The sequence below is a fragment of the Ammodytes marinus genome (genome assembly GCF_949987685.1).
Source record: "Ammodytes marinus genome assembly, chromosome: 5".
NCBI lineage: Eukaryota > Metazoa > Chordata > Actinopteri > Uranoscopiformes > Ammodytidae > Ammodytes > Ammodytes marinus.
Genome location: NC_137234.1, coordinates 24,264,696 through 24,408,874, shown reverse-complemented (window position 1 = coordinate 24,408,874; position 144,179 = coordinate 24,264,696). Strand labels below are relative to the sequence as shown.

The 144,179-nt window shown below is 42.0% G+C and overlaps 3 protein-coding genes across 3 annotated transcripts; 2 read left to right on the top strand and 1 right to left on the bottom strand.

Moving 5' to 3' along the window:
- Positions 1–40,224: 40,224 nt before the first annotated feature.
- On the top strand, positions 40,225–113,229 carry tspan9a (tetraspanin 9a; the record flags this gene model as incomplete). The annotated part of the gene is made up of 7 exons (XM_080028228.1): positions 40,225–40,608; positions 90,112–90,303; positions 93,652–93,726; positions 102,366–102,467; positions 102,897–103,028; positions 104,081–104,164; positions 107,873–113,229. 7 exons carry the CDS (start codon positions 40,225–40,227, stop codon positions 107,942–107,944), a joined length of 1,041 nt encoding a protein of 346 aa, XP_079884354.1. The 3' UTR covers positions 107,945–113,229.
- A 3,985-nt stretch (positions 113,230–117,214) lies between these two features.
- Positions 117,215–131,192, top strand: tspan33b (tetraspanin 33b; the record flags this gene model as incomplete). The annotated part of the gene is made up of 8 exons (XM_080028385.1): positions 117,215–117,310; positions 121,344–121,401; positions 121,918–122,045; positions 122,233–122,307; positions 125,508–125,603; positions 126,010–126,138; positions 127,938–128,099; positions 131,117–131,192. 8 exons carry the CDS (start codon positions 117,215–117,217, stop codon positions 131,183–131,185), a joined length of 813 nt encoding a protein of 270 aa, XP_079884511.1. The 3' UTR covers positions 131,186–131,192.
- ttc38 (tetratricopeptide repeat domain 38) lies at positions 130,966–143,885 on the bottom strand. The gene is made up of 14 exons (XM_080028384.1): positions 143,806–143,885; positions 143,222–143,299; positions 142,997–143,078; positions 141,855–142,026; positions 140,711–140,884; positions 138,255–138,330; positions 137,591–137,710; positions 137,375–137,434; positions 137,093–137,131; positions 136,406–136,487; positions 135,530–135,695; positions 134,334–134,493; positions 133,742–133,815; positions 130,966–132,320 (listed from the first exon to the last, which is right to left on the bottom strand). Exons 1-14 carry the CDS (start codon positions 143,830–143,832, stop codon positions 132,233–132,235), a joined length of 1,398 nt encoding a protein of 465 aa, XP_079884510.1. The 5' UTR covers positions 143,833–143,885; the 3' UTR covers positions 130,966–132,232.
- Positions 143,886–144,179: the final 294 nt, after the last annotated feature.

Here is a 144,179-nt window from a genome sequence, read left to right as displayed (position 1 = left end):
TTACGACTGTCTGTATGCATATTAGCCTGTGTGGCTGTAATCATATGCAGGTCGTATTTTCTATTTTTCTATTTCCACCTACCACAATATACAGTTCATCTTTGCACAAGCGGTGGCAGCCTATAAGTCATGCTCCCCTACTGTTTTTAGATGATCATCTAATTAGATGGAAACTAAGAATATGTATCTGCTAATAATATAGTCTGTTGTTTTATGAAGCACTGCTAACAAAGGATTGCTCCCTTTTCAGACAGAGATCACATCATTTTACAATGTTTACATAAGAAAAAACATCTCTCTCTGGGAGCTATTGACCGAACATAAGGCTGAAATGGGCAAGAGCCTTCTGTAAGAGCTTTGATAAACACTGAGGGATCAACAACGATGATACAGAAAATATTATTGGTTAGAGCAGTGCATACATATTGATTGAAGGGCACAAAAGAACCTATAACATTACCTCACCCAGTGGAACCGAAGGCTGTGATTATAGCACGATGTGGAATAAAATACCTGTATAAACCTTAAATCCCTCAGTCTACTCCACTTTTCTATTGGGTTTCATCAGGTGTTTGGTTGTCAAGGGAATATGCTAGTGAGTTGAAATAAGAACACAATTCCAAATGCAGCTTTGCATTTAAAGCAATGCGTAACATTGGTAAGTTAACATATCTGAACATGCGACAGTTACAACCATCTTTCATCCATTCAGCTTAAAGAATGCAATTGCTGCAGTCTGATTCAACTCTTTTTACTGTGAGTTGTGTGGCTGCTGGATTTACTTCACTGTTCCTTTTTACCGTCCCTATGATGTTACATTCACTCACCTACACGCTTATCCTCTGACAATGGAGACAGCACTTATATGTATATTATATATTTATATAGACGGGCTTACCTGAATCAACACCATTGTGTATTTAAATGTGACATTATGTGGAATAATGACCGATACAATCTTTTGTTTGATTATTTTTATTAAATGCAACCCTGGAGAGCATGTTGACACTGTTGAGATGCTGACATTCTCTTAAACACAGGATTATGGGATATAGGTCTGTCGCTGCTTTAATACATAATTCCACTTGGTTGGAATTATGTGTGTGTGTGTGTGTGTGTGTGTGTGTGTGTGTGTGTGTGTGTGTGTGTGCTAGAACGTCGGGGGCCAGTAGATTTGAAGCGATCATCAAACTCTGAATCCAAGAGGTCTGCACACAGACAGTGTGTAGACAGACAGATGGGAGGGTTTTAGTGATGCTGTCATATGAATATTGCCACTAATGCCAAGGATCAAAGGAGATCAGAGGCAACCTTTCAACCCCCCCCCCCTCGCCCCCCCCAGAAGCAAAGCCTATGACAAAAGGAAGCTGACCTGGTTGCTGTTCGTGTTAAGGTTGCTATAGCTTTTTGAATGACAATTTAAAAAAAAATAAAAACGCAGTGAACGTTATGGGCTGAGGGGCTCGTCCCACAATCCCATGATCAAGCTCCGACAGCATGTCAAGCATCGATATTAGATGACTCTGCAAAACCCTGAACAACATTTCAATTACATGTTTTTTTTCTCTTTTCTGAGTATTTCTTTTGTTTTTTATTTATACTTTCTAAATGATATGGGCATCTGGACACTATAGCATTGTCAAGGTTCCAGAAAGATTGTGGTCGCAGCAGAAAAATAATGGTTTAGGTGTATTCACAGAATGACTTTAAGAGTCAGCTCGACTGCATGTGAAGTCAATAGACAGACACATTAAATGCATATCTTTTTCCTCGCATCTGTTCAGTCGGTGCATTGGTGCTGTTGGGGAGGGGGGGGGGGGGGGGGGGGGGTGGGATCCTATATGGACTGCACAAATTGTCCAGCTGTGAAATTTTGCAGTAGTGAGCATTTTTTTTTTCTGACTGAAAAAAGTGCAAGGGTCAGGCAACGAAACACTCTGGTTATAAATAATGAATACTAATTGAAAGAAAAAGGCTGATATTAATTTCAGGTTGATGATTGGACTCTGGCTCCGGTCTCCTGCATGAAAGTCAAACACGTCACGCGTCACATGCTCATTCATAGTAATCTAAACTGACCTCCTCGGGGCTGTCATGAGCTCTGCATTTGAAAAGGTGACAGGAAAGTGACAAGGTTGTGTATGAGAACTGAGAGCTTCCTGACTGTCCGTCTAAGAACCAGATGTGTTGGCTGGTGATGTGCGCATGCTTACTGTACAGCACGTATGTATTAATGTTTAGTGAGTCAATAGTGTTGCTGACCCCAACATCAGAAGGAAAGAGTGGTAGTGATTGGGGACAGGGTACAATAAGCTTTGCTTGTCCCTTGCATTGCAGGACTCCCTTTGTCTAGAGATCATCTACATTCACAGCCTTAAGAGGATTACCACATGTTAGGACACTAAACTGAGAGCACAGTTATCATTTCCTTTCTAACGACAAGCCCCTCCGAAGCATCAGGCTACAAGCAGCTTTGTTTTACCGAGCACATATATCAGAGGAAGCTGGCTATAACGTTCACTGCATTCTTACTTTACCTGTGATGTTTGATTTATAGTATGTAGGCAATTAGTGTCAGCCATGTGCTTAGCATTCCTCATGCATGCATTGCTTCTAAAATAGGACTTGGATGTTATTTAGATTTATGATGTGCATCCGCAGCTTCACACCCTCTGGGGGCACAGCAGTGCATCAAGGTTCTTCCTTTCGACTCCTGTGCCCGGTCAAAGCAAAAATGGCATCCCGAACACATTTGTTTGTGTTCATATCCCCCTCTTAGAGAAGGAGAGAAAGCGGGGATTAGATGTGGGATGAGAAGTGAAAGTGAAAATCAATTGGAAAGTTGCAGACTTTTTTATTGAATGAAGGCTGCAGGTTGCAATGAGCCCCCCTCACACATTGGAATTGAAACCCCAGCTGGCCATGAGAAATCCATTGGGTTTTTTCTTTTCTTTTTTTTTTTTGGTGTCCAAATCTTTTCAAATCATGTATTCCGTTTCTTCCAGGTGGAGTTATTATTTTCTCTCATCATATTACACCACTATAAAAAGTCCTACACCCCTTTTCACCCTATATAATAAATATGTGAATGTTTGGCTTGTGGCTTGCTAAATGAAATAGAAAGAAAGAAAGAAAAAAAAAAGTCCTGCTGGTATTTCTATAAATTATGGTTTTGGCTTTTCCTTGGCAACCTTTGAGGCGGAGGGCTTAGTATACAGCACCCCACATAGTGTCTTCAGAATTTATCTGGTCCCACACCCAACAGTATTCATCACAATGTAAAAATGCCGCACCTCTGCAATACATCACAATCTGGCCACAGGGCCACTGTAAATCAAAACTACAATGTCCTTGACGTCTACATTAGGCCCATAAACTACCTTTTTTTTCTCATATTAATGTCCAGTGGACACTGCTAGATCTTTCTTGACCACAGCTTCTAATATGTGTGCATCCGCACTGCATGGCATGTGTGTATGTATGTAAAGCTGGAGGCAGTTTTTGAGAAGAGTTTTGGGAAGTGCGACAGCAGCCGGAGACTGTGTGTGTCTACGTATGTCCCTGGCATGACTGAAGTTTGATTTATGGCTTCGACCTGCTCACTGGCTTTGGTCCAGGCTTGGTGTGGTCTCAGCACTGCACAGCCAGACATTTTGTTTTGAGTCATGTCTCCTCTATAACAGTGAGAGCCACACCTGTGGCTATGTGCACGGACGTGTGCAAAGCACATTGTATATGTATGCAGCATGGTGGAATAGTTTCAACAGAGGACCTTTGCTTTATTACTATTTAAGAGCGAGGAGTGAATGTGTTTGACTTTTAGATTGGGTTAGCAGCTAGAGATCACTGCTGTCCAGCTGCTTTCCAAATATGCACCGGCTCTGTGTCTGCAACACGTTCTGAGAGCACTTTGTTCTCAGCTTCTCTAGTCCCCTGCACCGTGGAGATTTCTTGACTGAAACTATCGTTTTAGAAATAGATGTTTTTCACCTCTCAAGAAGAATCAATGAGGTAAAAAAGCAATAAGCATGAGTCCTTTACAAACGAGAGTATCATTTGTATGCATGATGGGAGTTTGTTCGCTGCAGAATAACCTCCACAGTACTCCTGTTAGCCCGCTCATCAGCCCAAAGAGGTGCAAGCATCTGAAAAGCTGCAACAGGCACAAGGTGCAGCAGCTTTGGCAGTGGATTAAATACAAAGCCTTGGGCGTTTGGAATAAAATGTTCTAAATTGATTTGGCTTGTCCTGTTTAAATGGAGAATGCTGCTAATAACTTTTCATTAACACAGGCCCATTGCCTGCATACTTGCTGGGAGTTCACTAGACCCCCATTAGACAGAAGGCACATTCATTAATGCTGAAAGGTTGTTATATTGATGCACGTTAATGGGGGTTGTGTAGATATTTTATCAGTGATTCTGAGTTTGAAATAATTGTGCTGTTTGCGCTAATGTTGGGATGGTCACTCATTATTGTGCTTGTGTGATCAGAATCATAACAGTTTTAGAGATAAACTGTATTGTATTGTGATCCCAGAGGGGAACAGTAAACAAAGAGGGGAGAGAAGGTAAGAAAAACAAATCATGTATTTGGAACATTGGACCTCATGATGTACATTTTCATATTCTGAGTGTTTTTGAGATTTGTATTCCAAAATATAGCCTAATGCTGCCTTTTCCACTCCATTTGAAGTGTCATCCACAAAAAAGTTACTTCAAGTAAGAAGAAAAATTCCAAGCTATATGTCTTAAAGAGAGTCCACGATCTTTAGAGCAGCACTATGCTGCACCAGACATAAATAGTTATAAAACAACTTACTCAAGTAAAGAGGCCCATAACTTAGATGGGTTAGTGGTCAAGAGGATGTGACAGTCAAATCTATAAATGGGATAATATTATCCAGCAGCTAATGTAGGCAGCTGTTGGACTCTGCATATGTTTGTAGCAGATACTGAATCATAAATCTTGGCATCTCAAAACATGCTAATAAAAGAATCATTTTATTTGGGAGGCCATGATGACATGATAAATTAATTAATTTTCTTTTAGTTATTTAATTTAATTTCACGTGGTTTTGGTTGTCACTCCAAATTGATTTAGATTAATTGGGTTCTCCAGTAATGTAGTAGGTCATTTGTCATCCTTAAAGTCAAGACATGCTAGCACCCCTGAGAGGCTACACTGAGCTTACTGCTAACACGAAAACCTAACCCAATGATAATGCAAACATGCTTTATACACCGTGTTAGCGTGCTACCATTTACTATGTTGTCAATAGATGAGACTAAAAGGGAACCACAACGTTATTGCAGTTTATTTTAATGTTGATATGAATGTCTGTTTTATGGCAATCCATAGTTTCTCTCAAATCCTCATGTTTGCAGCAAAAGAGAGTCACGGGGTTGCCAAAGTGTGCTAAGGATTCATCTTCTGCGAACCATTAATGTCTGTACATATCCATCCCACGGGTTGATTAGTCTGGACCAAAGTGACAGATAGACAGACAGACCAACATTACAACCCCTTGAGCCATGCCGCTGTTGTGACTATAGAAGATGGCCAAAATGGTCGACGCTGCAGTGGCTTAGTTATCCTTACTTTTAGTCCCAATCAGTCGAGCTTCAAAAATGTCCTCTTCCAAAACACATTGGTTTTGAAGTCTCAAGCCAGTTTTTTCTGAACTACATATCTGAAAGCACCCCAAAACTCCTAACTCTCAGTTCTTTAAATACAGGGCTTAAGACTTGTTTCTGTTTGACACTGCTTTTTACATGATAAAACATAATATGTTGCACTGTAACTACACCGTTTTATATATTTATTTTTTTAAGCTTATCTTCTTTTTTATTTTACTTTTTTAAACTAAATTTAAATGTGTCTTTTCATTTTTCCTCGTTTTTCTTTTTCCTCAATACCTTTTCTGTCTGCTGTTACACACTTTGAATTGCCCTGTTGTTGAAAGGGGCTATACAAAATAAAGTTGCCCTGCCGTTGCCATGCCATGTCATCAATGCTATGTTTTCAGACATTAGAAACTCTGTCTAGAGCCTCAGAAGAAACTATACAACTGTTTTCACAGACTTAGAAGTATACTCTTAGTGATGAAATAAGGCTGCAACAAGTTCTCCTAAATTGCTGGTCTGTCTTTGTGCCACTTAAAGGAGAAGTAATTGATATTTCTTTGTTAATATACTTGTTAAATCATTCAATGTTCATACAGCAATCACTCAAACAGTATGCACAGTTCATAACACAGGTATCCCAGTCATTTAGCTTTGCAGTAATGGCCAGATAAAATGTGGAGTATTCCGCTCCTGTTTATGCAATTAGGAGACAGAGTGCTATAAAAATATAGGTCTATGTGTCCATTTGGTGGTGACATAGAGACGAGGGAGGGACAATATCACTTACTTCTCCTTTAAAGCTCCCATAGTATACACTTTTCGGTACTATTATACACCATATTATATGGTCTTAGTGGTCCCTAATACGTTGTTCTTTAATTGTTTGCTGAAAAAAACTTTCAGATAATTTATTGTACTATGCTGATGTTCAGCTAATCTCACAATGGCCTATTTTTTAAAAAGAGCTGCAGCTCCCCTCGTAAATATACAATCTTTGAGCTGCCCCCGCCCCCTGTCCGGAAGCGAAGCCAGATACGCCTCGCCCTCTGTCTGTCAGGGCCGTGGACCAATAAGAAATAGGGGTGTGGGCTGCACAGTGGAAGCTTCTGGCTTTCCAGTTTGTGAGGTCAGAAAAGGGGAAAATTCTGACTGGAGTATATTGGGGGGGAGGGGTGGGGGTTTCAGAAAGGGGGAGAGTGAGAACAGTAGAGATTGTTATTTTTTTTTTATATTTTGGCAGTCTCTAGGCACACCGTGGACCCATGGATATGTTAGAACACATTTAAAAAGTGCATTTAGCATAATATGTGACCTTTAAGAGCATATCTGTTCATTCAAGCGACTCTTAAATGAAGCCATAAAGTGTGTATTCACTGCCATACAAGTATCTGCTGAAGTACTTGCTTGTGTGTATGTGCTCTGTGCGTGAGGTCTTTTGATTCCACACCGTGTTTTTTTACATCTCGACCACCTACTAGCACCACACAGGCACACACACGCTCCGAACCTGCACACCCGCCACCAAGCACATCTGCTCTCCTCCCAGTGCTCTCAGCAGGCCTGACACCAGGCCACCAGTCTTGTCAGCAGCCAGCCAATCAGTCACTGTTCTGTAGTTTAGATCAGACAAGGCCCTCCCTCCATTGGCTTATGCAGAAGCAGACAGCCAGGCTTGTGGTAACCGTTCTTTGGTGAGCTGCTATCGATTTTTTTGTTGCAATATCAGACATCACGTACCCGGGGCATGGCTGTTTCATTAGGTAAAAGCTTCACCAGGTTAGAGGCTTTATTACCTAAATGGGCTCTTTCTTCTCTAATCAGATCAACAAAAATCAGATCAGTCAATTTCATCAACTACCCTTTTCCCCTGAAAGGATCTCCTGCAGTCCCATATATTGAAAGTAAAAATGGTTGTCTATGCCTCAGTCCCTTCTAATTCAAATACAGCTACTGCCTTACAGGCCCGGTTCTAGAAAGTTAGATTAGGGTGGGCCTGTAGAAATTTTAGGTGGGCACACTGGGCAGAGAGACCGAAGATGCGAGCGCACACATTTACTGTGAATTACACAATATGCAAATAAACTTTGAGTGTTGCTGTGTGGGAGATTTGATTCTTGCATGTTTTTTTCCAAAATGTTTATGAATAACATATAATATACATTATATACAACATAATGTATCTTTTTTTTTAATCGCAGTATTAACTGTAGGCAGCCTGAGCTGATAGAAGAGAAAGCTTTGGGACTGGCCAACCTGGATGGTGGTAGTCCAGAGCTATATACTATACACACTATATAGATATATAGTCTTTCCACTATTGGCTCCGATGTCCAGCTGGGTGAAAATAGTAGCCAGCCGAGGTCATGAACCTGCTAAGGGGGTCCGGGGGTATGCCCCCCCGGGAGATTTTTTTTTACCTTTTTAAAGTGAAATGCATGAATCTGATGCACTTTGAGAAGAAAATTAAGAGGCTAGATCTGAGGAATTTTGTGTGAACAAATAATTTGGAGACACTGGGTCGGATGAATTAGAAGCTATTGAAGAAAGACACATGGATTTTCCATAGCAATATACATTTGAAATAAAATATTATGCAGGGTCCTCTGGGATGGGTTTGGTGCTCTTTTTCTTTTACGGGACATATTTTTCTGTAATATAATGAATTCATTTAAATGCAGTGAGAGGAACGAAGCAGAAGAACTCTGTTGTCCAGTTATCTTTTTTTCCACAGACGAGGCTGAAATAGGCTATAGACTATACACAGTGCATGGGCAACTGAGGGCAGCCCCATTTTCAAATATTTTTAAATAAACTCAATACAAACTGTGCATGCCATGGACTTGAACGTGACGTGATCAGTTAACCTCGGATTACCCCCCAGATGAACTGATACAATTATTAAAGAGATCCTATTATACTACTTTTCTGGTCTTAATTTCTTGTTAAAAACTGCTATAGAGCAACCTGACACGAATCACATCACAAAAAACTATGTAGATTTTTGGGAAGCTCTTTCTCTTATTTTGGCGATCCAGCAGGCCCTGTAAACACTTTGCTTCTGCCATCTCCGCCCCCTCCCCCCCCTTCCTGCAAACCCAACTCCGTTGTGATTGGTTACCTTGCGAAGGGAAGTCGTGATTCTAAATGTCTGCAAAGAACGGCCCGGGCGGGACGCGAACGCGGGTCTACTGCTTCGTAAACGATCTCTCTACCGGCTGAGCTAAGCGAGCACTGGTCTAGTATTGTCACCCCCTGCTATATATAGCAACCTGGGAGCTTGCCTGAGTGCAGCCAGGCTGCAGCATTACCATATATGGAAACATGACAGAGACGATCCCTGCGTGACACACACATACCGGAAATTTGAACAAGTTCGGCTCGACTGGCTGCCATAGTTTTTAGTGCTCTGCACAGCCACCACCAGACGGTCAGCAGGGAATACGTCGAAATGCATGTACGTAATTACTTGATACTCTAGTATGGTTAAAATGACTATAAATCATTATAAGAACGTTTATAGGTCATAAAAGTCGAAAAGTATCATAGGTCCTCTTTAAGCTATTACCTATCTACCAAAACATTGTATTCCTTTTTATTGTATGATAATTTACATTTACATAATATGATGTTGATATCAAACACACAAACAAAAAAAAACAAAATAAAAAAAAATTGGGGGGGCCCCCTCGGGCCAGCTCTGCTGACCAGTGACCACTATAAGCGGGTGGGTAACTTGGAGGCAGGCTGTCCTGCCCACCCAATAATACAATTAGAAGCAATGCATGGTAATGGTATATTCTTTAGAATTGATTAATTGTCTGAATTTTATTTGACATGTTCTTGGACAGCGAATGAACAGGTCCGTCCGATAGTGGGTCTGGACTTCCACCTATAAAATAAAAAATAAAAAATAATTATTTATTTTTTATTGGGTGGGCACGGCCCACCCTGGCCCCTGGCTACCGCCGGCCCTGCTGCCTTATTGTTGAGAGATATTGTGTATGCCAAACTAAAAACTGTTTTTTGTGTTAGCTTCCACTTCTGCCTGTCTGATTGTGTGTTTTCTTTTCTCTCTTTTTCTCAATCATTCGTAACCAGTGGTGCAGCCAAGGCGATGAATGAATCCACAATTTGCCCACAGTATTTCTCAAAGGACTAACTCCAAAAAAATATATATTTTTACTAAATGCTTCGTTTCTATGAAGGTGGTTCAGGGCTGACATGAATGTGGCTTTGCAAAAGTCAGGCCTTGAAATCAGAAAATAATTTACTTTTACTCTCAGTACAGTAGACAGCCATTGTGTGCCTCACTCTAGTTTGGACAGTGCTGAAAGGTGCAGAGGACACTCCTGAAAGGGGAACATTGTATCGCAAAAAAATTGAGAAATTGCTCTATGATGTCACCAGAAAATCTAAAATCTAAAAGTTTGAAAAGTGCAAGCAGCTGAAACTAATCTTAGCCTATCTGTATTTCTCTAACGTGGAGCCCATGGGTTGTTTTGGAGCTTGCGGCCGCCTTACATCCAGGCCATGCTTTTGTTTTCACATGCTGTCTTCTTTCCTCTGGGAGCCTCTTTTTTCTTTGATATCAGGCTCATAGACAAGTGATGTATTCTCTGTTTTTGTATGTGTGTGTATACGTGTATGTTTGGGACCATGGGGATATTTAAAAACTTTTCAAAGTTATCTTTTCGGGCTTTTTTTTGTATTTTTCTTTGCTCGGACTTCCTCTACAACAGTAACTGTGTAAGGCTTGATACCGATACTTAATCTTTCCTTTGATTACTCCAGACGTCAACATTGTATTCTGTATTTCCTGCTGTTACAGGAATGCTGGGCTGTTTTTATTCAGGCTGGTGATCAGTTGATACAGATGAGAGAGTGGACCCCTGGCTTCCAAGGTGAATATGCTAGAGTACAGTTATATAAACAACTGAGATAACTACATAAAAGGGGAGGAAACATTGCATTCTATTTGCATAGTAATTCGTTTTGGCCCTCGAATGAGTTTGTCTGCAAAAGTAGAGTAGATAAATAAGTCATATGAACAAAGCCTGCTTTCCTTGGCTCTTTCAAGAGCTTGCGTGTTTCGTGAAGTGAACATGTAATGATCATTTTAATGATTTAACTTATATTTCTGTTTATTTTGCTCAATTGAAAGTGCTTCAGAATACAAATGAATTCTATCCTTGACACATGCAGAGCATATGCATACGGCACAGTCAGGAAGCAGTTAGACCCCTTGGGTTTTTCATTGCTTTGGCTCTACTCCATCACATTGAATATACAATTAAAATATGACTATAGATTTCAGTGCTGACTTATAGCTTTACCAGTGTTAAAGGTTATTGTCATCAACAGTACAATGGGTGAACAAAATAAAATGAATAGCCCTTTTTTATACTGTATATAGTCAAATAACCTAAAAAAGATCATTCAACATGACACCACATACACAATGCAGTGTAAGCAATGAGCATTGTAATGGCCAAAATCTGACATTTACTTTACTTGGCACAACAGTCATCCGATATCAATTAAGTTGATATTGTGTTTGACTTGCTAAAGAATAGACTGCAGGCCAAAAACCCCTGAAACAAGCATGAAGCAAAGTTGAATTCAGTACATGGCATTCAGAGCATCATGAGTGGGTCGCATGTGAATTTTAGTTTATGTTTAATTGTCCCATTTCATTTTATTCAACCCCTCCTAATTAATGATGCTCCTTCAGCCAAGTTTTCTTCTTGTCTAAAAATATCTGCTAATTAGGTTATGGTTAGCAGTTGGTTGAAAACACAACCAATCGATAAAAGAGTCATAAAAATAAAACTTGATTTATATAAACATGACGATGTGCTAAAATACGGCAAATTGTCATCTTTTTCACTGCTGATGATCCCTGTAGAAGACATGCAAATAAAATGTTTACACTTTTGCTCTTGTGTTTTTGGTTTTAGAGAAAAAACCTCGTGTTTGGGCACATATAGTGTAGACTAGAGCATGTGCGTCACAGTCCTCCACTTCTGAGAATTGTGCTGGCCAAACTGGCTGACTTCCTGTTGGAATGTGAATCAGATACAATAATTTAATCACATGACGCTTCTAGACTTTCTAAATGTCAGTGGACTGAGTGGATCAGATCTGATAAAAACCCTCATTTTGGGGTGTTTGTTTGATAGAAATGCTTTTTGGGCCAGCGGGTATATGTTATGAAGCTGCAACATTCCATGTGACATCTACGATGACGATTATACTGTGTGAACAAATAATAAATAAGAGTTTACCCAGAACCCATAGAGCTACATTAATATTGAGTTTTTGGCATTCTTTAGCCAAATGCTAATCAATCAAAGTAGTACAATAGGGCACGTACGGTTAGTTTTATCAGTCAATTATTTTTTATATTTATAAAATAGACTTTACTTTCTCAAACTGTTTTCCAGGTTTTCTGAAAATGACAGGACACATTTGTGCGGGAATCATTCTTGGCAAAGACTTGCACTTTCTCCCTGAAGGTGTTTGGTGACTGACAGCAAGTTGAATGTAATGCAATGCACGCACTGATGTGGGACAGTTCAATTCTGGCAACGGGGATGAAACCAAAATCAAAACTGACGGACGCATGTTTACGGCAAACAGATTGTCAGACTTGCAATTTGCATGTCTGTGTTTGATGTTTTTTTAGGTTGTACACAAATTATTGGAGGCAAATAGCCTCTACTGAGGAGGAGAGCCCTGTCATTTCCACACAGGCTATGTGCAAGCACAGTGCAGACAGAGATCTAGGTTTCTGTGATTTAGCAGTACCAACTGAATTCAACACATCTGCCTCAATAATTAACAAACCTCATCAGATATATATTTTTTTTAAATAATGACCACCATATATTACCATAGGATCTTAAGTCCCTATGCATGAACTGCTTGTATAGAGGTATTTTTGCTAAGATATACATGTTATGCTTGTGTAATAAGAACATATGCAACTTTATAGAAAAAACTATGTAAACTCCAAGTTAACTGTAACTCCAAAGAAAGCCTTTTCCCCGCCGTGAGTCAGGTTCCCAAAACACATTGCTGATGGTGGCAAATTACGTGCCTCCTTGCAGAATGACTTTGTTGACATTTCAAGAACCACTAGTTCACGGTTATTTTCGAGATTGAAATTGCAGTGGTTGCATGACAGGCATTAATTCTTCCAAAGCTTAGCTGGAAAGGTATACATCTGAGACGGTGGCTATGGTTAAGCAGGTATAGAGTCCAATCATTGCAGGGTTGGTAGTTTCGATCTCCCGCCACCTGCCACATGTCGAAATGTCCCTGGGAAGACATTGAAACCCAAATTACTCCCGATGGAGCTTGCACCATGCGTGGTAGCTGCTGACATTGGTGTATGAGTGTGTGTGTGTGTGTGTGTGTGTGTGTGTGTGTGTGTGTGTGAATGAGGCATAACAATATAAACCCTGAGAAAATAAGTGAAAAGTGCCGTATAAGTGGAGCCTATTTACCATTTAAACCTGTGGCTCACTTTTAATGGAACTCTTGAGGAAATGAATTAGATGTTGCTTTCTTGAGTGGTAGTTATCTATGGACCACAGACTGCCTGCCAATTTTACTGAGTCACTGCAGGACAAATGAGGGGACCTTTTAGGCATAATGTCAGGGGTGTAGGGGTGCCAGAATGCTCAAAGAGATGGTCCAAAACCCTTTTTTTTACGAACTGCTGGAGATACTATTCAACCTGGATGAAGTCCCACAGGTCTCACACAGCGCATCAGCCATCAGCCAAACAGGGTGGACCACTTTGTTCCACTACGAAACACTAGGAGGTCTAGTAACTGAGGGATCAGTGTTGTCAAGTATGGAGCACCTGAAATGATCTATTTTGTAGTATTTATCCTGGAAAGAAAAAAGCATTGCAAAGTGATTGAAATATTTACCTATTGAAGAGGATAACAAGTGCATGATAAAATGTGATTTGATTGAGTAAAAAAGCACTCTTGGTACAAATGGAGTCATCAACATCATGAACTGAAATGGTGGTTAAAACAGGGGGAAATACTTGATGAACACCGATAGAGTTCCACGTAGCTTACTCACTGTGTGCGGAGGCAGATGGGGTCGCATCATAAACTGCTGATTAATTCTAGTGGTGAATTACTGCTAAGTGTGGGTTTAAATAAACAATGAATCTTCATTTATGTATGAATAAGAGTGCTGTCAGCAAGCACGCATGAGAGGACGGGGATTTTCTAGCTTGTCAGTTAGCAAAGTGAGGGGCAGGTCCATTTCCCATCCACCATGACAAATACAAACAAGCTGGTGGTGTGTTGGCTGCCAGTGATTTCCAGCCATTCTGATGTGTAAACTTGTTAAGGCAGTGGACGTTTGGGCTCCTTTTTGGCTATACAATTGTTAATCATGGGCTGTTTTTTGTGGGCTTTGGATTTGGAGAAGCAAGCCAGCAGAACCTCCAATCTGTTTCCTCGAAGACCTGTTGTTCTGCAAACAAATGCTCGATTCCAGATTGTTCACAAGTGTTTGAATTAGATCAATGCTTCTGCTGAGTCTCTGTACAAAAGTTTTACTTATATTATCAAGTTGTCTGTCTCATTCTGTATCATTCTGAGCTGTTCGGCTTCAGCAACACTTTTTGGTCCCTCCCCCCGACTGCACTCGGCTGCTTTCGTTGACTTTCAAAGTGAGAAAGAAGAGTGTCTTTTTAATCAACGTGCAGCGTATCAGCTGGTTTAATGAGGACCGGTGATTGATTAAACAACAGCTCGAGGGGAATCTATCTCTCTGTTTTATTTGAAAAGATCGAAAAGACGTCTACCAATTACTCTGCCTGAATGACACCCCCAACGTTTTTTTTCTTCTATTCCTATCTGTGCTTTTTGTTTTCCCTCTCTGCTGTCTAGCTTCTTTAAGAATCCATGCCTCTAAGTTCCGTCGAGGTCAAGTCGTATTGCCTCCTGAAAGCACTGGCACAGGGCTTAAGTGGGGAAGATGTGTTTGCCCTTTGAACAATGATTCACTTTTCAGCAGAACGGTCAGTGTATATTTGTCTTTGGTTCCAGGTAGAACTTCTTGGCCATCACTTTTTCTTAGAAGTGGAATTTCCAATTTTCTTTTTCTTTTTTTCTTTAACATTAAGCCCAGTTCAGACCAAAGATTCGCCTTGCAACTGCTTGCGACGAGACGGTTTTAGAACGTCGCGGGGCAGAAATCGCAGCACTGTGAACTGCTCGTTGCAGCGCGTTGCAAGCCGTTGCAAGGCGTCGCAGAAGATTCAACATGTCAAATCGCAAGGTCCAGTTTTAGAACGTTTCGGCGGTCAAGGAGTTGCAGTTGCAAGCAGTTGCAAGGCGAATCTTTGGTCTGAACTGGGCTTTAGTGTAGATCATTTAATAAAAAGCTTATCCGAACCTCTTAATATGGTAGCAATTACAATAGATGTGGAGCCTGTTTAGCCCCGGTTAACCTCGCTGATTGCGGAGCCTTTTCTACATTGCAGCGCTCATCATTCAGAGTAATGGGCCTATGGATGAGGTTTGGCACTTGGACAGAACGGTAGTGAATGCATCCATCCACCCAGCACTGCCCCCGCAAGCATAAAACACTGCAGTGTGATAGGGGGGAGCAGAGGGGAAGGAGGTGTGTGTGTGTGTGTGTGTGTGTGTGTGTGTGTGTAATAGTTGTGAAAGCATTTCTTCTTTTCTTTTCTTCTTCTTTAAGCTCCATCCCAAGTTGCGTTGCTCCATGTCTTATACCCTGTGATTGTGCCAGCCTGATGAAGTGGATAAGCCCACGAGATGACCGCAGAGGATATTTTAGCACCAGTTCCACCAGGCCTTTACTTGGATACTTAGTTTCTCCTTTACACGGGCACTTATGTCACAAGCTATTAGCCATCACATTATGTAAAAACATTTTGCCATCAGGGAGAATAGATGTTTTTCTTTCTGCTCTTGTACCTTGAAAAGCAAAGATGGAGACTAAAAGAGATGTCCACACACACACACACACACACACACACACACACACACACACACACACACACACACGCACACACACACACACACACACGCACACACACACACACACACACACACAACATGCAAATCTGAATGCGTGCGTGGAGCGTGAAGGGATGCGCATGTCTCTCTTCCATAAAGGAACTTGGACTAAGGTAACCTTTCAAAGCTGCTGGAAAGCTTTGAGGAGGATGTGCCACAGTGTGTCCTGTCTCTTCAGCTCTGGTCTCACACACCAGTCCCAAAGACTTTACTATGCTGTCGCTCCTCATTTGTCACAATGCTAAAAAAGTAGAACATGATTATCCACCACATTGACTTTTACTACTCTATTGACAATCCACCCTTGGGCTGGTTCTATAAAAACAGGTGCCAGCATGTGTCATATCTTTTGGCTTTCATTGAGGAATAATATAGTGGGGACCTGACTCAATCTCAGCGCAGTGGGGAACAGGCATTTGTTCAATTAAATATGTGATTACATTTTTTATGTTATAGTCTAAAAACCAACATTTCTTATCCAAATCATCTTAAAAAATGATACAGTGGGGCAGAGAGCTAAGGAGAGGGAGAGTGGGCGAACAATTGTGCAGAATGTTGAGCGAACTGAGACTGGAGTGATTCTGTGGTTTAGCAACGGTGATGTGTTGGCCGCTAGACTCTGTCTGCAGTCTCATGTGAAAGAGTTCAGCCTTCATTGGATCCATATCACATGCAAACGTACAACTCATACTGGCATGCCTGCATTACTTTGCTGTTTGGAATTGCATTGTATTACTTTATTTGTAATGAATACATTGGAGAAGGTGAAGAAGACTACAGTGAAATTATCATTGTGTGCAATAGAGTGGGTGGAAAAGGGAGATTTTGACATAAGCCTTTCATTTTGTATCAAATTTACCAAGCCCTGTTTATCCCTTTGTCGAGAGAGCTTATAGTTTTTAACCCAAATATTCTAATAGGTTTATATTTCCGAGCACGTGTATGATATGGTCATTGTTGGATTGAGGATGTGCTTATGCAAATGTGAGAAGATGGCTTTTTGGCGAGAGAGAGAGAGAGAGAGAGAGAGACTGTGTTCATCTGTGTGTATGTCTGTGCGTCTATAGAGGCTCGTGTCACGTGACAGGACACAGGCGGAAAGCATGACTAATCATTTCTCAGTAATGCAGAGTGCCGCTGTGCAGATTGTGCAGGCCAGGAAACAGGTGTTGTCATAAATGTCAGCAGGTGATCGGGGTCCTGTTGGGTGTGTGCGTCAGGGTGTGTGCACACATCTCCGCTGTTCTTGGTTTTTTTTCTCACACAATTCTTCACTCCAGCGTCTCTTGGGGAATGTGTTGAATTCCTGACTGTTAAAATGTGTTGAGCAATGCACAGGAGCGCCGGATGAGTATGCATACTGCTAAACACTTTAGATACCAGGTTGTCAAGATAATGTTTTTAAATGAAGCATTATTGATCATTTACTCATTTAAAACTTAATGGAGAATTACAGTGTTAATCTCCCCTGCAAGACATTTGCACTTGACATGCTGCCATCTCTCGAACCGTCAAGAATAACATTTGACTAATTAAATTACATAGCCAAGATTGTCTGCAGTCTTGATGTTGCAGCCCTGCGAAACACTAATATTTGCCTCTGATGCAAAGCAAGCAGCAGTGCCAGCAATACCTTAAAGCCTGTATGGAAATGGAAATCATGGGATAGATTAGGGGAGGGCTTGATGCTTCCACCTCATCTTTCTATACTTCCTAACCCCTTAGGGCATCACTGTTCCCATGGAATCATGTGGAGGTGTTGAAGTATCATGATGGGCTGAATGTTTTTCATTTTCTCTCTCTCTCTCTCTCTCTCTTCCTCCTTTGGCTGCAGATTGCAATGTTGTGATTGTTATTCTCTCTCTGCAGAGAAGGCAGAAAGCATGCCTGACTTGCTGTGGTGCTGGGGAAAGCAATAGTTTTTGTGTGTGTACAGGAGGCATGCAGGCAAAGTGAGCTTTCCAAATGTGACAGTATTGGACCTTCCAGGCACAGGCAGACGGAAAAGCAAAATCCACATGGATGCACATGCTAATCCATGAGAGCACAGTCACAGCGGTTAAAATAAAATGAGTGAAAATAGACTTACTACACAAGGAGTAACAAGCAGTCATTCATTTATGTTCCTCCATTACATACACTCAAACACACACACACACACACACACACACACACACACACACACACACACACACACACACACACACACACATACACAGTCACCCAGAGTGACATACTGTTTGTTTAGCAAGCAATCACATACAAATAATTAAAATGAATGCAGTTATGGCAATGCAGAATAATGAATAATTGAACGCAAGCCGGAGCCACTTACATTTGCAGTGTTGTGCACTCACTTTCCACAATGGCAGCCTTTTACAAGCCCGTCAGACGGTGGGACCACCATCTTTTATCTCCAAACAGACAGACAGGACACCCAACAGAGCTGGGCTGGAGGGGGGGAGGGAGGGGGAGAGAGAGAGAGAGAGAGAGAGAGAGAGAGAGAGAGAGAGAGAGAGAGAGAGAGAGAGAGAGAGAGAGAGAGAGAGAGAGAGAGAGAGAGAGAGAGAGAGAGAGAGAGAGAGAGAGAGAGAGAGAGAGAGAGAGAGAGAGAGAGAGAGAGAGAGAGAGAGAGAGAGAGAGAGAGAGAGAGAGAGAGTGTGTGAAGGACACTGCCGGGAGAGAAATTGGGATGCTGAAAGCATTTGGAGAAGATGAGAAAAAGCCTGGACTTGGATGATATATTTTGTGGGGAAATTGGGATGTATAAAAAAGGTAGAGGCAGAAGAATGGAAGGATAGATGGGAAAGCACAAAGGACCTGGGGGGAGAAGGGGTTAGGAGAGAGAAAGACACGGATGGAGGGGTGAGAGTACTACTGGTGATTTAGGAAGCAATGATTTGTTTAGCCTGCCCGCCGCAAGTGAATGCCAGCCATGTCGGCCGCTGTATTGGCCTCAGTGAGCATGTCTGACAGCCATCAACTCAACTCAGTGACCTGCATCACAGCGCAGGATCGCAGCCACACAGTCCTTAGATCGGCCCCAAAATAAAGTTACTCATCCACAGGAGCACTGTACCTCATCCAAAACAGGTACAGCGCTTTTGGCCAAAGTCTGCAGAGTGGCTGACTTTAATCACAAGGCCATGCCCTTGTTTGAGTGGTGAGCATCAGCACAATGTTAAATGGAAGGGTACAAGACAACAAACAAACAGAATGATTAGGAAGAGTGCAGTTGTAGCTGTAGACACTTTCTAGATATTTTACACATTCTAAAGGTCCATTACTGTGAAATAAATTGTCCCGCCTGTCTCTAACTCATTATTGATTGTACATTTAGTGGCTTATTGCCTTTCCCTTGTGCTGCTATTGCTGTGCGTTGTACATTACATACAGTGACACAGTAGATGCCATCAACAGACAATCTCGTCAACTTCTCTGCAGAGGGATGATCAGGGCATTACAAATGATTTGTCTGTATTTAAAATGTCCATTATAAATGTATGGAGCTCATCATTTATTCTTCAGGTAAAATAGCTTCCTCAAATACACTGAAATTCCTTACTCTGGACCAGATGACCAGGGATATGGCATGGCAAGTGAGAATGGCAGCACTTCAGAAACCCATGGGTAACACAAAGTTAAGTTACAAAAACTGTTGTGTGCCCACATAAGACCCATATTGAAGCGGGCTTGTCTATTTTAACTGGGGTTATATGATGCTTTATTGAGAGGGGTAGCTGAGGGTTTAGGAAGGGAGGGAAGAAAATGGAGAGGCTAAGTGACAGAGCGGAGCAGCTGGATGTGAACTATTGAGTCACTCTAAAAATTTGCTAGGAGAAGGCCACTTAACAGATGCCCTTCGCTTGTCAGTAGTTGATTTTTAGAAGTGGAGCAGTGTTCACCTCAGATTACTTTTCCACAACGTACAGCCACGCAACTTCAATGACGTGCTCATAAAGTGCTCTGCATTTATGAAGGTCCTTGTGCTGGATATCATGTCAGTTTAAAGTTTTAAAGGGGGAGTCAACGCTTCTATGGAATGCTTGTTGTCAAAATACCTTTTTATCAACATCATTGCATATCCCCCCTCAATCCGCCACCTGAAGAAAAACATATAGCCTAGGCTCTGTAAAAGGGCATGTTGATAGCTACGGCTGGTCACTTTGTTTACAATTATTTTGTTTATATACCCTAAGCTGTGTATAAACAACTGCTTTTTTCAGTGCACACAAAGTACGGAGAGGCTAACCCTGGCCTCTAGCTGTCCTGCTTAAAATCTATAACAATCTGAACTACAATAGTACTGATAGACAGGCACCCTGTTGATGATGGCACAAACATCACTTACATGGTACTGAACGATGATAGCTGAACGTGTATATATGTGTGCTCTAAACTTGTTTATTGACTATGAACAGCCCCACAATTTACTGTTTGCTTAACCACTCCCTTGAGCATGCGATGGTCCAATCATAGCTTAGCAAATGAAACTAAATAGGACATGCCCGTCAAGCTTTGGATATCTGCACAGGTTGAAAGCCATTCCTTGTATCCAAAGAGTCAGTAGGGTCGTATATTTATATTTGTGTTCCTATTCATTCATACACCAAAACTACAACTGCAAAACTGTAAGAATTTCACGAAACTGTGTTTAATGGGACTGCTCTGTCATAATATGAAAGCCCCACATGTGTATGTCGTATGTCTGGTTAACAAGCTTACCAACTACATACACAAAACATGTTGGTGTGTACAATAAACCCACAATTGGAGCTGGCCCTGGATGATGTTATAACATAGTGTGTAGGCTCACATTACGGCCATTGTCCTGCTTTTTATTTGATTTGGGGAATTTTACAGTCCAGTAACCTCAGACCCAACTTGTTACACCAATAACACTAGAGATTGGTTAGACCTCAACAAGTCTTTTCTGTTTTAAAATAGTAACATACCTTTTCAAAACACAATAAAGCATAAACCAAACCTCTGTTTTGCTCGTTCAGTATGTTTTTTTTATTACATTATACATTAAGCTATAGCACATAAAGCTATTTTTATACTCTGGTAGAATCAGTCTCTAGAAATAAATTAGAAACCTGCATTTGTCTACCTATACCAAAGACCCATTATTTACGACAATTTATAAGTGGTAAATCTGCCACAGACACTGTCCACTGCATATATTACTAGTCAATCATGCACAAAGAGACAACACATTTTACTTACGCATTACAACTATTCTTCAAGTCACTAACTTGTGGGCTAGAGCTGGATTGAGACAATTATACGGTTAACTGAGCAAACAAAAGGTATTGTAGTGACCCATGAGCTAAAAGGGACAGGTAGACAGCACGCAGTAAAACAGCTAAGGGCCTTTGCTGAACCCCATGCCAAATTGAGAAAAGGAACCATTAGCAGAACAGGGTGCCAGCTGATAGCTGTCTTTAACCCATTACTAATCTGTGACCCCCTCTGGTAGGTATAGGCAAATAAATCTCCTTTGGAATTAAGCAACAGCTGCTGGGTATAAGGTCATATGGGAGTGGATACAACCATTGAAGTATTTAAGAGGTAAATTGTCAAAGAAATTAGGCCACTTCAGGGCAACGTATTTATACTCTCTTCAAGTGCTGTACAGTGCATTCTGCTTTGTAGGTTGTGAGTGAAGGAGATTATTTAAATCCTATACCAAACTTTTTTTATAACATGACTTTGAATGTTAAATTACATTTTTCACTCAGTCTGCACAAGATATTTTTCAATATTCATGCCATGACAGAAACTACACATCTCGATTATTTAATACTACATTTCACAAGTGGTTGGTTTGTACTGTGGTGTCACTCAGATTAGGGTGGGGGGAATATCAGAGAACTAAATATAAAACTGCATTGCGCTATTATCGGCCAATAATAGTGTTGGGGTATCTTGCATTTGCCCTTCTAAATTTGTCGATACCCGGGTTTTGGTGTGACCTGAGATATGCGTGCCAGCCCTTGTAATGAGTATCCCCTGGGCCTGCACCTCAGTCCGTGCTCATGGCTGCATTAAGCGTGGATGCATGGATGACAAGCCCCGGCTTAAATGAAGGTCCTGGCAGAGAGATCCTGCCCGCACTGTAATCACAACTTTATCTGGCTCTGCATGCGCTGTTTGCTGAGCTCAGATTCCTCTTATCAGGGGAAGGCATAGTCCATAGGGCAGTCGGCTCTAACCCATGCATTAACCCCCCCCCCTCCTTCCCCCCATGTGTGAACTAAATAGGGCTCAATCACCAGAGTTGACACTTTTAGTTTTGCTGTGATCATTTGGGCTTATCCTGTTCCAAACTTTTCTCTTTAGCCGCCGTGTCATCATAGACAAAACGCATGTGTCAAAGTGCTGCTTAATATAAAATAACGAGGGCTTCTCACATTAATTTGAAGTGCATGTGTGCACAAAGCATTTTTCAAAGCGGGCAGGCTTTTGTGTTACAACAGCTTACAGTAATGGGTTCCACTTAAAGTCAAGTGACGCATGTGGAGCTCTGACAATCATTCATTAAATCAACCTCACAATGGAATACAAAATAAAAAAGACTGTAACCCCATACTTAAGTGCAAGTAAATGATGTTTTATTTTTCTGCTCATAGTTTAAATATATCAGATGAAGTATGCTCAGCATCAGGCATCTTAAGCCAGCAGTTAATGCTAAAAGTACCATCAAAGATGAAAAGGCTTTCTCCTTTCATTTAGTGCGGGGCTACTTAAGAGCTGTTGTCTTTTTCTAAAAGCTTTTTAAGTCTGAACTAATTGATCATTCCTTACCTCACTTATTACCCCGCGTCCGTGCTGCGGTCAACCAGCTTCAGAGCACAAGATATCAGCACAGATTCACCAGACTAATTCACCACCATGTCCTCACACACAGTACAATATGAGCCTGTGTGTGTGTGTGTGTGTGTGTGTGTGTGTGTGTGTGTGTGTGTGTGTGTGTGTGTGTGTGTGTGTGTGTGTGTGTGTGTGTGTGTGTGTGTGTGTGTGTGTGTGTGTGTGTGTGTGTGTGTGTGTGTGTGTGTGTGTGTGTGTGTGTGTGTGTGTGTGTGTGTGTGTGTGTGTGTTTTATGGGTTTATTGGCTGTTCATATTGTCAACGGAGTAAAGAAAGTCAGAAGTTATTATCTTTTTTTGTTTTGTCTTTTAATTAAAAAGTCTATTTTACGATGTGTCTCAAATCAGATAATCATTCTTAATGGGATGCTTGTCTGAGTAACACATCGGTGTCACATTGAGCATCTTCCACATTTGTTTATCTTAAACAAAATAACTATGCCCTGCAGCTCTGTCTCTCCCTCTGGAAGCACTGCATGGATGGAAATATGAGCAAGATATCCTTTTGAAGAATACTAACTAATCGCCCATCCTGCATCGTATTATTTACGGTAGATGAGTCTGGACTCCCAAAGTGCACTTAGTTATTTCAATAGCCATTTCTGAAAAATGTAAAAATAAATAAGAAATAAATCAATAACACAAGGGCAATCATTATCAGAGATACTGTCATCATGAAGATGTTATTATTGCAGATGATAAAAGCATAGCAGTGCATACAGCATTTCCTTTTAGTCATACATGCACTAGCGCCATCTTATCTCTTGTCATTGGTCTATGAAATCCACTCCAGTTTAAGAACCCTTCTCTCTGTTTGCATTTCTTTGTCAGCAGAGTTGGAAGCAAAACAATGTATTTGCTCCTCATACTCTATACTCCATACGCAATCCTATCAAATTCAGTCAACTTTTCTAATAGTGCCAAAATAGGCAGAAATATGTTGGTTGGTATTTGGGGTCAATGGGGTGGGCTTAGGCAAGAGGCCTGTCAGAATACACATCGGAGGTGTGTGGGATGTACAATACTTCAGGCTGTTGTGGATGTGACTGTGGGGACCTCTGCTCCCGATTGCCAGACTGTCACAGATGTTGACACCCTGAGGATTCAGCTTGTCATTGTAATGGTGACATTCATATCCCCAATGTCACTCTGTCCCGCCTGGGGCTTAGAACACACCTAAATCCAGACACAGAGCATTGGATGCATTAAATACTGTATCTTCCAGTGGAGCAAACATGGTCACGTGACCCTCCATACTGATCCCAGATCATTTTCTTCTATTCCGAGCAGCTTAATGAATACGAGCCACGGAGGGTTGTTTAATGGCACGTATCACGTATCCATTAAAGCTCCGGAATGAGTCAGCTCTACTGTGATTTGCGGAGACACAGTCACGGATGGAAAATATCTGAATCCATTACATGAGCAACAACAACAAAAAAACAAACAAGCCACAACATTGGCGAATGAAGACAAAATTAGCATCTGTTAATGGAGCACCTAATGATAGACAAATCATAATAGAATGCATGGCAGTATTACTGCCGCAGTAACACTCTTTCGTGTGCTAGCTGCAGTGGAGCCGTTCCCTGGATTATTTATTTGTTTATTTTTACAATTGCTTGGTTTTGTGGTTAGGGCCACGTGATGTACGAAGACTTGTGTTACCCAGCACAAGCTTTAAAAGCAGATTACATTTCATGTAGCCCTACATTGTAGCAGAAGGTCGATCCCGGAATATTTGCTCGAAAATTATCCTAAAATATGTGTTAGCACGTTTGCCTTCTCGCTGCAGTCACCTTGTATAACAAAGTGCTGGGCTGTAATGAACTTCAGAATGAAATTTGAGTTCATATTAATGAATATTAATGTGGATGCAGCAGCACAGGGCCAAAGAGCATGGGCTAGCGGAATTGTTGAACCTGATAGTCTCGAATCTCCTGTCGCTAGCAGCAACAAAAAACTAGTTTAGTTAAAGGGCAGTGAGACCTTTAACTCCAGTCCTATTTGTTATGCTGCCTCTTTAAAGTGTGGCGTGAGTCATAATGCATGGACTGCTTCCTCATGTGTGAGAACAGCCCGAGTGACCTACCTACCAGGAACATCAAATTATTTTGTGTGTGGTGGTGTGTTATCAGAGAAATCTGGACAATTCAAAAATGTCTTCCACTCCCTATACGTCCAGTCTGAATGCTATATTTTTTAAATATTGCTGATTGCTGGATTCTAAAGTCGGGGGAAAATTTGCCCTCATTGTCATTGTGTGAGTTGCCATTGAGGATGGCCTGCCGTGTGTCATGTTGAAAGAGTTGACAATGAAAGACAGTCTCCCTACCCCCTAATGCTCTCCTCTGGCTTTAACATTCTGTGCGGTGTGCAGTTGCTCTTTGCCTTCACCTGTGATGTGGCAGGAATACCACAGTGGAGGGAGACAGACCGGAGCCGAGGCACACACACTCCACACATAAAACTCCTGACGAATAGGATCGGCTGAAACCTATAGCTCGTTCGGATTCCACTTCCATTTCCGCCGGCACATAGACAGACAGACAGACAGATGGATAAACTCACATTCTAAAAAAAAAAAAAAACAGGGGCCACACACAGACATCGATAGTGACTTTAAGTGCACTCTGAAAGGTTATTGTGAAGGTCTCTGTGTATGACAATGGTGTGCTCATTTATTTCAAGTGAAACCATAACATTTGACCTGCAACTCAGCGGGCAGAGCGTGAGTGTCACTTGGTTAAATCCTGCTTAATTGTGATACTTGACACATGGCTGTCTTAGGGCACAGGGGAACTTGAACACTATTTCCACCTTTATCCTGACCATTTTATAATCTGACATTGAGCTGCAGATGCAGTATTTATGGCTTTGCAGCTATGAATGATAATTAGCTCACTATATCTGTGGAGCAAGCATGGCATTTCCTCCTTGCAAAGACCCCGAAAAATTCTTTGGATGTACAGATATGTTTATATGTATGTTGTATGAGTGTGGTTCAGTAGAATAAATAAGTTGTTTTCCAACTCAGCTGAAGGTCGCGGACTGCGGTGTGAATAGGGAATGGCAGGGGAGAAAGAGCATGTGTGTTTGTGTGTGCGCTTGTGAGAGATGACTGCATAAATAATACACTTCTGGGCCCTGAAAAGAGAGCGAGAGAGAGGAGAGAGTAAATGCATTAAAGGTGTAGTCAGTGATTCTGGAGAATGCTTGTTGTAAAAAAAATATTTTTGTACACAGCCTAGGCTCTGTATACGTGCATGTTGCTAGCTCTGGTAGGCCCCCTTTGTTTACAAACCCTTTGTTAACATACCAGTGTACAGAGCCTAGGCTGTGTATTAGGACCAGATGTTCATTCAGTGTACAGGAAGCGGAGTGTGAGAAGATATTTGCTGATTAAAAAAAAAAAAAAGTGATTTTCGCAACAAGTGTTCTCCAGAATCGCTGACTCTACCTTTAAATGCAGTGTAACTCTGCAGGAAGACATGCTTTGCCTTTGCCCAATTTTCAAGTCTTCTGATCTGGGGATATACAGTGAGAGTTAAGGATCCCCACAGTTCATGGCGTGCTGTGTGTGTGTGTGTGTGTAACAGTAGAGCTGGGCTTCGGGAGTGATGATGGCTTCTTTATGTGATCTTCACTGTCAACCCTCTGCAACAGCTGCCGAATATTGGATTTTACCTGGCCGAGTCTGCAATGGTGCGGCCAAGGCAGAGCCGGCCCGAGGCATAAGCGAACTAAGCGGTCGCTTAGGGCCCCCGACCGCCAGGGGGGCCCCCTCAAAAATAATTAAACAAAAACAATTTTTATTTTATTTATTTTTTAGTTTGTGTGTTTGGTATTAACATCATATTATGCAAATGTGAGTTATCGTACAAAAAAAATGAATAAAATGTTTTGGTCTAGATAATTAATAGCCTAAAAATGTAATCAGTTCATCTGGGAGGTAATCTGAAATTATCTGATCATGTCACGTTCACATCCATGCACAGTGTGTATTGAGTTTATTTAAAAACAATTGGAAATGGGGCTGCCCTCAGTTGCCCATGCACTGTGTATAGTCTATAGCCTATTTCAGCCTTGTCTGTGGAAAAAAAGATACAGTAGCTAGACAACAGAGTTCTTCTGCTTCGTTCCTCTCACTGCATTTAACTGCATTCATTATATTACAGAGAAATATGTCCCGTAAAGAAAAAAGAGCTCCAAGCCCAACCCAGAGGACCCTCCATAATATTTTATTTTATATTAATATTTGTATGGAAAATCCATGTGTCCTTCTTCAATACAGTAGCTTCTAATTCATCTGACCCAGTGTCTCCAAATAATTTGTTCACACAACATTCCACTTAGGGCCCCCTGAAGGCTTAGGCCGGCTCTGGGCCCAGGCTTGCTTAACAAGCAGCTATTTGAAGTGTCTTGAGAAAGTGATAACGCTTTCAGTGCGTTTTAGAAGTGTGTCTACTTAAAAACGTATTTGGGAGTACAGAAAATATTGGTATCTGTCTCAAACAGTCGCCCCCAGCCACCTGCTTTCCGTGAAAAAAATGTCCCATTACGTGAAGTAACGTCACCGTTTGATGTGTGTAGATTATGATTGCAACACTCGGGAGGGGAAGTGGATATTATAATCAATTGCCACGGGTGATAGGTCAGAGGAAAGCTATTTTCTGGCCTCAATAATTCATGTTTGAGGGAAACCCAGGGCTCTTGAGAGTGATGTTAAATTGATAACTGAATGGCAGAGTGGTTCACATTTCCTCTTTTCGGTGGCCCCTTCTGCCCCTGAAGTTTTTGGGGCATGTCGTCTCGTCAGAATTCATATGCAATCATTTTATCAGAGAAAATGCATTCACTTACGTTGCCTATTTACAAAGTGTATTTTTATACGGGTAAGCGCACAATGAATAATGTTGAACTCATTAATGCCTGGCATAAATTGCTTTCGCCTTCTTCATTATGTTTTGGGATTTGTGTGGTGAAACAAAAAAATTATTTTAATTTAAATCATCTACAGGCAATTTTGTTGCCGTATCATGCTGCCAAAAGCATGACATGGGGTGCGAGAATATTGAGTTAATTTATAATCATCAGTCCTCAAAGGGGAATGTGCGGAACTGGGAGCCATTAGCGCAAAATCTGTTAGTAGGTGAAAGCAGAACTAGCCAAAGCCAATTTCAGCTCGGACTCCGGGGAGACTTTCTGTCTGCAGACTTTAATTAAGAATATTTGGCCGCTAAGCAAAATGCTCCTTCTCGATGTGCGTGTAACAGATGTGTTGGGCAGGTTGCAGATACTTCAAAGTTTTCGATAACTCGATCATTCGGTAAACATTCAAATGAAATAGTTTTATTAATGCTGCCTGCATATTTTTGCTAGGGGGCTGCAAATTCCATTTTCTGCTTGGGGAACATCTAAACCTCATATGTCAGAGTGACTGTGCTCTACTGCTGTGAGTAGGTGTATATTATGGGCTTGGCCTGTGTGTGTGTGTGTGTGTGTGTGTGTGTGTGTGTGTGTGTGTGTGTGTCCATTTTCATAATCATATGTTTTCATGTGTGAGTATGTTTCAATGCGACTCTGTGGCTGATGATATGTGGTGTTGACCGTTCTCATACAGCAACATACAGATGATTGAGTAGATGGTTTTGCCGAGTTGAATAATATTTTGAAGAGGATCGGACAATGTGTGTCAATATTTAGCAGGTTGTGAAAGAGACTCCCCTTAGGTTGTTCGGTCCACACCATTTTATGCTCTCTGCAGGCATCTGCTGTTTTCACTCCCCGAGCACCGGAGGTGAAGAGGGTACATGCAGCTTCTACATGCATCTATCAGCTCTAGTTTGTTCCATACTCACTGCTGGATCACATTCTACTTCGTTTCAACGGAAGCTCTTGCCAAGAAGCTCTTAGACTTCACTAGGGATTTATTTGTTGTATACACATATAGAAAAGTGTTGCCAACATGGGTGTGGATGTGTATTATTAGTATATGTTGCTTTATCAGCAGTTGTTGACTCCTATCTGGAAATTGCCTGAATAAACCCCACAATGGCACGGCAGCTGCTTCTTTAGAGGAGGGCATTAATCCGCGGCAGGGCAGTTCCTGTAAAAAGAGAAGGGATCCAGGGCACTTTGCCACAGTCTGACTGATACCTTTATCCTCTTCTCCTCTCTTCTCCTCCGTGGCGTGACTCTTTGCTGCTCTGTTGCCCCAGTTCTCTTGAGATGGCAGAGACAGAGCGGCTGCTCATGAATGACCAGAGCCATATTGACAGTGCCAGCGCCAAAGGCCAGACCCCATGTCCCTGGTTCAAACACACACATACACACACACACACACACACACACACACACACACACAAACACACAAACTAATGCCGGCTCGCCATATTGTAGGGAGGTGCTACCCAGCTGGTCGGATTGGAGCTGTCCTCTCTGCAGGTTTCCACTATACTTGACTTGGTTGGATTTTTCGGGTTGTTTTTAGATTGTATTCATTTACCCCCCGCCCAACATGGTTCATCTCTCTCTTTCTTTCTTTCTTGCCCTATGTTGGCTTAACATTATTGCGTTTCGAGTAGATTATATCAGTGGGAAGATGGTAAATGTCATAGGAGGCTTAAGATCATGCATTGATCAATGCCCCTGAGATACAAACCCTCTGTGTAGAACTCTACTCGGGCGTCCTGTTGAGCCTTCAAAGGTCACCTATTATGCAAAATGCCCTTTTTATCCCATATGATGTCACAAGGGGAGGAGCCACACCCCCACTTATTACCAACCTAAATAAGCATCACCTCCACCTGTGATAAGCACATCCATAGATACCCCTGAATTTAACCGGCATTTAGATCCAGGGCCAATCAGAGCAGACTGGGCTTTTTGGAAGGCCGGGCTTAAAGAGACAGGCTCTTAAACAGACTGCTATAGCCTGGAAATCCAGACCCACATCCAGAACAATATAGGGTCGGGCAACGATCAATAGACCTTCCCAACTCAAGGGACGGCACCTACGCTTGCATTTCAAATACCACTGCACGCAATTGTATAGCACTACAACCAATCAGAGCAATGAACAACCAGTGCAAAGTGGAGAAGGAAGAGGAGAGAGGAGGCTAGGCTACTTTCCTCTTGCATGTTGCTATGTCGCACACCCTCTTGTCCAGCTTCCAGCTTTCTCCATCAGCGTCTAAGTACAGAGTTGCCACCCGCTCCTCCGTTGTTTGCACTTGAGCAACAACCAGCTAAAATATTGATGAACCCCATCTCGACCCGTCATCGCTGTATCTGCAGCTTCTATAATGTTCCTTGAGAGAGGCAGCAGGGGTTATCTGCTAGTGTTTATGGACTAGCGTGTACGTACAGTATGTTGGACAGAATTGCCATAATGCAGACATGTGTGTTGCGAAAGGCGCCAGCTGTTTTTTTCCCGCCTGCTATGGGTTATCAACCAGAGATGGAAGCGTGACGTTGACCTAACTCCCTGCAGAGACTGACCCTCATAATCCCACTACATGGATAGAGGTCATACACTGATTCAAGCTGCTGACTGATTTGCCACAGACAACATACACTCATACCCCTAGCACGCTGGAAAACACATGGAGCGATAGCTAGGGCATCTTTTTACCGCCACATAAAGAAGAGGCACAGGGAAATACAGCATATGCCGCACGCCGGCTTCTCTAATGGTCCCTGTGTGCATCTCCCCTCCTGTTCCTTCCTTTCTGTACGTCTCATTTCACCCTGTCCAACCCGCTTCCGTACCCACAGGACAGTTTTGTCTTTAAGCTCTCCGGTGTGCCCTATAACCTGTTCCTCGGAGGCACTGAAGGAGATTTAAGTATGGCTTGGATTGCTTACGAGGCGCCACACGAACACGGCTCGTCCGCTGGGCTTTGAGGGCGGTTCGAGTGCAAAGAAAGATCCGACCACCGTAAATTCTCGTTCCTCCTCCGCAGCCTTAAATAGTTTTCCTGTTGCGCCAGGAGGCAGGTCATAGAAACTTGAGCTCCGAGGTGGCATCGCTTCCGTTGTGGTTGCCATTTTTTTCCTTATGACTTGGGACTCGAACGTGATAAATGCATCCTCCTTTATCCCATCCGTCTATCACTTCCTACATACAGTAAACGACACGGCACCTGCTTTTACTCTCTTGACCCATGGGACCAATGACCTAACAGCCCATACAACATGCACGGGAACTGCTGATATGTGTGCATGCAACATTATGTAATACAATTATTTTCCGATGTTTCAGTTCGCACACAGATTATGGATTTGCTAATCATTTGGGTGATATCACCTTACCTCAGAGCACAGGCTCTATTGGACATTGAATGTGTTGCTTCAGACAACTGAAGGGAAGTGAGGAAGTTACCACCTTCGATTGCTTGATTCCTATTTATTTGCTCTCACTGTTTTTGTAAGCAATTCTTTGTGCATTACAAGCTAACATTGTAAGGATATATTCTAATTCTGGTATGTCGTTGAGCAGATGTATTTAGTATTACACATATACAATCATAGAACTGCCAGCATTGGTTATGCATATCATAAAAAACAAAGAACACACTAAGTAAAGTGAAAGATTTTAATGAAAACTTGCTCTACACACATACATTTGGACACAGTTGGCCGTTATATGTCAATATGATTAGTTAAAAGGGTAAATGAATGATCAGACTGAAATACTGGTCGGAAACAGTTTAAATTACAAATACAGGTACATTTATCCCTTATATCTGCTTTGAAATGAATTGATTTTAGATGTATATCTGTGTCGATAAGATACAGAATAAGCCTTTTTGCATCTGTATACTATTCTATGGTTTTAGAACACCTGCTACCAGTCCAGTCTTTCAACTTTAATTATCTCAGCCAGTGCGTTCACAACCAAGCACTGCATTCAGTGGCTCGCTCCAAAACATTCCCAGTCAACTGAGTAAGATTGGTATTGCTGAATGCTGATGCCCTATCTTCTTCCTTCATCACAAGGATTTGGCTCTCTTTAATATTACATACATCTTAGAACACTGTGGTGGGCTTAGCTATTCCACTCCTTTGATCACCACTATAAGAACAATGTGTCTCTGTGGATTTATCTGCAAGGCTATTCTGGGATGCACGTTTTGTACGGCTACAGACACACATAGACATTCGACCTCTCTGTGACTGCTTTTATTGAACTGGACTTTACTGCATCGTAATACTACGTTGCATTTCAATGACGGTGGACGCTTTCTGATCTAAATGCTAATGGAGTATCCCATAGTAAGAGTACTTACTTTACTTGTAAAACCCTGCCTGTCTCGGGTGTCCTACCTTATCTCCCACAGCTCTGATGGACGCGCCTGCCGGAATTATGTTTAGATTGGGGCTTGGCTACAGGACTAGCTGCTTGGGCTTTGGGGGCTTTCTATGCATTTCATTGTATATGGGAGTGTGTGTGTGGGGGGCAGCCTGTGTGCACCTCTGTCTCCATGTGTCTGTCTGTAAGTGTATGCAAAATGTCACAACCTCTGATTTTTCAATTAATCACTAGACGAGCTGAAAACATCGGGTCTCAATTTGTCAGCAGTTGTTTCCCTTCTCAACAAATACAAAACTGTTTTCAGTTAGCACATGAACTTTCTCTGATGGAATGGTGTCTGGCTTTGTAAACGGTCCGTCAACACCAACTCGATACCCTCGAACGTGGTCAGTGTGTAGAGCATTTGGCTTTTGAAAAACAGTCATTGAGCTTTTCTATCTTTAATGCCATTATCTGAGGCCCTCACCACGGTATCACCAGTGGATCTCCAGGGGAGCGTGAAGTCTTACATTGCTAATTAACACCCTTTCCAGACACCTTTTTATTGACTTCTTGGCTGCAAATCAGCCGAGACAGACTGAAGAATGGCAGCGATGTCTGGACCGGCTTCATCCCACAGGGTAATATTCAGAGCAATCGTAAAAGGTCACGATAGAACCATAAATATCAAACCAGATTGACATCTGATTCTAATTTGCTTTGAGAGACGAGGCAGGAATCAGAATTTATAGCTTGTTAGCACATCTCTACATCGCTGCATATTCTTTGACCAGGCGTCAAGTGCAAGCACGCTCTCATCCCGGCGTTGTGTTCAGTTTGTTCTTTATCGTTTAACGGTTCCACTAAGTATGAGGTCCACATGGGAACAAGGCATGTCAGCGGTGTCTGTGTTTGCGTCCACGGCAACAAAGAAAGCAAACGTTCCGAGGATCTAAGGGGCCACTGCCAGTGACATACTGTGTGGGGGGGAGATAACTTTGTAGTTTTAATCCCCCACCCTTATGCTCCGGCCTTGATCATACATTCACACCAGGATCATGAGCTGTTGCATGTTAAACACTGTGTGTCTGCGGGTCGTACATGGTTACAGATTGTCTGCTCGACGGCATGCAGCACTAATTCCCGGTGCAACATGAGCAAAGGCAAATTAGCCGGTAATTATCCAGTAGACATTCTCTCTCTGTTAACATGTGTAAGTTTGGATGCTTGTATCACTGTACCGCAGAGGACAACTCGTTTCACACGTTGATTGTAATGTATGAAGATACAAAGACTTTTCCTAAGAGTTGTTTTCCGGTTGACATGTTGATGAAGCAAGTGTTTTTATTTTTGGAGATACCATGTCATGTGTGAGATGACCTTGTGACTGTGATCGTCGTCATTCAAAGTCAGTAAATCATTCAGCGGCAGGATATCAAAGACGCTTATTAAAAGTCCTGACTGTTTCCACCATGATAGACATGATGCTGGCTATTATTTCATCTAAAAATATCAATTCTGAATCTCAAATATTCTTGGATTGTTTTGGAGCCGGGAGCGTGATTGAATGAAAACAACTTTTGATATATCAAATTAAAAAGAAAAAACCTGATTGAATCTTTTGTTGTCACTTGAAACAAACTTCTGGAGTCAGGGACACTTAATCAGCCACCAAAACAACAGAGATGTGAGCAACAAAAAATTTAATCAGTATGGGAGGTCATGTTTTGAAATATTTCTGTATAAAAATTTGCCAAATTTAAAAACGAATTAAGTGCAATTTATATAAGATCATCTCCACCCTCAAACGTTACATGCACCTCCTCATTTCAACATGCCCATGTGTAAATGGTAAATGGATTTTACTTATATAGTGCTTTTTAGCTGATATTCTCAGCCCCAAAGCACTTTCACTATTCAAACACACCGATGGCAGTAGCCATGTGAGGCACTCTCTGAACCATCGGGAGCAATGTGGGGCTCAATATATTGCCCAGAGGCAATTCGACATGTGGCGGGTAGGCGGGGGATTCGAACCTCCAACACTGCAATCCAGTGGACGACCGCCCTACCCCCTTCGCCACTTCCACTGTGAAATACCTCAGCAGTATTGAAGACAGCCATGGCCTTTCATCCAGTGACATTTTGGGGGAAATTAGTTCCATAGGTGAGAAGGGCTTCATTGAATGATTTTACAATAAATAAATTGATCAATAACGCTTTGTTTGATTAATACACTAATTAGTGATGCAGTCTTTAAAATGTCAAACATGATGACAGTCTATTACCCGGGTATTGCCAAGTCTTGAAATAGAATCAAACTGAAGAGATTATTAATTCAAGAGTACATCAAATCAGAGAAAAGAAGGCTAGCAAAAACTCCTTGAGCGATGACAAGAAACACACACACATATCTAAATAAATAAATATATATAAATAATATCTATATTATGGTATAGTATCAAAAAAAATGTATCTCACGCAAACTCATCGTTCATACAGACATACAACTATGTCATTATTTTTCTTTCTGAGAATTCACGGATAAAGTGCACCGTGAACTCGCTTTATCAAAAACATATTTCGGCTTGTAATAAAAAGCACTACAAAAGTGGGTTTTATTTGATAGCTTTCCCCATTTATATTGTTTCCGTCTGTCTTGTTCTTTTGTACACTCTAGCTGATGTTGTGAATATTGGGTTGGAGTTTTGAGGTTTACTTTGTAGCTATACACTGTTTATTTATAAGGAGCGAGTGGTTGTTAACATGGTGGATATCAAACTGCATTCTGAAAACTGGACCTTTTGATAGAGACGAAGAGCTCCAACTGTGGCCTTTAGTTTAACAGTGGTAGACTGCAATAAAATCCCACTGTGTTCAGGCTGGAACAATATGTTCTGTAGGTTTTAACACGAAGATTGCCGTAGTTATATTTGAGGGCTTCGACTCAGCCTCTGAAGAAGCACTCGAATGGCGTCTTCAGTGCCTCTGCAGTGGATTGTCTTAAGTCTGACAAAATAACGCAATGATGCAATAGTGATGTCATCAAGGGTTGTCTCAGATTGGGCTTGGAGACTGTGAATTTATAGCAGAAAAACGCTGCATTACAAAGGGTGGGATGTGGAATTAAAGAATATGGGTGTTTACTTGTCAGGGATCGTCTATTGAAAACCTGCGTATTTGTGTCATTGAACTGTGGGTAAATGTAGGATCCTGTGTATTTGGAGCTTAACCCATACTAGGGACTTAGAGTGAGGATAATAAGGCCTCTGCTGCTTTGATTCTTACCATCCCTATTTTTAATCTCTTGGAAGTGTGATAGTAGATGACTGCAAAACACTCGCTATTCCTCGAACAGTATTCAACTTCAAGTAGTACTTTGCCAGCAGTAACAGCCAACTGGAGACTAAATGTTGTCTCTTGTTGTTGAAGAACCTCTGAAAAGGACCACATGATGCGCTAGCAAACAACTGCAATACGAGCCCAATCCGTATGCAACTCTACAATTACAACAGTCCCTTTTATATTACATTTACTTGCAACATAATTTATGATAAATGAATAGTAAATGATAATAATAGAATTAATAATTGATTGTACTGATTGTCACTAATCCCTTGCCAGATGCTTCCAAAAGTAAAGTGGTGCTGTAGTAGGGCTTGAAATGGTGATGTTTGTGAACACAGTGCTCCTGAGAATACATATTTTATTCATACTTCATCTTTATATTTGTTTACTGCATTTTCCACCGACATGATGCTTGTCTTACACAAACATAACCAGCAGGTTATGAAGTGTATTTATCAGAGCGCCGCCTCTTTATGTAGTTTTATATAAAATCACATTCATTAGATCCTGTATGTACTGTATAAATAACAGAGACACGGCTGTTAAGGCTAAGGGTCACAGATAGTCAGCAAAAATATATATTTTTCGTCTAGTCCTGACAAATTATAGAATGCCACAGTAGCAAATAATTACAATCATTTAAAAATCATTTCACAAGAGTTATTAGTCATTCAGCTGTCATTTAAATCCATTATTCTAATGACATATTTCATTGTTTTCTGTTTTTTTTAATGTAATTGTTAAACAGATATTAGTAAAATTTGACTTTACCTCATGTGCTCTTCGAAGGCTTGAATATAATCATTATCTAGACCGCATATATATTTATTTGACCCATTGTCTTTCTTTGATAATGGGTCAAACCCACATGCTCTCCCATAAGCCAGTGTAACCTCATGTTTTTTTTTACCCCAAACCCTGACTAATTCTGTGATGAAACATTGGTTGACTCATGCCGTACATACCTGACACCACTCATTGTTTGTGTGCCCTCGTATGTTTTACACCATGGCTCTGACATTGGGTCAGGGTCAAGTGTTCTCATGCCATTATGTGAAGCATTGCCTGAGGAGGAGCTGTGGGTAGCGACCCTTTTGGTTCCCTCTGGAGTGCTTTATGTCTTTGCAACATATGTTAGGAGTTATGGGTTGCCAGATCTACTCAACATCATAGAGAATGTCTGAATAGCATCTCCTCCCACACACCCACTCTCATCTCAGCCCCGTGGAGGCTCCCCGCTATGGCCTGCTCTTCTAGGCTCCACATATTCTTCAATCTTCTCTCCAGGCCTTCAGATGTTTCATGTCATCTTCGAGACATCCATTTATTGCTTTCTGTCTTTTTCTCTCCTTGCCTTTACCACATCAGCCTATCGCAGGCATGCTGAGTAGGTTGGATGGTTCTGGGCTATAGGCTCAGAAGGGAACCGGCCTCGGACGTGTCCTTCAGGATGCTTTAAGAATCAGTTCCATGCACAATAAGAGCTCCGCACTGCACTCTGACAGGGTGTGTACCTCTCTCAGAGAAAGCATCACTGATGTAGAATGTATTGAATTCTTGAGTTAAGGGCCCCTGAAGGCTCAATGGACGGAAAGTGCCTGGATTCTACGTAGCCTGGGAAACGTTGTCCCTCTACAACCTGTGAGTAACTATCATCTTGTGTGGCCTGTCTACATTTGGAAGCCGTTTAAAAAATGATGAGTCCGTGGTAATCATTCGGAGTTGTCACCTTTTTTAGCAGATAATAGATATGTTACGGGAACTGCAAAACCGTGAAAACTTGAGGCTTTGTGAGGACCAAAGTAAATGTATCTCCTAAAATACTGGGGTCGGATCAATGTCTGCTACGAACTTCAATGCATGCACTTCTGAGCGTTCTTTAATCTTTCCGTTAATAAAAGCTTTTCAAAGCCATGCTTAAACCTCCAAAAAAAAAATGAATGAAAAATAGGCACACTTTTTTTTAGATTCTGAAAAGCTGAAAATGTAGAAATATGTGATTTCCATATGAAAGCAGCAATATTGTACCAACTGTGAGAGTTTTGGAGTGAACTATTATTGCATTTGCATTTCATTTTCACAATTTCCCCCTCTTTTATAACACAAATATGATAGAACCTTGAAGATTGTTAAAAAAAAATTCACTCAATCTAATAGTTATCATTTTTGGATACACGCTTACGGCTTATTGGAGAGTCAAGTGAGACAGAGCCGGGCTGTTTCCAGGCTTGATGCTAAGTTAAACTGCAGTAGTCTTATATTGAGTGTTACCAACAATTATTCCTTTAAATCATTACTGCAGGACTCATATTGATATGCTAAGATGTTGACATTTTGTAGTTCTTATTTTGAAGTCTGCTGTTAAGTTACGACGTTAACCATTTGCTAAGACCTTGTTGTTCTTAACATTTCTGTGCAGTGCAGTGCAACCATTTTCCATGAGCTTTCTCAAGGCTGCTTTCTACTCTACAATGGTGAAACACAAGAGGGTTGGATTAGTCAACTGGATAATACTGGATTTACCTTTAAGACCATTCAGTTGAAACTCTCCCTCCATCTGTCTGCAGGCTGAACCATCAGCAGCACTCCACTGACAGAAGACATTTACCACATCAGAACAAGTCTACCGAGCAACCTATTTAAGCTCAGACAGCGCTAGAGAAGATTTGTTCTGGGAATTCAATCAGAGCAATTATATTGTAACTGTCTGTTCTATAATAACCATTATATTGCTATTGTAATAGCGTTCCAACAAGCTCGCAAATTTAGACATACCTTTTTTTTGTCAATAATTATTCCGTTCTGTTGTTTTTATTCAAGTTTGTTGGTTGCCACCTTCACAGTCTCTAACTTTTAAAGGTGGAGTCAGCAAATTTGAAGAATACCATCCGCTACCTGGCCGTACTGTGTGTATGTGGGAAAAAAAGGTACAGTGTTGGTACACAGCCTTGGCTCTGTAAACGGGCATGTTGCTAGCTACAGTGGCACTCCTTTGTTTACCTATCCTTTGTTTGCATGCCAATTTACAGAGCCTAGGCTGAGTATTACCACCAGATTTATGTTCAGTGCACACACAGTAAAGACAGTTAGCAGAGTTTAGGATATATTCACACATCTTGACCACAAAGTGATTTTGACAACAAGCCTTCTCCGACATCGCTGACTCCACCTTTCAAGGATGTTTTACCATCTAGCCTTTTTTCTCTGATGATATGCAAATGGAACATTTTCAGGCTAGCTATGCAAGTTTAAAATCAAAGCTCTAAAATATCTTGTCAGCTTGGTATGTGACTAAGCAGGGGGGCGGGGGGGAGGCTATCCGGTGGTCGGCCCTGGCTTTGAGACACGGAGAGTTCAGCATTTTAAAGCCACACTATCCTCTTTCTGTGCTTCTGAGCCGTGCTATATTTCCAAAGAACTGGACACTGACAGTTAATTTGTTCCCTTACATGGACGTGGGCAGTGCAATGATGCAGAGCAGAGCTGTGACAGTGTGACCAAACTGCAGCCCAGCACAGTTACCACCGCCCACATCACATGCAGTAATCACTCCAGTGATAGTAGTCTGACGTTTCAGGCTGCGCTTTCAGAAATATATAACAAACCACCTTGACTATACGGGTTATTTATGGCAACATCGATCAATGGAATTAGTCTACAAATTAAAGCAGTGTGAGACGCTGCTGATCTGGAGTCTGTTAAATTAAATCAGCAGGTGGGGGTGTCTTCAGCAGAGGACCAGTGAAAGCTCTTTGCATGCATACAGTAAGAGCCTGCAAGGACCCTCCCCAAAAATACATAAATAAATACTACTCGACAAACAAGCCTTCACCCATTTATAATTACATTTACACTCCCACTTCTTTTTTGTCTTTGTTTTGTTTAATATTCATGAAGTCATGATCTCATGGCTTCTTAATTCCCCTGACCGCAAAGATGAAATTGCTGAACATGTATAGTCAGAGCAAACACAGTCAGTGATGGGCTTATTAAAAGACATGGGGAGTGTATAGAGGAGGAGCTTGGGGTCGGGGCTGCAGCTGCTTGCATTGGTTGCTCGGCAGCGAGGGGAGGGGCTGAGGGAGAGAGAGAGAGAGAGATGGAGAGAGTGAGAGAGAGAGGGAGTTGTAGGAGGAGGGCAGTGCTTCTTGTTGGGGGGATAGGGAATGCCTGTTAGTTGCGTCTGCCGATAATAGCACATCAGCCCGAGCGCTGCTATTGGGAGAGCAGAGTGCAGGCAGTGCAGTGCAGTGCAGGCAGTGTGTGTGTGCGGAGGACTGAAGGAGCCAGTGAGCATTGAATGATTCACTAGAGCGGACAGGCACACTCAGACAAGAGTTAGGGAGGAGAGAGAGAGCGAGCGCATCAGAGAATCACATTGAGAAGAGAAGCGCAGAGAGAGGCAGTGCAAAGAAGAGAGGAGCGTGTGCAGGAGTGCAGCGGAGAGAGAGAGAAAAGTTACCAGGTCAGCAAGAGTGGGAAAACGTTGGGAAGTGGAGCAGCTGAGACTCACTGGGGGTCTCTCTCTCCCTCTCTGGAACAGCCCGACACAGCAACAAGGCAGCGCAGGAGGAGCGAGGGATACCACAAGAGAGAGGGGGATAGAGGGAGCACTGTAACTTCTTCTTCTGTCGTGAGGCAAGAGGGGTTAACGCTCCTCACAGGACCCTTCTGCAGAACTACTTCAGGACTATAACAAGCAAGACAGCAGAAGACACTTAAGCCTTAAGCAGAGAGGTGCCACTTCTACTCACTACTTATACTAAAACAGGATCCCTTGCCCCCCCAACCGTGTGGCTTCTGAGTTGGATGTACTGTAGTTGTTTTGCAGTGAGGTGTTCTTATCTTTTTTTTCTGCTCCAGTGTGTGTTAAAAAAAGTGGAGATTTGGAGTGTTGGGTGGAGAGTGTGTTCTGCCTGTCTCCCCTGTCATCTTTCCTGAGACTATGGTAAACTGTGCATCGGGGAGCAGCCCTTCATCAGCAGCCGTAGCCCTAGAGCATGGAGAAGTCTAGCAGTGAGGAGTCAGCCATTCACCGTAGCCCCTCCATAGACAGCCACGAGTCCGACTTTGCCCAGGCGTCCTCGTCTGGCCGTCCGTTTGGCGGCCGCGGCTTCACTGCCGGCGCTTTCTACGGCTCCACGGGGCCGCGCAAAGGCTCACAGCAGGCAGGAACTGGAGCGGCAGCTGATGCAGGCGCAGCAGCAGCAGCAGCAGCAGACAAGAGCAACAACAAGTACAGCTCGCCCAAAGGCAGCAAATACGTGGTCTTTTACCTGGATCTATCCTTTGTGTTCCTCCTAGAGTTCAAGAAGTGCAACATGGCACGGGGCTGCCTCTGCTGCTTGAAGTATATGATGTTCGTCTTCAACCTCATCTTCTGGGTAAGTGGACTCTTAATGTTTTCTTGATGTTTTCTCATCATCCATCACACAGTTGATGTTAATGATGCAAATGTGAAGATGTGGCTTTGAGTATGATGCTGATCTGGCTTTACTAACTCACCATTAATCTTCATCCATATACATGGTAACAAATGTGAACTGAGTGTGTGTATGATCCGTTTTTTTTTAAATAAATGTTAATGGGGATCTATTGTGGCAATGTGATGTTTTGTAAGTGCAATCATGCGTTTCTAATTATTACATCAGGCTGTTTGTGCCTGTGCCTCCGTCTCTGCATGTTGCTATTCCTGGATGTCATGACAGTCTGTGGCATTGCACCAGGTCTCCTTTTGTGTGTGTGTGTGTGTGTGTGTGTGTGTGTGTGTGTGTGTGTGTGTGTGTGTGTGTGTGTGTGTGTGTGTGTGTGTGTGTGTGTGTGTGTGTGTGTGTGTGTGTGTGTGTGTGTGTGTGTGTGTGTGTGTGTGTGTGTGTGTGTGTGTGTGTGTGTGTGTGTGTGTGTGTGTGTGTGTGTGTGTGTGTGTGTGTGTGTGTGTGTGTGTGTGTGTGTGTGTGTGTGTGGGATATGTTGTAAGGAGACATGGGTCCCATTCAGGGTAACCCATGGTTACATGATTTACAGTGAACATGGAGTTGGAGAGCTGCTTTCGGCATGCAAGTGAAAGAGAATATGCCCCTACGGTATAGTCACCTTGATGAGCCACACAGTATGCACCAAGGGGGATGTGAGTTGGCATGGTCAACTGGACTTCCAGGTTATTCAAGAGGAAATTATCCAATTGGTCTGTTTCATGTTATTAAGCCTGTTTCCACAAGATCACTTTGCTGTAAGCTACTATCACCAGTGGAGGTAAATTATAGGCTCAAGTTCTGAATTGCTGCCCCAGGAAATGTAGTTCAATTTGTGTAACTACAAATGATTGCAGTTATCCACATTTGTAGTAATTACGGGAAAAAAATGGATCACAATGTAATGGTGATCACCGTGCAAAATGTGCTTACAAATAAATATCACCTGCTGTGTACCCATGCATGGGCATTTGTTGTAAAAGTGGGCACCCCTTGAATGTTTACAGAATGGATTAAAAGGGCTTATGGGTTATGGGGCCAAGTCTTTTGTGTGGATACAGCGAAGCGTGAAGCGAAAAAACATCCCAACACTTGGGACCCTACCAGCCCCAGCCCACCGTGTTCCTGGGTTGTGAGCCATGCTAAGTGGGGCACATTCTAGGCACCAGAATGGGCATTAGGTTGAGCCCCAGCTGTGAACAGGCCAACATTGAGATACACACACACACACACACACACACACACACACACACACACACACACACACACACACACACGTTCTGTACATGTGCATCACGCAAACCTTGATTTATCCCATGTCTGCCCCATATACTTTAATGAACAGCCCTGCTAGTGGCCAGGCTCAGGCCTGAAGCACTAGACCTCTATGCTGCCTCAGGCCGGGATCTCCATATCATTCTTATTTAATTCCCCATGTCCACAGATGCAGGGATGTGTATATGCAAAGACATACAAATGGCTAGGGGGCTCTTTAGTGTGCCTCGCCTTGATGGAGATGTGTGTTTAATGGAATGTAAAAGGGTCAGAAAAGCTGAGCTGATGTTGGATTTATTAATGCAGACATTGACTTACCTTGAAAAGAGCACCTCTTTTGAACTCAGGCATGTTTGAATTAAGGATGGGAATTTTAAGCACTTTCCTAAATCGATTGCAGAGCGCAAAACTGATCGATTCACTGAACGCATAATTTAAAGGAATGAATGACGGGGGGGGTTGGGGGGGGGGTTACAGCACACAACATAAGAATGATTCAATTATGTTAATCATAAACTGAATGTGATGTTTTTTTTTGTTTGTTAAATGAGCAGAATTGTTCCTCTTGCTCCTTTTTACATCCGTAACACATCATCATTGCAAGCAGCATCTGTTCCCACACTGTCCTGTCAAATAGAACATTCAGTGATTACTTGATTCATTCAATTAGATTGTTCAAATTAATTAATAATTGATGAATTGAGACTGCTGATCATTATTCTTTCTGTGAGCTGTGGGTGACACATGATAGATCAAGGCCCGATTAGACTGTACATTAGCAGTGAAAACCATCAGTTACCTGTGTGTCAGTTCCAGACTAGCTTGTATTTTTCGCTAGATCAGAAGCCGCCTCGGTGCACTGGCATAGGTCAACCTTTTGAAAGGAGGTCATAAGGTCGTGATGATCCGCTATACTCTTAAGGATCAGTAACAGGGGATTTGTGTGAAGGCGTTTACTTCCCAGGTCCTTGCTAGGCTTTGTTCTTAACCCTTATCAGTGGCAAAACCTCAGCCATCTCTAATAACTGGCTGTTGCACGTCACTAATAGAGAGGTGGACTCTCCCTCTCTATCTCTCGACATGTGCGTGGAGATACACAAGTGTGTTTGTGCATGCTGTGTGCATGATGCAGGCATTGGGAACCTAAGTGACTATGGACTATACCCAGTGCGGTACATCCCTGCTGTGCAATAATTGAATTTTTCACTGTGGTAATGTGTATTTAATGAACACCCACCGTGCAAACTTCCTTCTACTTCTCCTTCTACTTCCCACAGATTGATGCCCTTGTTTTTTTCTCTTTCCCCGTTAGTGGATCATTTCAATGACTTTTTAATCAGCATCCCATGGGAAAAGGGAGAAGGGTGATGTGGGGGGGGGGGATAGGGATGCAGCATGTGGCTGGTTGGTCTGTCATGAGCTATGTGACAGCTTGGGAGTCATTGACAGCTGGCGGTGACTGGCACTCCGGATTGAGGGGCAGCATTGAGCCCATTTAAAGGTTAGCGGAGTGGGAAAGGGTTTCACTCATCAGCGAGGGGTTGGGATTAGGGCTGCGACATTCTTGCTAAAATGTGACTCGCGATTTTTTTCTTCCTTGAAATTCGAGATCACAATTCTCTATGTGATTCTCCTTCACACTCACATGACATTTGAGTGCTTACAAGTCTCCTCTGCAACATGCTGCCGTAGTAATGGAGCGCTGTAGTGAGGAGGAGAATTGACAGAACAGCGATTGAGTTGTATGCTCGAATGATGAACACATCGCATGTTTTTTCTTTACATCCTGCCTGCTAATTTTTATTGATAAAGCAACTGGGATTGTTCTGAAGCTAAGAAGTCAGCATGTGCATGTGTGACGCTATTGCATAGTGGAATATGAGCCCGAGAATCCTCATCAATCAGAGATTAGATCACATAGATGTATGAGTCGGGATTGCGATCTTTTAAAGGATTGATTGTGCAGGCCTATTTGGGTTGGGATATAGGGAGAGAGGAATTGAGGAGGGCTGAGAGGTATGTTGTATCTTGACACCCCTGGGACTGCGCTGTTCTACCTCTGACACTCCAGGAATCACAAGGCTATACTGCAGCTGGTAGGGACGGTTTCCCTGTGAAGCCCTGACATGTCATCTCTGGTCCGAAGTGGGGAATGGTGAAGCTGCTGTAATCCGACACCAGGTGTGCAGCATGGGGTCTCTCCTCCTTCCTTTGCGACCGTGGGCACATGCAAGAGCTCATTCGCTGCACATACAGAAACTCCACTGCAATTCTTGAAAGCACACTCTCACACTCCCACACACAATCCACTCCACTGGGGGCTTCTGGTTGGTAACTCGAAGCACAAGGTAAACAGCGGCAGGCACTTCAGGCATCTTTATACATGCGCTCATCCTCAGGCTCCCCCCTTCAGCAGTTGTTAGTGGCCATCTGGCTCATCTTTCTTATAAGGGATTAGAAAAAGTCTGAGCTGCAGGGGGGGGGGGAGTTTCGGGCAGATTATAGCAGTATTGGGTGGTGCGGGGTGTGGATTGAGAGCACGGCTGTGCCGGACAGCTCAATGCTAAAGCCAACAATCAGTCAAGCAAATGGCCTTTGTGCTGTGGCAATCTGTTGTTGTTTGGTAAGATGGGGGGATCTGTTGGACTGTTGGACCAGCCTGATAGGGTGATTGATGTTAAGTCCAATTGGTGTCAGCCTTTGTGAGCATATCAGTGTTGTTGGTCTTGATGGAGAGCATGGATGTTTAGCCTCGTTCTCTGCTGCACGTCCTAATCTCTGTCATTCAAGATACAATGTAATGCCCCCATTGCTGCACTGATTTATCTTGTCCAGTTCAACTGAACACCTTTGGATGAAACAAGGGGAAGATAATGCCTTAAAACACAACCCAAGGATGCCAAATCCCTATAAGCATCACACACAAGCCCATTTCCTTTTAAGATGTACATTAGCTAAATGAGACCAACTAAGTTATTCCATTACCATGTCATATCAAAAGCTAAAGCCTCTTTTGATATTCATGTTTAAAAGAAAAGTGTCAGCTCAGCAGTGTTGTCTTACAAGTACAAGGTGGGGTAGTATCAAAGCTGCTCCTTTGTTAGAGGAGAGATGTTTAGCATTCATGAATTCCTCTGCTTACTTAGGGGGATTGCTGCTGGATGTATAGGCTGTTTGGTCCAATGAGACAGGGGATTAGTTTTCCTATCGATTTAATCACCAAATTTGACATTTAAAGGTTTCAAATGTACCAGCATTCAGATGCTAAAAGAGTAGAACTATATCGACGTATCAAGGTGGTTTGTAAGAAGTGTACATGAACGTCCTCGTGCCTCCATTTAGCATTGCAACCCAAAGCTGCCCCTTTCCCCTGGCGTTTCCATCCAAGAACGCTGAATCATTTTACCCGTTTTTCATTCTCCGTATCGGCACATGAAAAGTTCAGTCATCTTTTATATGGCCCAAGAGGGAAGCGTGTATTGTAACAAACTTTAAAAAAAAAATCTCCTTTCTTTTTACAAGAGGCACAGCTGAACTCCCATCAGTCACTGCCAGGTGAAACAAGGATTGGGGCACAGGAAAACAGATGAGGGTTGAGTGTGCTCCGCGGGATGATAAAACAAGCCGTATGTGCTGTGCTGTGCTGTCACATGCGTTTAATGCTATCAATCTACCATGAAAGGCTGGTTCCTGATTGAATTGGCTCTCAGTTTGAAATCGGAGAATGGCGCATCAACCTCAGCTGGTCTGTCCACCTACATTTTGATGCCTCCGGCTATGATGCGAAAGGCAGTCAGCAGATATAACAACATTCAATATAACCAGTCGCATAGTGTTTGGCATCAGAATCATCCATATCAAAAATGTATATGCTCAAATCCCATAACACATAGAGAAGCTGGACACTATAAATATGCATTTTAATCATTTGATTTGAAGTCTTGTAATTAGCGTCCCCTACAGACCGCCGGGCATTGATTGGGATTGGCTAACCTGCTTGCTAAATATCAACGTATGCATTGGCTTTGTCCGTCCGGTCGTCTAGGGAGATCACTCTCATTTGCGCGTCTCTCTCTCTCTCCGGCTTGCATTCGATTTCCCCAAGCATTGTTGTGTAGCGGCACTGAGCTCATTATCTCATGTTGCAGATCAACAGGGATACGTGGATACAGTGTAACACTCTCTAGGGGTCCAGCTAATAGAGCAGGAGAATTGGAAGGTGCATTTTTCGCTTGGAGGCGGCAGGAGAAGTAAGTTGGTGCCTTTGGGAGAGGGGGGGCGGGGGACTCACTGAAGTGTCCTTACCCCTTCACTTGTCTCTCTTTGAAGGGGGATGCGGGGGGGGGCTTCATATTTGATGTGTACCCACATGCGCAGATTAAAGGTCACCTATTATGCAAAAATAATTTTTTTTATGTTTTTTCAACATTAAAATGGGTCCCTGGTGTGTCTACAGACTCCCAAAGCATGATTAAAAAAACACCCCTCTCTCTTTTTCGCAACCTCCACCTCCACCAACCAGAAAACCTGTGTTCAAATACCCCGTTCAGAAGCCAACCCCCCTCATTACCAACCTAAGGGGCCACTCACACTAGGGCCGCGGCCCCGTGCCAAAGCTCATTAGCATACTAAAGTCTAGAACGTTTGGCTAGTGTGACCACGCCATCCGTATTCCAGCACGGAACAGCCCCTTGGCCACGGCACACCTGGGAGAGGTGTGCCGTGGCCAAAGTACAGATGCTAATGAGATGACACGCGCACAAGCAAGCGCACAGGCGGCGTTCCTGACGTGAATTTATTAAGGATGCATTGTCCGTTAACGTCCGCTGCCTTACTAGTCGGCACCAGAATTGCCCACCACTTGGACTTGTAGCTATAATGTGTGAGAATTAACGTGTGTGTAAGCCTAGGTGTGGGCTAATAAAAGAGGGAGAGAGCTAATTAGGTCGGCTCAGAAAGCACAGCAAAAAGGTTTTCGTGTTTACTCACGTTCGTCAGATGATTTTTTTTCTTTTTCCTCCCGTCAGCTGTCATAACTGCATTTACGCATGGCGGTGGAGACGCACCCAAAACAACACACCGCGGCCCGGTGATAAGGAATCAGTAGCCTACACTAAGGTTTAACAAGAAACTTTATAAAGACACTTAAAAAAACGATCTCTGCCCATACAAAAAGTTCTGACTTGGATTTGATGGAGCGATCGATGTGTACAAAACCATCCGGATACATATGGTCTGATGACGGGCCGTTATATTAATAATAAACAGCGTGCTGCACAAATATGAGACTGTTCACCGCGACCTATTACGTCAAGACTACATTTAAAAAAAAACAATAGCTTAAGGATTCTCGTTGCTCTAATGTGGAAGTGGAATATTTGATGCAAATTTGGCCGGATGAAAATATTCACAAACAGTCGTATAGCCTACAAGTAGACTCCAAATCCTAAACGTGCACGGTGACGTAGGCAAGGTGCAAGTGTGCCCAGGCCACGAGCAGTGTGAGCACGGGCCTGCGGGGGGAGTGGGGAGGGGGGGGAATCGTGCTGAATCGTGCTGAGCACGGAACAGGCAAACGGCACTAGTGTGAGTGCGCCCTAACTTAGCACTACCTCCACCTGTGATAAGCACACCCCTAAATACCCCCTGAATTTATCTGGCTGTTAGATTTAATCCGGCAGTTAGATTCAGGGAGAATCAGAGCAGACTGGGCTTTTGGAAGGCAGGGCTTTAAGAGACGGAATGTTTCAGAGAGAGGGGTGGGGGGGGGGGGGGAATGGAGATGGCTCTGTTAGAACTATAATGGTTTTTTGGACACTACACCATGAAAATAGTTTCTATTAACCCAAATTACAATTTTTAACCTGGAAAAATCTGCATGAAATGTGACCCTTTAAAGTTGCAACATTTCATTTCAGCGAGTTAATAACTTATAGAGGTGAAGACCAAATTAACTTTCCTTGCAAAACAAGCAGACAGTGCGAGTGCAAAGTTATCACTACCGGTATACTCAAATCCCTTTGGAGAATTCTTACATAAAGTCTGATGTTTGCGCCTAACTTTCTAATAAGGGCTGCAGGTGCCGTTTTAGCCCAGTTGCTTCTCTGTCAGCCGTGCCGTACTGACTTGCAGTGACAGGTGAACATCCCCGGAACAGATGAAATAACAGTAGCTGCTAGGTACAGGAATTGCAGTGCATAGAAAACCACAGTCTATGGTACATGCCACTCATTATGTGTTCCCTTCCTTATTCACAGCAAACTCAAGTGTGCTTCTCTTTCATTTCAGAAGGTGCACAGCATACGGATGTCTGTATGTACTGTCTATCCGTCATATCTGAAAGACTTATTACTAGATAAGAGAACATGCGGTCACAGTGCTTAAATATGTTGTGATCATGGTGTTAAATGGTAATGTATGTTTTATTTATTTATCCTTTATTAGTCTCAGGTTAGTCTCATTGAGATTAAAATCTCTTTTTCAAGAGAGACCTGACTTGTATTACTTTACCATACGGCAACCCTGAGAGTCCTCATTTTTTCTTTGCTCTTAGCCTGTGAAACACAAAGATCTTAGTTTTTTCTAAATATAGGCCAGTTCAGAGTAGAATGGGAATGGAAAAAGAATGGGAAAATATATAATTAGTTCTGCATACGTAAGCAGGCTCTTTTCTAATGACTATGTGCCAAACATTGCATCTCAGGCAATGGGAAAGAACGCAGTCCTGTTATGGAGTCAATAATAATACTAGGGTTTATATACAGTAGCTGAACTGAAAGGCATAAAAACCGTCATGCATTTGGGGTTTTGATCGAAAGAGATCCTATCCATTATTTTCATTATTTTCTTTTGAGCAACCCAAGCAAGCTTCTCTTCAAATACTAATGGAAGAAATTTCCATTAAAAAAAACAGCTTTTCTGTGTAGCCTCGCAGCTGATGATGATTTCACAGTTTGTAATTGAATTTGATTTGGTGCACATTTTATTGGTATTATCAAGCAAACTGTCGTACAAAAATACAGTAGTCCGACTAAATCCATGTTAGGAAATGAGTGCAATTATTGTAGCTTTTCATCTGCCTTTGAACATTTCACATACATCATGTTGGGACACTTTGTATCGCCTGTGGACTTGCAGCGATTATATATAGCCGTGAGTCAATAAAAAAGACACTGAGCTCCGTGAGTTGGTCTGCTCAAGCTTTTGAAGTGCCCTTGCAGCGGTGTCTGTGAAGAATATCTTAGATTGTGCGAAATGTTCAGTGATGCAGAAAAAGTGCCCACTTTATTTCAATGTGTGGTCCCCAAACCTTTTTTTTCTTTCTACCAGTATTTGCCCTTAAACATTTACAGAGCTTTCACATGAACAAGGTTTCCAGATGAACAATGTGTTACCTGTGTCTGCTGCCGGAGCGACTACAGACTACTCATCAATCGTCGCCTTCTCTTTGCGCGCCAGGAAAACCAATCAATGCTAATCTGCACCTAAGCAGTGAATTAATGTAGAATGTTAGAACAGCTCGCTGGTTCAGCCACTCAGCATTTTTTGTCCTGACACCTAAAGGCGAATTACAGTGAAATCAATGTTTCCCAGTCAGTCTCCCACTCCAGCTCCACTAAGGAGGCTTGGAGAATATCATTGTCTTGGTCTTCCGAGACCACACAAAACCCCTTTTTAAATAACCTTGCTCATGTTTAATTAACAGTATATGATATTCATGTATGAGCTATCTGCAGATCCATAAGTTGCGCACATACTGTGTTTCAAATAGTCGTTTCAAGCAATGCACATGTTTCGATATCCTGTATTGAAGTCTTCAAAATCTTTGGGGGAAGTGTGTCAGGGGACAAGCTTCACCGTCCTGGGGCCAGCTCCCTAAGTTCTGAGGCTTTCAACTGGAGGCTGAGGATGCATCAATGACTGACTCTAAGACCAATTTCCCAAGGGCCACTCACCTCGGTCGATTCAATTGGACCTGATTCTTTTCCCAGCGTGCGCCAACTCAAACAACCCACATAGCATCCTTGAGAGCTTGTTTCATTTCCCCTTTCTAACACAAAAAAATACAACCTTCTAAAGACCTAGGACAACACTAGGCAACTGCACCACAATTCACTGAAAATAATATATTTGCAGCAGATTGACTTTGAATCTGTGTATTTTACATGTGTCATGTTGAATTTGGGTCAGCGACTCAGGCATTCACTGCTTGAATGGTAATGAGCCCAGGTCACATCTCCAGCAGGGCTCCAACAGGCAATGAGGCACACACACTCATCCACGTTGTTAGAGACAAATGAGAGGCAGATTTATGCCTTTAAACTTCAGAGCATATATTGATTTATATAGCTGTACCGCCTGCATATTACTGCAGCGTTGTTACTCAGCCATAAAACGCAACATATTGAAGCATTCTATAGTCAAACGCATCAGTGCGTACGTTGACGAGATGATCGCCTGTGAATGCCCGACATGTTTTTTTTTATTGCTATTTTTAAATGGGGCAATTTCACATGCTCTATCCAATATACTGTAAAAGTCAGCCCCATCAGCCAATGTATATAGGACTGTTTGTTGTGATTTTAAATGGATGCCTGTCTTGTTGTTTTCTAGAGCGAAAACCCAGATCTTCATCAGAGAGGGCTTGTTGCAGTGCTCTCGTTATGTCTGATCCAATTTTGTGCTCGACGCTTTATTTGATGTGCATGAGGTGTGCTCACAAAACCGGCTCTGATATTCTCCCTGAAGAGGAGAGATGCAGTAACTAGTCAAGATCCTTTACTGCAACACTAGCAATACAACTGACACACTGGCTGGCTGACACACTGTGTAAACCTAATGGGGATTCTTGCTGTTGGTCCTGCATGCAGATTCATCCTCTTTCTTATCACCAGCCCCAGTTTCTGAATTGTCCCCTTGACTTTGCCCTGACTCTTATCACACAACTGAAGAAAATGGTTCTGCTTGTTTATTTTACACCAATTTGCAACAACCAGTCTTTATAGCCAGACATGACGGAGCGTTTCTGCTTGTGCCTCTGTTCCCTTCTCAGAAGATATCAGGGTTGTGTGTGTCTTGAAAATCAGGAAATCTTAAGGCAGTCTGGTTGTCCCCGCAGCATGCTAACTCTTGTTTAAAATGGAAGCCTGTAAAACTATAGCCTCTTTCCATCACGTTGGTATTCTATCTGGGGCACAGAGGGATATCTCAGATCTTGCTCTCTAGAAAGGACTTGAACAGTTGTATTGCATGGGCTGTACGCTAACTGTCTGTGAAATGATAAATGAACAGGTTAAGGCTGTTTTACGTCTGTTGTTCTAATTTCCCTCATTCTCCAGTCATTCAAATACTTAGTCAAACGATTTGCATGACCGCCCCACATTCATTTGGTGTAATTCAATTAATAAAATATGCATCCAAGAAACATAAGCTTGATCTGAATGCATGTATCATATTTTATTTAACATTGCAACATGCTATGAACTAAGAAGATGAACTGCATACAACTGTGCGCATTTGCTATTGTAGAGGATTCTTAATTAGAGCTCTAAATCAGAAGTACAACAACATTAACTGGCTGAAAAGAACTGTTGAGCAGAGGTTGCAAGACCAATTCATTCAGAAATGGCAGAGCGAGCTTACAAGCATGACTTCCTGTGACACATACATTGAATTTAAACAAGAGTTTAAATTAGAAAAATATTTGCTATATGAAAACCAAAAGTCCAGGCAGGCTATATGCAATTTGAGAACAAATAACACCAGAATACCTAAAGTCACTGGAAGGTACAAAGGGCTGGAACGAAGTGAAAGATCTTGCAACCTCTGCGATTCCAACTGTGTTGGTGATGAGTATCATGTATTTTTTGAGTGTAAAAATGTAAATGTAGTGTACTTTAGAGATAAATACCTGCCAAAATATTATGTTTATTTTCCATCTCACATAAAATTGATTTTGCTTTTGAGTTCAAAAAAACCAGGGGTTATTGTTAAAACAGGCGCCTTTCTGAGACATGTATTGCCATTGTTTAAGTAATGTTTTTGTTTGTTTTTGTTTTCTTGCCGTACACCATTGTTTTGTTTTGTAATGATTTAATTTGAACTGTGTGCTCCATGCCATGTGCTATGGCCGTGAGCCTTAATAATAAATGAAATGAAGAAATTGGCGCAGAGACCCCCCTCACTGCACCATGGGTCGTTAGCAGTCCCTGTCAGTATAGTCACTTTTTTTTCCACAGATGTCTCTCTATTTCTCTTATTAAGCCACCCAGGCCTCAGTAATGGGCGACTTAGGATGGCGGTGGAATACAAAAGAGTGAATCAGAGTGGAGCTCTGTATGTGGTGGAGGAGGAAAAGGGGTTTGATTTAAGAAGTCGATTACAGGGTCATCGCCACATGCAGTGAATGATCTCATTCATCTATACTGAGCCAGAGTGATTATGAACAAAATACACTTTCTCCTGCCTGTGTATGCACTCATCAGTGCGCCTAGACAAATCCCCCCCCCCCCCCCCACACCATTGTATCATGTCCAGTGAACATTACAGCAATTGAAACGGCTGAAATGACCGTGTTTGGGGGTCAGCCCATTAATGCCCTGTCCCATTTCCTGCACATTTTCACTATTTCAGAGTTTTTTTCCTTTCCATCATGACATTTATTTATTCATCCATTCTGCTCCCACCACATGGAACTGGCTACAAAAAGATTTTAAATTAACCGAAATTATTTCTTTGAATGCTTTTAAATCTAAGCTGAGAGCATTTCAGACCACCTCTTTTACTTGTAGTTGTTTTTTATGATTTTTAATTTACATGGAACTGTTTTTATTATTTTAATTGAAAACTGTTTTTTCTGATTTTATTTGATAACAGCTTTTTATCATTTTAATTTGTGTCTATATGTTGTGAGTGTATTATTGTGAGTGAACATGTAACTTGTTGCTGCCTCTTGGCCAGGACTCCCTTGAAAAAGAGGTTTTTAATCTCAATGGGACTTTCCTGGTTAAATAAAGGTTAAATAAAAATAAAACATCCTTTTGAGTTGGCACACACTGGTTGCACGGCCCTTTTTATATTTTTCGAGCACAGTTCACAAGTGGATTGCAACAGATGGGGCTGGGCCGGACAGATTTATCTCCCCTAGTCCCCTTCTGAGAGGACAGACTGGCCAGACCCAAAATGCTCTCCTTTTTCCTGGGTGGCAAGAAGTGAAGCATGAAGGCAAGAGTGGGTGGGGACGGACCACTTCCCAAGAGAAAGAGAGGGAGGTGTGAGCATTGAGGTTTTGATGATAGCTCCTACCGAGGTGAGTCACAGCCAGACCCTCTCTCTCTCTCTCTCTGTCTCTGTCTGTGTGTGTGTGTGTGTGTGTGTCTCTCTCTCTCTCTCTCTCTCTCTCTCTCTCTCTCTCTCTCTCTCTCCCTAGCTACCCATCATGTTATTTTTGTTTTTGTTTTTACTACAGCGGACACATTTGAAAATTGTTTTCGGGCGAAACTAATACGATAACGAATCTAATTCGGTTGAACTCGTGGAAACAGGGATTGAAAAATGTTCAGGGCAAACAACAACTCTGGGAATAGATTGTCCGTAATTGTGTTCAGCTGTGTCTTCCTCACCTCTTTTTGATGAATTGGCACTTTTTTTTAATCCCATAATTTGCTGCACACCATTAATTACGTGCATTCGTCAGGTCGATGTCCTCACTTGATTAAAGAGTGACTCCACGGTCAATCTTTTGTGAAGAACAAGCGTTTTGTTGAACTGACCTCTGTGGGTCATGCATGCGACATCAAAAGTGGGCAGATGTGTGTTGTATTTGCGGTCGCAGCAAAATCTGTCCTTCATACGAGAGCTCTGCACAGGCCTATGACCCAGACCCGAACTCGCCTTGTACCCCCTACCTTTCAGACTCCATGCCAATAATTCTGCCTTGCACTGCTGAATTTGAGACGTTAACCCGATAGGCTTTAGTTTTGTTATTTCTTCTTCAATATGCTTGCTTCGGATAGGCTTTCTCAATGAAAAATAACCTGACAATTGCAATAGTTCAATACAGAATACAGCCAAATATAGAACTACTTCTAGGTCATAAACCATAGGTTTTAGGGGAAATACACTCATTTGCAGTATCTCAAAACAATACATTATCTGACTTACCACTTAGCGGCTGAAGTCAGCTGCTTATCCCTTATCAGCAACTCTTAAAGAGAAGGAGTTGTAGTAGAAGGTTGAGAAAGATTGTTATCTTGAATTTAATGTTTCCACAATGGAATGGCCTTGCTTGAATCACTGGGAATTTTAAAGAAGCTCCCCTTTTACAAGTTGTTATTTAATTCATGCATTTGCTAACTCCACAGGCAAACATTTTGCTCTGTCTTTTCTCCAGCTTCCCAGTGGGCATTGTGTATATCCTTGCAACACATGAGATGCATTAACACATGCTATTGGAATTTACAAATAATTAAAAGTACAAGTAAATTACATTCCCAACCTCAGACTGACCCCCAGCCCGAAGCCTTACAACAAAGAAAAATGTCTTGTTCCCGACAAACGGGACTATGTCAGATCCCATTCAGGTCTGTGTCAGGTTATTCAGAGTGCGTGTAGTTGGTGAAATACCCAGCGGCCCTATGCAGCAGCAGTAGTATTTGTTATTTAGGTTTTTTTAAGAGAAATGAACAAACATTAAATGAGCAGATGAAAAGTGAAGGCAGGGTATAAATGTTGCATAGGTATAAAGAGAGTGAGGCAGTAAGGCAATAGTGGAATTACATTCAGTAAAATAGTTTTTTTTTCCCTTTCGACAGCTGTGTGGACTCCCCAACCTGATTTGCTGGGCTAAACACATGCAGCAGAGTTTAGGTTCATTTGCTGCATTACTCATCTATAACACATGGGCTTTAAAATTCTCTAATGCTGCGCCGGGCTTTTGTGAGAGTAATTAGGCGTGGAGTGAACAGACAGGCATGAACAAACCACCGTCATTTATTCACTCAGTCAATTAATATTTATCAAACTCTTGTGTGTGTGTGTGTATATGTGTACATAAAATATTCATGTATAGCCAGCCAGAGCATGTACAAGTGTATGCAGTGTTCATATTTATACTGTATAGACTGCGCTAGGATGTAGCAATCCTGCATTTTATGTAAGCATCAGAATCGATCCACAGTGATTAGGGGACAGGTGTGTAACTGAGCTGCAAATGCAGATTATGATGATCTTGAAATGTCCATGTAATAAAGATAACCTAAGTCAGTAACAGGTTTCCTCTCCCATGTAAGTGCTGTAAAATGTCTGTTGGCTTGCCTCTGTCGATATTATTGAGAGCCCGGTAATTGGCACATTAAAAAGCACATATCTGTTTGCTTTAGGTGGGAAGCATTAATTCCATCTCCAAAAGCCTCCTCCCCTCCCTCTGTCCCTCCCCCCCCCCCCCAATGTATTTCTCATTGAAGAGCTTACCTTGCAAAAGAGATGTGAGCTGAAAAAAACCTCCTCCTGCAGCACTCTTTAATTCTTCTATTGTATTAGTTGGTTGGAGGAATGAAGGTATTTTGCTGTATTCTTGTCTTTTTTTTCTAGAATCCAAAATGGCTTCCTGAAAAATGTAGTCCTTTCCCCGGTGGGTCATCATAGACACACATGAAAACAAAAAGTAAATAATTAGAACAGAAAAATACGTTATATTGAAATCACCCCATTCACTCTCATTTTAATCAAGATCCAAACGAGTTAGATTTTATGGAGTCACAAGAGGGGCTGAAAGTATGGTGAGTGTCTTCCACAAAAGCAATCACATTTCACGCCGGCCTACATCGAACGGCTCTTTATTAGCCTGGTTTAGCGGCTGATCCGCTATCTCCCAAGCAACGCACTCTATAGCTGCAAAATCTGTCTGTTTTTCATATTGTTCGTGGTGGGCGGTCAGCTTTATCGCCCATGGTATTCCTTTGTGATCAGCAGGTTTCTATTTCCGTTGGGGGTGGGGGTGGGTGGGGGGGGGCCGAGACACATTTATTTGCAGAGGATGTTCTCTCTGCAAAGCAAGACATCAATATGCTTTGAAACGGCTTCACTCTATACTTCAGTTCTTGTTACTGGGAAGATGGAGGGTGTGCAGCTGCAGGGATCCAGATCTTCATTATATCCGACTTTCAGATTGTGTGTCTGTGGAGACTGGTAGTGCATGAGCTAAGGGGAGACGGTGGAGCATGGTGTATGGAGGCAATGCAAAAAGAGAGCTAAAGCCCTGAGCTGCGTGCAATTTATCGTCAACATTATTTTGCTTTCCTGCATTATGCATCACTTGACTTCCAGTGTTCCAAGGAGGCGGCCAAGGTCAGAAAGGTTTAAGCCCCTTGTATATTCATACCCATGGGCTTTGAATCCATGTACATTTAAATGCTGCATTTGCCGTTTGTTCTATCCCGACATGAAAGAGGTTTCTGCAAATGGCTTTCGTTTTAGCGCCGTGAGTCATTGGCAGATCTCACCTACCAGCCTGGTTTGGTATGGTCATTCTGAGTGATTGTAAAGAGCAGTGTGGCGCACAAAAAGCTTATTTGAATTGAAGGTTAGTCCAAGGCTGGTTTTTCTTAGATAATATAGACCAGTTAGGCGATGTGACCCGTTCTTCTCTGGCACAGGGTGACATAAAGCGCAAAATAAAGAGACAACAATGAATGGACCTTCGTTTCTTTTCAAACAGTAATGAGCAGTGTGGATAAACTGGATGAGCTTAGTTCTTAACAAAAAGTTAACTCAGCCACTACTTGCTTTTTTCCCTCCTTTTTTTTTTGCTACATACGGCCATCTTTTGAGGAATTGCATTCTCCCTAGAGTTGCTTTTTTCTTACTTAGTAGTTGTAACTTATTAATTTCCTGTCATCTTCCAGTTAGTGTAGGTGGGCAGATGGCTTTCCTTCTGGGGAATGACTCCAACTGTTATGCAATTAAAGCTGACAAGGACCATGGGGGCTTTACAAGTGAAAGTTCAATTTAAAAAAAAAAAGAAGCAACTCACCATCATGCTAGTGTGAGGTGAGGACAAGAAAGTCACGCTAAGTTGAGATGTTTGTGAAAGATTTGGGAAATAATTGGGACACTTGAAAGCCAGAGGTACGGGACCATGGCAAAGGCATTTAATTGGCCTACTAGAGATCAATATTCAACTTTGTCCCTTTATCGATCATCTTATTCCGGCCTCCCTGGTTCCAACAGACATGTTGCTGCACAAAAGAGAGCCCGGGTTGTTGCACCTACAATCGTCCTCCTCCTGAGCCTGCTTTGTCCATGTCATGTTGTATTATTCTGCAAATACCCACATCAAATACAGTTCCTGCCATGCACACAGGGAGGTAACACAAGCAGCTGAGGAGGAACAAATGGCCCCCACCGGCAGCAGCTGCACCAATAATACTTCTCAATCTCCACTCATGTTCTCTGATATAAACTGATAGCAATGGAAAGAAATTAGACTCTGAACCGATGCAGGCTTACAGGAATTGTTGTACAGGATAGATAGATAGATAGATAGATAGATAGATAGATAGATAGATAGATAGATAGATAGATAGATAGATAGATAGATAGATAGATAGATAGATAGATAGATAGATAGATAGATAGATAGATAGATAGATAGATTGATTGATTGATTGATTGATTGATTGATTGATTGATTGATTGATTGATTGATTGATGGAGGATGGATAGATGGATGAATAGATAGATACTGTAGATGGATGGATGTCTACTGTAGATGTATAGATACTGTAGATTGATACTGTAAATAGATAGATAGATAGATAGATAGATAGATAGATAGATAGATAGATAGATAGATAGATAGATAGATAGATAGATAGACACATATATCGCCAGAGTAGCAGCTATAGTACAATCGGCAGACATCGGTTTGAAAAAAAGGCCTCTGGACACTGCGATAAAGTCAGATGTGATGGCGGGGGATCAGTGTTCTCGCTCTATCTCTCTGCCTCATTTGTTTCCTGTCCAAACCTGCTATCTGCTGGCAGCCTTCCTGTGGTGGTGACACGGTGACAATACCATGGGTTCCTTTTTTAGAAGCATCACCTGTGTGTGTGTGTGTGTGTGTGTGTGTGTGTGTGTGTGTGTGTGTGTGTGTGTGTGTGTGTGTGTGTCTGTGTGTGCGCGTGCGTGCGCTAAGGCGTGCATTACAGCAGACTTGTCAATCCACCATTATTCAGCACCAGGATGGAGGGACAATTAGAGGACAAAGAAGACAAGGAGTCAGGGGACGCCAGAAGCATTGTGGAGACAGCATGGGGAGCCTGCAGGGAGAATTAACCACGTCAGCCCCTCTCATTTATGTTACCGAAGCTCGACAGGTGGACTGGCAGATAGTATTCCACTTGAAAATGTCCCTGACACTTCGGTAATCGCTAGGGGATGTGCACGAGATTGAACAGCATGTTTCACCGCCGCTGTCTTTCAGTGACGAGTGCTCTCTAAAATGCTCATTGTATCTGTATCCGTGTATACACATGCCCCTGTGAGGCACTTGTTCAACCGTGTGTAATCTAGAGACTTTCCTTGGTAAACAAATCCATTTCTGAGAAGGTTATTTGCATGCTACAGCAGCAGAAAGGGAGAGGTACAAGGGGGAGGGGAAGGAGCGAGACACCTGTTGGCAATGGCGGTTAGTGGATGTCTGTGATGTGCTTTGATTTATGAAGGGAATGCAGTGTGGCTCAATCTATCTGCGCTCCTCTTGAGATTTGAGTGTTTTTTTTTTCCATCGACTTTCAAAGGACTTTCTGTACTGTTTCCTTTCTTTTGCATTGGGGCGAGGGGGTGTAATGAATGCAACAGCGACACAGATAAAGCTGAGTCTGGTCTACTAATGAGTCCAGGTATAATGAAGACAAAGTGCGCGCCTTTGCTGTGTCTGTGCTTTCCAGTGATTTGGCAGCCTTTTTATTATATTTTCACTGTGCCAGTCCCATCCTCATTTTCCCAACCATTAAACAGTTTTTTTTTTTTTTACCATAAAAAAAAGCCTTTCACACAGAACAAAAAGGGGAAGCCTGCAGGTGAAAAATCAGCTCCTTAAAATGTCATCTCAACAAGAGAACAAGAACAGCTGTACTAAACGCTAAAGTCTCTTGTAAAGGTTAACGTTTGTTGTAAATTTTCGAAACTTGTAAAAGCCACTTTGTAGGTCCCTGGCTGAAAGTGAACCGTTCCCCTAATCTGTCACAATCTACTAGAGTTGTGGTGCAGCGGTTGAGTATCTGTAAGACGAAAGAGCAAAGTGATATTTTGTACTGTGCCGCACTGCCGCCCCTCCGCTCCATTCAATGCAGGCAGTAGACTAGGACAAGACTCAGCAATATAGCGGCAAATCTTTTGATATTATCCACACATCTCTTCACCCCCCCCCCCCCCCCATACCGCAAGCTCCTCCATTACACTGGAAATGAAGAGTGAGAGAGGTCAGGGCAGTCAAATAAACAATTTTAGTTGAGGAAGTTAATTATGTGCGTAGACCAAAGAGAAAGGTTCGCTATGAGATTTCTTTCAATAATTAACGGTTGCCTGTGGCTGTCCATGTGTTCTCTTTTTTGTTTACCGAGCGCAGTGATTAGCAAGAAGGAGAACATTATTCTTCATCAGATAACTGCTTTGTTCTTGGACAGTCAACTTTACTTTCTCTTAAGTAAGCCTGCTACTACACCACCAAGGATTAAGCTAAACAAAAGACTTATTAGTTTATCCGTACTGTGGCTTAGGCTGCGTTGGTGCTCCTTCCCTCTCTCCTCGTAAGCTCTGCAGTCTCTGGATCAACACGTAGTTGACACCACAGTTCATCTTCAGTGTGTGTTTGTTTTCAGTGTGTTTGCTTTGTTGTAAGTCTTTTAACAATGTTCTCTGGGTGTCACAGTGTCAGACAGCTATACCGTGGTATAAGCTACAAATTCTCTTAACAAGGAGACAAATGTGGGGCCCAAACAAAGCCCTTCATGCACTGTATACACACACACACACACACACACACACACACACACACACACACACACACACAAACATACACTGAAGTGTTATAATAGTGGTGTCTACACAGGCAGAGTCAAGAATAAAATACCCTCTTATTTCCTATATCCAAGCTCATCTTATAGTGCAGAAATGCAGCTTTCAAATAGCCAGGGCATCTCAAAGAGATGCTGTATGTGGGAACCAAGAACATCCATCTAAATGCTAATTTTATCCACACGTTTCTTTTGAACTGTATATTTTGTTAACTTCCTCACCTGTCATCTAAAAAACGTTGAATTAGAAGTTGCATAATTAATCAAGCGAAACAAATCTGATGGTGTATCATTGCATTGGACCATGAGAGGCCAGACATTCTAATCAGCAGACACATTTTTGACATCCCGTTTCCGTTTGTGTCAGATCTCTCCACCATATTAGTGCAGTGTGAAATATGTCAATGGATTACCAGGTTACATATTCACATTCCCCTTGGCAACAATATACATTTTTTTTTTTGTAATTGCCTAATCTTTCAATGAAGCGCCACCATCAGGTAATGGCATTTCCATCAGCCTCAGCTGTACTTTGTCCTCGACTGCTAATAATCAAATGTAAGCATGCTAACACACTAAACTAATATGATGTGTGTACCTGCAAATATGAACCTTTTTGCATTACCATTCTGAGCATGGTAGCGTGCAAAAGTTAGTAGTTAGCTCAATGCATCCCTTTCTTTAAACATAGGTTCCCAGAGCTGCTAGGGTGGCTGTGGGCTCTTATTATATAGGCGCTGTAGTCTTATTATAAAACACGCGCTGTATGTAGAACTGCTATAATTACTCACACATTAGTAGATTGAAAGCATTTTTCAACGTTGTCTGATGTTTGATACACCAAACAAATAACCAATTAATCAGGGAAATTATCATCATATTAATTAATGCATATCATATCGAACAAATAATTGTTAGTTTGATGCCTGGCCGGATATTCAACCAGAATAAAAATTCAAATTAATCATTTGATCAAAACTTTGCATTGTAGCAAGTTATCTTTAGTTAATAAACCATGATGCACCAGTCACCCCATCAATTCAGTACTATCTATCTTAACTGTTCTATCAATAGATGCCAAAAAAATATCTTTAAAAAAACGTTGTCTTCCTTGTGCTCTTGATTGGAGATCATCTAGCCAAAACGTTGTACCCAGGCCACCTACAGTAATTATAGAATGTAGTCTGCTTCTGAATGGATGGTCACATGTAGCTAGAACTGATAGGTGTACTGTAGCATTGAAACCTGGATGATGAGCTGTCCCTCTATAGAGATATTGGACTAAAGACGGATGTTTACAATATAAATGTGTGAGGGGAAGCAGGAGACCTGACGTAAGTCGCTATTGGGAAATAGTGTTTACAGACAACCCCATCCCGGTAAAATGTATTGCCAGCCCATCCCTCTCTCTGCTTTGTATATCTCTGTATTCCTCTACAACACATTGTTGGTGAACCCCCCGCTTTTCCCCTCGCCGTGATCGAGTACAGAGAAACCTGGAGTGGATTAGCGTCTGCTTTGAAAATGAGACAACATCAGCATCATATGTGTCACAATTTATTATTATCATTACCTTTGTGTGACTTTTTCCACCCCCCATTTGTTAGTCAGATTCGAACTGAGTGATTGTACCTATGGAAAAAAACAAAGTATTTATCAATGGTACCGCCATCGATGCTTTCAGCAAAGGCCAAATGTGGAGTTTGTTTTGTTTAAAAACATGTGTTCCCTCCTTGATGTTGATCTATACGTTGTATACTCCGCAGACACACTCTCGTCTGTTATTCCCATGAGGACATTACTCAACTAGATGAGGCAAATATATAAGAAGGATTCGTCCTCAATCATTTCGACTCTTTAAACCTCTATTTGCTGGGTTTTTTATTAGAAGACGTGTCAGTTGACCCTGTATGCACCGAAAGCAACTTTAAAGCAAGAGTTTGACATTTGAAATCATGCACTTTCTTGCTTGAGTACTTGAGATAACTAAATTATAACTCACTTTTTGTGGTTTCGGTATCCCAGGGAATGTTTGGCATCGACCATTAAAACTTCAGTGGGTTGCTTCCCCATGCGAGCTGTTGTATAAGGAAAATCTTAAAATATTGAAAAAAGAGATTTTGAATAGTTAATCCTCCTGCAGTGAGTTAATGGCTGGCCTGTCATGCACACTCTATTCCAACTAGCAAAACTGAAGTCCATGCCATTTACTCCCTACATGTATACAAGGGGCATCCTGGGAAATTACTGGGAACGCATTACACTAATAGCACAAAAGCAAGAGAGATTGGGGAGAAAAAAATACATTTTTTTTATTAAATAAGAACGTTCAACATCACGTGACTCACATAATGATGTGGCCTTCACAGAATGATAACTTATATTTTGTGCTAACCCAGCATTTCGCTATGTGTCCTGCTACTTAAACCAGACCTATTTCTAGACACATTTACGTTTTTAGAAATGGATATGGACTTATTTCTCATTTGCTAGTCAACCCCCTAAAGTTTGCCTATGTCTAGAATTTCATGTGGCCCTTCCTGACAGAGACACAGAGTCTGGGTGGTGTCACACACTCATACATCTCTCTCTCTCTCCGACTTAGTCACCCTGTGGTTTTAGCATATTAGCATAGCTTACCCCCTCCCTCCCCCCACCGTTTCACAACATGTGCTGTTATCACACAGTGCAGCCCTCCATTTCATCCTCTGACTCAGACACACACAAATAAGAGACCTGAGTGGATGCTTATATTGAAGGGATGATGTCTGAGACCAAATATCTTATTAACCCTGGTGAGATTAGCATTTGTTGACATTTCACAGCTCTTGAGGTGATTTTTGACACCTGCTCTGTACTGTATCCCAAATAGTTTAATCCTTGTATTCATTCTAATGAAACTCCCAGGGTGATTAGCATTGTTGGAGTTTAACAACCCCTGAAATGAAGGTTTTGTTCAATTCAAACTGTTTCACAAATAGTTTAAAGCTAAAGTGTGTCACTTCTGTCGCCCCCCATAAGGGATTCTGAGACATTACAACAGCGCTGTTGCCACATCTTTGTGAGGTTAGCCTTCGGTTTCTACGCATGAATGTAATACCTATACCTGTATACATATACAGAGATAGTTGTGTGGAGTTGATTGGCTTAATCAACTATTTTCAACTCATGTGTGGATAGCTTGAATGAAGCAGACGGTCCTTTATATGAAAAATTAACACACCATTGCTTTAATCCTTATTCAAATTCAGAAGAGAATGGGTGTCGGAAATAGCCAAAAGAAATCCAAAGCATTTTGGAATTTATATTTTCCTATAGCGTTTGCGCCGGGTCCCTAGAATAGAAAGTGTGCTCTGACAGAGGGATAATTGAATTGACCACCTTCACCACCCACTGCTCTCCTGCCTTTCGTCTCCACACCTCCTCTGTGCCGGCGCAGGGGATAGCGATTCCTTTGAGCTTCAGAGAGAAAATAGTAGCGTATTGATCATTCTTTGTAAGAGTGGAGCTTCACAGATCACTGAGTTTCCTAGGCAGCCAGCATTTTTATTTTTATGTTGCACTAGAAGGGGACGCCCCATGCAATCCAGCTTCTGGTTATCTCTCTCGCAGAGCGCAGGGGCCCGCTAACAGGCTTTAGCCTATCATAGCCTGGAATATAAATCAGCTTTTAAACACCCCGTCCTCTTGTGTATAAAGAAAATAACAGGAGGATACCAGCTACTAGGCGTCTGCTATGTTTGTTCTTGCAGCCTCATCACTCCAGTGGAAAAAAAAGTATAATGAAATATAACGATGGACAAAAAAAGTTTAAACAGAAATATGGAGCACTTTAGGAAAAGGCATTGATGCCCTGTAGTCGGTATAGTGTTATGTATCCTGCAGTGGTTTATATCTAGGAAGGGGCAGAGACACGGCCATTATTTATTGATAGCCACGCAGGCAGATAGCAAAGAATTTAGAACACTGTAGGTGTTGGTGTAGGTGAGATCTGCAAGGGAAAGTTCTGGTAAATGGATATTTGTCCCTCTCTATAGTTCAGTTAACATTTGTTTTGATGGCCTGTTGTTCTTGTTTGTTTTCTTTCGTTTTGTTTTCATCTTTTTTTTTTCTTTTTCTTTTTTTTACAGAAGCAGTCAGCAGTCCCAACCTATTAGTAATGACCTGTTAAATTCAAGATGAGACAGTTCTGGCAGAGCAGCGAGGAAATGTTTATATGTCTGACATTTTTAGATTACTTAGCAATCAGGCAGCTGTCACTGTATCGCGTCATTTAAATGAGAGCGACTGAGATCTGCAGCCAACGCTCTGGCCCCCGCACTTTGTTTACAAGCCCTGGCCGTCCGCTGACACTAACAGAATGACTTCATACATCTGTGAATATGTTAATGTGTGTGCAGCCATGTTGACTGAGGCAAACTCATCTTTCTTCCCCCGCCTGATGATTAAGCAGGATAATCAAGAGTTTGGATGTGATAAGACAATTTTGCTCATTGTATTTATCTCAGTTAAATCATTTCTTTGCAAAGATAAAAGGGGGAGAGAGGAGACCGAACGCGTGCAAAAAAAAAACATAATTGTATACCTTCCCATTCTGTCCCTTTTCAGCACTTTCTCAAATTAGCAATGTACAATGGGTTCTAGCCTGAATATTTCAGAAGTGAGCAGCTTGGCAAGGCGCCATCTCCCTTGGGGCAGAATGTGGAAACCAAAGGCAGTGATGTGTCAAAGCGAGTTCCACTGACAGCCCACTAACAGAAAAAAACAGTTGGAGTGTGTATGTGTACTTGTGTGTATGTGTGCTTTCGTCTGTATATGTTTTTGCCGTGTTTCGTATGATTATCCTCGATAAGCAATCATGCAGAACAGCTACAGGGTTTTCCAGCGGCAGTACACCCAACTCCAGCGCTGCATGGCCTCCTATGGTGTGTTCTCATATAATTACAACCCAATTATCTCCACTGTGCAGCTGTGATCAGGATGCCGCGGAAAAGGAATATACAGTCTTGTCATGTTGACACAGATTCTTTTTTTATATGCACCGCATATTCTTGTGTGTGTGTGTATGTGTGTGTGTGTGTGTGTGTGTGTGTGTGTGTGTGTGTGTCTCAGTCAGTGTGAGAATTGCTGGGTCAGGTGTACACATTAGTAGCACAAGAGGTGAAGGGTTTTTGTATGTTCTAATTTTGATCAGGTCTAACAAATGCACCATGGGTGGTGGTGCTAACTTGCCTGTCGATTCATCATTTCTATTACATTCCCCTTGACTAGCCAGACCATTCAATTCCCATCTCTGTTTCCCAGAGGAACACATTTGGACCCAATCATTAAAATAAAAGATAAACCACCACCACGGCAATGCTTTCACCCCCACCCTGCACCTCCACACATCTAACCAATTATTTGTATGTTGAGAAGACAGTTCCCTTCCCTTCTCTCATCCTGTCTTGCTTCATATCTTCATTTCCTCGTCTGCTACAGCAGCCTAGCGTCATCGCCCATAAACCCCCAGTTTTTTCTGCAGACTCACAGATCTGCTCTGTCTGTTACTGTACATGAAGAATCCTCCAGGGATCCAAATCAGAGCTCATCTCAGCATGCCTCCGCGTGATCAAGAGATACTAGAAAGTGTGGGGAACATTGCAAGGTCTGTGTGCGAAGCCCTGCCAAAAGACGCCAATTTAGATGTAATCGTGTCTTGTTTTTGAAGTCCAGCTTGTCTAATAGCTGCAGAAGAGAGGCGGTGAAGCAGAAAGCGGTTATTGTCCCCAGCGCCTTATCACCAGTACCTATAGGAGTGTGAATGTGGCGGTTCCGGTGATTTGGAGAGACTGTTTCAGTCACAGCAGGTGATTCTTCAGCAGGCCACACTGTCTGCACAGTGTTTTGGCACGCAGGCAGGCTAGACCGGCTGACTGTTTCTGAATCCCCAATCCCATCTCTGTAAGGAATCCTAATGTGCATACAGAGGCAGGAAGGAAACAAGAGCCGCCTCCGTGCAGCACCACTTGGCCTCAGTCTCTCCTGGTATAATCATGATAAGGTGCACTGCCATGTTTTATTCATAACAGTATCGTTTCTCTTCCCACAAAGAGAGAGAGAGAAAAAAAATATTACCAACCAACAATTTCCAACATATTGTTAATTAACTGCAAAGCTGAAGTGTGTGTGCGTGAGCCAGACCCCCAGATGCTTGGCTGCTTGGCTGCGATCTTATTTTGTTTTGTGCATTTTCTTTCCTCTGCAATCCGCTCGGCCCCTGGTGTGCCGTTCTGAGGTTGGAAAGCACTAATAGGCAGGCTCAATCAAGAAGAAAATTAAGTGTGCACAACAATGCCAAATGGAGTGTTTCGCCTCCTGTAATGACTATATAAGTCACGATGAAATGGCGGGGCATGCGACTAATGGACGGTGTGAGGGTCGCAAAATGCATTGCAATGTTCTAATCGCCCGGAACTGGATTTTTCCTTTATTACATTGCTTGTTCATGAGCATGTACACACGTCTGTTGGGATGAATCCATTATTTGATCTCTTCTTGCAGAATGATGTGCTCGTCGTAGCGTTTTAACTAAAACACTGCAGTTGGAACACAAGCCAAATGAGTTCATTTAAAAGGCCTTGTGAAGTAGAAATGAATTACAGAAAAAATGCATTATTAATATGTAGACTACGTGTCTTGACAACATGTTGTAGCCAAATTCCAAAGCACAGCAAGGGTTTACACATTGAGAGGCCCACACTCCCAAGAAGTATTGACATTTGTTCATACTTTGTCACCCGGATTGACAATGCAGCTGTCGTTTTGCAAGGTGAGTGATAAGAGAAAAACCCACACTGAAAAACAGGCTGAAAAACTGCCAGGGCCATCTGAGGAGTTTCGCCAACAAAAGTCACAAGGTTTCATTTATCCCACGCCGTGTCTCTTAACCAAATATCTTTATTTCTTATCCAGCCCCTGATCTTCCTTCCCCGAATCATAAATGCTCCTCATTTTATCAAAGCATGCAGTGGGTACGCTACAACCCAAACAGCCAGCCCGAGGCCAGAGATGCCATCTCAAATTGGATTTGGAAAAAACCCCAAAATAATATTTTGTTCAGGTGGTGACGAATGCAGAAGGAGCTTTTTCTCATACACCGTGGGGGCTTTTCGGAAGAGTTTGTCTGAGGATAGTGTCACGTTAAAAGCTGTCTTATTTTCTTTTTCTCTCACTCTTTCTCTCTCTCTCTGTATACACATCCTTAATTCAATTCAAGGGGGCTTTATTGGCATGGAAAACAAGAGATAACATTGCCAAAGCAATTGAGCAATACGAAAAACTGAAAAGGATACTTACATCTGCAACCCTCGTGTGTGTGTGTGTGTGTGTGTGTGTGTGTGTGTGTGTGTGTGTGTGTGTGTGTGTGTGTGTGTGTGTGTGTGTGTGTGTAAATGTACCTTCTCCCCTTATCTCTCTCTCCTTCCGTCTCTCTCTCTCTCTCTCTCTCTCTCTCTCTCTCTCTCTCTCTCTCTCTCTCTCTCTATCTATCTCCTGCATTGGGAGACTGACTGTGCAGCTTTTCAATTAGCCAGGGCAAAGTTGTCCTCATTAATTACCCTACATTAAGATGATGCAGGAGGATTTTAACACAGGCAAATTATGCAGAAAGAATTACGCAAGCGTCCCCGGAGTGGACCCTGTTTCTGTTGCTTGGCTGAATGTCCCTCAAATTGCACTTAGTAGCAGCTTTTACTAAATAGGGCAAGTATGCACATTCATGAGGTGGGTTTTACGGCTGTCAATCCAGTTTGTCATGTCAATCTACATATAACATCACTTAAGACCTAGTAGCCCCTCGCTTGGTCCAGTTAATAACATACAGTATAGCTTCCACTGCGGCCATGTTTGAAAGCATGGAAGTATGATTCACTGTGATTTATGTGAGCCTAGAATCTATAGCTACTGTACATATTACCAAAGGATCGTTTAGTGTAGTGATGTGGGAATATCTAGTAAAGTAAGATTTTAATATTAAACCTGGTGATTTTTTTGGGGTAAATTGCAGGTTCAAGGTGAGATGCGCACACTGCATTATGTTTTTCCACCCCTGACCTGAATGTAGAACGGCATTGTTTTTGTCTTTCATTTCATTTTCTGTTGTTCACGACCCCCCACGGTGAAGAAGTGCATTCGCCTCCCTGAAATCCTAAGTCTAAAAAAAAAAAAAAAAAACGATAGGGACGGTGGATTGTTCTTTGCCTCGCTCACTAATGACTTTTAATTACAAATTACAGCATGGATCAACAGCCATGTGCACTCTAATAAAGACGGAGTTGTGATGGAAAGTAAACAGGCCATACTTCTCTCATCAGACAAATAACGACCCTTATAAAGCAATTTCCATGACACCCATTAATATGGGCACCTGTCACTTCTGCATCGTTGATCTGTTTGTGTGTCTGTCTGTCTGTCTGTCTGTCTCTCTCTCTGTTTCTTGTCTTTCTTTTGTTATCCACAAAATCCCCAGTTGCTGCCTTATTTCTGTGTGGCAGGGGTAATTCCATTTGCAAAAAATTACAGTTATCTCATAAGAGCACCAAACAGAATAGAAAGCTTGAAAAGTGAGGGAAATACCCCAAATAAAAGTGAATACATATTCAACTGTTTGTATCTTCTGCATAATGTCAGCCATGTTTCTCTGAATAATCTAATACAAGGAAATCAAATGATGACGATTATGACAGCAACTTTAGCTCCTTCCGCCTATGGACTCAATCTGGCCAAATCCACAAAAGGATTGCGCTTCTCTTGCAGCCGCTCAACCTGTGAGAGAAAAAGCCGACCTGTGTGGATGTGAAGAATACATTTATCACCATCAAATCCCAAACAGATGGAACCTTCTCACTCAAACGCAAAAGGAGGGCAAGTTGCTCTCTGCTGGCAAACTCTCTTGGCGTTTTTTTCTTTTTTTTTGCACTGGCATATAATAAGTGCAAACTATTTGTGAGGATAAGGTGCTAAAACTGGGCAGATTGCGAGTGCTGATTCTACGCAAATCATTGAGCCATTAGCTGGAGCCATCCATTCGTTGTGGATCTGGCCCAATGTGTTCATGTGTGCATCAATCACTTTGCAAATGTGCTGCATATGCACCATGTGCTCACCACCTGGTGGCCCTGAGAGTATGGAGAAAGGTAGCTGTTGTGCATTACATTGCTCTTACTTCATATAATTTGGGAAGTCACCGGATGCATGCTGAAATGTATAACAGCTGTAATGAGGTATAGCACGGCACGGGATAGGATAGGGTAGCCACAGATTTTGCAGCGTCATGGAAGAAGAGAGAGGGAGATGGAGAGAAAGAGAGAGGCTTAGACAGTCAGGGGACGAGCAAGGCATTAATGTCAGCCAGCAAATATAGCTCAGGGGTTGTAGCAGTCCAGACCACATGGGAGAGGAGGGGGGGAGGGATATGGCAGTGTCAGGCCTCCGTGTGCCAGGCCTGATGGATGAAGTGGAGCGACTCGTCAATCACGAGGGCTCCCGTTTCCCCTAATAGATCCCGAGCTCACATTGGGAGAACCTGCGTGGTGCCCTCCATTGCCGCTGCCTGTAACCCACCACATACAGCGGGCACACAGCCAGGCAACCTGCAGCACAAAGGGGGCTGCCGCTCTGACTTCAAAACAAGCTAACCCCGCCTCCAAAAAATCAAACCAGGCTCCGACACAGGATCAGTATTTTATTTTGACCGTGGACCACATTACCCCTAAGGCCACGTGCATACTTTAACTCACTTATCACTTTACAAAGGCCTATTTCAGGTTGACCTCATGGTTGCAGTTATTGGCCACAGATATTACATATCCACACGCAGCAGCGTTTGACACTATACAGTATATAGCAAAAGGCCAGTGCAATGAAACCATCGCCAAAGGATAATGAGTCTATGTCTTAATTCAGATCAGCTGTCATATTGTCAGCATATGCCGCAAGACTCCACATCAGACAACGTCGTTAAGTCTTCTTTTTTCCAAAGCAAATATCCCCCCACTCCAACTCTACAGAATTAATCCTCTGTATATCTGTATCACATAATTAATGTCACTCCCTCATCACCACGGCTCATTTTTTATGCTAGGGGGCGTTCGGTGCATCTATTTTAAAATGTCGTTCCTGAGCTCTTTCTTTTTGTTTTGTGCCACACAGTAAGCTGCCAATCCTTCAGCCAAAAAGAAATGTCAACTTCTAAGCCGCTTCAGTGGTTCAAAGTCTTTCCTAAGCTTGATGTTGTTGACAGTTTCAAGTGGTACTTTTATAAGAAAAAATGACCTATTATTGACTGGCAGTGCCAAACAAGGCCCTCGAGGCAGAGTCCTCCCCCTTGAGTGCAGCGCTCCCCATACCTGTGCTGAATTATCTTCTCTGAGCGGTACTTTGTGTTGACTACATAAGAACCAGTGCCTGGCCCAAGTCACTGCATTAAGCTCCATCCTTATCACACACACACACACACAGACAGACAGACAGACAGACAGACACACACAGACAGACACACACACGTGCACACACACACAGACGGACTGAATTTCCACAAGAGCGCCCAGCTTCCCAGAAGTAATCGCACATGTTAAGTACTTATTTTTGTGTAATCTGTATCCTCTGCCCTCAGCACTTGCACCGAACACATCAAATGTTGTAGCCTCTTTTCTGTGATGGTGATTCAAGTCTTCAAAGATTTTTTTCACATGAGGAACTACTTTTTTTGGGTCGTGGGTGTGCACATTTTGCAAAATGGTTTTCCTTACTTGAATCTATAGTGCCCATTAATCATTATAGTTAAAAAGGACTGCATAACAGCATTTAAAACATACATTTTCATTCATTTCACTTCATTTTCTCCATTTATTTACGGCTCTTGACCAAAGTATCATGGTTGGGAGCACAACACATTCAAATAAAAACAGAACAAAACAATGGTGTACGGCCCTGGACAAAACAAAAACACTACTTAAACAATGGTTGGACATTTTTCAGAAAGGCACCTGTTTTACCAATAACTTTTGGCCTATCTGACCTCAAAAGCAAAATGGATTTAAAAATAGATGGAAAGTTAACATAACTCTATCTGTACAACAGTTTTTGTACTAAACCAGGCTAACTCTGTGGTAGTGCCTCAGGAAATCTTTGTTTTAATGGAGCCGAAGAGCGCATGTGTCAGGGGGCTAAATTCTGCACGCACAGACAAAACATCAGAGCATTGATTCATTCAGCAGCACTGCGGGAGTAAGACCGAAGGCGTATGTGCCCCGCACACAGATCTGAATTTTATTTCCATCAAACATTTGTTGCTCATTGATGCATTCGATTCCCGTGCTCCTCCCGTGTTCAATCTATTATGATTCCAATAAAAAAAATGTAAACTCAAAAAATAAGAATGCCACAGTTAATATTGAATCATTGTTTGAATCATTGTTCTCCTCCAAGGAATCAGGTGTAACTGCTTAAAAATTTGCGCCAGAATGGATATCGTGTGTGATTTGTGTCACTCAACATTTTTGTAAATCATCTGAAGCATGTCAGATGTCAATAATTTTATGTTTTATTTTTCAAATCTGGTTATAATTGTATAAGCAAAGGCTAAAGTGTTTGTTCATGTTTGAACAGGATTGGAGAAATGATTCTTTATCAGACCTGTGCTATTATGAATAAAACAACAACACATAACTCAGCTTGGCCAATTGGATTTTTCTGGAAGCAAACAAAACCTTTGACGGCAGTATTTGCTTTGCATTTCTTTTTATGTGTGTGTGTGTGTGTGTGTGTGTGTGTGTGTGTGTGTGTGTGTGTGTGTGTGTGTGTGTGTGTGTGTGTGTGTGTGTGTGTGTGTGTGTGTGTGTGTGTGTGTGTGTGTGTGTTGTTGTGTTCTTGGTGAATAAACAAACACCCAGCCCCGTATTGATCTGAATTAATGAGAATCCTTGCTGGCATCATTCTAAACCTTAGGGACGCAAAAGAATAGGAATTGCTTGACTAATCTCTGCCTGATATTCTTGCAGTCTTTATTTCAACACACTCGATATAGTCTCTTTTCTCTCTGACTCTTTTTATAGTCTCCATCTCTTTCTGTGGGTCAGCAGGGCACTGATCAAACTGCTCTTTTAAAAGGCTTTCTGCCAGCATTGAGTTCACGCTAAATTACGTTGGATTGGCGACATGAGGGGCACAGAGAGGCCATCATAATTTAAAAGGCCTGCTCCATCATAATAGCATCTCTCTCGTGAGGTGACACAAGGGATGCATGCTTAACCTTTCAAGGAGCATCGTTATAGAGAGCACTGCAAACAATGAAGTGATTATTGCCTTAGGAGGAGTGATTCTGTGACTTGGGAGAGGCAGCAGGGCGAGAACTGCCGGGAAAAAAAAATAATACGGAACGGCTCAACTTAATTAGGCATTATTTCATCATGTTCCAGGAGAGAGGTCGAATCTCGTCTTTTCACGCGTTTCCTTTCTTCGGCTCCGGTTTTTAATGTGTCTAACAGATGACGGGCGTATGGTGCAGCAGAATAATATCATTTAAAGTGAGTTAAATTAGCATTTTCATCGTGGCCTTTTAGAAATTCTGCAACAACAAAAAAAAGCGTGTTAGTTCTATGGGCTCTGGCTTGTTGTGGTATGTCTTATTTTTTTCTCTTTAGCCTCAAATGATGAAACATGTCTGAATTTGTTCTATGAGAAACGCAGAGGATAACCTAGAAGACTTTTTTAATCATATACCCAGGCAGCCTATACCATTTCCTTTTCTGTGACATTTTATATTTTTTTGGAAAACTGCCAAAGTTCGGATAGAAAAGTCAGATTCAAAGAAAGAAATTAGATTTATACCGTATTTTGATCATGGGAAATCAGGAAATGCACATTTTATGATGAGAAACCAATGGAGAATGTCCCAGATGGCCTTCAAACTAATAAGAGATGGGCTTTGCACTGAGCTTTTCTCTTTCTCACACAGAATTGCACTTGCGTTCTTCATAAACTAATTTATTCTGAATAGGTATAGCATCTGACGCTTGTAAAACATCCACAATATGAAAGGATTCCTTTTGCCCTATCTGACGACTGATAAAGTAGATAGATATATTCGAGTATAGTTTTAAAACCACTTGGTCATGTACAGTTATTGGCCTTATATGCCCTCCAGTCCATCAGTCACAATGATGGATTTTTCCAAGCTGTGTGTGGACATTTACCCTGAATACCCACTCAGCCCAAAAGTAATAAAATGGTTGATATTAGCTCTACCATATCTTTTCTATATGTTGCCTATCCAGTTATACTCATTCAAGTAATCATTTGAAGTCAACTTTTTGATTTGATTTAGTGGCAGTCGGTGTCATTCAACTGTAAGAGGTTTTCTCTTAATGCCTAAATCTCCCAAGTCAGATTTAATCTGTTGGCTGGCTGCCTTGAAAGGTCTTCATTTCCTCAATCCCTCCTATTTGTGCTCGGCTAACAGGGATTACCACTGAAAGTCTGTTTACTGAGCTAACGATGAGCAGCACGGATGACAGATGTAGCTTAAGTTAATTAATCACCCCTGACATTCAGAGAGATACACCTCTGCTCCACCCTATCTGTTGCTCTGCCAAGCTATGTAGAATACAGAATACACAACACATACACATACCCTCATACACACACACACACACAAACATAAATTATTCATCAAGTATTGATTTACTAGATAGTTAGTGGATTTGTTTTGCTTCATTTAGATAGCGGGGAAAATGTACAGCAGGTCTGAAAGCTTCATTGCTTGTGCACTGCTGTATTCCCCCAATTTCCACTGTTATTTCAATTTTGGAGTCGCGCATGAACGGAATCTCTTTTCGGCACTCACTCACTCGCCAGTGATGAGTATGTGTCCTCTGAAGATCAAGCTCAATACATGCCTTTCCATTTGTATTACAAGGAGGTTCATCAATCATAATGGAAAGTGCAGTAAAAAAAAAAACTCTATACCCTTAAAAAGGCATGGACTATCAAAATGTAAAAAAGAAACTCCAGTTTTCCCACTCATCTTCTCTCTTTTCATGTGACTAAAAAGTAAATTATTTCTAACAGAAAGCAACTATTTACGTAATACCCTGAAGATTTGACCACTTTGTGGCATGTGTTTATTGGCCTTAAAAAAACAATGTACTCACTGCAGATAAGCTAGCAATGAACGCACCAGCACCGTACGTGGGGCTGTGTTTAGCTCAGAGCCCGAGTTTTCCCTCCAGTCTCACTGCTCTGTCTTCTCATCACTGTTCATGTAGGGTTTTGTTGCTACAGCCTTCCTTGGTCTGGTATGACCCTTAGCTTACGGAGGCTAATGTTAGCTGACATTTAGCAATCCACTGCTCTGTAACTGACCTTATTGAGTTAGCTTGATGACGTGATACATTTTTGCTACTTTAGCTTTTGTTACACTGCCTTTTAGCATCATCTTGTGATTGTCACTGTGTGGCCCCTGTTCAGCAAATACATGTTGGCTTCCTTAACTATGATAGGAAATATTGATTTGTCTTGGGTGAGACCAAGAATTTATACGAACCCAGACTGTGACTTTGCAGCCTTGGTGTCAGTGATATCCATGTTGCCTGTGACATTGAAAAGATGGTCACACAGCCCCTCTCGACGGAATACCCTCGGCTCACATACACTGCATAGCCTCACTCACATTAACATCTTCCAAAATACTATTCAGATCATGTACCCAGGATCCCACAGGCGTGTTCCCCTTGAATCGCAGAGGTAAATGGACGACACCCCCCCCCCCCCCCCCCCAGCACGGCCCCCAACTGCCCTGCTTTAGAGATCTAGCCGTTAAACTCTCTGCCGCCGCAGCCGTCCTCTAGTCTAGTCACAATTAATTTCTCATCATCCTCCATTTATTTCAAATTGATTTACTTCATCTCCTTATCCCATGGGGGGAATATTGTTTTGAGTCATGGAAAAGGGTATGTCTCCATTACGCCATTGGCTGGTTTTAGATTAAAGATCTTGCTCTAAATCACCACGGACCTTGTGACAGAGCCCCATCCCGGTCCCCTGTAAGAGCTAGCTTGCCAGTGCTATCTATATATAACCACCGCACTGGCTGGTTGGACTTCAGCTGACCTTACTGCATTATATGGGCCAGAGGGACTCGTGCTTTTACGGACCTGGCATGTAGACCCAATAATCTTTGTAATGAGTGGAAATGGCCAAATTACACTGTAACAGAAAAACAAGGGCTCGATTACATTTTCAAATGTTAATCCTTGTCCTTGCTTTCAGAATGTACGATAGTATGTCTTTGATAATCTGTACAGTATGTATCCTTGGTTAGAACCTTTTGATTCTTTGAACTTGAAAATGTGTGTATTGCCTCTCAAAGCATGATTGAAGTATCTAGAATCTGATCAAATGTATAATGAAAAATTAAAAAACCTAACAAGCCGACGTAACAAAGAAAGACAGTCCAAGGCTTCCAAAAAGGCTTAACATCTTGAAAAATGTCCATATCTGATTTGCTGCTCTATGGAGTTTCGGAAAATGTCAAACAACCCCACTAAAAGGCATATAAAACGCTCTTTCTTTTGTAGGATTTTGTCCTTTGGTATGAAATCCTTTTGAAATTCAAGATGGACAGCCCAGTGGTACGGTCAACCTTTACCAAATCAACCACATTTGAACACTGCTGTCCTTTAGCAACCTATCCTCTTTGCCTGACTGGATACATATATATAACTTAGCTCAGCGTTTCTAAGAACTTGTATCTTTTTCCCGACTCCTCCAAACCTCACAGGCTGTACTGCGGCAGGTATTTATTTATCACAGCTATTGTGAGGGGGGCTCTCTACAAATGATGAACCCGTCAGCTGTCAACTCCCGCATTAAAGCTACAGCCTGCAGCTTCTCCTCCTCCTCCCCGCTCACTTTGCATTTAAATGACTAGGTGTCACTGTGACAGAAGAAGCGGGCTCCATATAGGAAGTCTTACGGAAGGTTTTTTTTTTTTTTTTTGCTTACTTGTGGGATTTTTTCCTTATGGGGGTGCATGACCTAGCTTAGCCTTCTGATACTGACCTGGAGGACCACAGGCGTGCTTGACAGGTCTCTAAATCAGCCAGGGGGCCACGGTGTTCCCACGAGGACACAGTTAACAAAAGCATGCAGAGGGGCATTAAACACGCTTCGATAGCCACATACACCTCTCTATTTCCAGTAGGCAGGAAGGGCCGAGAGGGTTTTTTACACATTCAGACACACACACATGCACCCAAGAGTAAGGGGGGAATAAACAGTAAATAGATCTGAAGATTAGCTGCCTCGCTGCAACATGTGAGGTACCAGTCGAATGTGACCTCTCCTGCTCTTCTCCTACGTCACCCCTCACCCCTCACACATTACGCCACTGGCTTGACATCTGAGTCGCTCTCTGGAGGTGAGGTTGAAAGAGAAGGAGAAATGCAGTAGATATAGATACCATATGTGAGGCTTCCCTGTTTAGCAGCCCTGTGACCTAACAAGGTTCAGTGTGTGCAAAGATTACGTTGATAATCCTATGAAAAGACTCCCCAATGGATCTTTCAAATGTATATAATACTCTCTATGCTGTCTCTCATAGACAGGCAGGGAATGAGAAACTGATTGCTGGAAATACAGAACATGGGCATAGGTTTCATTTCATGATTGGGAGGGAAACAAAGTGGGGATTCGGGGGGTGCTCCGCCAGACAATGTGTAGCATCAATGTACCAATTTGTGCCGTGTCAGAATTAAGATGGCATGGTACACTTGAAGGATGTATGAAATTGATAGGGAATTTTCCTCATTTGGGGAAGGGATATTATTTCATATAGGGGGGAGGGGGGCATATCTCCTGCCAACCTTCAGCTATTAAATGAAAGTGAATTTTCCCCTGCTTTACAGTTTGTGCTGTATAGAAAATAGTGAATTTGGCTGAGCAATTTAGACTTTATTGACACTTTTTTAGCCTTTCACTTTGAACCTTTAGGCTGCCTTCATTTAAATACTTTAGTTCAAAAGGGTGTGAGGATGATGGCAACATTGGTGCACAGTTCCACTGAGTGAAAACAGGAGAGGCCCCAGTCTTTTAGGAATGACTTATGTCACACTTGAGTATCCTTGACAAAATGTGTGACTCGTGTTCTGGTTCAAGACCAAGCTAACAGCCAGAGCGGCGGTGCGACGGTCACGTACAGAAATTGCACACAATATTCTGTTGAAAGAAGTTCCCCGTTAGCTTTGTCTTTGAACTCGTGTCTGATGACAGAGCGGCCTTCAATGCAGGCGCTAGAATTCTTATGACTGGAGGTCACTGGTGGCAAGTGGAAAGTGAAATACACATGCATGCAATCAGCACATAGGCGCACATGTGGGCTTGTGCACAATAAGCTGTGCCATTGATGTAGCAATTCAAACCAGAGTATGTATTGTGGACCCTGATTTAACAACTTGTTCTGCATGCACTCTGCACTGGTCAACCCATAATTTTATCCATGGGGTGAAAGGGTGCTCAGAGGAAATGTCTACACAAGATTCCCCATTTATTCTGTGTTATCACATCACACAGTATTGATTGAAAGCCTTTATACTCTCCGTATTGTAATTACATTTTTCCTCGTTTTCCTTACTGCAGCTACACTTGACAAATCTTTTGCATATTTTAGTATCTCATCCAGACACATTTTACTCAAAGCGTGGCCATGCGTTAAAAAAGTGAGCTGATCCTTTGTTAAAGTACACACCTCTAATCTGTTATACTCTAGTGGTTGTAGCACATTGATAAAGCCAGAGCACATATCCTTGTTTTAGTTTTTTTATCCACCAAAGGTAGATGAAGAATCTCAGAGAGTAAGCGAAAAAACTGTGAAAGATTAAATGAAATTCCTGAACGGTATATAGAACAATTGCTAAAATAAGAAACCCAGCCTAGGACTTGTACAAGAATATGATATAAGTTTTCATTAAAATGCATGACATTTCATGCACATTAACTGTCCCTACAGGGCTCTTCCATCCATATACAGTAGATAGGTGTGATAAAATATGCACACTTGTGGGATGGCTGAGTGTACGGGTCTTAGCTGTGGTCGCCCATTCCGAAGGGCTGATGTACATTAAAGCACCAACTGAAACAGCTGAAACGTCACCCTATATACTCCTCGCCAGCTGACCAAAGAGTTCTCAGATTGCCCCAGCAATGAAACAAGCTCCGTATATCTTTCACGCCATCCTTCACACGCTCGTTGAGGCATAACATATATACGATGTTGACAGGGTTACTATGACGAGCTCGAAAAGCACATCCATTCATTTTTTCGTTTATTTTTTTATGACAGACTCTCATGCAGATTTAATGAGATATTGATTTATTCCTAAACTGATCTCTGAGCAGGCAGTGATCCGTGTGATGCCTTTTGTCCTGTCTGTCATTCACACTGGTTACCCCTGTCACCTGAAAACAAAAATACTTTGTTTTTTCGAAGGAGGCCAGGCAACGCTTGTTAACCTTATTTTATTGATGCTTACAACCACATATCTTTTTATATGTTTCCGACTCAGCGTTTACTCGTGCAAGCAAGGACGTGTATAGTGTAGCGGGGAGGGAGGTGCTGTGTGTGTGTGTGTTGATGGATGTCCAGTGGAGGTCGCGGATGGAGTCGTATTACAGCATCCTCAGTGCAACATTTCAGCCTGAATGAAACCTCATTCAATCTCCCTCTCCCTGATTTCTTTCTCCCCCCCCCACCCCCCTTCTCTTTTAGCCCGGAGGGAGGTCACAGTGAATAATACAACTTCGACTTTATCACAACATTAATACAGGGACTAATGCCCTGCTATTATTTAGTGATATGTCTCTTTGTTTCGGTCCAGTGCGTCAAGTTGAGCTGGGCTGATGGGATTGAGGGGTTGGCTGACCAGAAAAGAGTACTACTTACACAGTCCATTTCCCCTTGTGCGCTAATTAGCATGTCAGCTGTAAAGGCGCCTCCAATGAGCCGATGTAGGGGATGGATAGGAGAGGAGAGCAGAGGAGCAGGGGGTAGAAGCAGTCGAGGAAGCTTTTCTGTGTCATCAAATTGCCACTAAAATCTGACATTTAAGACGGTCGAAAAAGGGAAGGCATTTATTAACCGCGCGTGTTTTGCATTGAGAGGGTTGTCATCTTTTGCCCAGACCTCAGTCGACATTGTTTTGTGTGTGTGTCTACGTGTGTGTGTGTGTGTGTGTGTGTGTGTGTGTGTGTGTGTGTGGGTGTGCGTGCGTGCGTGTGTGTGATGAAGGGGGAAACTGTGGGTAAGATTTCACTTCTGTCAAGTGCGGACTGAAGGTCGTTTCTTACCGGAGCCGTCCATAAAAAAAGTTTAATATCCTCCTCACAAAACCCGTCATGCACACCATACCTCCTAATTCTCTCCCCGTCATCCCACTTGAGCTGTTTTTCAATAAATAAAAAGTAGCAATAGGATTCGGAGAGCGAGAGACGGGGAGGGGAGAGGTTATAAAAGGAGATTGCTCCTGCGACAGGGAACACTGCACAATGTGGCGATAGAATATAATCTGAGGCACGCATTCAAAAGTTTGAGTTTTTATTGTAGTTCAAGCTGATGAATTTTCAAGATAAGTCACTTTTGTTAACGCTACGGCTGTCGAGGTTTCTTATCTTGTGTCAAAGTCTTTTTTTTTTTTTCTTTTCACCTCTTAGCCTCAACTGAAGCACAAGCAGACTTTCATAATGATGGATGAGCAGAGCTTTTAGGCTTTTAGACAAGACTCAGGTGCTGCGCTTGTCATGCCAAAGGTGAAATAGAATCACCCCCCCCTCCCCCCTCCAGATGAAGAATAGATGCAGACAGAGTGGCATCAACATTCAAATGGTGCCCTGCAGACACACCACCTTCCATGAATACAGAGTGGCCCCTCTGTAGTGGTTAATGTAGGGTCTTGTTTTCACTCACACTCTGAAAAGTTTACTATCTCCAGTCAGCTCTTCTGGCACACATTCACACAGAATAAGGTCAAGGCTAGGATTTGTGCTGCTGTACTGTAAACATGTGACAACAATTGAAAGGGAGGTGGGGGGGGGGGGGGGGGGGAAGGGAGGAGGATGCTGTGTTGTGCAGAATTCCCTCATTCCAGCCGGCCTGCAAATATTCCCAAGGCATTTGTTGTAGTACTGCATAAATTGTGGCATGAATTATGGGATCCACCTCAACATAATGGGGGTAAAAATGAGCTTTTCAAACAGCTTGAAAAGAAGCAACAGGAGGACAGGGCCAATAATAAAAGCCTCGGTTGTACGCCGTCAGGCTACTTTATCGCTCTATAAGAAATGGTGTAATAACATTAAGAAAACCTCTTCCTCTATAGTGTCTTCCCTAAGCTCTGTCTTTTTTTAAAGTGTGGTGAATAATTTACTGTATGAAAAAGGAAAGGGGTAGTAAAAAACCATTTATACAGTAAGTGCGAGGAAATAGTCATTCACCCCGTGGCGTGGCACGCATAGTGACTATTGATTAAATGTCTTTCAATCTGAATATCCTTCCTCTTTTTTTTTTTTTTTTTTGCTGCTGGGCGTCCGCCTTGTGCTTGCTCTGGTATTTTCACTTAAGCTGTTGTGCATATTTTGCATCTTCATTTTCCCTCCAGTGATGCATTATGCCTCGCATTGCATAACAGAGGAGTGTTTCCATTCACAGTAGCACTGCAGCTCCAGGAGAAAAACATACTGTACTGTATGCTTAGATGTTCGCAATTTTTACTCATATGCATTTATTAAAAATGTGTTCCACCCCTTCAATAGTGAATAGACGCAGCGTTTTTTGTGGCACCGACATAGTTAGGCTTCACCCCCCCCCCCCCCCCCCCCCCCATATATGGTGTGGGTTCCAGTGTGCAAACTGAAATATGTCCTGTTCATTAGGACTGTGGGTAAGCCTTTATCCCATTGTGGAGAAACATTGGACTGTGTGCTTGTGCCAGTGTCGCTAATGGATGGTGTGTACCAGCAGCAGCAGCAGGTCAGATGTTGGCCGAATGTGCTCAGACCCTCCCTGCAGCAAGGCCATACACCCACGTGTTTTTTCCAAGTGAAATGAGATAATAAGCCATCCGATACACTCACATCTGGATGCACACACACACACACGCGCACACACACACACACACACACACACATGCACAATCGGTGTCACATTTTGAACATAACTGCTCAGGGTAAACCCAGCAGCCTGTTTGTTCTGTTTTTTTGGTCAAGGAGACTGATCTTGTAGAAAATAGTCCCTGTAGCAATGTGCTTCTGATGCCTTGCTCATTACCAGACAGAAATCTCAATTGTCTCTTCACCTCACTCAAGGCCGCTAATAAGCAGACACTTGAAATATGTTTTGTTCTTCTGGCAGTCTCAAACAAAGCCAGACACGGTCACCTCAGTTCAAACCACAAAACCTACCCCACCCCCCCCCAACCCCCCATATACCTATTACGAAATAATGCATTTGCTGCTTATTAGTGGAGGTAATTGTTTTGTTTGAGAAATATGAACTGGGAGCTTCTTTGTCTGTAGCTGTAGTTTCCCTTCATACAAGTCCATTTAGCCGTTGCCCTTCCACAGTGACATTGAGTCTCGGGCTCATTGTGATCCTGCTCGGGGTGAAAGGGACCGAAGAAGTGCTGAGTGTTACACTTTTGGCTCGCTCTTGTTTTACTTACGGCACACTATAGCGGGGCCATTTATTGCATTAGGGAATTCCCCCTTTCCTGGAGCCCTTTGGTCCTCTGCTCCAGGTCACTATATGCCGAAGGAACAGGTCGACTGTCCAACACTGCCTGAAACAGTGTCTCTCTGGCCACGCTCTACATCTGCTGAGCCAGCACACCCCATTAAGCCCCTTACAACCAGTGAAAGTCAACGGGAGGCTGTCCAACCGTCTGCCCGCCTCCGAAGGATTTTCGGCATGACTGCGTTGGCTGGCACACACCACCACCACAGTGAGATATTTATTGTGAGGCCAATGTTTGTGTGCCTCTACAGACGAGGCACTTTATGTGGAGGAAAATACAGGCGCTCGTAAAAAAAAAAAAACGCCACCGCCGCCCACATTAAACAGATATTTATTTTTCCCTTAACGTGTTCACCTTTTATGGTGCAAACATGCCTCGTAAGATATCTCCACCAGCACCTTTTGATGTCAACGGCAAGCTGCGTTTATTCACATTTAATTAAGGGGAACGTCTTCCAGTCTCTTATCAGCTCCGTTTATGTATTTATAACACATTGTCCTTATTAGAACATCACTGGGATATTTTTTTTATGGTCCGCCATCTCTATTTAAAAGGCACCGAGAACACTGGGGCTTCCGAGCATTGGCTCTGAGAGATAGCAGTAAGTCATCCGCAGCATGAAGAAGTAAAGAAGCTTTGCTCTCCTGTGGCAGTGTTATGTCTGTATTTGGACCAGGGCTTTGGTCTTTGGCTCTGTGCTCTGTGTGCTCTGTGCTTTGTGCTTGTGCGATTGGCTTGCGAGTCCCCTTTTTTCCCTTTGCATCTTTGAAAGCATCCATCCACACGTTTTCACTCCCTCTTGAGTGACTTTGGCGAGCAGTGCTTCCTCTCTGTCTCTCTCTCTCTCTCTCTCTCTCTCTCTCTCTCTCTCTCTCTCTCTCTCTCTCTCTCTCTATCTCTCTCTCTCTCTTTGGCTCCAACTATAGGATGACATCCCCTTTCCAGGTGCTCTCCTTCTCGTTCTAAATGCATAATTGAGGTGCCGGTGGGTTCTCAGGGCTGATTGATGGCTCTTGCCTGGAATGCTCGAGATCTGACACTAGAATTAGTCAGGGATGTCTAATAGCGATTTCTCGCCACCATTGTCCTGACCTTCATTCTTTTTTTTGTGTGTCTTGTCTTGTCTTGTGAGGCTAGAGGTTGTTTGGCAGGTGTGAAAGAGTGTGAGCTGGGTTAGCCAAGACAGCAAGAGGCTAGCTCTGGACAGGCAGTGAAAGGCCTGTCTGTCTGTAATCCTTCCTGGAGCGATTGATTTAGAGTCACTTTGCAGTGAATAGGTCTTTCAGCTCTTCTTTGGAGAGAGAGATAGAGGGATGGAGGAATGGAAGGAGGTGGGGAGGCGTGACAAGCCCTGCATCATTGATAGGAGCTTCACTGTAGACCCCTTAAAGAGGGTAATCTAGGCTCCCTCTCTTCAAAGTGCACCACTAAGGCATCCAACCACAACCGCCACAGAAATGCACCATGCACTGGATGGATGCTTAACTAAACATGTGATGGGTTCTCCTCCTCCTCTATCAAATCATATCAGCACAGAATTGAAAGGCAAACCTTTGTGTCCGTCGTGTGTTTAGAGTAAACAGACAGATGCAGAATCCAATTAAGATGTCTGGACAATAATGTACTCGGCTCCAAAAAAAGCGCAGTTGTCCCCAAATGTAACGTGTGCATGTTCGTAGAGAGCAGCGAGCTGTGCTATCGGGTCGGGCCATCGGTCTGCATGATTATTCTTGGTTATCTCTTTTTTTTTTGTGAATCCGCCAGGAGACTCCGCTGGGTGAATGAAACTTTAACCTGGCAGATATAGCCTTTTTTAATCTTACGCTCCCCATCTGTCCCGGCCCTCTTTGGAATTCACACGCTGTTTATTCTGAGCCTGAAAGCTCTGTTTCCCTCAGCCACCATCGCAGACCCGGTGAATAATTCACCTGTTATACAACTCACATTGGCTGTACACTTCTCACTAGGGAATGACTGGGAAGCCCCCAAGTAAGCCTGGGTAGACAGGAGTGGGGAGGTTTTTTTTCTGGAAAGCTGCATATTGCTTATGAGCCTTAGCCTGTCTGCCATCAACGGGATAAATGTTACGTAAGGGGATGAAGTGCAGCACAAAAAGCGCCTCATAATGGAAGGGTTAGGTTCTTCTTTCTTTCTATGTTCTTCAAAAACCTGTTTTTGAGTCATAAATCTATTTTATGAAAAAGCTGCAAGTGCCCTATAGGTGTCTTGAAGATTGATTATAGATGTGTATGGGGAAAAACATGTTTACCACGTGAGAAGTGGCGCTGCAATGTTTGTAGTGTGTGCCTCATTGCATTGGAAGAAATCAAAAGATCTTTAAAAACGTCTTCCCTACGGCCTCATTCACTTCCGTCTGCTTCAACACATGCACTAAGCTACTACCATAAGGGAGTTTACCATGATCACACCGACGCAAAGCTGTGGAATTAGCTATACGTTTTGGAGTATTTGTGACATACTTTTTGCATTCAGGCCGCTTGTTAAGATGAAGATACTGTATGTTTTCATTATAAAATAGTTACTAGTTCAACTGTCAAAAGTAATGGTACGGCTGCTGTAATTCACATAGCTACAGTGTGATCAAATTATAATGGCTTTAACTTACAGCCATCTGTAGGTTGTAGGTGTATTGTGTCTTCTCAGAAATACCTTATATTGAGCTTAAATCTTTTTCAGCTAAATCTTCTCTTAGCTTTCAATGACAAAGGAAAATAAAAAGAACAAGGTTTCTAAAGAGTTGTTAAGGACAAGGTGAGTCAAAGAATACATGACTAGCAAGAATTTGAAAAATATGATGATGTTCTTTTTAGACGCTGAGCTGAGCTGAGCTGTGTGGTCAATGTGGAGGTTGAATACAATCAAAATACTTATTTATATCGAAGAAATCTTTAAAAAAAAGATAACCTTTTCTGATACAGAGAGAGTCTAACTTCTTCAAACGACTCCTCTTGTTTCACAGCATGCCTACAACGAAGACCTTTTCCACTTGCTGTGTAGGAAATACAAATAGCCTGTCTTTAAGGATTTTTGGAGGGTTACCCTTGCTTTATCATGTTTGTTGTTGTGTTGTTCTATGTTGGAGTCGGTTGGTTGGCAGGCCATTTAGTGCTTGTATGGGAACATGAGTCACAGGCTTGGGGGATCACATTGTGAGAATCTTCTTTTATCTGAGGTGAATACCCTGTGTGGTTCCTTTCAGTGCAAAATCAATGACGACTTAGGCAGAAGATTTTGTTTGCTGCAAGGGGAAAAAAAATAAGTTTTTTCCACCATTAAAGAGAAATATGGGGTTTCAGCAAAGGGCACAGGGGATCGTAAAGTGATAAAGTGCCTCCGTCCTCAGGTAGTGCATTCGAGGTTGGCATTTCCCCCAAATCTAAAGTTTATTGTTCTGTAATGGTATAGGGGTGATTTCTAATTACATAAAAACAAAAGGTTAGTTTTCAGTGGGACAGAGCGAAAGATGATTATTTCTTTGTAAAAGAGGTCATTGCAATTATTTACTTTCATTCGTGACCTGAAGTCAAAAGCCTCAACACATAGGCCTACTAACACAAACACAGACAAACACACAGACACAGACACACACACACACACACACACATCACATCACATCACATCGCTCACTAACTCACCCAGCCAAACTTTACAAACTTCAATCACAGGAGCATTGGGGCCATGTCATGAGAGCAGCCACCGAGGACCACAGCAATTTGACAAAAGCTGTCATTCTTTACGACAGGACGTGAACTCTCTCGGGCGCTCAGTGTGAGAAAAGGTCAATCTCCTCCAACTTCCACACACACGCGGACACCCACACACACACACACACACTGTCCACCCCACTCACACACACACACACACACACACACACACACTGCCCACCCCACTCACACACCCCCTCTTCCTGTGGGGGAGATTAAAGTGGGGTCCTGTGTCTGGTGGCTTCGTGTCACTTAGCCAGTTGCTGCGCCAACTGATAATTCACAGAGCCAGCCGTTCAGATGAGGGTCGGCTTCTATTTTCTCCTTCTTGTTCTCTCTCTCCCTCCGAGCTCAATATCTCTTTCTCCTGCACACACATCTCAAGGGTGCGTCCAATCTTTCTGGGCTTAATTCTTTTCTATCCCTTCTTTCTCACACCTTATGGTTGACCCCCTTCACCTCTCCTCCACGTTTGGAAAAGCTGCCTCACACACAGTTGATTCTCACAGTTATATTGCAATTATTTTTTGCTTGTTAGGGGCTACTGCCAATTCATCCAGCCAGACAGAGTCACATATCTCACGTCCTCCAGTTACTTTCACCACAAAGTAAATGTTGCTCTACTCTGCTCCTCTCGGCTACAAATAACATTAGGCTTTTGGTGTCTCGATACGGAGGTGCTTTCAAAATAATACATAACCCATAGAAAGGTCACATATTATATTGGAACACTCTCACTCTTTTTCATTGATTTAAAAAAAAATAACAGTCTGTTTCAACTACAATTACATGCACTCAGCATCCCTTGCTCCCGTCAGAAGTGCTGTTGACTTTCTGAACTCAATTCAGAGTTAAGAGCGGCGAGTTCTTTTGTTCCAGAGTGCAAATTATTATTTTCCCTTATCACAAACTGGAAGATATGCTCCCATCGGCTTCAAACGCGGGAGCGACTTTCAAAGTGATGAATAGGCAGGAAGCGTCTCTGTGCCGCATGTATGCATGGGGAACGTCAACGAGACAAAACGGGACATCAAGAAGACAAAGTTGTTATGACAGTGTTTTAACACCATGCTAACCAGAAATACATATTTGAAAATCTAAAGTGCTAAAAGGACTTCAGTACCCTACACTGAAGCTTGTTAAAATTGCAGCAGCACTAGTGGACCTGGCAGGCTGTCATGCGTCACCAGCCTCAGCGGTGTAATGACGGGTTCTGTGCCCTGAAGGGTTGCATACATGGCTGCTGGTGAAAGCACAGTAATAGACCAGAGCATTCGCACACCGGTTGTTCACATCAAGGTCATGTCACATAGGCCTACATAGAGACCTCAATAACAAACCATCTTATGTTAACAGTGACAAGGTTAGCAATACTGAGGAGCATTTGTGTTGACTGACTAGCAGATCATATTCGATCGCAAAAAGAAATTTCATCAGACAGTGTATTGAATCACATCAAGTCATCCAGATCACATTGAAGTTGAAACATTATTGCCTAACATGTTGTTATTGTATTTCTAGATTTCTAGAAAATATAGAATTGGAACAATCTATCCCTTCCGGCCCAACTGTCAATCATAACCCCACAGCACTTACCACACTGATTGGTGTAACAAAAACAACAACTGTCTTCACAGCGGGCCCTCAGTTTACAAGCCTCTCCCTAATAGGTTACTTGTGGATTCCTTGATCCTTCCAACCCGCAGGTGGAGTATAAAAACATGACCGTCCCAAAATTAAAGGTAGATAAGCTGCTCTGCAGAAAGGGGCTCGAGGCCAAGTTCGGTCACGCACACACACACACACACACACACACACCAAGGTCAGATAATGAAAGAGATCAAAGGTAGCGCTGGAGGTTTTTCCTGTGGCGCAGACACAGAGATCCAAAGATGATGACAGCATGCTCGGCGTTGTCGTGGTAATAGTGAGGTAGAAATTGAACCGTGCCACTGATAGGCTCAGATCAGACGTGTTGAGCAGATCTTAGTCGCTGGTTTCACAGTCATTTAAGAGAGCGACACACTTGGACGAGCTCCCTTTACAGGGCATTAAACACAATTAAGTCAAGGCAGCGTATCCCTTCCCCACCTGTACTCTTAAAACTTCCCTGCGCCCCCCCCACCAGCTATAAATCCACTTTATCTGTCTGGCCTCCTCCTTAACTTATATCCTTCCCCCTGCTCCAACAAAACCTCTTCCTCACGCTCTATATAAGCTGGCCTTTCGAAGGGTGTCGGCTGGAATTCTGTATATTAGCCACTCCGCCATAGGGACATGACCTTTACCGGGCATTTTCAATTGACGTCTCATTCCCCCTATTTTAATCAGGGAAAACGGCAAAAGACCCCGGCAGGTGCCTCCCAGCGAAATACAGCTGCTTCTGAATAATTTAGAATATAGATGACTTTTTGAGCACCTCTCCACACCTGCCTCTCTCTCTCTCCCTCTCTCGGAGCGGTCACTCGTACTCTTTGAGCAAGACATTAGAAGAATCATCCATATGTTTCTAAACAAGCGACTGTCTTATTGGTTCCCCCCCTCGCCTTTTACCTTGATGGCAGCACTAAAACCTTCACAAAATCCTAGGCACCGCAGTCAATTAAAGGTAGAGTCAGCAATTTTAGAGAAAGCCTGTTGTCAAAATCCCTTTTTGTCAAAATCAGTGATTATCTCCTCACGGTCCGCTACCTGTCCATACCGTGTGTGCGCTGACAAAAAGGCTGGTGTTAATACACAGCCTAGGCTCACTTAACTGGTATGTAAACAAAGCGTTTTCAAACAAAGGGGCCAATGTAGCTAGCAGCATGCCCGTTTACAGAGCCTAGGCTGTGTATTCACACTGGATTTTTTTTCAAGCACAATACGGACAGGTAGCGGATCATGAGGGCATAGTCACTGATTCTGACAAAAAGTTATTCACACCCCAATCCCTGGAGAACAGCCTACACAAAGTCAAACCTCAATGCTCAAAGGTCAGAGGTTAATGACAGTGAAACTGAACTGACACTTGAGATGGGGTTTCTTCCTGGGCTGTCCATGTATCTACTGATCCCATAGGACTCATTAGACCTAAGGTGTCTGTCAGCACCTTAAGGATTCTTGCATTTGAAACTGTTAAGTTTGTCCTTCAAATTGTCTTCCTAACATCCCTTTTGAGAGCCACTTTTATGTTTCGGTGGACTCTATAGTATGTTTCGAGTCACTTTGTTTGCCCGCGGTGCAACAGCTGGTCAACAGAGTTAAGCCTCACTGGTTGGGTTGTGAAAGTGTTTTATTTCCTGGTTTATTCACCAGTTGTGCTTGTCTGGCATTTAAACGGTTTTTAGATTGAGAAAATTATAGCATTGTGTGGGCTGCATTCATTATTGTGCTCTGACAGGGAAAAAGGATACAGCGAAGATTTATCCATTATTCCTACCTGATGATGAGTGTGTGTGTGTGTGTGTGTGTGTGTGTGTGTGTGTGTGTGTGTGTGTGTGTGCGTGTGCGTGTGCGTGCCTGCCTTGTGGTGTGTTTGTTTGCATGCACTGCAGGTTTGTTGTACATATTGCTGACAGGCAAGTGTTCCAGAGGCAGCAGTGCGAAGATGAGAAAGGAGAGCGAGGGAGCTGTGTGACTTGAAGGGTAGCAGTGGGCGGCGGTGCGATGATTTACCATGGTGCCTTTCCATATTTTACCTCATTTGGGATTTTTTTTTTTTTTTTTACTGGCAAGATTGCCTTGGGTATTTCATTCTATTAGATGCTGGCAAAAATGTCAGCACTTACTTCCTGAGCCTATATTTCACAGAGTGGTGGGCATGTTGTATGCCTCTTATCTCTGATAGATGGACCAACACATCAGTTGGCAGGACACTCCACTTTGCTAATCAGGGCCCTCCATAACCATTTTTTGTGCATTATTGGACTCGCACTGCAGACCTCACTCACATCAGCAGGGGCCTAGCTCGGGGTGGCAGAGTGGAATGAGGGGAATTGCTCCCTCTAGGTGAAGTTTAAGAACACTGCAGCAGCTACTTGTCGAAAAGCTTGGAATATACCATTGTAACTGTTGGCTGTCATTTTTTTAAACGGATTTAATGTAATCAAGCGAAACATGCAAAAACCACGGCGACCCAAGTCCAATTTGTGCTATAATCTCTTGCTGAGCTGTTATAAGATTATCATAGTTGTAATTAGGGGAAAAAAGCCCTCTTGTTATTTTTAGCATTTTTTTATATTTTTTTGGTGATGGATGATAGGCAATTCAGCAGGCAGGCAGACGAAAGGGAAATTGAGCTTGTTGCACTAGGCATATTTCTTCAATTTCAATTTTCTTCACTCAGAGCTTATACCTTTTACATATTACAACATGCTGTTCACAGGATCTGTCACCGTGAGCAAAATATGCCTGTGGGGGAAGAGGAGCTGAGAAATGAACCTTTGTTCTTTATCATTTGCTCTAGCTAACCCTGTGAAAGACTGTCACTTGTGTGTTCTCACCTTGTCTTCTGTTTTGTTTCTTGCCTTGCAGTTATGTGGCTGTGGGCTGCTGGGCGTGGGCATCTGGCTGTCGGTGTCTCAGGGCAGCTTCGCCACCTTCTCGCCCTCTTTCCCCTCGCTGTCGGCTGCCAACATGGTTATCGCCATCGGGGCCATCGTCATGGTAACGGGCTTCCTGGGTTGCCTGGGCGCCATCAAGGAGAACAAGTGCCTGCTTCTGAGCGTGAGTTCAATCTAAGTACCTATATATATGGGCTACCTACTGTATCTATAACGCCTCATTTAGAATAAGACACAATACTGTAGAAGACTGCCCAAGCATAAATGCACACACACACACACACACACTACTCTTTCATAATGTCGCCCCATCCCTCTGGAATGCCCCCCCCCCCCCAACCACATCCGCAATGCCAACACTCTTTCATCCTTCAAAACAGCCCTCAAAACACAACTTTTCACCCTTGCTTTTAACCTTTAAACTTTCTGTTTTGTTTGTTTGTTTTGTTTTGTTTTTTCGTTTCGTATGATTTAGCTGCTATTGTGAAGCATCTTTGAGCTTTGGGAAAACCTCTATATAAATGTGATGTATTATTATTATTATTATTATTATCATATGGATATGTTTTCTCACATTGCCCCATATCGCCTAAGCGAATATTTAGAGCAACCGTCTTGTGGAGAGACGGCCACTCATGTACTGTATGTGTCTGTACACCTACACACACTGTCACGGGCCAGCGAGTGCTCAATATGCGTTCTCCTAATTGATTTCAAGCTGGGAACGCAGAGGAGGTAGAAATATACAGGACAGGAGGAGTTCTTGCATTGTGTCAAACCTCAGGGGCTCACAAAAGATAAATCCAAGGCTGGGCAGTCGGCTTTTTCTTCTATTCAGCGAATTAACGCCAACGCATTCAAGTGATGTCCAATGGTTTTTTGGTCACAGTAAAAGTGAAAGAGTTGTAAACGTAGCCGCCTATTGTGTCACCGCCGTGGGTGAATTACTATAGGCGCACGGCAGCACACTCCAGCCGCTTGATATTATTGTGCTCAATAATTGAGAATGTTCTATTATTCATTACAAAAAGGCTCCTCCCAAAGTTGTGCAAGTGTTTTATCTCAGCCACAAGTTAATTACAAAAGTTGAACCATTGGAATGAACGTTGGCTTGAAAAAAATAAACTGAAAAAAACTTTTATGTATAGGAACTTTAAATGAGAAGTGGAGAGTTGGGGCTTTAGGTACTTAGCCAGGCAAACAGCTCAATCCCTTGAAGCTCTTGCATCAGTCAAAAGCTTCACGAAAAATCCTCAGTGTTCGACATTGCTTCCTGCACCTGTGAATCAGAGAGACGAAAGGCAGCAGATTGCAGTGGGGGTGTAGGAAGACGACTGGACTGAGAAAAGAGAGATACTTAGTGAAAAATCCTCTCGATCTAATCTGTCTCATTAGGGGGTTTTCCCACATCTGTGAGTATAGCAGCATTTCATATTTGGCCACGGTAATTGGGTTTGGTGCAGACTAGGTTTCTGCTATAGTTGCTGTTGTTGTTTTTTTCTTAGCCTGTTGGTTCAGATCAGCAAACCCAGGGGTTGTGGGGTGGGGTGAGGTGGAAAAACGTGGAAACATGAGAGTGGGGTTCTCATATCTGAACGTCTTACCTTGACATAATATCTCTGAAGTTACTCTGTGGACAACTCTCTCTGGGCTAGAAATATTCACAGCCTAGACTTCCTTTGTAGTCAATTTTCAGTTTTTCTTTTTTTTTGCTGCCAAAAATTGTTTACTGAGACACATACAAAGGGAAAACAAAGTGGGAGAGAATAAGCTGTAATATCCGACTGAGATGTCAACCCTTTTAAAAAGATGTGTGAATTGCTAGCAATTGAGCAAACATACGCCCACAAAGTGTGTGTATGCATGCTCACATATTATCACGCAGAGCCATCACACAGAGTGCCACCAATTCAACAGAAGCTGTTCCTTTAACTTCCAGCACCAGGAATATTATATGGGACAAACCAACTGTGAAGGCGCTACAGTGATACAGTAAACTGGCAACCCACGTACTCAACAAGATGTCTAAAGCTGTTCTATTTGGTCCTTGACACAAATAATTGGCCCGTCCCCCTTTTCCTTCCAAATGAGATGTAAAATAATGGGGGTTTTCAAATAAAATCTAGGTCTGCTTGCCTCCTCCCATGCTGTGCAGACGAGGCTTGGTAAATATTGAGATGAAGAGGAGTCAAGTAGGGAGAGGTAAATAGTGGATGAGATGCAAGGCTGGGCTGGAAATTCATCTAAGGAGATATAACACCTTCTCTCCACTCATACGTTCACAAGCCCTCCGGCACTTAAACGGGGGAGAAAAAAAGGAGAATTTGTTTATCCCACTCCCAACTTCGTCTCTATTTATCTTCCTTGGTGTGTTGCTTTATTTCATGTTTCAGAAACCTGGGTTGCTGCAAAACACTGCTGAAGAACTTAGATTGCTTTCTTCAGTTTTGCCAAAAACACTTATTTGTTTTCTGCGAGTTAGATGAGAAGAGTGATACCACTCACATGTCTGTACGCTAATTAGGCCTATGAAGCTATTGGCAGTACTAGTCAGTAGCTTGGCTTAGCATCAACACAGGAAAGGGGGGAGGGAACAGCTAGCTTGGCTCTTTCCAAAAAGGCAACAAAATCTGCATACCAGCACCTCTAAAAAGCTCACTAATTAAGTTGTTGTATCTTGTTTGTTTAAGTGCTCTGCAAATGTCTTGGCCAAGTGTAGTCTTTTCCCGGAGTCTTGTTGTCTCTGTCTGTGAGGTTGCCAGGCAACCAACAAAGAATTCAGTCCAGCAAATAGCCCCCAATAAAACAAACTGCAACTTTTACACTTTTGTTTTTCATACAGATTAAACAAACAATACATTATGTGCAAGTTAGTGAGCGTTAGAGGTTCTGTTAAGTAATTGGATTTTGTTCCATTTGGACATAGCTATAGGCTAGCTGTTTTCCTGCTGTTTTCTGCTGAGCAAAGCTTAAAGGCATGCTGGCTGCAGTTTCATTATCATACTCATCGATTTTTATACAAGTTAGGTTCCAGTGCTTGAGAGCTGCTGGTCCCACGGGACAGAAATGTGTGGTTGGAGTAAGGCATAGCTGGGTTCCCACAGGTGCCTTTAGAGCCTGGAAATGTTGTAGATTTTTACAAGAAAAAAAAACAATGGCCTTGACAGTGCATTTGTTTATTTTGGGCTGGGAATGTCCTTGAAAAGTCATTGAATTTGCTGTTCGAGAAGGTGTTGGGTAAGGTGGTGTGGTTGAAGGCACCAAAAGCACCACAAATCACAGATGCAGAGCTTATTATAAAATGCATAAGAACTGTCTTGTATGTAATCTATGGCCATGTAAAGCCTATTTTTTTCCTTGGAGACACAAAACACTGCGAGAGAGGCCTATAGTCTCAGATTTAATATACAGCCTGTTTTCATCGTCATGACGAGGTAGATTTACAATAGTGCCACAGCAGTTTTTAAAACAAGGCTCTGTCCTCCCCTTTTCTCTCTCTCTCTCTTGACAGTTCTTCATTGTGCTGCTGATAATTCTCCTGGCAGAGCTGATACTGCTCATCCTGTTCTTTGTGTACTCAGATAAGGTAAGTCAATTGCACGTCTACCATGTTGCGTCTTAATTTTAAAGCTCATGTAAGTTATTTGTTCAGTTAATTCAATAATTTTTTTTCGTATGCAGTCTAACGCGTCACCACGGGCTACTGTGTGCACACGCAAAGTCAAGGCTGTGTGAGGCATGCATTACGATTTTAGCCTTGGAAAGTTAATGCCTTGGAAAAATGCTGCAAATGGTGTTAGTGTGACACAAACATCTATGTTCCAGTCGCCCTTAGGGGGTCAGACTAAGTTTCCTCTTTTTTATATTCGGTTGCTACTCAGACACGGGGCCATTAACCCAGTAGTCAAAGGTTAGGTGACTAAATGTAGCCCAATCCCCACCAGTTGGCTCCCTGTAAGTGGCCCCAAGCACATTTCCCATGACCCCTAGCAGGGGCCCTCAAGTCAGGTGTATGTCTATCTGGTGACAACGGATGACTCTATGTAAAGCTCTGGAGATTATACAGACACCCACAAACGGGACTGCATTCTTCTCTGTGTTTTCTTAAATGCAATGAGACTTGTATCTGTTTTCAAGGACACGGCATTGAGAGATCCGTCTCTATTTATATACAGTATGTCACAAAAGTGAGTACACCCCTCACATTTCTGCACATATTTTATTATATCTTTTCATTGGACAAAACTTAAGAAATGACACTTTGATACAATGTAAATAAGTCTATTTACAGCTTGTATAAGAGTGTAAATTTACTGTCCCCTCAAAATAACTCGACACACAGCCATTAATGTCTAAACTTAAGGCAACAAAAGTGAGTACACCCCTGAGTGAAAATGTCCAAATTGGGCCCAAAGTGTCAATATTTTGTGTGGCCACCATTATTTTCCAGCACTGCCTTAACCCTCTTGGGCATGGAGTTCACCAGAACTTCACAGGTTGCCACTGGAACCCTCTTCCACTCATTTATGACGACATCACGGAGCTGTTGGATATTAGAGACCTTGCGCTCCTCCACCTTCCGTTTGAGGATGCCCCAAAGATGCTCAATGGGGTTTAGGTCTGGAGACATGCTTGGCCAGTCCATAACCTTTACCCTCAGCTTCTTTAGCAAGGCAGTGGTCATCTTTGAGGTGTGCTTGGGGTCGTTATCATGTTGGAATACTGCCCTGCGACCCAGTTTACGAAGGGAAGGGATCATGCTCTGCTTCAGTATGTCACAATACATGTTGGCATTCATGGTTCCCTCAATGAAGTGTAGCTCCCCAGTGCCGGCAGCACTCATGCAGCCCCAGACCATGACACTCCCACCACCATGCTTGACTGTAGGCAAGACACACTTGTCTTTGTACTCCTCACCTGGTCGCCGCCACACACGCTTAACACCATCTGAACCAAATAAGTTTATCTTGGTCTCATCAGACCACAGGACATGGTTCCAGTAATACATGTCCTTAGTCTGCTTGTCTTCTGCAAACTGTTTGCGGGTTTTCTTGTGCATCATCTTTAGAAGAGGCTTCTTTCTGGGATGACAGCCATGCAGACCAATTTGATGCAGAGTGCGGCGTATGGTCTGAGCACTGACAGGTTGACCCCCCACCCCTTCAAGCCCTGCAGCAATGCTGGCAGCACTCTTGCGTCTATTTTCCAAAGCCATCCTCTGGATATGACGCTGATCACGTGCACTCAACTTCTTTGGTCGACCGTGGCGAGGGATGTTCTGAGTGGAACCTGTCCTTTTAAAGCGCTGTATGGTTTTGGCCACCGTGCTGCAGCTCAGTTTCAGAGTGTTGGCAATCTTCTTATAGCCTAGGCCATCTTTATTTAGAGCAACAATTCTTTTTTTCAGATCCTCAGAGAGTTCTTTGCCATGAGGTGCCATGTTGAACTTCCAGTGACCAGTATGAGAGAGTGAGAGCAATAACGCCAAATTTAACACACCTGCTCCCCACTCCCACCTGAGACCTTGTAACACTAACGAGTCACATGACACTGGAGAGGTGAAAATGTCCAAATTGGGCCCAATTTGGACATTTTCACTTAGGGGTGTACTCACTTTTGTTGCCTTCAGTTTAGACATTAATGTCTGTGTGTCGAGTTATTTTGATGGGACAGTACATTTACACTCTTATACAAGCTGTAAACTGACTACTTTACATTATATCAAAGTGTCATTTCTTCAGTGTTGTCCCATGAAAAGATATAATAAAATATGTGCAGAAATGTGAGGGGTGTACTCACTTTTGTGACATACTGTATATTCAAAGTCTCCAATGTTGCCTGCGATGGCCCTGGGGAGGCAGGCTAATTCTCCCCTCTTTTGTTCTGAGGTTATTGCTCAAACCTAGTCAGTCGGGGCAGATAAAGAAATCCATTTAGCAACCAATCCATCCTCAGATTCGGATCAGGTCTCCAAAGGCACATCCAGTCAGGAGTAAATATGTCTGCTGCTGCCGCCTTATCTCCAAAAATATTACCGGCTTAAAAACAATATCCAAACCCTGATCCCTCCATTGGAATTTTAATGGAGAGTTTCTTGTCTTCTGATCACCTGTGAAGTCAGGAAAAATGAGGCAGAGGATTTGTTCATCGTGATATTGAATGGGTCTGCATTAGTAAGGGTTTGGTCGTTAAAGTCTGGGAGAACTGTCTCATTAACATGAGGCAACTGTATTTTATGTGTGTTCTCAACGTGCCAAAATGACTGTGTGTGTGTGTGTGTGTGTGTGTGTGTGTATTCTGGCCTAGACCTAATGGGATGTAAAACCGTGATAATGCTGATTGCTAGCACATATATTTCCCTTTATTGGTCTGTAAGGCCATCGCGGCGAGTAATATGTTGTTGTAAATAACATCTTTAGGTTTCCTCCAAGTAAGACGTCAGACTAATGTTAGGAAATATAGTTTGCTGCTATCAGTCAGATGGCAGTTTATGTCCGAGAATGTGGGGATTTTTAAGGTCAATCGCCTCTGTGCATCACACAAGGCCTTCAGATGCTGCTCTGTTGTTTTCCTCTTGCTTGCTGTCTCTCCTGTGAGATCGTGTATGCCGTGTGAGGCTCTCCTCGTCTTCTGCTGCAGGCAGCGATCAGAGGAATCACTAATTCACTTCTCCGTATTTGATCTTCTAATCACAAGGCATTTATTAACAAGTCTGGAGCGACACACAGTAGTTGGCAGCTCTTAAATGTGTATCGACCTAGGCCTGTAAAACAGATATTTTAGTCGTTCAAATAAGTCATCTTTAAGTCACGAGCGACGCCTCTTTGAAAAAAACCTGCCATCCTTCCGGGCGACGAGCTGTCGACGAGGATGCGGGGAAGAAATTAGAATGTAGTTTCTGGATTTTGCCGGAGGAAGATATTTTTTCACTGCTTTTCGTTTAGTCACCCAGTCCCTCCCCACCCCCCTTATTTCTGCCTTCCCCGCCAGTTTAATCCTTCTTAAGAGGTAGTGCTCTTTCTTCTTAATGGGGAATTTCTCTCTCTATTTCCTCACCCCAGTGGTCTTGCTCCCAGGTATAGCTTATGTTGTAGGTGCTGTTAGGAACCCCCATTTTCCCCCTCCACAGCCCAGTGGTGTTAAAGCTCTCTGATTAAATGCCATGTAGAGGCCGCATTATAATAGACTGGCCCCGCAGTTAGCAAGCAGCTGACTACAGCAGATGGCTGGGCCACAAACCAGATTACAGCCATCCGTCTTTAACGCCATGACCTCATTGTGCCTCCGTTGACCCAACACGCAGGGCTGAGCGCCAGTGAAAGTTTATTAGCTCGGAATGAGAGAAAAGAACCTGGCAAGCACTAAGGCACTAAAAAAGAAAATGCAGATTGGGGGGAAGGTATGGAGAGAAAGCAGGTGGACAGAGAAAATAAAGAAAAGTGAGGGAAAGGAAGGAATTTGAATTTGTGAAGGTGGCAAGTTGTTAGAGGTGAGACCTGCCAGGGACTACAGGTGAAAATGTGCCTGCTTGGCAACATTTGCACTCATGTTTATCAATGTGCACTGTCCCTTGTAAATAAAGAAATCAAAAGAAAAAAGAAAGCTATATTGAAATGGTGTAAAAGGAGGATTGAAAATCTGATAAAAAGTGAGGTGAGGTGTCTGTTGAGGTCTTTGTTGGTTTTCGAGAGAAAGGAGGAAGGTAATTATGTCATAGAGGAAGGAAGGAAGGAAGGAAAGAAAGAAGGTTAGTCAAATAAAAAAAACAGGCTGAGAAGGCCCTGCCATCGTCCCTGATTCATCTTACTAACAACCCAACAAACCAGCATGCAGACGCAATATCTGGACGACGCGTGTCCCATTTGTGTACAGGCAGAATTATGTTCATCCCTGGCCATGCTTGACTTTTTCCCGGTCCAATTACAGAGAAGCAGTGAGGGTGTTCGCCTCGCTCTGTCGAGTGCCCCCGGCCTCAGGGCTATCCAGCACGGGGCTCGCGGAGAAAGCGAGGGGAATTAAGGATCCTTGTTTAATGATGTGCTGTTTGGGGACCTCTGGCCGGGGGATGCTGCTTCTCTGCTCATCATTTATTTCATTTTCCACGCAGTTAGCTTACACACTTGTCCATAGAGTGTGTGCAACTGTAAAATATTGTTAGTTTTGCTTCTTAGGGGGCCCTCCAGAGTCAAAAGATGTGCCAATTACAGCCAGTGTGCCCTGACAGTATACACAGTATGTGACCTGAGAGAATGAGTATTAAGAGTGCTGAACACTTCTGAATAAATAGTGAATGTTAACAAAGCAGATGTGAAAAGGGGAATGTTAACAATGTAGATGTGAAAAAGGGTTGGAGGTAACACTCTTTTATTACTGTTTAACAGCCGACTGGAGAAGAACCAACAGTGTCTCTGTGATCTGACAACACAGTAAAAAAAGTCTTCTTTATTTTACTTGAAGAAACAGTAATATATATGACAATTTGTTCTAAATGGCACAGCTGCTTAGTACTTGATTAGTAAGTCAAATTAGTCTTGTTGAGAGACTAAATGTGAGATGAGAACAAGGAATATCATTTTAAAGAACAGGCTGGCGAGTATAAATTAAGATGGTACCGTTTTCCAATTTCATCAAAATGTACGCTATCTTGACTGTAACCAAAGTAACTTGACCTAAATGTAAGAACATTTTTGTCAGAATATTGTGTCATACCAAAACATGTGATTTTTCAATCCATTGTTTTTCCAGAGACAGTTATGATGTTGTTCTTAGAAATGCATGTGTCAAGAATCTACCCTAGTATTTTAAGGAGTAAGGCTGCAATTAACCAAGGTGGTGTTCAAAGTGGCTACAATCAACATTTTGTTTATTTCAACAATAGATTACATGACTACTTAAATGGGTTGCTCATATTGACAAACCCACTTTAGAATTAATCATCACCTGCTTCTACAGTTCACCTCACCTCAGCTCTGCGTTACAAATCTTTGGGCTAATTGTTTTTTCTTTTCATTTTGTTCTACCCTAACCACCTGTCCAGCACCAAGTAGCAGACGGACAAAGTTAGCAACTCCCCGGTGAAAAATAAATGAGCCTTTAGCAGCTAAAGGGCAGCATATTTCTTTTGAGTAGGCCTAATTGGAGACCAAACTAAAGCTAAAAGGAGAGTGGATATTGTTCCTGTGTTCAGCACATGGCTAGAAACAAGACTCCAAATGAATGATATGATGTTCTGTATCTGCTAGACATGTAAATAGTTCACTTGTTGCTAACAAGCTAGCATATTATACCGAGTACCGACCTAAAAAGGAGATACCATGTTGGTGTTTTGTTTGTGGTTAAATTAAATTAGATTCTAGTTGTAGGTTTATGTTTAAAAATTAAATAAGTGAGAAGTTAATGTTAACACTTTTTTTGTGACAAATGTCTTTGTTCCACCTCAGTTATCCATGGCAGCCATTCTGCATAGCGGTTAGCTCAGTTCTCGTGTCAGAAAGGCAGCATGTTACTAAAAGCTTTCATTTATATGTGGCCATGTTTTAACATAGTTTACAGTGTATGCATTTGTCTTATTTCCCAGATGGATTGTTTTTTCATCTTGCTCGCTCTTTTTTCAGAGTAATGTGTTGTTTACTAAGCCATCTTGCGTAGTCTGATGATTTTTCTAGCAGTTAAATTGTTCTGCTAAGACTGTGTTCCATTTGGAATTAAAACACTGTAACATTGTTTGAAGATTGTATTTGCTCAAAGTGATAAATTGTAGTTGGGTAAAAGGGAATAGCCTACAACTCACACCAATACACTAATTGCTCTTCTACACGCCTATCACAGCAGCTCCTGTAAATAAGCAGTTCTTTATGGTGTTTACTCAAACCGCCCTTCTGAGACACCAGTTGTTAGCCAGTGGTCCTCAGTGGCGAAACTAATGACCAAGACATACAAGGGAGTCAACACTGGGGGTAGGCTACAACTTGCATATTTCTAGACGTGTTATTTAAATGGCAGAGCTTGTCATCAACATGGAACGGATGTGACCTTTGCGGACGTAACAGGAAAATTGGATTTGAGAGGTCCATTCATTGTCCAAACACCAACAAAAACATCATACCCTTCAAACTTTAAAAAAAATTCAAACAGTCACCACGCGCATGGCTACGCACTCTTTGGGAATACAAATGGTCAGTTATTGATCACACTGCGAAGAAAAAACCTGTTGTAATTCCTCATAATTCCTGATTGGGGTGAGAGAAGTTACACACTATACCTTTAATCTTACCCACAGTATGTCATGAGAATTATGAGCTGTGTCCCCGGGTTTTGTCAATTTGCCAATCTAGAGTTTTTTTGCATTGAAGCCCTCTTGAAAACTTTTAAGAGAAAACATAACTGGAGTTAGGCTACATGAAATATAAAAACATGGCTTTGGACTGTACTTTGAGAACAATTTCCAGTACGATAATATGAGATTGCTTCTTCAGTCGAGAAGTTGGTTTTCCCTATCAGAGAAAATAGGCTAATTCAACAAAGACGTGTTTGAATCCGCTACGTTTTTTGCAAAGAGAAAAATGGGGCACGGGGGGTGCCGCATGATCAAATCCTTGCTTGTTCTTTTCATTTGTCTTCCTCTCGTTAGCGCTAAATCTGGATCATTAAGTTTCATTTCGGGCTGTGAGAAATACTTCCACATATGAAATTGGGAGATGGGAAGAGACTTTGTGGAGACTCAGAAGATTATTTTTATTTTATTGTAGTAGGGAGCCCCCACCCCACTGCTCTCTGGTGACTGTGTGAGCGAAAGGAGTAAGTAATGAGCGAGCGGCGTCACACGCAGCCGAGATGGAGAGGAAAAGATAGAGGATTGAAACAAAGTACGAGGCAGAGATTGATGAGGCTTCTCTGCATCTCATTTTTCTGCACAAGGGCAGATAATGGCGGTGTCGCCCGCAACAGCCTGAGGTGCATCACACAGATACGCTCCTCTCTTTATGCATCAGCAAAGTTATATACAGACCGCAGAAAGAAAGAAAGAATATGATTTGTGAAATTATAGTTAATCTTATTTCCAAGGTTTTCCGGGCCCGTTTTAAATGGATTTTGTGCGAGTAATGATTACTAAAGCATTTTATTGCCGGGGAAACTTTAATTAATCAGGAGCAAATCTGCTTCACTTTTATGTTTAATTTAGCAAATAGTTTTGTCATGCCTTGCAGCTTCAGAAAACAACGATTTGAGTTTTTTTTTCTTACCCAACGCTAAATTGCTGAGCCACTTAATTCAAAGCATAATCTAGTTTTCTTTTCGATCATCAAAGAAGGGTTTGGTCCCTCTTTTCATATAGAGTTGAGTGAACACAATATGGGTCTCTGCTTTGCTATATGGGTCAAGTAACCCGGCTGACATTATCTACCAGGCTGCTTCCATTTGAATTATCCCGTCATATTTCTTCACCGAGCAGCCTCCAAACAATGTCTTGCCGAACACCAGTCTTCCCACTCGGAGTTAAGAAGTAGGAGTAGGATATATATATCTAAAAATAAAAATAAAAGCGTGCCATGACAACCATGAGGCCCTTTCTCCTACACGCACAGTCAGTCTGATGCCTTAAGCTTAAAGCAAGTGTGTTCCTTTGGCTGTGATATAACTTTTATTTCCCAGTGAAGATGCAGCACGGTTCCGTTCTGGCATTGCTTGTCCTTTTTTTCCCAGGAATAATTACCCCATATATCTGAAGCGCCTTTCAATCTGTCCTGGCAGTTAGCAAATCCCCATGGGGCAAAGCAAGAGCCGCGAAACTAAGGCTTTACGATTGTGTTTCTCATTAACACATCCAATAAGATATTAATCTCCATCAGACATGGCACAACCCTGGGCACATTGTTCACAGGGTTCGGGCAAAAGGGGAAAATCATTAGCCAGCTCTTTCGGAAGGGGCGCGTTTGAAGTTGTTGTGTGTGCGCAACACATGACGTGTGTCAAATCTGCAGTCATCGTGAAAAAAATCCAAGTCAATGTATCAAGAAAAAAGGCTTACAGTACCTGTAAATGAGCTGCTGTTAGTTTTCTATAGGCATTATTGTATCTACGGTTCCTCTCTATCTCCTTTCATTTCAATTTTATTTAAACCTAGACGCAGTCCCCTAAAAAACAACAAAAAGCACTTTACGGGGAGCACTTGTGGCGCAGAGCAATTTAACCAAGACCACGGTTGTCTTTCTTTTCTTTCTCCAGGTGAGTAAGAACGCCAAGCAGGATCTGAAGGACGGGCTGGCTCTCTACAACTCAGAGAACAACATCGGCCTGCGAAATGCCTGGAACATCATCCAGGCAGAGGTAGGCAGTAGGCACGGACCTCGCATGACAAATATTATCATATTCAAATATTAATATTCAAAATATTAGCATGCATATACACTCTCGACACTAGTAGAGGTGACACATAAATTAAACATTTTTGCTAAAATATTTCCCGCTAATTTATTTCCGCTTGTAGCTGTGGTGGCATTAATGCAACATTAAATAGTCAAAACTGCCTGTTTAAGTACATTTAATTACACACACATGTTTAAGTCCTCTTAAGCAAAGGGAATAATTACCATTTCATTCATGCTGCGTGAGAGTAAGTTTGCGGTCTCCCTTGACTGACAGGCAGCATTAACTAACTGTGTGTGTGTGTGTGTGTGTGTGTGTGTGTGTGTGTGTGTGTGTGTGTGTGTGCGTGTGCGTGTGTGTGTGTGTGCGGCGCATTCGGCGCATTCACAGTGGAAGTGCTGCGGTGTGACAGCATACACTGACTGGTACGAGGCCCTGAAGGAGAAGGTAGTGCCTGACCGCTGCTGTCAGGAGCATTACCAGAACTGCGGGGGAAACTCCACCAACATGTTCTGGAACACGGTGAGTTGTAAATGCAATGCTGTCATGAAAAATGCAAACGTGTTTTATTATGTTGTCTCATAATAACATAAGCCTGTGTGTGCGTGGATATCACACTTGTGGGATCATCGGCCCAATCCATATGGTCTTGTCTCGTTTCACACCCAGTTGTGTTTGAATAAATGTGGTATTCAATAATGTTTATGTCGATCTAGGGCCTAGTTTACACACAATGTTATTCACAGGGCTACATAATAATCATGAATCTTATATCATCTTAAATCTTTAGTCCCATCTGTTCAGTTAGTTGCTTTTACAACTCTGGGTTTCAAAGTTTTTTGTCGTATTGCCGAATACTGATGACAATGGATTCTTTTCCATTATGCATGAGACAACAGACGTTTTTTTTTTTTTTAAACCTTGCAGCTCAATGTTCACCAATCTCCCTCTATTACAAGTCTAATCTGTTATCGGTCTGGCATAGGGTTCGTTAGCGGGGTCCAGAGTAGGGGATTAAAAAAAGCTGTAATGTAATTGCCAAAATGAAAATAGGCAGAGCTGGAGCATGGCCCATTGAGAGAGCGCATCACTTAAGAGCGTGTGTGTAATCCTTGCCCAGAGGAGACGGCCACACACTATATGGTTAAGTCTTCTACATGCTGCCTCAGCACCCGTACCTGAGAAAGGGCACCACTTTGCATCTGAAACCACCATTAAGTTATTTATCCCCCAACTCACTGGCAGTGAGTGCCCTCTGAATGAACCCAGGTGGGAATAATATACTTCAGAGCTCGTGTTCACGTCTGTCCATATGGCATATATAAGTCTGCATATATAAGTACCTTACTCATGGGTAATTCACTCCGTTTTAACACATCACCTGGTATTTAATTCATCCGAGGGTATTTCTTATAGGTAAGAGCTTTTCCTGTCTGGAAAAGTGTGAACTGTATGGTTGAGGTATTTTACAGGTGACCGGCTACGGCTTTGAAGTGACACAATTCTTTGATAGAGGAAACCCTTTTTTTCTGTTGCTTGGCTGTATCTTCACAAGCTGTCGTTCCATTTTTAAGGGCTGCTTCGAGAAAGTGGAGGAATGGCTGGACGACAACAAGCACATGCTGGGAACCATAGGCATGGTCATCTTGGTAGTGCAGGTGAGGAATTTTTCATTTTCTTCTCTTCCCATTTATTTTTCTCCTTATTTTGTTTTGTGTCAGTGTGCATTTGTTTAAATAAAAAATAAAAAAAACTTATCCAGTGGCCTCTGTGCGAACCACTTCTACAGAGAAAGTTATGAGACCTGTGCTGAGTGGGCGGCGTTTGTTGGCACCCACACATGTTGAAATATTGAAGTCAAGTCTGTGTTCTACACCCTGATCCTGTCTGGGAGAATCAAAGCCACCTGGCTGTGTGCCAAGCAGGCTGTAGTCATGCATAAGGAGGAGCCATCAGAAGGCAGGAGATACTGAATCTAGAGCCCCAGGTATGGAGACGTAGATTAAAGGCACAGTGGTGGTGGGGGAGGTTTGATAGATATTCCCAAGATATCTTTTTGTCCTGAACTCTGCTGTCGTTGCATTAGTTTCAGCAGTAACCTAAAAGTGTTTTCAGACTCAGCAAAACAAAGTGTATTTCTGCCTTGCATTTGTGTTTTCTGCATTCTGTGTTTATTCGCTCCAGACAGACACGCCACAACCTGTGCAAGTCTTTCTGTAATCTCCCTCCAGTATACTCTCCTTATTCCCGTAGTCTCTGTTCGTATATGAAATTGATTCATAAAGCCCCCTGGACAAGTGTGAAGTCTTCACTGGAGTTCAAACAGTTTGTAATAGTTTAGCTCTGTCCCTGAATCAATCTTTTCTAAGAATATCTCTCTCAGTGTTGCACCTTATTCACAGGTCTATTATATATAATCCTTTCTCGCACCTACCTCACATTCTTTGCAACATTTTGCCTAGCATATTGCAACACTTACATTGCATCCCTTCCGCTACTCCAGGAGACCATACACATTTAAGAGACAACTCTTATTGTCTGTGACTTCCACCTGCTCTCTTTGCAACATTTACTTATTATATTTTTATTTCATTCATGACTTAATCTCTCATCTCTCCATCCAAATGTAGCAGACATTTTGAATGGATTTCAAAGAAAATATGCATAAGAGAAACTGATATGGCATATTAAAAGCTGGTTTCCATGCACTGTTGTTAAACGTACGTATATTAGGAGTTGGCCGCATCGAAATAAACAGCTGCCTGTGCTTATTGGTGAGACCATTGCAGAACAATGAGGCACAACGCGACATATGGCCAAACCTTTGAATTGACGAAAAAAAAACAAAGCAGATGGAAAGACATGATTTATGTATGTTTCACTGATGCATTTGAGGATTTTTTTTCTGTCTCACCAGTTCGCTAATAGTCTGTTTCCATTGCAATTATACCTCCGCTTTTCCACCTCAGCCAAGTGTAAAAGGACTATTTGCCACTATGTCTATACCCTTTTCTGGAATATCCACTCTATGCTATTCTTTATGCAAAACATGTGCATGGAAACAACCATTTTAAGTGTGTTTCCCATCACATCCCATATTCATGCAATATATCATCCCCCTGCACACTGCTCCTTCCTTTTCATTTTTCGGTCTTTTAACACTATCTCTTGCTTTATTTATTTTGCCCTCCCGCGCCTTTATATGGTTCTTTGAGAGCAAGGTGGCTCCACTGTGAAAACTCCCTGTCAGTTTTCAAAGATTTTGAACTTTTCTAATGCCCTTGAGGGGGAAGATGGTGCAGCTGAGCACTGAGGGAAAGTCAGCATTACTGTTAATATCTTCAGATCACTACATATTTATGACAAGATCACAGTCTTTTAAATGCTCAGACACATTTATTCTAACTCACCAACTATTTTCTCTTGGTCTGGAACTACCTCTTCCCTGTTTGTACATTCTTCACACACACACACACACACACACACACACACACACACACACACACACACACACACACACACACACACACACACACACACAGTATGCACATGCAGAACAGTGACTAATATCGACCCTGACTGGAGACTGATAAAGACTTCATGCATAATGACCACTCCCTCCACCAACACCGACTCGGCTGACATGGATTTTAATGATCTCTCTCCCTCTCTGCACGCGCACACAGACACACACAGACAGACACACACACACACACACACACACACACACACACACACACACACCTCACACAATCACACAAACTGTCCTGGGTGTTTGGGAGAGTCAAGAAACAGACCTTGAGCTGTCAGTTTTGCAGACGGAGGTAGGGTGGAGGACATGGCAGTGATGAGCATCAAGAAAAGCAGATGCCCAACAACTCAAATATACAACAATAATAACCAAAGGCATGGAGAACTGGCTCGTGAATGATTCAGACAAGCAGCATAATGACAGACTTTGGAGAAAGCCTTTGAGTATAGCTTCACTCACCATGGTCTCAGAAATCTCATCTGTATTTATATGTGGATGACGAATGAGCTTTGAACAGTCTTGTAGGAGCAACTGTCTCACACCGAGTGAATGAAGCAGATAGCAAAACCTTTGAGCGATATGCAAATTAGTGGGTTGGGTTTTTTGAAGGAGTACAATAGTTTTACATAGGTTCTACATCAATGTTATGTTGTTAATTATTTACCTCAAATGGCACGTCATGTTTTATTTACAGCAGCTTGAAGGGATAGTTCAGTATTTTTGAAGTGGGGTTGTATGTACTTATGCATAGTAGTCATTTACCTATAGGAAATGGCTGTCAGCTTAGTCATTTTCAGGAGTTTGGAAGGGACTTTGCTGTAGCAGAAGTCAGCCTTGTATTTCCAGTAGAAAGGTTTTTCGCCTAGTATATAAATGCTTACCTTAAAAAATAAATATCACTTGAATTGTACACTAAATCTAGGAATTTTTCCCTGCTGATTTGCGTACTGATACGCTGAACTGCACCGAGATGAGTTGGTGTTGTAATACATGGCCTAAATACGACTGAAAACGATGCAAAAATAAATGGCTGTCTGCCAGTGCTGTGTAGCGTATCAGTCCAAAAATCTGTCTGAAAAAAATCTAAATTTAGCGTACAATTGTATGGATACTTATTTTTGAAGTAAACATTTATATAAATGGGGAAGAAAAGCATTTTTCTGCTGCCCCCGTCTACAACAGTACAATGCTGACTTCTGCTACAGCGACGTCTCGCCCAAACTCTTTTAAATGACTGCACTGACCGACATCTCCATAAGGTAAACAGACTAACTATGCAAAAGTACCTCACACAACCACACTTCAAAAATACTGAACTATCCCTTTAAGGTATCCTTTATGAATCCCCAATGGAGGCTGTTTGCATGAAATCCACGTTGCCTTTTTAGTCAAGACTATACGCACCAAACAGTACTTCCATGCCGTCCTTATTTAGCCAGATAATGGTTTCAGGATCAGCCTTGTGACTGTGTTTGATGTAGAAGTATCAGGGGTAATGGAAAACTTCAAAGGGATAGCTAGCTACTTTGATTCAGTGGCATCTCAATTTACTCCATTGACTTAATGCTTGTGCACGCCGTACATGTTTTTCCATCACAAAGATTGCAGAGCCCCGCGTTTGAAGGCCATCTGAGAAAAAAAGAGAGCAAACGAAAATAAATGTTCTAGTGCTTCACCACAGGATTTATTGTGCATCCAAATACATAGAAGCCCAAGGCATGAACATCAAAAAAAAGGACCACACACAAGAGACACATCTACAGTATATCATACATAAACACACATGCACTACACATGCAGACACACAAATTCACCATCTCCTTCTCCTCCACAGCTCCTGGGCATGGCGTTCTCCATGACGCTGTTCCACCACATCCATCGAACGGGGAAGAAGTACGACGCTTAGCCTTGGGAAGGAGGCCCCCAATGGAGAGGAGCCCCACAGCCTGATGGGATAAGACTCTGATTTGAACACCCCCCTGCTTCCCAACTTCCTCACTTTACAGCCTCTTAAGAGCATCCAACGCCTCCTTCATCCCCCCCCCCCCCTCCCTTCTGTACAGATTCCAGCTGTGTCCCTGCTCTGATCCGCTTTCTCCTCTCACCATTTATTTTGCCAAAGAGTAACACAAGTTGGAGGAGTAGGGGGGGGACATCTACTTTTTGGCAAGGGTAGAGGAATCCCATCGGTTGTCACTCTTCTTGAATACATTTCTATTGTATACATTTTTTTGTTTTTCGCTTGGACTAACACTTTGCTGGAAAGACGGAAGTAAGGACAGACTTTGAGACAATGAAGACTTTTAACTAATGCCCACACATCCCCACTCAGAGGCAAAGAGAACATATGAGACTGATGATACCCTCCACTTCTCGTGGGAAGTCAACCCCCCTTTTCACTTGTAAATGAAAAAAAAAACTTCCAACCTGGCATGCTAGTTTTCTACTTGACCGATTTTCCCTTGTCGTCAAAATGTCAAATGTTTTAATTTTTTTTGTTTGTGTGTGTGTGTGTCATCGACGCTTCCTGTGGAATGTGTGTGTTGAACAGATCAGTGCAATGAGCTCTCAGACATGCGGTGTGTGTGTTTGTGTTTGTAGTTGAGTGTGGGGGGTTTTGGATTTGACGACACTGCGGGGGGGTGCAGACATGCCAGGGTGGTGTTGTTAAATGTAATCCACGAATCATTGAATGCTAAAGGAATGAGGAATCATCGATTTGGTTGGTTTTATTTATACCAAATTCTGTAGTATCGCCTGAATTATAAATTGTAACGCACAAATCTGCCAAACACACGCACGCAAACACACATTACACCAGCACTATTCCCATTCCCTGTGACACAATACAAATGGTGTAAAATGGCTGTATATTAGGGCTGCTCCAGGACTGTCAAGTGAGGCGATCTCGGTGATGAAGTTCCCCCCCGAGTGTGTGTGTGTGTGTGTGTGTGTGTGTGTGGATGTATTTTATCACACTGCCCAAGCTGCAGAGAAAAAAAGAAAAAAAAATGCACATAGAAACAGAAACAAAGCAAAGGCACAAGGGGGCAAAAACAGGAGCAGCCATGTCACCCCGCTGCCATCAATTGTGTTAGCGGAGGCGGCTCGAAAAAAACTTTCTCCTCTGTATTCTTGAGATCTCATCCATTTGCTCTGCCCTCCTCATCCTTTCTCTCTCTCTCTGGTTGTCATCCCCTCCCCTGCCTCCATCTTTCTTTATTTCACTCCAATTTTCTTCCCACACGTCAGTAAAGCAATGAGGTTTTATGCCCCATGCGTACACACTCAGAACCTCTGCTGAAAATGCAACTTTACCCAGTTTTAATAACGCTTCCTTTTCCTCGCAGCCACAGAGGAGGAGGTGGCAGGAGTGTAGGAAGATCAAAGCTGTAGACAGATAGGTATGGCAACAAGCCCTGTAGGACGTCTGTTTATTTCTGTTAACGGCTGATTTCGCTGCAGGGGGCATCAGCACCAGCCTGCCTCCTTTTAGACTGAAACATACTCTTTATCTTCTGGGTGACTTAAAGCCTCTGGAAACTTGGTCTAAAATAGTACAAATCTATATATGATATCAAGGTTGGGTGTGTCATTAAGCTTTTACAAAAATCTGATTGAAAATAAATGTTCATAAATACTATAAACCTTAGTTAAAGAAAACAGCTTTTTCATTATACCGTTTGGCAGGACTGTGTGGGTGCCTTATCAAAGGGTCTCCATGGCAACTGTCATAGTTTGTGTTGAACGTTCGGGCAGAGAACTGCCGTGATTGGTTCAAAATACTTATTTGACAATTGAATGACAATATATAAACTTGAATGACAATATCTTTCATTTGGATTGACGTAAAAAACGTAACTCTTTTCATTATGCTTTATCGTGCAACTAACTCCAAAAACGTACATGGTTAGAATGATTTTTCTGGATTGGAGTTTACAGGTGCTTTAAAGAAAAATGGCCTCCAGTGCGTCTTCTTTAGGCTTCTCACTGTTCTGTGAGTATGTGCTATAGGCAGAGGTGTAAAGGACTAGCTAGGACTGCGGAACTGCCATGTGTAGCTTCCGTTCAATACTCATCATTGACATTGTGTTCATGTTAGGCCTTTTCCTGAGTGAGGGGAAGGGGAGTTATTTAGACTTCAATCAATAGTGACTTGTGTTCAATCTGATGAGTTGATGGCCTTTACAGTCCACACCGGTGCTATTGGGAGCGGTTGAAGAAATACGTTGAAATGAAAAGCCCTGCACATTCACACAATTGTTTCTCATTTACTCCCGTTGATTAGATTCATCCATTGTGAGAAAGTTTTGAGGGCAGTGGCATCCATTGGATACTCTCAATTCAGAATAATGCAGGAAAGTCAAATTAGTCCAGAAATGGGGGGAAAGAAAATAATAATTATGAAGATTGGTGAAGATGTGTGGGATTTTGGCAGCAAATCAAGAACCCTAGAACCAGTCTTTCTTGCCCCATCAGACTCCTCCTTAACACATTCCCAGATCTCTATTACTGACAGAAAGTGAGCTGAAAGGACAAAGATGATCAGAATTATACAACAATGTAAAGGAAATAACCCTTCGAGATTCACTCATTGCCAGCCTGTATGCCCTTAAAGTATCACCTGAAGTCATTCTTACCAGTTTTTAGAATACGGGGTGAGTTTGAGCATCAAAAGTAAGAGATTTGGGCTGTGAGGTGATGCGCAGCAACCCTGCTGGCTGTGATTCACTGCCCCCCCATCCCCCCAGATGCTCCAACTCCTCTTGTTGTCTCCAAGGGAGGAACACGACAGCTGCTGATATACAGCGCAGGCACGAGTGGTCTCCTTTGCTTGGTTGCCTCCACAAACTACTCTCTATACATCCCTTATTTACTACCACGCTCTGCAGACACCCAGCACCACATACACAGAAAGCTGGCAGAACTGACACTGAAGAAAAATACAGCTGTGGAATCTCTTTGGAATGCCTCAAAGAAGCTCTGAGGTGTATTCTGCACCAGGGAGGGGTTAACAGGAGAAATAGCTGTAACTGTTCTGCCAATCGGGCTGCACTGTAACCAAACTGCAGGTGAGAAGTTCAGGTGAAAAACTCCATGATACATATTTTGTCGTGTATAGCATCTTCTTGCACAGGGGCAGGAACAAGTGTTGAATCGCGGATGTCACAGAAAACGCGAGAATAGAGAAAAAGTGTCAATAAAAAAACAAATCCAGAGTATGCCCCCACATCATACTTCAGAAACTCTTTGCCCCCCCCCGCCCCCAACACATCCGACTGTGCTGACATTCTCTGCTCATTGTGAACTCCCCATTCAAGCTACTTCACCTACTGTTTCATGCTTTTGTCAGGGGATGTGCCTCCATGTTTAAAAAAAAAACAGCAACGAATGCCATTTTCACAAAATATGTTTGATGTTATTTTTGTACGTCGGGCGTTTTAATGTTTTGCTTTTATACCATGCACTGCTGTTTTGTTCTTGTTGTAGGCTGTTTCTACAGGGTTTTTTTTATTTCTCTTCATTAATAACAAAGGCTCATTGCTGCTCATTGTGAGAACATGACACTATTAAGCATTTGTTTTGTTAGAGGATCAGTCTTTGGTGCAAAAAAATCGCCTTTCTGTCTTAACATTGCTACAGGCAGTTAAAGCAATTAAATCAGAATTGATAGAGAGGGACACACCTAGCTTAAGGCAGCCAGTGAAGCCCCCAAAAAGGCATTAGGAGGACCTAGTTTAATTCAATTAGGACATGCTGTTATAAATTGCAGTATGTCTTTTAAAAAGTGCCAGTGTTAAGGCCCATTTTGTGTTTTTATAGAGCATGATCTATTCGCTGACACTGCACAACACAGCTCATGTCATTACAATATATCAAACCTGAACGTTGGGCCCACGGTTGTAAATATGCTAATTTTTACCACTCATGTAACTCTTCTATTTTTACCTCAGCCACTTGTTATCAAATTTACATTGACAGCGTAATTGCCTAACAACACACCTGCTCGTTTGTGCTCATTTACAGACATGTCGCCCATATGTTATCCCTTTTCTCGCATTTGACAGTTCTGCTTGTGTTTTTTTGTTTTTTTTTAAGCACAGGAGCAGTGTACATTTTATGTAAATTTGTGTTCTTGTCAGTAAATTACATATTTTATTTCAGTGTATTTGCATCTTGTAGTAAAACACATTTTTCTGTAAGTCTTTTTGTTTTTCTTTGGGGAAGAGTATGAAGTATTCCCGTTTTATACACATGGGAGCTCTCCCAATAATCCACAGAAATGGTAAAAGAAACAGTTTTTACGATTTTCTTTCCTCTGCCACCTTCGACATATTCTTTCTGTAATCTCCTCCTAATCCCCCCCCCCCCCTGTGCTAAAACTGAATATCTGAGCAGTGCAAATGTATGCTCTAGAAAATGGTGTGTTTGATGTTGTGTTCTTCTGCTGGATGGCACTGTCTGATACCCGCCAGCCTTGTCCTGTGGAGTTTTTTTTCTGCTACTTGTGATAGCACTCTGAGTATCTATAATAGGTGGTGCACTACTACCTTCTCATTATTCTCTAAATTAATTATTTTTTAAATAAAGGAAAGAGTGTCACAAAAAACCCCCACCATACTGTGCGCTCATTGCCTTTCATGTTCAATGACTCAATGCTTCTGCTGTATTCCCTTTTTATTTCATTGTCAATTATGTAGGCGGCTTTAAAGCAGAGTTTGATGCTGATTTTTCGGGAGTCGGAAGACAGGACTTGGCATGAAGAGCAAACTGAAGTGGTGTCACAGCAGATTCCACGGTGTATTGAATCAAAGAGAGTGGCATCGCCGCCTTAAAATGGCCTCGTTTTAAGAACATTACTAAACCGTAGGGGCTGTTGTCCTAAAGATACTGGGATGATCTAATGGTACTCAGCATGTTGAACAGAGTTTTAAGAACAAAAAGGAGATGATGAAAGTGGGATTCATCGACAATGTGTTCCCTGTTTCCACAGCATGGAATGAGCAGCAGAATATTTTTGTATGTAGCGTTAGCCCCCTTTTTTTAACTGTTTTCAGGCCCATGTGTGATAGTGAGTGGAGTATATTGTGCCATTCCACCCTGGCTTTTTTCGTTTCACATCACTGTTCCTTCTATGCAAAAAAATATGACCTATTTTAGCCTTTGTACAGATTATTTTGTATGAGTAACGTACTGAAATAAAGTGAACAGAATCAACCGTGGACACTTTTTTGTTACCCCTTAATTGTTATTACAGCATTTCACAATTTTTTTCCCTTGCTCACCTAGAACTCATTTCATTAACCTGAATTTCGAAGGCTTTCATTTGGATGAGACTTTAAAGCATAATTCTGCGGCTGCTGTCAATCTGTCGTGTTTCCCCGGGTAAACCTGCTATCTTTCTAACTGCCTGGGAGCGAGGCTCTTTGATCATGATGTCATGATGTCAGATGTAAGGGAAGTCATGACTCATGTCTAAAGAGCAAACAAGCTAATACTGCTGCGGATTTACTGTAGTATCAAAAAATGAATTTGTTAGAAATTCAATGATCTGGTATGTTTGAAATACACACCATTTTAGTTTAACAATGGTATAAATGCAGTTAAAGTAAAATCTATTCAGACTTTTGGATTCAACGTGAAACGTGATACACCGTTAGTTGTTTAAAGGAAAAGTTAGAAATGAGTTCAATGATAAGAATTACCACTCTCATGTCTGTCTGAAGAGTGAAGGTAGCAAGATGGTTTGCTTGGCTTAGCATACAAATGGGAAACAATGAATAACTTCTAGACACACTGTCCAAAGATAACACCATCTAACTACCAACACTTCTAAAGCTCACAAATACATTTGTGTTGTTTTTTTTCTGTAGGGGAGAACGGGGTAATTTGTCACATGGGTTGGTTGTCACAATCGTTATATCTCGGAACCAGAAGGCGCTGTCTATGAAATAGTGGTATGTTAATATCCAGAATTGGGATCAGAGGTCACCTACATAGTCTTCCTTGGAGTTAGACTGCTGAATTTGAGGTGAGACGACTGTTTGTGTTTTTCATGTCAAATTGAAAATATTTAGCTCCTCAGTATTTTTCTCCTAGGCTTTTACACAATGGGTTTATAACAAAACGCTTGTTACCCATACAAAGTGTGAAGGGTAAACTATATTTTAGTTTGTGGTTAGCAAGCTAATTAGTTGTCAGATGGTTGTTGGCTTTGATGCTAGCAAAAAATCGAAGTTGGGGTTGGTCGTCAAATTTTTTGGGGGGTTGGTTGTCACATGTTATCTCAAGGCTGCAGCCAGAAAAGGAACCCAATAACAAAATAAATTGCCAAGCTGTATCCTCACTGACACCCCAGAGAAGGAAAGAATAGAGCAGGAAAAGGCAGCTAGCATGCAAAAGAAAAAAGGGCAACAAAATCAAAACAACCCAGTGCATCCCAAACTAGACCAGCTGCCAAGGCTACAGTAAGTTATGTAGGCCTATTTGTCAACTTGGCAATGCAATTAAACTTTCAAATTTAGTTCTACTTTCTTGCCTTCTTTTTAAGAGTATTCCCATTAAGTTAACATTGTGACAAACAACCCCATAGTGTGTGACAACCAACCCCTTGATGGGGTTGGTTGTCACAATGTGTAAGGGTGTCTTTGATGATTAATTTCTTCTTTATTACAATAAGATAGAAAAAGTGAGGGGTACATATTTCAAGCCAACACCTTAAGCTTCAATTTAATGTAGGAATGACTATTGAAAGATGTTTAGGTGATAAGAAATTCTCACTAGAGTAAAAAGTGTGCCTACTTACCCCGTTCTCCCCTACTGTACAAATACACCTTACAAATACTTAAATGGTAGATTTACAGGGGATAATGCCTACTATTTCTAAGTGGGGGTCGAGTTAGCCACGTAAAACAACACCATGGAATTGTTGATTCATGCTGTGCTATGCTATCCAGCTGCTAGTGGTTGCTAAATATTAAGTGTACAGAAATGGAAGTGTAAAAAGCAGTTGGGGGTTAGTTTGACCTTTGGGTAAATATGTATACCCTTAGTTGGTTTTATAGAGGGTGTGGTAGCTATATTACCCCGCTAAATACACAATTTGCCATTCTTTCTTGACTTTGGTTTTCCCCAGCAGGGTGTATGTTAGGTGTAGCCGACCAGTCGCTCCAGGTGCACTAAAAAATTATCTTAGTCTTTGCAGGAAAGTAACAATCTATATATCTAAATATTCCTCAAAACAATACAAAGGGTTAAAGGAGAAGTATGCAAAATGGTTCTTTTAGCTGACCTCCTGTCATTGACTGCAGTTAGCAGTCCCCCTCCCTCGTCCATACCTCACCACATTAACACACAGCGGTCTTCAAGCAGCAAGTTGTTTAGCTTCATCTGAGATCCGTAAGTGCGATAAAACATGATAAAACCCATAAAAGCAGACATTGGTAAGGATTTTTAACTGTTCTGCCATTGTATGCGCATTAACATTCAACCCTCTGTCACTCTCTGAGCTTGCTCGGGCAGAGAGATGTGCCAGTTTGTAGCGTTCTCTCTTCTGATTGGATGAACGGTTGTGGGATACCAGAAACGTTCCTCGACGATTACGTGCAGAGTGACTGGGAGACCTGTGTTATGAAACGTGCACAATATAAGTGATCACTGTATGAATATAGAGCTATTTGACATGTATATTAACATAAATATATCGCTTACTTCTGCTTTAAGCAAAATGTTGCAAGAATAGGAAGGGCAAGCGCCCGTGGGACAAACACAGACTTGTATCCCGTCTAAAAAAAAAAAGAGCGAGAGATCAATCTCATTAAATTTTCATTTACCTCTGGTGAGGCACTGAGGTAGCTTACCTGAGGAGCCTCATGTCCTTCTATCACTCCACAGAGACGTATGATGTAATGATATAAAAGCATTGATTAAGTATTCACATACGGTATTCCCATTTTCAAGGACAGTTCAGAACTCCTTTCTGAATCTATGAGCATGAGATAGAAGAGGGGCGGTTATGAATATTTCACGCATTTACATTTAACTCAATAGGCGACGTTATTTAAATAATATTTAAAATAAAATCTGTACTCTATCTTCAGATAATCCCTCTGGTCAGTCTGACAGATGATCCATTTTGCCAGACCATTATCAATCGAGTTTCACTTCTAAATCCCATCGTAGAGTAGGTGGCCTGACATTTTGACGTCTTGATTCATTTCCAGTGTCACTTGGCTGAATCTCAGCAGACTCACTCTCGAGCACAAATGAAAAGAAAAGCACAGTGGAAAACATCAGAACGAAGTGCCTGCTGTCATTTAACTACATTACATGTCCTTCCTCTCAAAGATGTCATTATCCAGCCCCTTTGTCTACTGGTATTACTCTCAATTATTTTGCAGGAGAGAATCTGTCTTTGAAGCTATAATTTGTAAACTGGAACACAAGCCTTTCAGGAGCAATAAACACTGACATTGAAACAAGACGGTACTGTTCTTGTAGGGTCTTATACTATGTAACGGGATCTGGCAACTTTGAGAGGACACACAGAGGGTGCAACAATCTAGCATCAGGCTGACAATTATACCCCAGAGATTGAAAGTTAAGTTAAATTGCTCTCACACACCACTCTAGAGGGAGTCCTTGATTAGGGTCGGACACAGTACAGCGCCCCTGGAGCAGTTTGGGGGTTACGTGTCGTGCATTGCTCAAGGACACAATGGTAGAGAATGGTTGGCACCGTAGATGTAAAACTAGCCACCACTAGTTTTACAACTAACCCCCTCCTGTCCGGTGGCAGGGATCGAAACCGCAACCTCAGGGTTACTGGCCCCTCTGCCCCTCTTTCCTCTAGGGCCATCCTACCACCCCACCACCCCCATTCTGTAGCCCTTCAGGTGCAGTCAGCCAGAGATATTTCTTGTGTAATCTGACTCGTCTGCATACACATAGACAGTTCTGGGCCCTACCAGAATGGCAGGGGGGGGCAACGTCACAGCCCGCATGCCCCCTTTTTTTAGGCAGCCTGACACCCCAGCAGCCGGCAAACCAACCCCCCACCCACCTCTCACATTCACATGGCGGACTGAGTATGTGCGGGGTGGGGCAGGATCTGGGGACTGTTTTTTGAAGTCCAACTCACTGTAGCCCTACGTAGCTGTAGAAACCACAACAAAAAATGGATAGGAAACAAAATCTCAACCGCGCTGAGACGTTCTCCTTCGTCAACCCCTGGATCAGATATTTCCTCTTCTTCTTCAGCTTCTTATTTTGGGTGAGTAATGTTTTTTTTTTTTTTACTTTTTAGCAAAGGCCTGTGCTGACAAAAATACAGCTGTACGTTCACAACATTTGGGCATATACAAGTAGACAGCAAACAGGTACTTTTGGCTTTCCAAAATACTTTTTTAGATCTGCTAGAGAAAGAAGAGTGTCCAAGGATGTCAAAAGAAAAGAGAAAATAAATAATAAATGAACGAAATATCACTGAATATAGCCGGAAGCTGCACACAGCAGGAGCACCACATCCTCCCCGCTGCTACGTATTTTAAATGTACTACAGTTATATATGGACACTCTGATTGCTCGTACATCAGCGTAGCCAACGTTGAGTGTGGCAAATCAGTTGAGCACTGACTCATACTGAACGCCAAAACACCTGACAACTGTGTACGGCTGCTGGTAGTCCATGTCTGAATGTTTAGATGTATTTTCTGTCAAGGGCTGTTGCCTGGAAGCTGTTGTTTAATGTATTGTACGCTGCCTTGTTGCATAACATGACTGGACACAATTTGGAGTCCACATATTATACACACACAGCAGTGATTGCCAACCTGGGGATGTTCTGCAGTTGGCAGGGGGTTATGTGGAAAATAAGATTGTGAAGTAACTTGTCTTATTTGAAAAATGTAATAATGATTAAATTAATATACTGTATACGGAGTTATCATCTGATTGAAAATGTATGAAAACTATAGTTAGCAAGCTAAGGGAGGTATTTCTAAACAGTTGACACAAATTAATTAAATTCAATTTCATATACAGGCTAGCACCAAATCATTACCTAATATTAAGTGATCTGATGGCACTGTTCATAGCAGGTCTAGACCAGAGACTATGGTTGACAGTACTCTACTCTTTACATGGGTAAATGGTTGAATGGACAGCTAAAAGTAATAAACAAACTGTTGGAATTGTACAGACAATATTGTAGAGTCTAATTAAATGATAAACAGTTGAAATTGACGTTATTTTAAATTAAGCAAAAAGTAATGGATTGATGCTTAAAATAGTTGGCTCAAGGTAATGTATACATAACTGAAAGCTGATTAGCTTGGATAAAAGGTTGAAGCATGACACTTTTGCGGATACAACCAACCGAAACAAACATATGTAGACATTAAGAATGTGATAGGTTACGTCATCGGACAGAGCTGTGTGTGTGTGTGTGTGTGTGGGGGGGGGGGGGGGGGGGGGGCATATATCAGATAAAAAAAGGCGAGGAACTACAGATATACAGTATGGTATATATAAAGGTTACAACATTTCAAATTATACAAGCTTTAGTGTAACAACAGGGGATAAATAGGACAGTTTATAGGGAAGAAAAAGGAATAGAAATTTTGGTTCAGCCATTTAACCATCCAGCCAGCCCCCCCGGGTCCCTAATCAACAGTCGCATACACTGTTAAGACTTTTTCAGAATCCCTCACTTTCCTACCAAATTACTGCTCTGAGTACGGGGCTCGCTCTGTAGAGTCTCCACACTCATCGTGTCCCAGTTCATCCGATTCTACACAAACACAGCGAGGGGGGGGGGGAGTCTCTTACTGTGTTTGGAGCCAATCAGCAATAACCACAGCCATGGCAGCCCCGGTGTGTGTTGACTTTGTTTATCAGACACGAGCTCAGAAGTGAACACTGCAGCCCTAATCCATCAGGCCTTTGTCCCCGCGTCCCCATGGCTCAGTTCAGCTGGCTTTCACCCTGGCACACAATCCGCCGGGAGAATCCTGATTCATCCCTTTGAAAAGCATTAAAAAAAACACAGCTGGAAATACATTCACTGTGTGTGTGTGTGTGTGTGTGTGTGTGTGCGCGCGCTGCAGGTGTGCACACACCCCTACTCAACAGAGAATATCCTTAAAAATGCGCTGCTGTTCCAAAGAGAATGTGCAATTGATTGTATGCCTCATCTTTGTCTTGCCTTCTGTTAGCTATTGTCTTGTCAGAGCAGATTATTGATCCAACTATGTGAGGGAGAAAGTACCACTGCAGAGTAATTATTTTTCTTCTACAGAGGACACAGACTCACACACACAAACACATACAAAAAAAAATGTGTTGGCCGGGAAAGGCTGGCAAAGGCTGGCAAATAAAAAATGACACGGATCCTCATGACCTCCCGAGATCCAATACAGGCTCGTCAGACAGAACACAAAACAAATCCGTGTTTATACCGGCTGAACAAAGGGCTTTCTGTATAGAGACAGACAAAAAAACACACACACACACACACGTTGACAAATACACAATTGGTAATCAGGAGACACTGTCTGTGAATGCAGAGGCTGGGAATGAGTGCCAGGCCATGCAGACCCGTATTCAAGGTGAGAAAAACAATCAAAGAATGGGATGAAATTAGAGCTGGCAATGTAATCAACTGGAAGCTGTATAGTTCCACCTATTATTCTCTCCTTTCCTTGCTGCTTTACTGTGAAGCCTTTTGTTAGGAAGCGGGGGAGACTCACATTTTTGGCGGCTTTATCCCACATGTCCTCGAGCTACACCATTACTTAAAGCGCCAAACGGCCAGCATGCCAGGATGGTGTCACTGTTGAGACCTCATTAAAGGAGCTATCCTTCCCATCATCCACTGCACGCACAGTGTGGGCCGCCGATGTCTCCTTTGTGTTCAATATTTCACGCAGTGGGAGCTTTTTTTATTTTTGCTGCTGTAATGTTTTCGTGTTTTTTTTCTTTCTTTCTTATCTTTTTTTATTAAAGCACAGAGCATGTCTCATACAGATCAACACCTTGAGCCCTCCACACAGAGCACCTCTCTGCTTTCTGTCCATCTCAGTTCATGACAATCAGTGCGGTTACATGGCACAACCAGATTGGATTATCACATATATCGAACAAGACACTCAACGGACCGTGTCACTTGTCTGAGTTTACATGGCCTTTCAGATATCGGATAAATGTCCGATGCATGGCTGTCTCCACTATGCTAGGTGGCGCTGTAGCCCTTTCAACCATGCTTTCAACAAGTGTTGAAAGAGCCACGTCCGGTTCTCTTCCGTCAATAACCCATGGTGTAGCCATGGGTGTAGCCTATCACGCGCAGGCACACAAGCACAGAACGAGAAGTCCGATAAGCGATGTCCGATCCCTGTTTACATGCAGAGAGAATGCCGACAACGAACGACTTATCTAGGTGTTCTTATCCGACATCTCTTGTCCGTTATTGTGCCGATTTGTGTGCGAAGTAGATCGGATAAAGGTGTTTACATGCAGTTTAAAAGTCCTGTTGAAGTCTTATTCGTTTAGTTACCCGATTATGAGTCTGCATGTAAACGCACTGACTGAAAGAAAAAAGGATCAATAGTTCAATGACAATAATCGCAACCGTGCTCAGTGATGCTTGTGTGCATGTAAACCACCATTTTATCGCCAAGGTCAAGTTCTACTCGACAGGCAGATCTACAATGAAATACTATTGTCTATATACTTTTGACTTTTTTTTAAATCACAGGTGTACTGAGTTTGTCAGAAAAAAAAGATGCATTCTCCACGTCGATGTTCCAAATGAACGCCCCTCCAAATTCAGACGTTACAAGCCGAGATCCATATGTTTGTTATTTTCCGCCCACTGACATCCATCTGTCTGTTTGTGGTAAACACAAAAACTGGCCCCGTTGCCACAGCTAGAGGTACACTGCTTTTACTCAGTGCCTGAGGGAAAGGCTCGTCCTAACTAATCTCTGCACACCTGTCCTATTTGACAGTGCGAATAAAGTCTGTTTCAAAACAGGGCTGACAAAGTGGAGGCAAAAAAAAAACAATCAATGACTGACTGTTTTATTTTCTAGCTTCCACAATGGCTAATTAAGAGAAAGATTGATGTGCATGTGTTCTTATGGATCCAGAATCCCTATGCATTACCATTATCATCAGAAGTGATTTCAACCCTGATTTTGCAGCCAATTTGGGACTACTAAATGTTTGATTATATTTTAAGCAAAAATTGTGAAGCACTGGTCTTATGTGGTCGAAGCTTTACAATTTCTCCTCTTTCTCCCCAGGTGTTCTCTTTTTTGATCGTGGCAATTGGGGTGTATGCTAAAGTCCAGAAAGCTACAGGTAAACACAACACTTTGTCTACACACAAAGACACCAAAATAGTGTCTACCAAGCTGTGTTACTACTCTAGAAAGTGGACATTTTGATTGATTTGTTATGTCCATTCAGCGGCTGCTCTGTGTTCACAGTGACTAAATGTAGTGTTTTAAACAGTTCCTTCATACATGTAGCCCTGCTGGTACAAGATGCCGGCCTCCTTTAGCTGCACACCTGTTGAGCTTGTCACGTTAAGTGTGTCTGCCAGTTTTGGCCTTATCCTCAATTCACCTGCACTCATCATCCTCACTCTCAATTTGTAATATAAAGCAAATGGACAACCAAAAGGATTAACCTGGCTTCATCCCGCTGATTACGCTTCTGTATCCTACATAATCCACCACAGATCACTGATCATTTAAGAGGGGGAAGGAATGAAGAAATAAATTAAAAGGGAGATTAAGGATAAAAAAAAATAGGTAGGACTAGAGGAGAAGAGATACTTAAATGGGGGATGTTGTGTTCCTGTCTTTGTGCCAGACACGGTGCGGGACACGTTCCTGATCGACCCGGCTGTCATCCTAATTGTGGTGGGGGTGGTCATGTTCTTCATCACTTTCTGTGGTTGCATCGGAGCCCTCCGAGAGAACATTCGCCTCCTCAAGACAGTAATAGACCTAACAGACACATTAGTAAACACATGACACTGCTGTGTTTGATGGCAGCTGACAGAGAACTTTTAATCCGAAGCCAAGTCTTTTGCATCTCACGTGTGACGACAACATCTGACAATTACTTATGAATCGTTCTTAGTCAGACTGTGTTTTTAAATATCCTTGTCTTTTCTCCCTCAAGTTCTCCTTCAGCCTGACACTGGTCTTCCTCACCCAGCTGGCCATTGCTATTATGGGCTTCTTCTACTCCGACCAGGTACGTCTCTACGCAGACGATTATGTGCACTATACCTTAAAGTTGGAGTCAGCAATTCTGGATACTGCGTTTTGTCAAAATAAAATGTTGTCAAAATCAGAGTGAATATCTCCTCACAATCCGCTACCTGTCAGTATTATGTACAGTATGCACTGAAAAAAATTATCCTCATCTGGTGTTAATACTTAAACTACGCTCTGTAAACTGTATGTATAGTATACGCAGAGTATGTTAAGAAACTGTAGATAGCAACATAACACTTTACAAAGGGTGTGTATATTAACAGTGGATTTTTTTCAGCGTTCACCCAGTAGCTACAGACAGATAGCGGATCAGGAGGAGATATTCACTGATTTTGACAAAGAATCTGACTGTACCTTCAACATAAAGTCACTATAAAAGGTGACACTTGGTCTACAGTTATTATCTTCCTCAGTGTCAACAACATTGACCATGAATGCCCCTCTGCTCCATTGATTACTGTGTTCTTTCCTAGCTTTAGGACCTTCTTCGCATTTGTAAACTGATGTATAAACGTAATAAGGCTTGGTATCTCAGCCATTATATCATGGGCCCACTGAGGACTTAAGATAAATGTCCTGTCCTTGTCTGAACCACACAGCAAACAGAGAGAGAGAGAGAAATAAAACACACGGTCAGTATTGCTGAGCCATATGCTAATGTTTGCAGCGGTTTTATATTGTAGAGAAAAAGATGAAAACCCTCCCAACTCTCTTTCTACAGTACAATAGCTACAACTGACTGAGTGGGGGAAACAAAACTGGGTCTTATTTGGCCATTGTTCCTATTTTTAATAACAATGTCCCCAAAGAGGAGACAAGAGACACAAGCAGTCACATGATCAGGTCAGCCAGACCGGGTAGAAAATTAAGACGAATGGTGCAATTACTGTCAAGTCTGTTTGGTAATATCCATAGCTCTCCTCTGATACTGCATTACCCCAGGAGAAAAGGCTTATATGGTTATTTTGTGAGGGCTGTATAACTCTGAAAAGTGTTAGACCTAAAAACGAATGCAAAGACATTCCCAAAGGAAAGGAAGGAGCTACAACAAGTCCAGAGCAGTGTCCCGAATCCAGCATGTACTGTGTATGCAAACAAAGAACAGTTCTTGAAACTTCTGTTTTTCCCCACAATTCAATGCATAAAGGAAACAGCGTCTCAACAATCTATCTATCTACAGTATCTGGAATTGAGACATTTGTTTTTGTGAGACAAAAAGCAATATTGCATTCTGAGATCGTTTCATCTGAATACAGTTTAGTTGCCTCAAGAGGTACAAACAAATTTTTGAGAAATTATGAAGAACAAACATAACTTTGCGTGGAGGATTATTTTATTACACCATTTGGATAATAATTTTCCAATCTGATCGTCATAGAGTGTAACCGTATTAAAGGTTGTTCGCAGTGGCTACATGAACGTATATGCAAATTCCTGTGTATCTGTCTGAGTATAAATCCCAAGTGACTGATTTAGAGGCTACGGGGGGTGGGGCCCTCTAGCATCCACTTATCTCCCACAGTACCAGGCCATTAGGGCCCCACTTAGAATATAAAACACAAGTGCCAGAGGTGGCGACATGTGAAGACACGCGTGGCGGCGCGGTGCCTGCCCGATGAAACCTCTCCTCTCCCCTGTGTTCTCTGTCAGCCCTCGGACTGCCTGCTGCTAAACAGAGCAGTTTAACAAGCCTCCCAGCATCCTCTCCTCGCTAAATGATTCAAATGCTCCAGCACTTCAAAGTGGAACCAAATGTTCCATTTCAACAGATCCCTTAAAGGGGACTTTACCCGCTAATGACATGTGGAGGTGTGACGGTGGCCCACGAGCACACTGTACCCCGACAGAAAAACTGCAAAAGGCTGTAAATAAATAATTAAAATAAATTACTTCAGGATAATTATGTGGTGCTATATTCATTCAGCTCACAGTATTTTTCAACATAACCTGTTCCAACATGGGTTGGAATTACGAACAATTCAGAAAAAGCCTTCAGCAAACCGTTCACTGCAGTTCATCTCTGGCTTAATGAAATTTTAAAGTTCAGCAGCTTATTTAGCATTCAGCGCTCCCATTAGCATAATATTACATCTGAACTCGATCAGGATAACCTCATTGTTTTCCAGAGTTTTTAAAACGATGGAGATTTGCATTGCATACCTTCTTCAAACACTCCATTTGTCCATATGTGCCAATACTAAAACTAAATATTAGCAATGGGAGGAACTGATTAAAACCCTGAAAAAGGGAGTGTGATATAATAGTCTAAGCCAACAAAGTAAAGCAGCAAACCATTCTTACGTCTGAGTCAACATTATTTAGTTGGCAAATCCTCATTACAATTTATCCCAACAAGTCGATGCATTTCATTTATATTTCATTGGGCTTTTGGTTTGTAGGGGGGGGGGGGGGCTCGTGTTGGGCTGATGAAAATGACCCACATTATAATAACAAATGGACAAGTTGGAGTAATTATCCACCGCTGCGTGCTCTGCATTTGGTATGCATCGAGTGTATTGATCTCCGAAGCTTGAGCAGTTTTATTATTATGGTTATGCTGCTGCAGCCAGTACGCTGCAGCAGGAGTTCCTGCCCCACTGCTGTCTGCTGAGATAGAGGATGCACATATAATGCAAACAACAGTGTGGTGTGTGTGTCCACAGACATCTATTATTATTAATGTTTATTTCTATATGAAGAGATACAGGAACATAGAATATTCAATTGGGAGAGACCATTACCACATATCATAGCATCTGTTGCCTGAAAAGCTCATTTGTCTCTGGACGGTCTTGCAATGCAACATAACTAATTTAGATGCTAATTAAATCAGGTAGCCTACCGTTAGTAGATCAAATCCATTTCAGAGAAAGCCACCTGATTGACCGTGAGTGTGTGGATTTCCTCAGCATCTGTCCAAAAGAGTCTTTCTTTCTTTTCTTTTTTGCAAAAAGGCAATAGATTCAGCCCCAGCAATAAACAGAGCCACACAACCATCAATGTTTCCCCATGTCACTGAGCAGCTTAAGAGCCTAGAGACGGTTGGAGATAAGACCACCTCATGCTTATTTTTACGACATTATTAACTAAACTGTTTTAATCTCTTCAGAGCATGGCAATGTTGACATGTTAGCGATTGTTTTTGTGTATGACTCCCCTAATGTCCCCCTTTCTTAGACCCGGGACGCATTGGGCAAGTTTGTGAAGAAAGCCATCGTGCACTACAGGGATGACCTCGATCTGCAGAACCTGATGGATTACATCCAGAAAGAGGTGCTATGGCCAAATCCACTTTAGCTTGAGTGACTGTGTTTGGGTCTGTGGCTGGCTATCCACACACCGCCGGCCATCTGCAAATTGATCACAGCTAGAGGTTTATTGAAAATGTCTGAGCTTTCTAAACCAGCACACCGCAACAGGAGGCCGCAGAGCTGTATGTCTTGTCTGTGTGTTGTTACAGCCTTGGTGAGGGGGGACTGTACGTTACAAACAGTTTCCTGTACTCTGCGTGATATCCCCTCTCTTCCATCTGCCAGGGTTTTCCCATGGGAGAAGCCCAGACTGGCAGGATGTACAGCACACAGACCAAAACAATCTTTCTAAATATGTACCTGTGCTCTCTCTCTCTCTCTCTCTCTCTCTCTCTCTCTCTCTCTCTCTCTCTCTCTCACTCTCTCAGTTCAAGTGTTGTGGCTGGACCAACTACACAGACTGGTCTTGGAACCTGTACTTTAATTGTACAAATGATAACCCCAGCACCGAGCGCTGTGCTGTGCCTTACTCGTGTTGCACTCCTGTTCCCGGAGAGGTGAGTGCTTTTCTATGAAGCCTGATAACACACACACACACACACTTACTATATATTAAAGCTTTGTGGAAAACTGCTCAGAATGAAGTGATTCCAACTTAAAACACTGTTTTGAAGAAGACTTGTATTAAGTTGAATGCCATTCGTTAGTATAAAAAGAAGTTTGTAGTAATGTGGAGCGACTGAGTTCTAAGCTGCTCTGTGTAAAAACCTGTCGGTGTATCAGTCAAAAAGGACACATTTTGACAACAAGTTTCAGGTGCTGGACCTGCACTTATTGTTCAAAAATTTGCCCAAAACACACAAGTATACTAGTGCAGCAGCAATAGCTAAAATGTGAGATGCTATGAAAGAGAACAAAAATGTATATATGCTGATCAGCAGGGCAGGGAAGAAAAATGGTGACAAGCCTGGACGAGATTAATTTTATTTGATTAATGTGAAAAACGTTAAGTTCACGGCTCCACACAACCATTAGCACAGGTTCCCATGAGAAACAAAAATGCCATCGCCTATTGACTTGTAAGAGCAAAACAAAACAACCTACCCTTTAATGTCACAACGCCCCTGCACACTGACTGGCTGCTATTACTAAGAAGCTATACAAAAATATATATCTCAACAAAATTGCATTAGAATTCAATGATAATGACAAACAGACTTATTATTTGTATAGTGGATAAGAACAACGGCATGTCAAACTGCAGAAGCTTTTTAAATCTTTGCCTGGAGGCAACATCAATATGTCTATAACTGCAGGTGTTAACTGATGATTGTATTATTTTCCTTTTCTGTGGCAAGTTGGTCGGATAATGACCAAGCAGTTTCTCCCTTGTGAATAATATGCAGCTTGAATGAATGATTGTTGTGTGACTTTGGAGTTTCTTGGTGAGTCAAAAGGCAGCTCCAGTTGGTGTATTGAATCCCCCCCCAAAAATGAATTCAGTATTATATCAAAAAATTCAAGCTAATCACACTGCATTCAGAGTGTTTATGTGTCTGATAGGCAGCATTCAGTAACATGACCAACATCTGAAGCAGTGTTGATTGTCTTGCAAAATTGAATGCATTTTCCATGAATCTTTTTATGGTATTTTGTTTACACGGAATAAACACACACACATTCACCCACACATAAATAACAAATGAAGTTTGTGCAGATAAGGAGGCATGCTAGCACACAATCAGTATATATGTAGATGCTGCACTCAAGTATGAATAGGAGAATTTGCACTCACACAAGACACATACAAGGCTTCAAGGCCAATGACAAGAACTCCTTCCGGTTTGTGCTCACACTAAACTAAAGAGTGCATGTAGATATTGATCAAACATCATGCTACACGGAAAACACATCACACAACCTTTTTCTACATGAGTGAAAAATCAATTAATTAACGAGTCAGAGAGCTGATGCAGCGCTGCAACCTGCTGTCTGTAGCCTGTAACTGCATGGCTATTGGAGGGACTGAAGAGCACTCTTTTGTCACATCCAATGGCTGTGGGCTATCGCTCTTTCGCCCGTTTATTTTCTCCTTTTCTATTCCACGTCCCTGAAGCTGGCAGGCTATTGCTTAAGTCTCCCTTAGCTGTTACAGTACTTAATAAATTTGTCAATGCAAAACAACACGAGAGATAGTGGAAAAAGCTGCCAGCAAAAGGCATAATAGACCCACTTTCCCAGTATTTCAGGTTGACATGACAAAAAAGGATGATCCCTCACACTTTTATTATTACCTAACTTTTTCACGTTTCTTGTCTTTTGGTCTTATTTGCATCTATGTCCATCTGGGTTACAGGCAGTGGTCAACACTATGTGCGGTTTTGGGATTCAAACCCAGAGCTACCTAGAGGCAAACAAGTCAATCTACCCGGTAGGCTGTGCGGACAGAGCGGTGATGTGGATCGAAACTCATCTGTTGCTGGTTGGGGCTCTGGCCCTGGGTCTGGCCTTGCCTCAGGTAACCCCCTCACATGCACTTACTGACTTAATACAGGTAGTGTAGCATTCTCTGCCATGGGTAAAACAGTATAACCTCGGACGGCTGAAAAGACTCTAGCCTTGTTAAAAATAAGCTTACGCACACACACACACACAAGTCAATAAAGGCGTCAACTGGAGGCTCTCATCACATTGGGCATGTAGCAATCAACATATCGACGGGGAGTGGGTTTGCTCCAACAAACGCAGACACGCATGGTGCATTTAAGCGGTACTGTGAAATAGTCCTAGCAAGACTTCATCAATCAGAGTCAGGACCCTGCACCTTTTTTCCTCCACAATCAGAGAGCTTCCAACAACTTCCCTGCAGTAGAACAGACCCACTCACATGGAATACAATCATATAGTAGGTATGGGCCACTATGATATTCTGACGGTATGGTAACCGTAAGCAAAATTACCACATTATCACGGTAGTGTGATCAAAGCTTTAAAATATCTTATTTTTTGAGTATGTAAAGTATGGATCGGTAAACACTTTTTTTTCACCTGCTCAACATAATCTTACTTTTAACTAACATCTGGACTATTCTGAATATTAATAAACATGATGTGTGATGACATAATTCAATACATAATGGAATTATTCTTATACCTTCGAATGGGACGACGTAAAATAATACTGGTTTAACAACATATACCTTGTAAATGAAAAAAACTGAAACTAACTAAAAAAAATAAACATCTATCCAAGAGAAACCATCAGGGAATATTATAAGATGGAAGGTTTTATTATGGGCGTTAAGAAAGGAGGGATAGCGACGACAATCCACCTCCCACTCACAGAGCGCACCACTGCACGATTCAAATCCCACGGCATTAAGTACTGTTAATAGCTCAAGTCAATACGTTAGATTGGCCTTGAAATCTAATTAGTGCTTATCAAAAGGCTGCCTCTAAATAATTAGCGTGCTTACTCCTCAATATGATTGAGGTGCCGTCACTTCACTGTCATCTTTAGCCGGATCTGGCTGGCTCTCATATCGCGCTCCTTGGTTCCCCAAAGATTACGCTAAGAGGGAAGCGTCTGAATTACCCATGAGTCCTGTCATAAACAAGATGCATTAGTATTCCAGTCGCTTTGATGTGCACTAAATCTGATGAAGTATTTTGTTTATATGCAGTCCCCTCCATAAGTATCGGAACAGTGAGGCCAATTCCTTTATTTTTGCTGTAGACTGGAAACATTTGACACCAAAATATGAATATGAGACAATAGATCAACATTTCAGCTTTCATTTCCAGGTATTCACATCTGGATCTGATACACAACTGAGAAGATAGCATTATTTGTAAAGGAACACCACATTTTTAGGTGAGCAAAAGTATTGGAACAGATAGACTTAAAACAAAGTGAATAAGACTTAATATTTTGTTGCAAAGCCTTCGCTTGCAACAACTGCATCAAGCCTGTGACCCATTGACATCACAAAACTTTTTAATCCTCCTTTTTGATGCTTTTCCAGGCTTTCACCCCAGCCTTATTCAGTTGCTGTTTGTTTACTCTCTTTAGTCTCCTCTTTAGCATGTAAAATGCATGCTCTATAGGGTTTAAGTCTGGAGATTGACTTGACCAGTCTAAAACCTTCAATTTCTTGACCCTGATTAACTCCTTTGTTGTTTTTGCAGTGTGTTTTGGGTCATTATCTTGCTGCATCATGAAGGATCTTCCAATCAGTTTGGTTGCATCTTCCTTTAAATTGTCAGACAAAATGTTTGTGTAAACTTCTGAGTTCATTTTGCTGTTGCCATCATGTGTTACATCATCAATGAAGATTAATGAGCCCATCCGAGAAGAAGCCATGCAAGCCCAAGCCATGGGCTGTTTCACAGATGAGGTTGTATGCTTGGGGTCATGAGCAGATCCTTTCTTTCTCCAAACTTTAGCCTTTCCATCACTTTGGTAAAGGTTCATCTTGACAACAACACAGTAACACATGATGGCAGCAGCAAAATGAACTTAGAAGTCTACAGAAACATTCTGTCTGCCAATTTAAAGCAAGATGCAACCAAACTGATTGGAAGATCCTTCATCATGCAGCAATGTAATGACCCTAAACAACTGCAAAAACAACAAAGGAGTTCATCAGGGGCAAGAAATGGAAAGTTTTAGACTGGCCAAGTCAATCTCCAGACTTAAACCCTATAGAGCATGCATTTTACCTGCTAAAGAGGAGACCGAAGGGAGTAACCCCCCAAAGCAAACAGCAACTGAATGAGGCTGCGGTAAAGGCCTGGAAAAGCATCACAAAAGAAGAATGCAAAAGTTTTGTTATGTCAATGGGTCACAGGCTTGATGCAGTTATTGCAAGTGAAGGATTTGCAACAAAATATTAAGTCTTATTCACTTTAATTTACTTTAAGTCTATCTGTTCCAATACTTTTGCTCACCTAAAAATGTGGTGTTCCTTTACAAAAAATGCTATCTTCTCAGTTGTGTATCAGATCCAGATGTAAATACCTGGAAATGAAAGCTTAAATGTTGATATATTGTCTCATATTCATATTTTGGTGTCAAACCCAAATGTTTCCAGTCTACAGCAAAAATAAAGGAATTGGCCTCACTGTTCCGATACTTATGGAGGGGACTGTACATATATATATAGCACATTCCTTACTAAACACTATTACTGGATTTGTCTTGATCACAAGCCACATTACGATTAAACATTAAAAATATGTAAAAAGCTTTGTTTTACCACCGAATGTGCTGTATGTGTTCCTGCTGTGAGAGAGAACCCTTTGCCCATCAGCTCAGAGTGATAATATAAACACACACACATGAGTTTAAGAGTTTATTTTATTAGACAATCAAAACAGTCTTATCTCATTTTGAAACGTTTCCTCTCTTTGCCAAATGAGGGCCATTTCTACACCCCTCCAAGGGGGACTTTTAAGATGCTTGTTGGCAAAGTCTGTGGTCTACAGTTCCAGAGTCTGTTGTGTAATCTAAAGTGACTGCTGCTTGTCCTCTAGATTGCAGGCATCGTGCTGTCCCAGATCCTGATCTCTCAGATCCAAGATGAGATTACCTCGGTGTTGTGAGAGCACGGGGCCGACACAGGGGGGGAAGAAAAGAATGTACAGTACCCCACTCTGCTGCTCTGGCATGTGCAAGGACATCTTTCTCTCTCTTTTTTCCACAGCTACTGTATCACTGCAGCATTTCAGTACATTTCTCATTCTTAACGTGCCCTTGCCTGCGGGCCTAAAAGTGAGCTGCACTTCATTGTGTTAATCAAATAGTCATCACACAAGCAAAGTGTATATTTATTGGTTTCGAACGTGTTTTTCTTTTTGTACCGATTAATGACGTGGAGATTTTATTTCCGAAAAATGATTTATATTTAATGTAATGTTTGCTAATAAAATGCAGAAGAAGAAAAATAAAGTTTACTGTTCTCAATTGTTTAGATGTTAGCTGAAATAAGCAAACACATGAAGCCGATGCTTTTTAATCATGCAAATCAGCAAGCTATGGTTAATATAAGGTTACAACCTGAAAGCTATAGTGCGTAATTTCTGTTGCCCTTCTCTCGGCGCATCTACATGAGGTAAGCCTTCAGTGATTGCGCATGTTTTTATAACTTCTGCTGTACGTCCAGGTTTTTTCTTAGCAGTAGAATCAACAACTGAAACATTTCTTGGGATTTTTCTGAGCTCCAGCGGCAGTGTCAGGGGGTGACACCAGTGTGCAAACACTGATATACTGAGAAATATAGAGAGAGTATTGCGGAGCTGATAGGCCTAATCAACCTTGTGTCAATTTGTTTGGCGATGGCTTGACTGCAACCGACATTCATATATATACAAAAGTTACGCACTATAGCTTTAATAATGCAAATCTGCAACCGATGGTTAATATTGGTTAACCGTGTTCAAATGGTTTCACTTATAAAGCTTAACATAATAAGAAAAAAAAGTATAAAAAAAAGTATAAAAAAAAAAAAAAAAAAAAAAGTTTGCGATGCATTGAAAACATGATGCTGATTGGTAAAGGAGTTTCCTGATGCCATACATCAGCACTTCAGATTATGGTGTTGCTTAGTCATTTTTTTGCATGGGAACTGCTCTGCGCACCTTGCATTCTGTCTAGTCATGAAGAGCTAGGACTGTCTTCATCAGACGATCGGTCAGGGGCGAGTGCGGCCTCACGGCATCACGTTCCACCAGCAGACATCTTCAGGAATTCAACACACAAGACAGTACACAGACATTAACACAGATTCAGAGAGACATGCTGAGAGGCTGACCTGATCAATAATACAGAGAATGACATGGTGTACCCACTGGGGATGTTGGTTACATAACGGGAGAGTATACAGTGGTTTCGGAAAGTATGCAGACCTTCACTTTATTGTGTTGTAAGATTTGAATTATAAATGGATAGAATTTCCATTTTATTTTCCCATCCATCTACACTCTATAACCCACAATTACAAAGTGAAACCATCCTTTTAGATTCTTTTTTAAAACTTAAACCTCCTACGAGGAACTTTAAAATGTTAATTAAACAGTCTAATGTTTCTTCTGATGATCATAAATGACCTGGAATAGCAAGCGAGACAATCGGCGAAAACAATGCTTTTTTCATATAGTTAACATTAATGCATTTGCAACGGGCTGATTTTTCCTGGGAATGATTGACGGCAGGCACACAGCCTATGTTTCCTTAACGGTACAAAATCAAAGTTGACTTTGCTTCACCATCGTCATATTACCATTATTAATCTTACAAAGTCACATCTAAATACATGACCTCATCTCGATGCATCTGAGGTCTACTCTTCATGGATGTATTCAGTCGCTTCCTAAACAAATGCATGCGCCACTGGAACACGCTTGGTATCTGGTGTTTGGCTGGAATACGGAATCTGGGAGGTTTATCCCATTCTTCCTGGCAGAGCCTCTCAAGCTTTGTGAGATTGGATGTGAAGAGTCTGAACTGCCTTTGTCTTCAGGTCTCTCCACAGAGTTTCTACTGGGGTTTAACTCAGACTTGCCTCACCTCTCTGACCAAGACACTTCTTGCCAACTTACTCAGTTTGGCCAGACAACAGTAGGAAGAGTCCTGCTGGTTCCAAACTTCTTCCATTTGACATTTAGTTGAGGCCACATTTAAGTTCAACACATCAAAGGGATAATTAAAGAAAACATGCTGAAGCAAAGAGTCTGAATTCTCTTGTAAATTCAATATTTAGTGTTTGATTTAAAAAGAAAAAAATGAAAACATATCTCAAAACTAGTCACTAAGTCACTCAGTATAGATTGGTTGGCAAATACGTCAAATATATCTATTAGAAATTACATGTACAACACAAAAAACGTGAATGTCTGAATGCATTCTGAAGCCTTGTCACATTCCATATGCACATGGCAAGACAGCAAGTAAAGAAGACTGGCATGGACAGCAGCCCCGAGCAACTATGTGGCATCATGATGAAATCATGTGCTTCATATAGTGCAAGATCTTTCTTTTTTTTGCTCCCATAATCTCTTGACATGTTTTCACTTAGAAACATGGATGGCACTGAGGGCCAGCACTGAAATTGGAAAAGATTGAAGCCTTCTGTTTGGCCTGAAATCCCTGTGGTGCATTACCTGCCCAGTTTCTGGTGGTGCTTATCCTCTGATTTCATAGCTGCATGAATGAGCAGTTGATTGAAGATATCTCTCTGTAACAACAAGCAATGGAAAAAAACCATTAGTAAACACAAACCTGCTCCAACAGGGTGTGTGTGTGTGTGTGTGTGTGTGTGTGTGTGTGTGTGTGTGTATGAGAGAGTGGGTGTGTTTTGTACTATATATACACAATGTTGCACCTTTGGGGAACAGTTTTTTGAACACAAAGAACATAGAATCCAAAGTCCATCAGCATCCATCACAGAGATTAATTATTCATACGTTGCGCTCCACATTCTCACACTATGCAGTATGTCCATGGACTGAAAGGCTCCAGCTCTTATGCTGAGCGTTCACTTTCTGGCCTATTTAAGAACAGAGTTTTCTGTTTTACTCAAGAAAACACGCAGTATGATCGATACTATCTATATACAACACAAAGCCTAGTATGGCTGTATGTGTTTTCAACTGTGTATGTATCAGAGAAGTGCAATTTGGTTTGCACTTTGGTTTCGCTGTTCTCGTTTGCTTTTGAGTTTAACCACAGTAAACCCGTATCTGTTGACCTTACCTGTGCATCACTGCCACCTATCTCTAGGATGTTGTAGCGTAAAGGGTAGAGTAGCTCCACAGCTCGATTGTAGTTGCCTTGGTCGTACTCTATCATGGCCTTACACATTGGGACCCCGATAGTCCCAGCTTTCTGATGCTGCTGATTCTCCCCGGGCTCTCTGTGTAGGACAGGAGTGGTTTACAACACAAGACAAGACATTTCTTTGTGCAGACTGAATGTTTAGAAACTAGTGTGCGAGAGCAGTGGGTTTATTTGGGGGGGGTTGAATATTTGTTGTGAATATAATGTTTATTTTGGTTTTTATTCATTTAGTTGAACAACAGCAGAGACGAAGCAACATGTTGCATATTTATATCATTTATACGAGAGACTTATTAAAACGAGAGTTGTTTTTCCTGGAAATGACTCATCATCTTGTGTATAATTTATTACGCAAAGATTGTAAACAAACAGTAATCTGTTTAAACAAACAGACATTTATTTAATGACTTTTCAAACAAGAGAAAATAGTTTGGGTGTGTAGGTTACCTCAGTCCAACTTTACAACACAAAATGGGCTCCTGTAATTTGTATAGGGAAAAGGTTCAATGAAATGAAATCCTTTAATGACTAGCATGCAATCCTTCATTTGAAAAGAAAAAATCTGACATTATGGCAGAATATGGGTTATATAAAACTAAACAATCCTTCCTAACCAAGGTAATATAAGTGACACAGTGCCATAATACATGAGTGGTGGAATTTAATAAATGCAGAGCTCAAACATTTCCTCGTGGCTTGTAGAGCTGTTGAAGAGAACATTTCAGTTTCTTACTTAGGAATAGACTTTCTAACTGCTTTACACCCAAACTCTTCTGACTCATTATATTACTGAAAACACGATAACTTAAAGTAGTGGATTTAAATGGCAGCTTTTCTGTGGGTTGTGAAACAGACTAAATGGAGAGCACGGGATCACCACAAAACTCCAGAGAGTGGTGGTAGCAGCTGCTGGTACATCTGCAGCATGAGGGAACCCCGGTCTCTGAGATGGGAGTTCTCTGCATGTGCTCTCTGCCTCGCCATCCTACGCATGGCCTCGTTTCCGTCTCAGTTTTTTTTTTACATAAGGCGAGTGTGGCTCTTACGTAAGGCTGACAGAGTATTGAGATGTTTCAGTGGAGAGGAGGAGGAGGAAATGGTGTGGGACTCACTTTGCCAATTCCTGGAGGCCCTCCAGCAGACGGCGGGTAGTGGCACTGTCTTTGGCTCCCAGAGACGCCATGAGGAAGTGCATGTCGTTGAACAAGGTCACGTGATCGTCGCTGTGAGGCTGCGTTACCTGGATGAGCTCTCGCCAACGGTCCTTCACGCACACGCCTGACACACACAAGGCAAAACAAACACGCAAATATGGCTTGAAGGGTTGCATAAAGGGCACGAAAGAAAACAAAAGTGTTACGTTATGTAATGTCAGCAGGTCATGAAGTCTCTATTTTAGTTTGAAAAGAGCGACCAAAAAAAAATGTGTTACACACAGATCACCGGTGCAGGAGGGGACATTGTTTGTAATAAAGCAGCACTTATCCAGAGCACTTATCCAATACAAGTACTAATGCACTTCCCCCTTGCCTGTAGATTTCCCCCATAATATAACTCAATATCAGTTAAATATAATTTAAAACTCACAAGCTTTGAAGAGAGAGAAAGGGGGACAGAGACATAGACACATAGAGAAAAATAGACAGAGTGAATTAGCGCTGTTTTAGTACTGGTCTCTCAGCAGCTGTATTACACCACAATAACTGCTTTGGCAATTATAGGTTGTCTCTGAGAATTAGGTGGTTCGGGGGGCAATTTTTAAAAATATTATACATATAGTACATGCACATGGAACAGGCGCACCCAACGCTCTGTCTACTCGGCAGTGCAGTTTGAGAGCAGTTGGCGTGCATTTCACCCTTTGTGCGTTCTTTGTGAATTGGCTGCTATCTTTATCTCTCATTTGCACAGGTTTAGCGGACGCAAAAGAGGCACACTCCTTTAGTGGATCTGACCCTATGTCTTTCCCGTATAAGCTGGTATCTTACCCTCCATTTCCAGTCTGCAGAGCATTGAACTGGCATCTACAGTGTCCAACATGGATCCCGTGGCTTTACAACGTCTGAATACCTTTGGAAAACATGGTAAACGTTATCTATTTACCCTGAAAACACAGTAGCATGATACATGTAAATGCCTCCTCACAAAGACTTTTTTCAGAGGAAAGAAAAAAATGACACAATTATGTCTTGCTGGATTCCCCTGACATGAGTAGGGTTAAACATTCATGAAATTCAGCCAACTCCAATGTCTGTTCAAAGTCATGTTAGTGGTGAGAAACGCTCTAAAATGTTCTTCAAAAGAAAAAAAAGGCGCGCAAGACATGAAGATTTTACTTTATATTTAGAGGGGTTAGAAAAAAAAATCCACTCTGTCAGTTGGCACTTAAACATGTTATGGATTTACATGGACTTTGACTTCCATTTGCACACACTTGGCTTCCTGACTCCCAACATGCACAACATATGGCTTTTAGTCCACATCCCCTGTGTATTTGCTCCATGTTTGTGCTCTTGAAAGGACTGTGTGTGTGTGTGTGTGTGTGTGTGTGTGTGTGTGTGTGTGTGTGTGTGTGTGTGTGTGTGTGTGTGTGTGTGTGTGTGAGTATGAGTGCGAGTGTGTGTGTGTTTTTTCACATTTAAAGTTTGGATGCAAAACTTTGGACACAAACCAACCTGGGAGTCGAATATGTGCAGTGCGGCTTCGTATTCCCCCTGTGAAGGACGAAAGGGGTTGAGACTTGAGAGAGATGAATGGGAGAAAAACTTCAGACTTGAGATATAAGTGAGGTTGATAGAGTGTGTTGCACAGATGCAAACACAAATTAATCTTGCAACATAATCAACTCCAGACTTTAAATTACCCGGGGGGAAATGGATATCATAAATACAAGTTCCACAAACAGCCCCCGACGCCAGCTTATTTGCTTGACTGAGAAAACTCATTACAATCTTTACCTTCTCGATGAAGTATAGGGCCCAGTGCCAATAGTTGTGACTGGCCAGCATGTCAGATGTCTGGAAAATACACAACACATGTTTGAAATATCTTTTTGTTTGTAATTGAATTTTGGCGGACTCTTGACAAAGTGTACGGAACTGCACGGGGTGGCTGACATGCGATGTATCAGGAAAAAAAAACATAACGCGAAAGCAACAACCAAACGTGTATACCTGCCAGTCTGCCTCTCGGCTCTGCATGAACTTCAAGCCTTTGTCCACGTCCGCCTTCATCTCATAAACATGGGCTACAGAGTGCACGGCCCACGCATCATCTGGAGTCATAGCGAGACCCTGCACAAGGTGGTCGAACAGTTAGTAGTTAGGAGTATTAGATGCTATATACGGGATATTGCATTGCTTACAGGTAAAATGGTTTTAATTTTGAATTCGATCTATTTATACTATTCCTCAATTCAACAACATGGCCATATGTAAATACTTGCAATAACTTTGGTACTTTACTTTCTTGTGTATCTATTCTTTTAAAACCTTTATTTCATTTTAATCTTCACTATATTTTCAATTTCGAGCACAGTAATTCGGAGTTTAAGCATGGGACAAATAAAGTCCTTTGAGTCTTGAATCTTGAAATGAGTGTCTTTTGTTTTTTCTACGATGTTCCTCGTCTCTTTTCTCAAGTGTTTCAAGCTGCTCTCTGCATTCAGCACCAGAAGAGTCGGGCTGCTAAGGGGCTGGGAGAGCTGATTATTATTTGTGTTTGACAGAAATGTACTTGTCAAATTGAACTGAAACAATCTGTGCATGCAAACACAGCCTGAACACCCAGCTCAACTTATTCAACAACAGAAAATAGAATGGAGAATTAAAGCCTCACCTCCATGGCCACTTTCTCTGCCTGGTCGTAGAAACGAGACTCCATGAGACCGAAGGAATACAGTCCTTTCAGATAGCTGCGGGCACAAACACGTCGAATGAACTTCTCGTGGCAAAGCAGAGGGCGGAAGGAGGAACTCTTTCTCAACAATTTATTTTTTATTAAGGATGAAGAAAGGCAGACAGTGGTTTGGTGAAGAACATGCCTGGACAATAACAATGACAGCTGATCTTAAATGACCTCAGTTTGCACTAAAAAAAAACAGGCGATACTAAAATTGCTACTGACTTGTGTGTGTGCCTTTCAACTTTCCATCTTGCTGATAGCTGCCTTCACATTCTTGCTGTGTGGGAATATGTATGGGCTTTTATTTTCCTGTGGTGATGGTGTTACAGCACACTTGAGGATTTTCTCTCTCTAATGAAGACAGTAGCTTAAAGGCATGAATGTTATCATTAAATATTAAAGCATGAAGTAGATTATGTTTGGTATGACTCATCTTTATTCTTCGACTGCGTGCTGTTGAAGGAAGGATGTGAACAAACAAAAACAATCTCATCATCACCCATAAAAGTGTTCATATATCGGTAGATTCATAGTGTTATGCAGTTTCCTGGGGGCAGCATACACTAGTTGTGAACACAACATCGACATAAACCCATTACCTTCTGAGTTGCAGTTATGAAGCAACATTAGCATTAGTTCAATTCAACAAAGGCCAATATTCACTGCCTTTTGGCTCTCTTTTAATATTGGCTCTCTTTTTAGTCTCCACAATTGGGTGGCAGGGAGAGTATGAGAGCAGGGAGAGTGAACCAACACAGTGAAATGGTGGGCCAGTCAGTGAAACAATGAGCTAACATAACTCGCTATAAAGCTCTGTAAAGCTGAGGAGGGCTGCAGACTCAAGTCGATAATTCTTCATCACCACGATTATGAGTTATATAATGCATTAAAGCCCATTCAGTCCCCCATGTAATTGTACAGAAGTCAAATTTCTAAATTCTTAACTGTGAATGAGTTCATCGTGATGACACACCGTTAAAATCTTATATATTTGATGCAGTGTTTCCCACCTATGATCGTTTCACAGAGGGGCTGTCCGGCTACTGAATTTTAAACCCCGCTGTAAGGCTGATTGATTGAGGGATTGATTTTTGTGACAGAGGAGAAAAGAGAAAAAGGTTCAGATAGCATTCCATTTTATCTCCAGACTGCACTTTGGACGCCTCTTCATATTTATATGAATAAATCCACCTAAAACACAAAGGGAGGAGATAGCACCTGTCTATTTGCTTTAGAAAAAAAAAACTTGTATCTAGGCTGAAACACCTGTCAGTAAAACATCTTACCCTAGACTCTAGGATAAGCGCCAGCCGCTAGGACCGAGAGGCTGGCGCTTATAACCACATCCATTTACACAAAGCATATACACAAAGTAAAGTTAGGCCTACATTCATTTTGCTGCTTACCCACAAATTAATTGACTATAACAGGGCTGAAGATGTCAATCTTGCAGTCCTCCAATTCACTTGAGTGTCTTCAACACTTAAAAAAAGAGAAAATCTGGACGGACCTTGACTCCATTCTCGGTCTCGCAATGATAGTTTCACTTCTAGTGGAGATTTCTAACAATTATTCATTGTTCATTCTCCTTCGGGTCCTATCCACTCATACCAAGATTATTATTACGGTACATACAGGTGAAGACTGACCTTAGGAATGGTTAACACCTTGATGCTTCTATGCGCTTAAGCAACAACGGTGTCCCAATGACAGAGTTCCCCTTTGAGAGAGCGTTAGAGCTATTCTTTTAGAGCCCAAGAAAGATAAAATGCTCTCAGACAGCAGGATGCACACTGCACCACTACTAAAGCTTTTTTTTTATGGACCAACCCAGAATTGAGGGCATGGTAGGACAGGGTGCTTATTAAACAGTAAATGAGATTGGAGAGGAGTGTTACAAGGCTGGAGGCAGACCTTTAGGAGTGAGTGTTCAATTATTTAAATTTACTGTACATGATTGTAATTTGTTAAGGCTATATTTCTGGCTATGTATTTTTTTTTTCTAAATTTGGAGAAAGCTCAATATGTTAACTAGACAAGACAGTTTCCCCCTGTTCATCGCTGTGCAAAATGTAGTTTGTACTTAGGCCTCAACAGCCATTGGCAGATAGACACACACTTTTGAAACATCCCTGCAGGGCACAATTGCAAATTCCCAAAATAAAATCTTTGTACCCCCCAAATGGCCCCGCTGCTATTCCTCAATCCTAGGGGGGAAACACTGGAATGTATAACCAGCCTGATGATGTAGAAACTTTTTAAGCCCCCACCCTTCACTCCCATTACATTTAAAATGAAGCTAAAAGACTGAGGTAAACAAGTTTTCATGCGATTATAAAAGACATCCAAAATGCTACGTTCTCTTGTAATGTATGCGGTGTCTTCTGTACCTGGACAAAGGCATATGTGGTTTCCAGTGGGGCAGCACCCTGGCCACAGAGTCCCTGGACTGGCATTGGCCTCCCGTGTAGAAGTAAGTATCGTGAGCAAACTTGAGAGCCAGCAGGTCAGTGGGGTGATCCACCAGAATGTCTTCCCATACATCAGCAGACTGGGAGAATTGTCTATAAAGAAACATTGCTCAGTGTTACAGACATCCTTGGTCCTGTGAGCAATAATATGCATACAATTCCAAACAATGGAAAAGGTGCACACTGTGGGTCAGAATCCATAGATCAGTCTATAAAAGTCTGAATCATGTACCTGCATCATATGGGGAGAGACGGAGCGGATAATTGAATAATGCCTGATAAATAAAAGACATTCTTGTGGTCCTTTTCTGTTGCCTAAAAATAAGTCAGAACCCATGTCCTTCCATGCGCTGATAAACTAAACTGATCTCTCTATTGGGGCCTAATCTTGACTGACTGCACCGTAGCTCTCACTTCAAAGCCTGTAATATTGAAATCAGTGGAAGTGTATCTCCTTTGGTCGGACTATTTAATAGTTGAATGCACATTATGAATGATTGAATAATGCATGATTTTAATGTGATCATAACCTATTTGAAGTTATTTTGATGCAAGGAATTTGACGTTTCTAGAAACATTTAGCCGTTTGCAAACAACAGGGGGCGACAGGGTCTCATATTTTCAAATTCTACACATTGCAGCTTCAAAACAAATTGTACAACTGGCGAAAAACTTTATTTAAAACATTTTAAAATTATTGATAGTTATTAATTTTATGTCGACGGACTTAACGGCGACTGATTTTATTAATTTAATAACTCTCACCCATCAATTGATACTTTATCTCCAAAGCTTTTCAGTTTTCAAGACACAATATACAGTATGCATATTGCAGTTAGTTGATAGTTGATACAATTCCAAGGTTTTGTGTAATGGGGGGGGAAAAATAAATAAATGTCTTCAATATTCCCTATTATGTTCCTTGGGGTCCCCTATTACAACTTCAAAGAGCACTACTTGTTCGAGACACCTTTTTGGGTAGCCACTGGTCCTTGTATGACTAAAGTCTAATAATGAATCCTTCTGGTTTGACTGTATTTACTGTACTCCCTCTGGTTCTTACCCGTGTGAGAAGAGCTCCATGGCCTTGACGTGTAGCTTCTCTCTGGGTGAAATGTCCTGGCTGTTTGCCAGAGTCACTGTTCTCCTCACGGCACTGGCCAGCCGTTCATCTAGACGGGGGGAGAGCCCTGTGCCCATCAGCTCCAGCCCAGTACTGATCACATGGCCCATAACTAGTGGGGGGGAGGGAGAACACAACACTGGTCAGAAATTTCAAAATGACATTTAACTGCAAATGACATGAACTGGTGAATGTTTTCCTTAAAAGCCAGAAAAGGTGTCTACATTTACTGTTAAAGCTAGGCCACTCAATATCTGTTCATGTACATTCAGTTCAAAACATTATAAATTCATTTTGCCCCCGCAGTTATTCCACAGGATGACATCAGATTGTTCCCTGCTTATCCGCTGTGTATTTTATTTTATTGTATAGCCTACTGGGTGTTCACTTTAGTATTGAATTATGCTTCAGTAAAACTTTTGTGACAGAGCTCCTTCTAATTTAAATTGATTGAAAGCTGCTTTGTTTTCTATCCCAGACTGTTAGTGAGTGTAAACAAGGACACCAGTGTAGACAAATGTATTTATCTACATATTCAGAGTGGATGAATACATTGCTTACGATTCATGTTAGCACTGTAGTAGTTTATCTTAAACCAAGAGACCTCCATTGGTTTTCCTTATCCTTTTATTTTGCTTCATTTAAAAGTCAAAAGTAACTTGCACGTTCCCAATAGCTCGAATATATTCCTCAGTTCCATAATTGTAATACAGGTCATAGTCCCTTTTATTTATGTGTTTAAATGACTAATTATGTTTAGCTTTAATTTGACAATGTTCAATAACACCGGCGCACAACAGATAACAAGAGAGTTTTAATGACTGTTGTTCCCTCTAACCAGGACTCCCTACGAAAGGACTTTCCAGTCTATTTAAATAACAGAGGGTGGCAGTCATTTTTAATGAGGTAATTTGCAGTGTGGAAAGATGTATTATTATCTTAATCCCTCATGTCCCTACCATATATTTCTTATTCTTTACTCTTAACCTTTGCTTTCTGCACTGTTGTCTCCTTTTAAATACATGTTTAACTGCTACCGCCAAACCAGGTGCACTTTGAGTTTCCAGCACACATTTACTTACCAAAGTTAGGGTCAGCTGCCTGAATAGCAGACATGCATCCTTCCAATCCTCCCAAGGTTTCATCATTCCGCCATTGCACATACTAGGAGGCACACAATTTAGAAATGTATTATTGTAATTTGTGCTTTCCCCTGATATACACAGTATTCTCCTGCAGACAATAAAACAGTGTGTGCATGGTGCATGTGTAGTTTGTGTTTTATTTGGGTGTCGAGTATTGATTACCTGAGTGAGTATAGCGTCATATAGTTTGCAAGCCTCATTACTACTAGTGGACAGTGGCAGACCATCCGCCCTCCATGCCTGTAAGGGACAAAACAAATATTAGGATGCAGGTCGAACAAATTGTATGTCACTTTGTATTCATAGGCTACACACATAGGCTGCTGCCACAACTGGCTGCCTTTCAAATCTCAGCACACGTAGCTGAACCCAAGCCCGTCAAAAATAATGGTTTTGAATGTTGTTGTTTATTTTGATAGAAAAGCAACACTGATAATGTACCAATAGATACAATGTCCAAATTGAAATAGTCCTATCAGTTATCCATATCACATTATTTTTAATAACAGGTTTTGTCTGCAGCGCGAGCGAACTATGGATAGTGCGTCTTGTGTTTACTCCGAAAACAGTTAAATCCCACCCATTCCACACCGCCATGACATCTCTACAATGCAGGCTACTGCCAATTCCATAAATGCTTACATTAGCGTAACTCCAATTAATTACTTTTGACGCCACACAAACATCATGCCCTTCTTTGCGAACATGTTCATCTTGTCATTGTTTCTCAAAGACCCCGCACGAACCTGACAGTCCCTGAAACTCGAGCTCATGTTGAAGTTACTGGCTGCTCTCCTCTCTCCACAACTTTCATTCACTAGCAGCTGGAGTTGGGTCGGAAGGCCGGAAGTTGGGTCGCTTTCAAAATAAGTGCATACAGGATGTGTACAATTTTATTTGAACAGGTTGTTTGAATAATACACCTTTTCAGTCATGTGTTTTTTTTGTTATGGTAGAAAATGGTCCAAAATCCTCTCTGTTAACTGTGGGTTGTATGACACTTAAATAACAACATATACGGTATATATTTTTGAAGGGCAAAGTTAAAACTAACTTCTCATCAGAGGATAACTCGGACTGACAAACCAGAGTTATCTGGGCATGGGCTTGAATACTTTAA

Excerpts from the sequence above, each read along its gene's own strand:
- ttc38 (XM_080028384.1), bottom strand. The coding sequence starts at position 143,832 with ATGAGCTCGAGTTTCAGGGACTGTCAG. Across the intron at positions 137,711-138,254 it reads CAGAGAAAGTGGCCATGGAG|GGTCTCGCTATGACTCCAGA; the intron begins GTGAGGCTTTAA and ends CACCTTGTGCAG. Across the intron at positions 134,494-135,529 it reads GGCCTCCAGGAATTGGCAAA|AGAGCCCGGGGAGAATCAGC; the intron begins GTGAGTCCCACA and ends TGTCCTACACAG.